Source organism: Sphaeramia orbicularis, chromosome 15 (assembly GCF_902148855.1).
Source record: "Sphaeramia orbicularis chromosome 15, fSphaOr1.1, whole genome shotgun sequence".
Taxonomy (NCBI): Eukaryota; Metazoa; Chordata; class Actinopteri; order Kurtiformes; family Apogonidae; genus Sphaeramia; species Sphaeramia orbicularis.
The window spans coordinates 26,040,845-26,185,023 of record NC_043971.1 but is presented as its reverse complement, the minus strand read 5'-3'; the positions used below and the strand labels follow the sequence as shown (position 1 = coordinate 26,185,023).

The 144,179-nt window shown below is 40.2% G+C and overlaps 1 protein-coding gene and 1 long non-coding RNA gene across 2 annotated transcripts; one reads left to right on the top strand and one right to left on the bottom strand.

The window, feature by feature from the left end:
- Positions 1-41,872: 41,872 nt before the first annotated feature.
- meis1b (Meis homeobox 1 b) lies at positions 41,873-119,857 on the bottom strand. The gene is made up of 13 exons (XM_030155188.1): positions 119,133-119,857; positions 117,250-117,470; positions 115,912-116,053; positions 115,514-115,564; positions 114,895-114,945; positions 113,560-113,706; positions 104,168-104,279; positions 81,510-81,655; positions 64,257-64,333; positions 50,742-50,800; positions 49,105-49,194; positions 48,188-48,285; positions 41,873-43,060 (listed from the first exon to the last, which is right to left on the bottom strand). Exons 1-12 carry the CDS (start codon positions 119,142-119,144, stop codon positions 48,227-48,229), a joined length of 1,167 nt encoding a protein of 388 aa, XP_030011048.1. The 5' UTR covers positions 119,145-119,857; the 3' UTR covers positions 41,873-43,060; positions 48,188-48,226.
- A 135-nt stretch (positions 119,858-119,992) lies between these two features.
- LOC115433793 (uncharacterized) lies at positions 119,993-123,987 on the top strand. Its single transcript, XR_003937424.1, has 2 exons — positions 119,993-120,172; positions 120,785-123,987. It is a non-coding gene; the product is annotated as an uncharacterized LOC115433793 (long non-coding RNA).
- The last annotated feature ends 20,192 nt before the right edge of the window (positions 123,988-144,179 follow it).

The following is a 144,179-nucleotide window of genomic DNA, read 5'->3' as shown; positions in this document are numbered from 1 at the left end:
CTTTTTTTTTTTTTCTTTTAAATGCATGTAAAATCCACTTGTCTTGCAGTGGAACTGGAAGAAATATAGAAGGAACTAAGTCAAAAATGAGAAAATTGGCAACTAAAGCATTGTATATAGCATGCATCATCTCCATGAAACAACTTGACACATTATCTGAAATCTCTCTCCATTTGCTTGTTATTCTCTGACTCGGTTGCCCCTCCTCAGTGCCCCCATGACGGTGTGTGCCTTTGACACGTGTGCAGGAAGGACACACTATCAGTTTTTCTAATTACTTATTGGTCATGATCAATTAGCAATATTTTAAGGCACTGCGGTAACCTTGTAAAAATACACTGGTGGAGTTCAACAGCCATCATGGCTGACAATTAAATTGGTCTGTCACTGCTGGGCCCTTCATTAATCTCAACTTGTCATTCTTGTTTATGCTGGTTATAATGGCTGTGTGGGTGTGCAAACGGAGCCGGCTTGTGTGTGTGTGTGTGTGTGTGTGTGTGTGTGTGTGTGTGTGTGTGTGTGTGTGTGTGTGTGTGTGTGTGTGTTGTATGTGAGGGGAGGACAGATTGGATCTGTGATGTGGGAGAAGTTGTAAGTTGTGTGTATGCATGTGTCATATGCACATGTGTGTTTATTTGCATGGATCTATACGCACATGAAGTGTATATTTTCTGTATGCGTGTGAATGTATGTGCGGCATCTCTTTTTAATCACAACTGTCATTTTGAAGCCTGTTGGCACCCTGAAGCCATTACCTCATGTGTCCTTGAGTATTTTCTAAATTGCTCGGAGATGTTTAGAGCCTCTCCAAATGACTTTCATAATCGCGCAGTAACATAGCCATTTACACCATGTGAGAAAATTCTGACTCACTTAAACCCACTTTACATCGATTGAATAAGACAGAAAAGCTATTGTATGTTACATTTCGTTTCAAATCTCTAATCCCCCCGTTGTATCCCCTCAGATTTTCCTGAGTGTATAATTCCCTCAGTATGCAACTTAGGCTAAGTTTGAGTCTCTTTAATTTACTTTTGAATGGTGGTAATTTTATTGGCATTTTAGTTAACAGAACTCTAATGGGATCTCTTACTGAGTGGGAAGTAAGGACACTCACACACTCTGCAGGGAAACAATAGTACAGACCCCCCCACACACACAAACACACTCTTGTGCTGGTGACCTTTCACCCTTTTCGCTGTCTTCTGACCCTCCTGGTGTGGCCCCTCCTTGGCAGGAGGCTCGGTTGGCATTGGTCGCATCCCCCCGCCCCCTCAACCTCCCTCCTTCTCTCGCTCATTGTTTCTGGGTGAGTGTGTCTGACTGGAGATGAACAAAGCAGCGTGTGGTGCCTATGGACACTGGCTCACCTCGGATTGTATTTACATCTGAATGTCAGCACCTATTTTGTAACTTCTCCTTTGAATAAAGCTTTTAACAGTGATATGATGAGTCTGTTGATTTATGGATGTGCAAGTTTGTCACCTCTGAACCTTTAGTATCCAATAGTTACCAGAAAACTCTTTAAGTCAACTTTTTTAGACAGACAGACAGATAGACAGATAGATAGATAGATAGATAGATAGATAGATAGATAGATAGATAGATAGATAGATAGATAGATAGATAGATAGATAGATAGATAGATAGATAGATAGATAGATAGATAGATAGATAGATAGATAGATAGATAGATAGATACATTCATTGTCATGGAAAAGTCTTTCTGTGTTTTTTTTTTTCAATCTTGTGAACTTGCTGATGTCGTCAGTGAGATTAATAAGGTGTTTATGAGTTTATTGCAGCACAAATGGAGCGAGACCTGCCAGATTTATACTGTGGTAATTTAATACATGTGTGATAATTCCATTCAACGTTGATATTAGCACTGAATTAACTGACTAATTACATTAGAACTAGAACCATATAGCAACTTTTTCCCCCCAATTTACACCAATGGTAGAATAAGCACATATACCAATGCAAATCAACGCCAACTTGTTCAATACTTAAAGAAAGACACATCAAAGAATAGGTTGCACTAATATTAAGAACAGAGCTTCTTATAATCCCTTACCCTTAATTGGTGCTAAGATTAACCTGGCAGCGGTAATGAATTGAGAACCTTTGCACATGGCACAGTTTTTTCTTTTCTTAGCAGACTGTTAATGTCAGTCATCAAGATGTACCTCTGATTGCCCACTGTTTTACTGTTTTTTTTCTCTCACCCAGACAGACACACTCATACATTAAGCCATAACTAGCAGGGTGTCCATGCATGAGTGGTCGTGTGTTGAGCAGCGGAGTGGACAGTGAGGAGGAGGGAGGAGGGTCATGCTAATGCGGACGGACTCATCACAACCGTGGGTGACTGGCATGTGGACTCTCCAAGACAATCCTTGATAATTAAGAATTCTGTATATTAGGTATTGTGTGCAGTCATTTATGTTAATGCGGCTGTGTACTGTATCTAATGTCTGAGTCCAGCTCTCTGTGCATGAAGACACATATGTGGCCAAAATCAACCCCAAAGGGTCCAGTCCAGCCTGTGGGATGAGTTTGTATGGGTGTCAAAATCAATTTAGTTCAGGAGCCACATACAGCCATACAGCAAATCTCAAGATCTCAAGTGGACCACTGAAATATTATCATATAATGACCAATAAATAATGACAAGTCCAATGTTTATTTGTTTTTATTGTAAGAAAGTAAAATTACATGAAAATGTTTTTAGTTACCAACTAAGAATGTGAAACCTGAACAAACATGAAAAACCTGAAATGTCTTTTTAAAAAAAAAAATTAGTAAATGCATTTTTAACAATATTTTCCCTGTTTCTAATATTTTGGGTCTTTGTAGATCCACTGTGACATGTAAGTTGTAATGCACATGTGTAAATAATAAGGTGAGGCAGAATATTGTTAAAATTGCATTTCTTGTTCTTTGTTGTTCATGTTATTCACATTTTTTACAGGATAGCTCCTGGATATGTGCTTCTATGAAAGTGGGTTCATTTTGGTACCTGGCACTTTTCCAGCTTTTTAGATCCAATAATAAAAGAGAAATTTAGACGTATTTCCCCCCAGGATGTACCTAATGATGACTTCAGATAAATGCAAAAAAAAAAAAAAATACTCTTGTTCTGAGCCATCCCAAAATTCATAAATTTTTAATAGAATATTGGGGCCAAAAATAGGACCAAAATTGGGACAAGAAAAGCTACCCGGGTGTCAGTGCATTTTACCCTGACCACATGGCTGCAAATGGTCTTACATAGCACTATAAATAAAGACACTGTGTTAACTGTGTTGATCCCAGTGGTTTTCTAATCCAGACATGGGTTTTTCACAAATCTCAGTCTCATTCCAGGTTTTGTATGTAACCCATTGTGTCCACTTGCGTTACATGCAGAACCTGCCCAGTTAAACGCATATAAATTGCAAATGATTTTGCCACAGTGGTCATTTTTGTGAAACACTCTCCCTTGAATATTGACTTTGATTCCCAAAATGTACCTGTGAGAGAATAAAGAAATATTTTTTAAAAATAGTACCGCGTAATTTTAGTGTCCTTTTTACCATGTTACATGCAGATTTTTGTATTAAATATAATGTAAAATAATATAAAAATGTGTTTTATCTGAAAAATAGTTTCTCTTTTTCTCAGTAAATATTTATTTTTAAAATAGACCCAAAGTGCTTCCAAACTTGCTTCATAACATTAGTCTACATCTGGTTTGAATTTTTAGCCCCCATGTCCTGTTTTTAGGGACCAGTTTCATAGAAGCACCCAGATATAAACAGTTTCAGAATGTAATTTTACTTTTTTCACTCTGAAATATAGAAAAAACATTATTTATAGATTATTATGTTATCATTTTACTTGTGATCATTTTGGGCTTTATGTGGCCCCTAAACTAAAATGAGTTTAAATTAATCTGAATATTTCACGGACTTAAAGTAAAACATTTATAAGTTCAATTAGAAGAAGAAGCTGTCAAACTCGTTGCGTGTGTTGGTTGTCTTTCTTGAGCTTCTTTTCAAGGGCTGTGGCTGGTAATTAGGGGGAGGTGGCTGTGATTAAAATTCATATTTTATGCCCCCATCGCATCTGCATAGCCACAGGACAGGCCTTCAGCTCCCATCACCCAGACCAGGACCATTGGTGTGTCTGTGTTTGTAAATGATGGACAGCATGAACACTACTTACACATCACTTCATGTGTGCACTCCAGAACACACACAGACCCATTTGCATATAAACAACAACCCAAAAATCACAACATGCACACAGTTGTGGCACCCTATAACTCCCTTCTCTCTCACGCTCCAGTCGAGCGAGACCAGACCCGCGTCATTTCACCTTAGGGTGCCTGCTGGGGTCAGAGGTCACGTGTAATGGCCTAGTGCATCTCCGAGCACAGTAAGCCTACTCCAGGAGCTGACACACTCCACTAACCGCATCCACACCCCCACACCCCTTTATCAAAGCCTGTACAAAGGAAAGGGGAGTGTGCATGTTTGCCAGTGAGCTGATAAAGTCAGATCACATTCTGCTTAGCTTTACTCAACTTCTGTTATCTCTGCAGCGAAGAATGAAGAAGTGTAATTTTCTGCAAATTCAGTGTTATAAAGCGTGAAGGGATTTAAAGGGTCTGTGGCTTGTTTAGTTTAGTAATAAAACAAATGTTCCCACAAAGGAGCAGCTTAAATAGAATAATGAGTTGCTTGTCTTCAGGTCATTATTGGAGTGATCCTAATTATTATCACATACTTTACTTTTACTTTTATTGATCCTGCAATGAGGAAATTCACTGATTAAGGCAGCAACAGGATAAAGTGCAGACATAGCCAATCCAACTTTATTTGTAAAGCACTTTAAAACAACCGCAGTGGACCAAAGTGCTTTACAGAAGAATAAATAAAAAACGAAATAAAAGAATACAATACAAGACTAGATTAAAAGACATAGAAAAACTGTACAAAAAAGACAGTGCTGTACAGAAAAAAAAAAACAAAAACAAATTAACAGAATAAAATACAAGAATAGATTAAAAAAACATAAAAAGCGGTACATTAAAAACAATAAAAATAAGAACAATAAACCAATCCTGTATATTTGAGCAGTCACATTCTTGTTTTTTTTACTTGCACTATTGTCAGAATACTATTTGGTCTCACATTATTATTAAAATGTTTTCTTTTTTTTATCATACTTTTTTTTTTTTTTTTTTTACCTTTATTCTATATTTATATATTTATTCTATAGTACGCAAGAGTCAAATTCCTTGTTTATGTCCACAAGCTTGGTCAATAAAGTCAATTCTAATTGTGATCAGACATTTTCATGCACACTGAATCACTGGTTTTACTTACATTAATACTTCTATGTGTGAACAAGTAGCAGTGTTGTAACTTATTTCAACTGTACTGCACACATACACATATAGACATGTGAATGACAGAAGTACACCCTCTTTGGATCCTGTGGTTTTATGTATTTTATGTTGGATTAAGCATGCAGCTGAAATGAATGCCTGCAAACCTCAATGAACTGAGACAACAATGTAATAAAGAGTTCGCCAAAATTCCTCTACAGCAACATCAGACTGATAAAGTCATACGGAAAAGAATTAGATCAAGTTGTCGTGAGGGGGATGGTTACTTCATTTTTTAGGCGTTGCTTCTGCATTTTGGCTTAATTTTTGTTATAGAAATAATTACAAAGTGGAATTTGTTGTATATTGTTTTACTTTTGTGGTTAGATTTAATTGATTTCAGAAACTTTTAAGGATTTCTAATCATATCCTCATATGTAAAATAATAGAATTCATAGGAGGATGCACGTTCTTTTTCTCATGACTGCAGTATCTCTGTGTTTACGGAGACAGAGATGAAGCCGATGCTGTCTAGTTTAATGGATTATTTGCATATAATCAGTAATTTATTGCTGTGTGTGCATGGCTTAGTGTGCATTTTTATGAATGTGTGTGTTATTACTTTGTGGCTGATGATGGCAGTTAAAAAGTGTGAAATTCAGTGTTATGATGAGGAGGGGATGAATAACGACCTCTGTAGGATTATGAGTTATGGTTTGATACAACATTGGTTTAACTTCCTCCTTAGATTTACACAAGGTCATGTCAGTATCACATTAAATATATGACACTACTGGAATTTAACCACTGTGGCTGAGATGTTGGGAAACCAAGTATCTAGATTCAAATAAAACACTTTTGTCGAATGTTAACAAAGACGCATAATATTTTAGACATGAAACTAACAACAAATGTTTCCCAAATCATAATGTTTTAATAAATCCAGACAATGCATCAGATACAATCCTGTGTATTGCCTTATGTTACAGTTTCTCTCTGATCACTTTTTGTTTATTCCTGTCTTCTTCGTTTTCACTTCTGTTCAGTGAGAGGCAGCTTCGCTAAATGCATCAGAAGTGTGGAAAGTCACGAATGAGGCTGATTCAGTACTTGTAACTTCAGACTGATAAGTGAGACCTGGAGCTGTTTAGTGATAAAAAATAAGCCTCATTATAATCCTGAGAACAATTGCTGTGGTTCAGAAACTGACATTTGAAATGTCAACATTGTTTGACATTTTCTCTTTATTTCGCCTTATGTGCTTATTTACATGTACTGGAGGCATTTTCTGGGCTGTATTAACCACAAAAAGACTGTTTGTTCTATCAACAGAAAATAAAATGGAAAAAAATACCATAAAAACCCATGAAATATGAATAGCGTTGAATAGTGTTGGTTTTATTGTGGTTTATATGACACAATTTTATCTGCAATGATTCACACTGACCAACCAGGGAAACTGTATGTAAAACACTGAGCATAAGTAATGTTTAGGTCTAACAAATGAAACTAAAGTAAATAAAAATAGGACTTGAATAGCTGTATTCAATTTAGACATATTGCAAAGACCAAGAATCAGAAAAGAAAAGAAAAGAAAAAAAAAAAATCTTTAACACAATAATTATATACACACACACACACACCACACTTATGCCAACACAATACATCTGATCAACATCAGTATCTCCAACAGCAACCACTTCGTTGGTCTGTCCCACTGTCTTGTCTTATGTCTGTTGTGTCCTACTGTCTTGTGTCAGTCTGTCACTTTGTTACGTCCTGTCCCTGTACACTTTCGTCTATATGAGCTCTCCCTCTGTGTGTATGTATACTAGCAAGAAATGGATGACAATATGAGTGTAAAACTTAAGGTTGTTACTTGTTAAGCACAAGCTGTAATTAAAAATAAAGTTGTCCTCCAAAGAGGGATGGTGGTGGTGGGTTAAAAAAAAGGAAAAAAAAAAAAAAGAAAAGAAAGTAGAAAACTATATTCATGTTTATTCAGTACTCCCAGATGTATTTATTTAAGCAAAAGGAACACACACTAACAAACACAAATCCAGTTTGTTGTCCACAAACAGAATCTGCAGCACAGTAACGTGCCTGGTGATCTTCAGTTTCGTGCAGAAGTCACTTTCTCAAAACTCATTCAGAATTCAGATGCATCTCCTTAAAAACTTTAATATGTTCTCATGACACATTTCTATTGTTCTGGCGCCATCAGGGTGACACATTTCAAGGATTCTGCATTTCCCAAAACCCTCTGGTCCATTTAACAATAGAAGTCAGTGGAGAGACAGGCAGACAGACGGTCTATGTAGGCCTCACATCTTAAGACCATGGATTAGTGTGTGCACATGTGTATGTTTGTGTGTATGTGTGAGGAAGCTCGCTAGCAAAGTGACGCGGTGATGTCATAGTCCTTGTGTTTTCACATGGGAACCTGATAGCTCTGAACAATTCAAAGCAAGCAATTTTTGGCTCAAGCACACTTGACATAACAGAGAGATAATTGTAGACTTTGTGTCCGCGGACCCTCCAGAGATCTGCAGGATCAAACCCGCTAGGATTTTGGACACTTTGATGACGCGTTAATGCCTGGAAAAACATTTACCGCCCCAGAGATCACAGATGGAATGATGTAAATGTAGAGCAGTTTAAGTTAACTGCACCCTGATATCGGGAGATGATGTAAAGTTTAGGTTTTTGTTTTTGGATATTTTGTCTCAACCACTGCCAGGGTGTTGAAAATAAAATGCTTTCATATTGTTTTCCATTTTGCCACCTTTGATCCAAAGAATCGCCATTATAAATGACACAATGAAATATATTATTTTGGGAAGTGTAGTGACTAATGCTGGAGAGGTCAAGAACTCAGCTATTATCATTAAATGCTAGATGACTGGAGTCTGGCTGATTTTCTGGACAGATGATGACATTAATGTAACTGTAAAACCTCATTATTACTCAACACACTTTAGCCAAGAACACTTCCTTTTTGAATTTTGTTTATTGGAGGAGTTTTTGGAGCAGATGTAAGATTGTTTAGGTTCACAAAAACCAGATAAAAAGAAGTGTGGTGCAAAAAATCTACACAATCTAATACAAAAAGCTTAATATTTAAAGACCTAGAACTATTTTTTGTAGTGACATCCAAATTAATTTTTCTCTACATTTAACTTTCCTTAAGTGATTTATCACCATTGATTACATTATCCTCTGCATTTTGCATTTTTTTTTTTAAAAAAATCGAAAATCAGTTATTTTCCAATATTCAATTGACTGGTCATGTAGATGTTCATTAAAGCTAAGAGTAAATTCGAAGATGAATTCAAAACAGACAAAAATGAAGAAAAAGTGGACTTTTCAGCTGAATTTAACATTAACTGAACAGAAACACAAGTGTCTATAACCACTGTTATTTCAAACTATGTGTTTTAATGATGAATTAATGTTGCAGAAAATATCTGACGGTGTTTCCATGTTCACTACAGACCCTCTGAACTTCCAAATGGGTTGTATATGATGATCATGAAATACTGGGAAACTGCATTTTACCTGAAAATGTACATGCATTGATGTATAGGATTAATGATTCAACATAAACATTTTATATCAGTAGATGCTTTTGGTTAGGTGTTTGGTTAGGGTTAATACACTGTGGGTGACAAAGTTGGAATAATTTTGTTTTCAGACACTTTCCTCATTTTATTCCTATTTATACACATTAGTAATCACCTTTGTAATGATTACATACTGAGTCCCTGTTACACTATATCTATGAAGAATGAATCACGTTGTCACAATCATTTATAATATTCCATTTTTATTTGTAACAGTTATTTGATAGTGTTTTTGCTGCTTGTGCTGGGATTAAACAGCTTTCATCCTAAAGTTTGACTTTTAATCAATAAAATTTTTATGACCTCAGTTTTCTTAAACATCATCCTGTAGTCTTAGAAACAGCAGATGAACATATTTCCAACTACATGTGTGCACAGACATAAGCCACAAGATGCTTGACAAGCAATTGTACTGCACATTGTGTGCCAAACGTCTTGTGTAACAGTACATCTTTATTGTTCGTGAGCATGACAAAGCATTCTTAACTTCTTCAGGTTCCACATTTTGCCCTAGAGACATACACAGTGAAAAAAAAGACACAAAAAGATGAAAAATATTTTTGAGGAGGCGAATTGCCTTGAAGCAAAGTAAGAATACCTTCTGGATTGTAAAAGAGCTTTGAAAGGTGTGAGAGTGAGAGATGTGTGATTTTAAAGCTATGTTTAAACTTAACAGTTTTTCTTATATAGCTTCACACCTGGCATTAATGACAAGCTTTGGCAGGCACCTCTACTTTAAAACTTTCCATAAACAAGATCATCAATATTCAGCCTCCGTGTGAATGAACATCAATAGTCAGACGGTGAAAGTATGTGTTATCTTTATTGGAAATTAGGTTCCGACCTCAGTAATAAGGATGAATTCAGAACTAACAGGAGGCACTAGCCTTGGGTATAATGTATTAATACTTGCAACTCTATGCACTTTCCGTATGACAAGATTTTTATTTATTTGTCTCATTTATTTGTCTATTTTTTCCAATGGTATATTTAGTTCTGCTTTTTTCCTTGTTTCCTTTAATTACCTTGCTCTTGTTCTTTATATATATTAAGTGTTTTTGTGGAGTCAGCACAGGTGGAAACACGAGCCTTACTTCCACAAATGGGATGATCTTCCATCTTGAATCTTGACTCTTTCTGCACTTTGTCCCGAGGCAGACTCATATATAGACTGTGTTCCAATAAAAACACCTTAAAGCAAGAGCAGTCTCATTAAGTCTCAGATCAGAAACTCTATGCAACTCTTCAGTGTCAGTAAGCAGTATATAAAGGTTATGATTATAGACGCGGCAGCAGAAAAAATACAGTGGTTGGAAGAGAAGTAACTGTAGTTTCAGTCAGTGTTATCTACAGAGTTGGTGTCTGCTCCTCACATTCTGCTGTCAGACATTAGAATAGCTCTGAATGACTGTGATCTTCATAAGTGCTTTCTCTTTAGTTTAATAAGAGTATGTTTTGCAGTTATAGTGTTATTTATTGTTTTGGTAATGTAGTAAAGATATCAGAGTGCAACAGTTTTGTCCTTAACCTTTGATAATACCTTTCACTTATAGAGTAAAATGACAAACATGTTTATCAGCCTGAATGACCATATACTTCATCCCTACACTCTGATGGATTCTTGCCCCAACCAGCAATAGGAGAAACGCCACAGATAATAAAATGCACAAAATTATTGCGGCATGTAGGTTGTTGCCCATTATGTTGAAATCAAATATTTTTGCCTCTCCTCATGGAATGATTGTGATAATGTGATTTATTCTTGATAGATAAAGTGTAACAGGGACTCAGTATGTAATCATTGCACCAGGTCAAAGGTGATTACTGATGTGTGTAAATAGGAATAAAAAGAGGAATGTGTCTGGAAACTAAATGATTTCAACTTTATGCACAATAGTGTACTATAGATAAGGTGTTTTTTTATCATCATTCTAATGATAAAATATGTTAAAGGTACAGAGTACAAGTAAAGATACTGGTTAAAAGTAATGCTTCCTTTTGGTTTGTAGCAGAAGTGTCTTGTGTTTGTCACCATAACCACCCACACTGACCTCCTCTTAATGTAAACCTATGTAATGTAAGCTATCTAATAGATCTCGCAAAATTGAGATTAATTCTCTGGTAACCTTTCCTGCTCAACTAAAAAAATCCAAATGCAACCTATTTGTTTTTTGTAATACTGTATATTAATGTGAATATGTTTCTCCGGTCATATATGGCATATAGTTAAGAAAAAAAAAAAAAAAGAATAAAGTTGTATCTGCAGTTAATGGAAACAATTGATTAAACTCATAAATCATCCTTGATGTTGATTTTTTTTCCTATATCTATATCACCTTGCTCTACTACCTAACTATGTCATGTGACTTGTTCTGTTGTGTTTTTAAAATGTATAATATCATAATGTTTTGGATGTTAACATTAAACAGGATGTAACTATGGGGTAATAAAACATAAGTGATATTACTCAAAAACCTCAAAAACTTGTGTTCACTTTAGCCAAAATAACAGAAACTGATTGAAATGTAATCCATAAGAGTGTTGGTATTAACAACAATAATAAAGGCATTTATAATTATTGGAACTGAGAGAATAATGTTGTCATGTATAATGCAGTCGTAGTATTCGTAGGTAATAGTAGTGGTAGTGTTTCTGGTAGTTTAAGTGTATGTGAAATAGTAGTCATTTGAAGTCATTTGATCTTTATTACCATTTTAATGTAAATCCAGAATATGTGCTGTTGTTATTTATTCCAGCAAGCGGATGATGTCTGTCTTGCATTATCTGTCCATGTAGGAGCTGTGCCTGTTCACTCTGATTTATGGCTCTGGGGTCTAGCTGTGTATATTTACAGTCTCGTGACCGGAGAATGACACCCGCCGGGCGGAACAAGGAGAGGAGAGAGGGGCAGGGTGGGTCACGGACTCAAGCAAGCACACGCACAAAATCAAAGTCACGGAGGGTAAAATACGCTAGTTTTCAACTCAAGTCAAGGCTGGTGATTTAGCCCTGCATGGACATAAAAACATGTATTCGGATGTTCTCAGGCAGTATCAGACTCTTATCAGCTGTCCTTGGCTTTGTGTCTGATGTCAAGACAGAAAAAACACACAAACAGAATTCACACAAACATCATTTTACTGTGAATCTATGTTATTAAAGCTGCAATCTGTAACTCTGACATAGCATTTTAGGCTAAAAAATATTGTTGACAAACCAGATTGTGATGCAGTTTGATACAAAGCTTTCTAATAAATGTAGGCAAGAAGAAGTACACAAAGTATGTCTTACAAAACTGAATTCCGTAAAACACATATTACAACGTTTTAACACACAAATGGAATTCACACAAACATCATTTTACTGTGAATCTATATTATTAAAGCTGCAATCTGTAACTCTGACATAGCATTTTTAGGCTAAAAAATATTGTTGACAAACCAGATTGTGGTGTAGTTGCTCTTTATATTTGTAGTTTGTTAAAAAAAAAAAAAAAAAAAAAAGCTTTCTAATAAATGTAGGCAAGAAGAAATACACAAAGTATGTCTTGCAAAACTGAATTCCATAAAACACATATTACAACGTTTTAACACACAAATGGAATTCAGGAATTTGAGGAATTCCGCAAACATCACAACCAGAGTTCAGTGTTGGGTAAGGAAAAGAAAATGGCTGAGCATTAAATAACAGGACAGCTGCTCGTTTACACACCCCACCATCCAAGGGTGACGGCAACATCGATTGACACCTCTGCTTTAGACCGTCACAGGCCTGTTTCCAGAGACACAAATGGTGCTTGGCAAAAAAAAACACAGTTGACATGAGTTTGATTAAACCGCTGCTGAAGTTTTGTACCTTCACAGCATTGTGCTAAAAAGGCTGAAAGAGTGTGTGTGTGTGATTTATACGTCTGTGTGAAACCGAAGCAGGATGAATAGCCTGGGTTCATATGTGGTCTCCTCCATCTTTCCTTCATTTTTCACTACGCTATCTCTTTTTCACCATCTATTTCCACAACTTAAATCCTCTTTCGTCAACTTCAGCTGCCTCTATTTCTTCTAAAATTCTTCCTCCTCCATGTTCACTTTCTCCGTCCTTCTTCATGCCTGTGTTTTGCATCTTTTTCCCTCCTCCACCTTTTATATTAACTCTCTTCCTTCTCATAACAACCCAAAACTTGTCTCTTCCCTGCCTGTGTTTTTGGTGATAGACTGAGCAGATTGGCCGGCCCTGCAGAAATAAATGCTGTGAAGCTGGGCTTGAGAAGAGGTCGCTGTGTTTTATGAGCCATTAAAGTTTTATTCATCCCTGCACCGAGGCAGCATTCGGCCACGGGGTCACCATGCTTTAAATAAACTCCCATCCCACCCCCCGATATCTGTGTTCCCATCCCCACCCCCCTATCTCTAAACCCTTCTACCCACAGACTTAATGGACTGTTTATTGTTTGATGTTTAAGTCTGACTTCATCATTTTTTCCCTCTCTAGTGCTTCTTTTTCACTTTTTGCTTTCTTCCGTTGTGTTCAGTGATGTGGAGGTTTGTCTCATGTGGTTTGTGTGTGTGTTTTATTCTTTTTGCATGTGAGTATGTGCATTTGTGTATGAAATCACTACATACTTGCATACATTCCTCTCATTTATAACGTTTTTTATCTTCTTCAACTTTTCCTCTGCTTTTCTAATCCATGACTGCATACCAAACAGTTCACCAAGCAGCATTTTTCTTTCTTTCTTTCTTTCTTTCTTTCTTTCTTTTTTTTTTTTTTTTTTTTTTTTTACGACGAAGCTGAGAGACATAGTGAAGAGAGATGGAGAGACATTAACTGAATACAGACTGAGTGACCACAAACAGACTACTGAGATTGGCCGACACGGACAAACCTGGCAAATAACTGTAGAGAAAACCCAGTGAAGAGTCAAACACCAACAGGTCGACTGAATTAAACAATTAAATGCATTTTTCATGGATGAGACTCAGGAGGATTTTAGTCTCGTCATCATTCGATACTACCTGTTGCTACTGCCTGCAATGTTGCAAGCTTTATGGGAAAAAAAATCAACTGTTTATGTGAATTGAATTGTACATTTTGTCAAAATTCAGTGAAACTGCGCACATACATTAACCCTCAAAGACCTAAACATCCAGAAGCATCTACTGACCTAAAGTGAACCACTAATCTCATCATACATTTACATAATTCAGATTTAATTCAGTTTCTTAGCTTTTCAGCAGCACCAGTTATGACCCATTTGGACGTCCAGAGGCTCTTTTGTGAACACCATCATCTTCTGCAACATTGATTCGCCAATAAAATCCTTATAGTCTAACAAATGACAGCGGTTTTTATGTTCAGTTAATGATATTTTTCACTGAAAAAGTCATTTTTTCTTCAGTTTTGTCTGTTTTGATATAATATCCTTTGAATTTATTCTGAGTTTTTATGAGCATCTGCATTAAACATTCCTAAAATTACATGATATTAACTGAAAAATGCAAAATGCTGAGGATAATGTTATAATTAAATACTGATAAATTACTAGTGAGAGGTTAAAAGTAGAGAACAATTCGTTTTGAAGTTACCATAAAAATAGCTGTAGGTCTTTAACGGTTAATCCTGCCTTGAAAAAACTACCTCAAGTAAAAGTATAAAAAAAAACTTCCTTTTTTAAAAATGTACCAATGTGTTGAATAAAATTTGCATTCAAACACAACCATAAATGTGTTTGTCGGTCCTCATTTGCTGACTTTCACTTTCTGACTTGCGTCTTCGTCCAAAAATGTTTTTTTTTTTACTTTTCATCAACTAACATTTGGTCGAGACAAGCAGCAGTTGAAAGTCACATGCTTTAAACCAAAATGTTGCCAGTCATTTTAATATGAGTTTGACAAAAAACAGAGCATAGTATGAATATTAGGGAGAGAGAATGATTTTGTTTGGAGAGTTTCCTTGCATGTTGTGTTACAGCTGACCCTATCCTCAACTTTGGCCCCTGACCCCAGCAGATATCTGTCATGAGAGGGAGTGCTTAACACAAAATGGAGCCTGGTTCAAGAAACAGAAAAAGAGAGAGAGAGAATGAGAGAGAGAGAGAGAAATACACGGAGGGGGAGAGAGAGAGCACCAGTGGACACAGAGGACTCATTTATCCTGTCTCTCTTTTCCTCTCCACTACAGATTTTTCTTCTTCTTTGCTTTCTCTTTTGTTTTCCCTGCACAGGAACTGTTGCCCTTTCATCCTGTAAGTCTCCTGTATCCCTTTCCTTTTTCTCTCTTTTCTCTCCCCCCATCTCTTCACCCTCATGTGGTTGCTTTTGGACGCCAGCACGCCTCCGCCACCACAGGTACGGACTCAAAGCAGCGAGGACCAGCAGGATTCTGAAGGAAGAGGGTTGGGGTGGGGGGGGTGGATTTGTGAGACGAGGCTTTAATGAGAGTGAGGCCTCGTCAACTGGCAAGAAATGTATGCAAATGATATGCACACACCAAAAAGACCCAGGGTAGGCGAGGCAAGTGCTGGCTGAGCTCCTGCTGAGCCGTGCACTGCTATCTGGAGGAAGATGAGCGACACAGGTCAGAAGAATGGCAACAAAACGCCTCCTCCTCCTTTTTCTTCTTCTCTTTCTGTTTCTTCATCCTGCATCTTGAGGAGATAAATGCAAACTGCTGCCTTTAGTTAACACATAATCTGCAAAATGAGAGTTATATTGTTGCTACACAGTGTGTTGGAGCTTGGTGTCTCTTGTTGCTATGTAGATTTTTTCTTTTTTTTTTTTTTTAAGCTATATATCTTTTTTCGAGCACATTGACATTTAAATTTGTGAAGTGAATTAACTAGTGATTAGAGGCATGTGTGTTTAACAGAGGTTGCAGACTTTTAATTGTCATGAATTACAGCTTTAAAAATAAAAAATGAAATTTGTGCTCAGCAGAGATCTCAAATTGTGCTCTCTAATTGTGCTCATGGAAGTAATTTTTGTTAATAGAGCAATTTGACGTTAATTTATTTTGACACATCATTTTGTAATTTAAACTCACAACATGTCTTTTTAATCATCACAGTGTAATGTATATAATAGGCCAAGATGGAAGTTAAATGATCTGTTTTAAGTCTGCAATAAAATACATTATTTAAACAGTTGATGCCAAATGTATATTTTTTTTATTGTGACATTTTAGTTAATGCTACTTTTTTTTATGTCAAATGCTACTTCACCACCCTTTCTGTGTAGTTTTTTAATCTGATGGAATTAAGTTTCTATTTGGAGCAATTTATTTGTGAAATAAATCTCTTCAAAATTAAACCAAAATTAAAATGAGTTTTCTTTCTAACTGTACAACATTTTTCCTTAATTATATTAATCACATTTTGTTTTTTTTAATCAAATAAATATTATAATTTTAAACATAAAGTTGTTTTATATTTGCGCACATTATGGCTCAGTATTTCACAAATTGTCTCTAAAATAATTTGAGGCTTAAAATTACTTTTATTAAATGCTGTTTTTTGTGTTTTTGTTTTTGTTTTGTTTTTTAACAACAACAATACTTTAAAAAAAAAAAATCACATGAAGATGAACCTTTTCGCCGCAGCTCCTATTCTCCTTTTTTTTCTTTCTTTTTTGCTTAAACCATCGTCCTTCCAGGAATTACACACCGTCTCCTGGCCTGTCTCATGTGATGCCGCTGCGGAAAAAAAGGAAGAAAGAAACGAATAAAGGATGAGGAGAGACCACGTTGCGATTTGCGGCAATCTCCAGCGCGTTAACTGGTGATCGTTAAATGTGCCACAGTCCAACAGCATCCGAAATGGAAACGGTTTTTTTTTTTTTTTTTTCCCTTCCACCGTCGCCTTCGGGTGGAATCAAAGACGAGCAAACGGGAGGAGAGAAAAACAAGCCAGTCTTGGGAAGAAAATGAGAGTGGCACCTGATGATGTCGACTTTGACACGTGTTAATTGCTGCTCAGCTCTCCTCATTAGGGAGTCTCAAATTATTTTAGCGCTCCGGGCCACGACGCCTTGTTTGCTTTGCTGAGGAGAGGAAGCAATCTGGCCCAAACTTCAACTAAAAGACACAAAGGCTCTGGCCACAGTCAACCTATGTCTGCTGCACAATATTAGAATGCAGCAAATATACTAAACCAATAAAACAATGCACATCATTAAATAAAGTTGATTTTTAAAATGCTTATATTTAATAATGGCATCAAGATTAACATCAATTTTATTCATTATAAAATGTAAAAAAATATATATATATCAATTAATATTAGTCAATTCTGTCAATTTTGCATTTGTTTTACTCTCAATTACAATATGAAAGTATTGAATAGATATTTAAATTATGCATTTCAATCCCTGATAATCAAGAATTACAGTTAACTATCACCTCTACGGCTAAATCAATACCAGGCTAAAAATCAATAACGTTCTCAGATAAAATTGTCTCATCAATACGCTGACAAATCTGCTTCATTGCACATGTCCATATTCAAATGTCAAGCAGATGTGACAACGGAATTAAATATATTCATGTGCTAAAATGCTTTTTCTTTCCTGTGTGTGTGTGGCTGCAGCCTCGATTTCAATCTGCTCCTGCGTCCCCACCCTTCACCCACACACACACACACACACACACACACACACACATACAAATAAAACACACAAACTGATGCAGCTCAGTGGATTGGAGCATCAGCCCTCATCCTTGTGCTGGATTACTTGTTACCTGTTGGCATGTATTTCTATGGGCTTGCATGGTGAATTATAAAGCCTTTGTTATTGCCCTGGCTTGGGGTCGGCCACTTGTTTATGACACCAGTAATGGCGGTAATTGTTATTGTTGAGATTACCTGTCAAGAGAACATGGGCAGAGAGCTGGGAGAAGGCGTCCCTCTCTTGACAAGGGGTGACAGGGAGATGGGGCGAGGGGACGGGGGTTACAGAGATTGGGTACTGGGGGGGTGAAGGGGAGGCTGGAACGCCCTGATGACTTCTCCGCTGATAATCAGCCGCCACGGCCTGTGGGATAATTCAGCTGTCAATGCCACCTAGCAGGGCCCAGCATCAGCCGGCCATCCCCAGCTGGCGTCTTTCATTTGGACCCAAGACGAAGATGAGGATGGAGGAGAGAGGAGGGGTAAAGTGATGCAGGAGCACAGAGGAGAAACATGTCTACGTCTCATGTCTCAGTTGGCCTTCAAATGCACTAAATTAAAATGATCATGAATGCTTTGTTAACCACTAAAATATCTGTCTCCAATGATCACCTTTAGTGTCTGCAAACTAAGGCTGTGAAATGTTCCGAATTTTCTGGAAAGGTTCTCTCATAAATCTAAAATTTCTGTCATTTTCCAACTTAAATTCAGTTAAGACAGTTTCTGACAAACAGCGAACAATGCTCATATCAGAAATCTGCCCAGCATCACAGAATAGAATGAACTATTACAGAATAATTTTACTTTATGTGAATATTACCGAGTGTTATTTGAGAATTTTCTAATTAGTTGAAGGTGAAATTTTTAGCGTCTTCTACTGTTTAAGAATAATGCTTTAAGAATAAATGCAGGATGTACAGACTGAGTTTTCACAGTGCTCGAAGAAACAGCCAAATGATGTAAATCTTGTCCCTTCACAGTAAATTCTGCCAACACTGCAAGATTGATTTTCAAAAATGACATGAAATTGAATTGAAAAATACAATTACTTTCAATAGATCCACTCAGATTTTAATAATGTGCAGATTAAATGCGTCTGATCTTTCATGAGCATAAATTGAGTAAAAATGTGAATATCTATTTGTGTCCCTGTAAGGTCCCACCTAATTCTCCCTGTCTAACCAATCTCATTGTCTTCCTGGACACGTGTGCATCATAAAGAGGGCAGCAGTGGCTAAAATGGCAGGCAAATCACTTTTTGAATGGTTTTGGAGCAGCTATCAGTGTCATCCCTGAAAGGCTGTCTTTATCAATGATTCTGCCTGGTACGGGGCTGGAGGCGGGTGGGGGTTTCCTATCTGTCGCTGGAATCTCTCACAGTTTAAGGACCAGGAGCTGCTAAGAAACTGTCAAAGATTTGAACGGCCGGAGTCCCTGGGTAGTGAGCGTGGAGCTGTTTTCTGTCTGTATTCCACTGTGGCGACACGCAGGGTTGTAACACCACGCCACTGCTATTCCAGTGGGATAATGTCACAGAGGAAATAGTAAATAGAGCCAGGAAACTGTCTCCACTGATTTTCCTCTCTGTTTTTTAGTAGAAGCTGTCATGACATAAATCATTTTATTTCTGGTCCCATTGTTAAATTTGTTGCACAAGCCACTGTGAAAAGTGATTATTCTTGTCACCTCTAAATATATTTGTTTAATTTAAGAAAAATCCTCAGTGATCTGTGGTGTGACACCATGTTAGATGGTGTTAACAGTAAGAATTTTCTGATTTTTTTTTTTTAAAAGTGACATTGTCCCCATTTTAAGCTTCTCTTGATAAAACAAAAAAACAGCATATTCTCTATATAATATTTAATTTAAGGCCTGGAAAACCTGAAAAATGTGTCCATTTTTGTGTCTTTTTTTAGTACAATTATTTCAGTCTTAGTGCATTAATTTTGAAATGCACTGGGGAAATCTCGTGAGATCCTTTTTGAGAGAAAAAAATTATGATTTGTGGTCAAAGTTAGAGACACAAGCCTGTTTTTATTCCATTTAGCAATCAGCACATTCAATATTTCATCTAAAATGAATGTGATATTATTTTTCTAGCACCTGTTGTATAATTTTTCTAAGGTATTTTAGACTAAATTTGCTTCCCATATATGTAGATACTTGTGTTAAATGCAACACACAGTTGGTAAATATGTGTGAAGGGAAAAGAGTTTTGGCACAGAGTGAAAGAATACATTTTCTTAGATGGATTTACTGAAAACTAGAGTAAGTCACATTTTGTTTTTGTTTTTTCACCAGATGAATTTATTTCTCCCTGCGTTTAACTAATCTTGTTTACATCTTATTTTCACAGCCTATAAATCAAAAACAGACACTTCATAACTTCATTTTCCCTCCACTGGCTGGTTGACCATCTGAACAACATCATCACCATCATTATCATCATCCTAACTTTAGTAAGAAATTCATATTAACACAAGCTCTACTAGATATTAAAATAAAGCACAATCTCATTTCTTATTCAAATGATAGCATTAGGCGCGTATGCATTTATCACCCGATACAGGGGTGAGGTTATAAACAATGCCATTCATTATCTGGCCCAGATGCAGCGACTGTTGATTAAAGGGCTTTGAATATAACAGCCACAAACTTGCACACACTTATATACACACACACGCATGCACACCTACACACACACACACACACACACACACACAGATGGGTGGACATTAGGAAAAGAGAGAGGCCATCTGAATAGGCTGGAGGGACATTAACGGCAACAATGATTGATATTTGCCGCACAGGCTTTTTAATGGTATTGTTATTCCTCAGAGTTATACCCCGTCCTCCCCATGTCTCGTCTCGCAGATAAATGGAGGTGTAATAATGAATAGAAATTATCCTGATTATTTTGGTGGAGGTGGCTGGAGAGCAATGGAGCTGGGGGGTGAGACTGGGAGCTGGTGATTCATATCTAACGTAAAGCTTGAAGCTTAGTCAGCAACGTCTTGTGGATTGTCTTTGCAGGAGAAAAATATGAAATCTTTTTTATCCTCTTATATTTGTAAAAACATTACTTTTAAGTGTTTAATACTAGAAAACATACATTTAAATAATTAAAAGAGAATCTACAATTAAGCCTGGTGTTATGATACTTTTTTGGTTGCATGAAAACCCTATGAATGTAAAAGTTAATGTGAAATGGCACTGCCTCTCATAGATAACACTGTTTATGTGTAGATCCAGAGGGGTTTTAAAAGGGTTTTTATTAGCTGGCTTGATATTTATATCCACCAAAAAAGCAGCAGCAAACACTTGAGAAATTACACAAGAGGAAGTAAATTCTTTGATAATGTAATGGAAGTGATGTAAGGTAATGTAACACCAGCTCATGTCTAAGATAATGGTCATTAAAATGCTTTTCTGTTTAATCTACAGAATGCTTCATAAATTCTGCATTGCATACAGAAGTGCAGGAATCTTACTTCTGCAGCAAAATCAAAGCTAGCTTCCTGTCTTTCCGTCTAAAACCGGCTCTCTGTGAGAATCTGTGATATTAATTAGATGTGTTTTCCTGAGAGGCTTCAGTGCTGCGGAGTGTTGTTCATGTGAACAGCTGAGGTGGACATCGCCAAAACACATTATTTGATGTGAGAGGCCAGCTTGTCCAAAGCAGTTGTGTTTATTACTCACTTCTCTGGCACCTGCTGCTGCGAGTCAGGCTGCCAGGACACACACACACACATACACACACATATACACAAATTCTTCAAACACATACACACACAAAAAAATCTACACTCTATTTAGTCACTTCCCACCCAAATGATGCCTATTATCACTTTTCAATTATGTTTGCAGGACTCAGCTGCAGTGACCAACCCCAAGCAATTTAGCATGATGTACATTAGACATTTTTAAGCCACTTATAAATGTTTAATCAAAACGTTATGCTGCATGAACTTGTATTCTGCAATCTGTTTCAGGCGTTATGTATGAAACATCACGCATTATATGACAGGCTGTGTTTTCCCCATCAGACAATACATATGCACAGTAAGTATGTACAGTAAGAGACCGTAGATGTTGGCTTAAAAAATACATAACCCTTATCCTGTTTTTTTTTTCTTTTCTTTTCTTTCACTAACTCACTCTGTAATCATCTTTCTTGCTCACACCACTGGAAACTGACATTTTTCTTGTCTTGTTTGAAGGAGGACATCCATCACCCTGGTGCTTTCTTTGCTTTACAGTCATAGTAAGAACATGGCCGTATGTATTTATATCATTTTTATCACTTTGATTTTTTTTTTTACCCATTGTTTTCATGCTCCTGTATCGTTACTCCTTAAGTAATCTCATCTGAAAAAACAAATTCCATATCCATCAACTTTTTTTTTTTTTTTTTGCGCTAAATCTTGTAATAAATGTCTGGTCTTGTGATATTCTTACCTAAAGTAAAGCAACTGAACTGGAGCAAATATGAGATTCAGTTTCCCAATAAAGCATCTGGTTGTCATAGACGCCGTTGTTCTTTTCCTTCATTTTGCTACTCTTCCTCCATTTTATTCTTCACTTTCCTATTCTCCTTCAATACCAACGTGTTGTGCATCATCCACTCCCTCCATCTCCCTTTCCTCTCCCATGGTGTAATGGTGTGATGCCTGCCTCAACCATCTCTCCCCCACCCCATTCCGCCACCCTTCCACTCTCCCAGTAATCAGGGCCAGATGGAGGCAGAGATGGAGTGATGGAGGGAGGGAGGATTGGGTTTGGTCCTAGCAGTGTCTTAGAACGTGGGGAGCTGTCAGCCCTGCAGGGAGAGAGGAATTCTCCAGCAATAAAATAGGGATTTATCACCACTCTACCACAGAGAGCGAGAGAGGAGAGATGGAAAGGAGAGGGTGTGAGGCAGAAAAAGGGCCGAAGAGATCAAGAAAGTCAGATAGAGAAGGCTGACATGGGAGAGAAAGGGATAGAGAGGGACAGGAAGAGAAACTCGCAGATGGATAAAGACGGGAGCAAAAAGCAGATAGAAGACTGTTCATCATCGTGAAGCTTCAGACAGATGAGAGAAGCTGAAGGAAGGAACAAGCAGGATGATAGTCTGCCTGAAAAGGGCCGCAAGGAGGAAAGAGCGAAAAGACAAAAGGAGAACAGAAATTAAGACAGACAGCTCTGTGATGACACCCACGGCTCATCTGCTCACTTTCTAGCATCCCGACAATCTCTCTCTTGCCATCTGCACCATCCAGAGTGGAGGCCGAACACATCTGTCGGCAAAGTAATGCCCGGTTGTGTTCAAGGGATGGAGTGTTAAGCAAAAAGGTTCGACCTCCCCTACTGGGCCAAATGAACCTGCTAAAATAACCGCTCTCCACAATCGGCTGTGTAATTGAAACCAGAATGTGCAGGATTTGATAAATTGCTTGACCCTGCAGGAATGTTAAGGTCGTAAATTTTTAGTGCATTTTGGCCGTGCTGAGGTGTGCAGAGGTGTATGTTAAGAGCATGTCCGTTGGTGTGTATGTGTCTCGTAGACATAGAGTGAAAGGCTGTGTGTATTTATTATTTCAAAACATAATGGTCTTTCAGAGTCATGCTGGGTCGATGCACATACAGTGAAAGTCTGTACGAACCAACAGTCACTCACATAAGAATAGGCACAGAATCTGAAATTATACTCCACACTTCCAATCTGAGACTTTATAAACTATGAATTGAAAGTGTGCTTTTAGCTCACACTAGATCTTTTCCAGTTTACATCAAAGTAGTTAAACTGAAGAGCTTTCAAAAGCACAAGAAAGATGCTGATTGAAGCTCAGAGGAGAGGTCATGCATCACCTGACACTGACAAATAATTCTAGCTAAGGAAAAACAGACTTTACATAAAAAATACCCAAATATGACAGCAGTTCTGAGAAATGGTTTATTAATATCTGTGTGGAACATACACATCTCTGCAGTGGTGACATACACTGGACTTGGATTCACCTTTTTTCTGCTCCTATTTTTCCACCAGGTGCTGAGCTTCGAATGCTAACATGGGACTAGTTTCAGCGTTACACACTGTAGGACAAGCACTGGTCAGTCAGGCTTTACTTGTTCCAGATGCTGAGCAGCAGGTGATTCTTGGACACCAATAAACCGACACAATCTGGTCCATTCCATCCAGTGGAAACAGGGTTCAAAACCAAACTCCTTCTCACCTGCAGGTTCTGCTTGTGGTCAATAATCCAGAGGGCAACTTGAACCAGTTCATGTCAAATATAAATCAAACTGAGAGAGATGGCAAAGTAAACCTGATGGCAAAAAACTGAACAGGTAAATAAATGTTACATCAACAGAATGCAGTAGAAAGAAAACAAAATGAAAACATTTGGAAGTCATGTATACAGTATGTGTCTATGAACAGCCTCCATGTGTATGTATGTCAACAGTGTCGAGGGCACGGGGAGCCCAGAGGGCACCGAGAGGTCAACACAATGTAAACAGAGACTGCCACACGATTTACGATGTTTGCTGGCTGCTAAGAAGAGGGGTCTGCACATTCTCACAATCATAATTGCTTTTTGCAGCTTTTCAATCAACTCGACTTTGTGGACATTGTTTTTGTATTTTTTTCACCTCTCATTTTTCCCCCTTGTCGTCAGGAAGGCTGCTCTGTGTGTCGGTAGCTACCCTTGCATAGCTGTGACTCAAGTCTAAATGTAAGCAAATGCCTAAACCTCCAGGATTTCGTACTTTTTTCTCTTCTTTTTGTAATTAAGAACAGACGTTGGTTCTCTCTCTCTCTCTCTCTCTCTCTCTCTCTCTCTCTCTCTCACACACACACACACACACACACACACACAGCCTTTCAAAACTTTGACATGGGCCACTCTGGCCGACAGTAAAGGGGAAACCCAGTCACACATGTGGACATCTGGCTGAACACGGGGAGCATGCAGTCTCACAGCCAACTGCCCCCCTTCGCTCTCCTGTTGACAGTCGTTACCTGTGCCCTGGCGGGCCCTTGCTGCCCCAAGATAAAACAACCTCTATCCAGAGCCAGACGCATAAATTTTTCTCTTTCTATTTTCCAAAATAGCTTTTAATTTTACAAGTTTTATGGCCCTAATATTAAGTGCATATGTTTTACAAGACACCGTGTCCTCTGCCTCACCCCGCGGGTTCACTGTTTGAGTTGTTCTTAGTCTTCTAAAGAAAGAAAAAAAGGTTAGGAGCATAAATCGGTAGAATTTGAGCCAGAGATGGATTTTTCTTATCTTTATCTTCAGATCCACATGGGCCATCTCAGTATTTTCTAAATTCAGTGTATAGCATTGAAGCTAGAAATGCTCTTTGACCCATTAGCATGGTGCAGTTAAGGCCAGAAAAGTCAACTATATAAAAGACTCTGAACATTAATCCCTCATTACAGAGATTATGTTTTTGGTGACTAAAGTTTAAACCTCTTTGAGTGGATTTATTTTTCCAGAAATAAACTTACTTGCTTCAGCATATGTATGTCTTTGTCCATGACCTCCCATCGACCTCTCTCCTTCTCCCCCATCTCCTCACATGTGTTTTAGTGACCTGTTGATGGAAAACGCAAGAGCACCATTTGATTCATCTTTCATGCAACAGATTTCTAAATATCATCAGCACATATGACCAAATGGCATGAATTCATGCTGAATTAACTTGAAAAGAAACCATGTGATAAATCAGTGAGATCAAAATATGTTTTATATTTTAAACACACGCTATTAATGTGTTGTAACGTCTAGATCATAGTCTAGGGGAAAAAAAATTATGCAAATTCCAGTTTCTTGAGTTTTCTGTCACTTAAGTACAAGTAAAGAATAATATCCCATGAATGTATTATTTTTTATTAAAAAAAAATTTAATTGAAAACATTACAACATCTCCTAATTTAACATTTATGTCAGTGGGAGTCCTCAAATAAAGACCCTGGTGCTAAAAGTACTTAAGTCACAAAAAGTGTGTTAAAAACATTTATAGGGTGGACTCAGCTAAACAAATACAACATGTTTATGCTCAGCTTGAATTGTCCAAAAATGTGACTTCAGTACTTTTAGCACCAGGGTCTTCAAATGCTCAGGGCATGATTTCCATGTGTGAGTGTGTTTTAATTTTACTCATCTTTCATGCTTTATAAAGTGTTTTTTCAACCATGTATCTGCTGTATACCTGGCACTGTCTTTTTTATTTGTCTTTGGCAGAAACATGTGGTTCCTCACATAATTTAATAGCTTTTACATAAATGTGTCAAAGGAACAAGTTCCATGTAAGACCCCCAAGTTCAAATTCTTCTGAAAACTGAGCAATAACATATACAGTCGAAGAATAATTATTAGACCACCCTTGTTTTCTTCATTTTCTTTTTTTCATTTTAATGCCTGGTACAACTAAAAGTACATTTGTTTGGACAAATATATATGATATGATAACAATGAAAATAGCTCATAAGAGTTTAATTTCAGAGCTGATATCTAGCCATTTTCCATGTTTTTCTTGATGGTAACCAAAATCACTTATGTTCTTACATCAATATCAATGGCATTGTACTGACAAAAACAGTGCTTTTAGGCATTCCATGTTTTCTTTTCTGTCTGTTTTAGTCACATGATACACACAGGAGCTAGTACTTGATTGCAAAACCATTGTTTTTGATGACTTTTGATGGTCTAATAATTTTTTTCATGACTGTAGACAAGTCAATGACAGAAATATAAAAGACTTTTTTTACCTCTACACTTTTTTCATTCTGTTTTTAAATGCTCTTGTGGTGAATAAAAAACATTGTCCATGTGTTTTTCTGAGACACTCCGGTTCATAAGTGCAAAACAGACATCAGACCAGGACCAGCTTTGATGAAATACACCACAATAAATCCCTCTGCGTATATCTCTAGCATGCTTGCATCATGCTGTCCGCTGTGCTCAGATTTAGCTCCACTGGTGACATGAGTTAGTGCACGCTGTCTCAAACCACCTTGTGAGGATTTATAGCTGTGGCATACAACTCCAAATGGAAGAAGATTTGGATGCAGGTAGAGAATGGAGGAGAAAGTGGAGAGGCAAGAAAATGATCCATTTTGCTTTTAGTCGAGATGGAGGCATCTGGATGAAGGACAGAGGTGGAATGGAGACGAAGAAATGAGGGGAACAAATATTGTTTCAAAATGAAATATTCACTGTTTGATAAAGGGGACAGATATTATCACAAGAAGACTGATGGCAAGATGAATACAACAAAATGTTTTTTTTTTTTTAGGAAGATAACAAATAACTGATGTCAGTGATTGACAAAATGATAAAACTCTAACAGCATCAATCCTCTGCCTTTGAGATGTATTGAATGATGAACTTGGAGATTTTTTCCAAAGCAGATGTTTTTGAAAGTTTCTTGATAAATGGAAGATGTTTAAGAGGGACCAATGGAAAAGTCATTGGTTTTGTTTTATTACTTCCATTGTACATATGGTGGAGACAAAGAATGATGGGAAAATGACAAGTCAAGGAGAAAAAGTCCCATTTTCCTGATATTTGTCCCTTTTGCTACTTACTCTATGACCAGCTGACGCAACACAAAAGTGATTCCAGCCAAGAAGTTCATGCAAGTCTACATCTGCTGCTCCAACCACCACATGCCTGGTACTTTTTTTTTTTTTCTGGGGAAAATTCTGTGACAAACAGGAAGTGATGCATTTTACTTTTCTGCAACAAAAACAATTTTATGGGGACGATGAGCAGTTTAGTTTGATAGCAGTCACAACAAATGATTGTCACAAGGATCTTTAATCATCTTACGTATGTCTCAAACAAAATAGATCAACCAGGAGGGTCAGTGGTTATCAAGAAAGTAAACAAATTAATAAAACTTTCATTTTATAGATTTTATGGTTTTCGCTGGTTATGGTGAAAAATGTGATATTAACCCTTTATAGGGCACTCATAGAAGTACTCTGAAATTTAAAATTTCAACCTTAGTGTGTTATTGGCGGATATAACAAGAATGTATTACTTTTGTGAAATTAAAAAAAAAAAAAAATTATTATGTAGAAAATCAAGGTCAGTGGATTTACCATATTTGGTTCTTTACCCATAAGTGGCAGAAAAAAAAAATCCAAGAAGAATATATTAAAAAAATACCAAAAAGAACACATGTAAGGTGAAAGGAACATGCATTTTAAAACATTAGAACATCACTTTTAGAACATTAGACCAACATAAGTGCTGATCCAGGCACCTGTCCACATCCACATTCTCCCTTTGAACATCATTCCTTACATTAGTACCATTACTTCATGGTACCTAACAAAGCAGGTCCACTCACTGTTCATGCAGAGGTGGACCTTACAGACCCTGTAGACCACATTGGACCTGAGATTGTTGACTCACTGTCTTCACTTTAACTGTTGCTGTCACTGTCTTGTAATGTATGTGGAAATGACCAAAATTAGTCACTTGCGCGATAAAGAGTTAAAATGTCACATTGGCCAAAGGAAATTACTGTACAGATATTTATGATTTTCATGTCGGGTTTTGTCATTTTGCATCACCTCAATTAATGTTGAACAGATCTCTTTTTAATCTCTCTCGAGAAAACTGTGGTGAAGGAAAATAGATATTGTTCTCAGAGCCAGATCTGGGTGTAGCCTGTTTTTCAAAACTTGTTGGTAAGTGCCTTCTCATTATCTCACATGGTCACAACATGACAACACAGCTGGAGAAAGAGAGACTATTTTCAACAACTTGTTTTGTGTTTAAAGCACATGTTTTTTTCTAATTCACATTTTTTTACATCCAACAGACTGAGCTTGGCTTGTGCTTTTTCAGTTGGAGACACTGTTAAATGACTTTAAATCAGAAAGTAGAAACTCTCCATGACTTCTTATCGCTGTGGTTTTTGCCAAATTCAAAAGACAAACAACAATCACATTATCACCAGGCAGTTTACTGAGTCATTTAAGGTGAAACATATCCCCATTTACAGCAACAGTTTGTGGAACAATTCCAGAGTGGGCAGATGCTGATTCATGGAAAGTTGCCCAATGTAACCACAGTCTTCTTCTTACCACTCAGCAGCAATTTGGGGTTAAGTGCCTTGCTCAAAGACACGTCACTGATCCTCCTTGAGGAAAAAGTGGCCAGTTGGTATCTTACACCCAGATGTTTTGAGCATTCAGATTAAGAAAAGCCTGAAAAACAAAGCAAGACAAAAACATTTAGAGAAGATAGAAAAAGGAGGAGTGAAGGTTTAAGGGACTTGGCCCGGGGCCCCTCCCCTACAGGGACAAATTGATGTCAAGTCCCTGTATTCAGGAGGATTAAGTGTGTGTTTGCTCTGTGTTAGGGACAAAACAGCTTGAGTCCCCACACGTCTTCACGACTCACAAAGACACTTGTGTTTAAAGCAAAGCAGGAAGGAGATGTCTAATCTTTGGCTTAATCTGTCAATACACACACAGACACAATGTTCATGGAGAGCTTTTGAGTAAAAGCCAGTGACTCTGTCTTCAGCTGCACACGAACACAACAAGCATTTCAAGCATCACAACAGTTATTAATGAGATAAACCTGTGATTTCCTGGACATTTCATGCTACTTATCCTTGGTGTAGTATTTGATTTGTGACGGCATAGCTACACGATCTGAGGCCCATTCAGAGAAGATGAATCTGGAGGAGTCAAACTAGATGGAATCAAAACATTTCTTTAATTCTTGACAGATCTTCAACTCTTAAAGGGGTCATATTTTGCTAAACTCACTTTTATTAGTCTTTGGTACATTTATTTGTGAATTTAGGCCCTAATAGTTCATAAAGTTTGAATTTGAACCCTCCAGGTGCTGCAAAACTATCTTTATATTTATTCCAGCAAAAATCAAGTGGATTTCTACAACCTGTTTTAATTTCTTCTTAATTTGTTACATTTTCTAACTAGTTATGTCATGACGTTTGCATATATAAAGTCAAAACTTGCGACAAACGTTTCTCCCAGTACGCCATACTTGTTTGTCAGCAGCAGCGGTTGTAGTCCATACTGAAAATATATCCAAACTTCGAGCTGATAACCTAAAATGTTCAGTTGTTGGTTGAGCGGGACAGAGCAGCACAGTCAACAACCTGGAGGGGGTGGGGCATGAAGTGGCTCATTTGCATTTAAAGGGCCAGCGCTCAAAACGACCTTTCTGGTGTTATTACTCAGAAATAGGGTTGAAGATGGACCTGTGGAGTTGAATTAATGAAGAATTCAGACCCAAGCATAGCATTTATAGTTTATGTAGACCACAGGAAAATGTTTTAAAATGCATAATTCCATTTAAAAAAGCAAAATATCACTCCTCTAACAAAACAGATTCCCAATAAGGAGTTTCACCCAGTCACCTCATACATGATTAATTGATTTGATAGTATTTAACTGACACGCCTGCTCTTCTTTACTTTGGCGTCTTGCATTTCATTTCCATCTTTGAGTTGTATCTACATTGTCAAACCCAAACAAATTTAAATCAGCTTTTCTGTTCCTCATCGTCGAGTGACGCTTCATTTTTCTCCGATGCTCAACGGACCATAAACCGCATTCCTCCAGCCAGCGTATTTTAGAGAGCCTCCTTGTCCATAATGCCATATAACATAAACACATTGCGTTTGATTGGTAGACATAAACATTGACTGTGGCTGGAGCACAGTTTAACGCCAGGCCACAACTCATGGCCGCTGTTAACAGGCTCACTGCCATAACGAAGAGAAGCCAAGGTCGACCACTGCCCCGTACGACCAGGGTCATGGAGGAAGGAGAGAGAGGAGGAAGAAACCCCAGATAGATAGATAGATAGATAGATAGATAGACAGACAGACAGACAGACAGAGGCTGTTTCTAGTTCGTATATGCTATAATTTGCTATTGTCGTCTCCTCTGCACCATCATAATTGTTCTTGATGACTTGCTAAGTGATCTGTGACACAACCACAAGTTAATTAGTGCATCATTAACTGAAAGTAATGAGAGTACAGAGCTTTTTCAGAGCAAACTTTCATTTGTATTTCATTGAAAACTTAGCCGACACCATCAAAGATACAGAAAGTAACAAAAGACAGGCTGGAAATCTGTATAGTCTTTTATACTTGTGGTATAAAAAATCTAAAAGGTATACTGTCGTGTAAATATACTGCACCATTTGTGCGTGGAGCGGAGCCAGAATGCATGACAAAGATTCAGGTAGATTCTGAACCTAATACACCAAAAATGAGGAAAATCTGTTTAAGGAAATGCAAAAGAAGAATCAAACTCACATTATGGTCACTGAAAATGACTCAACAAACCGACTAACCTGAAAGCGAATAAGGAAAACAGATATAATGGCTAGACAGGTCATTTGACAAAGAACAACAAAAAACAACACACTAAATACTCTACAAATCACTGTATTGGTTGTAGGCAATGAGTAAATATGATATAACCCTAACTCTGATTGGACATTGACTCTGGTTGTTACATTAAGAAACCCCAGCTGTGGAAATTCAGAGAAAGTGACAAAAATAATCAACATAATGTCAGAAAACTGCAACTGAATATAACTAAATATATCAAGAAAACACAGATTATATAAATAGCTATTATGAGTATGATGTACAAAAAAAAGGTCTGTCATTATGCATGTGTTTAAGGATATATGCATAATAAAAGTGTCCAAAAATAGTAAAAAGGCCAAGAAAAACTAAACAATAGAAGAATGAACTAAAGAGCACAAAAGCTATGATACCTAAGGTATATTAGTGAATGAGGATTATGGATGTCTCTTAAAAATTCAGTTAATGAATCTCTTTTTATGAACAAATCCTGTGAAAATTATTTTTAAATACTTTAAACAGTTTCTGGATTCATTTGGTACTTGTTTAAATAAATAACAAGCAACACCGCAAGACAAACTAAAGGCCTCCAACCCCAGCCAGACGACTGCTATCAACCCCGTCTATCTGTTACACGTTGTATTCTCATGGGTGACACAGAGCCTTGAACCTTTTCTACCAAGACTATGCAAACAGAGCCCAGTCACAAGGGACAAATAGCCGCATCTTCACAATCTCAGATCCTTAAATTTACTGAGCAACTGCATGGAGAGGGGACATGTATCCAGACCTTGTTTAGCAGGCAAACATTTAGCTGCCTTAAAGCATTTGGACAGCTGGATCAGAAACACACGTGCCTTCTAGATGGCCACTCAGATTTTCAGACATTTCTTTCTCACATGAGTGCTTGTTATTTAGCTTAAAACTGTATTTGGCTCATTGGTGTTCCATTTAGAGGTGATGACCCTGCTTATCCTGAGCCTAATAAATTCAGCTGTGTTTTAGTCAGTTAACACTAACATACCTCTACTTCATCCATCATGGAGCTTAACAATAGCCATGTCCTCAGCTGCTTCTGCACTGCTAAAAGCTTTTCATGTGACACCTGCAGACCTCCTCTGTATGTGTGTGTGTGTGTGTGTGTGTGTGTGTATTTTTGATAATGCATTCGTGAGCTTATTCCAGGGAGTGTGTGTTTATGTGCAATTTGGCCTTGAGCATGCATGATCGTGTGTGTGTCTACATTTGTGTGTATCTCGGAGCCTGCAGCTCTCTCGCAAGCCTCTTATCAGATGGAAGTGTTTGATATCTCAGTGCCAAGGATTTCCCACATCAGTGTACATAAACAACTGCTGAAACACTGGTAGCTTATAATGACAGAGGCACATTGTTAAAACTCTTCCATGTTTAGGAGTTCTGTTTCAGTGCTCTTATGTCTCCTACTTTCCAGTTCAATCTTCTCCATAAGCAACATTAAACAACATAAGCCGGTTTGTTCGTGCTGATGAAAAATGGCCTCATATTTGATCTTTCTCCCTTTGACACACTAGTTTATTTAAAAGCCACATCATGGGTGAACAGAACGGTTAAGTGCACAGGGACGCTCCACCCAACTAGACAAGTGATGTCTTCATTGATGTTGTGCTAGCTAGCATTTTGGCCTGTCTCTGTCTCACGGGGCTGCATCAGACATTTGCATAACAAGTCGTCTTGACGACACCAATGCCCTGACAGATGTCAAGCCTGTGAGGGAAGTCGTTCGTGTCCCTCTATCATTTCTAAGCTTCTGTCACTTTTGTTCTGGCTCCTTCTCAGCTTTTGCAGTCAACATTGTTATTTTGGGGCAAGTCACATCTCATGGAGGCCTTGGTAGAGTCATTGAAGTGTTTAAGATGTCACTTGATACACATAAACATTAAAGCATGACAATAAAAGTTGATCTTTTTCTATGGGATCTAAGTTTCATGTTAAATTTAACTGTCAGTTGTATTTCAATATCAAACAGCATGTTATTTTTTTAGTGTATCATTTGAACTTTTAATGGTATTGTCCTAAAGTTCAGTTCTCTCTGTGCTATTTTGTGAGGGCAAAAACATTTTCTGACTTAAATCAAGAAAAAATAAATCACTGCAGCTAGACTGAATTGGTCATAGAAACAAGTATGGAAAAATTTAGGAAAATTTAATAAATTATTCAGTTTGTTTTTGTAAAGTAGTATCTTGGATTAATTACAGTGTCTGGAACTACAAGTAATTTTGCATTTATATTGACAGCCATCATAACATTGATTACAACATATCATCACAGTGCTCAAAACATTCTATTTATGCTTTATTCAACAATTATCAAAGACATCCTGACTGAAATGCCACCATAAATTTTTTCTGGAGGATACACTGAGAAATAAAGCAACCACAACTGCTCCAGTCTTAACATCTCAACATTTCACACAAGAGGAAAAAACCGTGGCAGCTCAAAAACTCTCCTTCATATTTGGTTGGAATAGTAAGTGGCCGTTGGTGCTCCCTGCTGTTTTACGTCACAGGGGAAACATCTTTATCATGGCGTATATTATTCCAAAACACAGCTTCCTGCATGGAAACGCTCCCTCCCTGTCCTCAGTTTGACTGCCTCTCTGATAGACTACATTGCTTCTTATAAACTGTCCATGGTCCATAAATTGTGCAGCACTGAGCATAACACTGCACAGTGTCGGCCTGCAGGGACATGCACATTCAAGGCCCCCACCGCTTCTTTCTCCCCTGGCTGAAATTTGCTTAGGAAATTGTGCGATGCAATCCCAGGGTTCACAGAAAAGACAGAAAAATTGGTGTGGAAAAGAGTTTTAAACATGCTGCCTCTCTGTAAGTGAGTCTATTTATCATACAATTCTATGGACGTGAAGTTTATTCGGTTTTGATATATGAAAAACATTTATCTATAATGCTGTTACTTGTAAAATTGGCAATATATGCAGACAGTGAAATACAGAAAAACTCTCCTGATATTTCTGTGTACATTTGTGCCATATTTATAGTACATAAAGTACAGCATTGATTAAAACATTAACAAAGTTAAATACATTAAACCAAACTCATAATTCATCTGTTGCATTTCAGATTATATCCAGTATAAATAAACAATATTTAAAGCTAACCAGGGAATTCTCGTGTGCTACATATTATGTCTATTATGTAAATATTCCATACCTCATTTAAGTTTTGCACAATACAGAAATATGATGATAATGTCAGTGAATTATTTTCAGTGTTTATTTTCAATAACCACTTTTCAGATATATACATTTGGACACAATTTACAGCAAATGGGTTAATCTAGAAGTACATTTTTTGGTTTAGTATATTGCAGTGCCACTGATGACCACTGGGGAAAACAACAACTAATTCCCTCAAAATTAAAAAAAGAAAAAAAAAAAAAAAAAAAAAAAAAGAAAGAAAGAAAAAAGAAAAAAAAAAAAAAAAAAAAAAAAGAAAAAAAAGAAAAATGCTTTATGCAACATCCATGGTTACATTTTTTTGATCTACAGATTTTACATATAAACCAAAATGTTTTAATCTCACACTGGAGAAAAAATAATAAAATAATGACTAGGCATCACATCATTCTTACAACTAAACCTTCACACTTGAATTAAAATATCTTAACTGAAAAAAGTACTGAAAGACAAAGAAGTATTGTGCAATACTTGGTCTATAAATCTGTGCGAAGGAATGTGAATATGGCAGTTAAACTTGTGGTAATCAAAGTTTTACTTAATTAGGGAAAATTGTGAGAAAGGTGTAATCAAAGGTAAGAATGAAAATAGGCTATGTTAAAACACTGCCTTTCAGACCTAGTGTCTTTAAGCCTATTTCATTCTCATGTTATTTAAATTAAAAATGTATCAAGGTTATATTTAAGTGACATGGTTGAAGCTGCTTTCATTGTTTCACCCCTGCTCCAACAGATTTTTTCTTTTGCTGTATTTCAAGCAGGAAAAGAAAAAATAGAGACAAAACACTGAGCACAGACATGTGATAAGGACACACATTGTCACAGTTGGAAGGTGGAAACCAGTTGACAGGTTGAGAGTATGTGGAGTTGACATTTTTTCAACCCATCACTGATCTGATGCTGATGAATATGTGAGACAAATGGCACATCCACAGCCTTTTTTCTAACAGTTACTACAGTAAGAGTGTAGTTAACACTTATTCACTTTTTCTTTTTTTTTTTCTTTTTTTAATTTTATTATTATTATTATTTTTATTTATATATATTTTTTGAAATACCAATAGCAATATTTTATTAATATTATTATTTCTTTGAAAACATCACAAAATATAAAGGTAAGAAATACATTTATTATTGAAAAATTACTTTTTTTAACCTCTTTTGGAACTGTCAAATAATGGGGGCATACGGTCTGTGTATTTTACTGTGTTGTAATTTCAGGCAGCTGCTACAATAACTTTAATAACTCTACTAAACACTGCAGCACTAAAATGACAACCTCTTTTCACAAGATTATAGTAAATAGCCAATATGGCCAAGCAGCCAACAATATTTGGAAAAAAAAAAAAAAAAAGTCTCACTAGTACCCCAAACACATTTCCAGATTAGTAGATAGATTGGATTGTATGATGAATGGTGAAGTAGCCCCAACATATAAATAAACTAATGAAAGACGTGGCTCGGGGCCAGTACTTTATCAGTATTGTGCAGTGGCTGGAATTCAGCCCCTCTGTCCTGTCTCGACTTGCTTCCTCACTGTTTACTTTTGGAGGCCACGCAGTCAGTCTGCAGCCGCGCATTGGTGCAACTGCGCAAGACAGCAGAATTAACTGCAAAACTTCAAAACTTGGGCTGACATCTCCTGTTAGATGTTCACTGTGCTTATGAACAGAGTTCAACTGTAGCAAATCTAGCATTGTTTTATAGAATTATTCATGCATACGCGCGGAGTAACAATAACACGCCTATCAATAATGATGACGATGGAGAAAAAGAAATACAGAAGGCAGAGAGAAAACTGAAAAGAGTAGAAATCAAACCATCACAAGGAAAAGAGGAGAAGCTGTAGGATAATGTTCTGCTCTGTGGTAAAGCTGTATTAATATATCTACTAGCAGGTGGGGTGAGGAAGGGGGTTGTGAAAGAGTGTGTGAGTGTGTGGGGGGAGGGTTTAAGGGCGCTATTATTGGATCCGGCCACACCAGGTGAGCTGAGGAGCAAACATCCCCCCCGCTTCTCTGGCTCTCCTGCCCTGCCTGGCACTGCCAAGGTGACCTTCCAGAGTGGTAGAGCAGAGAGGTAGAGTTAGGTAGACACACACACACACACACACACACACACACACACACACACACACACACACACACACACACACACACACACACACACACACACACACACACACACACACACACACACAGGAAGAGAGAGAGAGAGAGAGAGAGAGAGAGAGAGAGAGAGAGAGAGAGAGAAGTCGGAGGCGCTGACAGAAACATCACTAGTTCTGAACCAGCCGCGGTTTGCTTCTCCGCCTTGGAAAGGTGCGCTGCCAGCGGTGTCTCCCTCCCCACAGCAGGCAGCACAAGCAGGGAAAACACTGAGGCCAAAAGCATGTTATTCCAAGCTCCGGGTATCTCTGGAGAGTAGGGGCAACCCACCATTAACCCACAAAACATTCCCAACCGAACATAAGCCGTGCGTAATTCTCCACAAACCAGTCACTGGGTTATCTACCTGTTACCCAGGTTTTCATTCCGAGTGGAGCTCTCTATCACTGCCTGTGTCTGGCACGCACTAGTACGCATGTCTCCAACCGCTGGCCCACATATCGACACTTATACCTGCTGACAGGTCCCCTTGTGCGCCATGACGCGCAGCGCCTTCCCTGCAATATTGCAAAACGTCACCCAGCAGCCGCAGCCGTCGCCTTCGTCTACAGAAGCTCTAAATAAGCTCCACACAGCGCCAGATAGAGCCTCTTTAAAATGTCAGATTAAAGGAATTCCTGAAATGTAAACCCACCTTTCATTCTCACAGTATCCCCTTTGTCTTGTAATTTTAAGATATTCTACACTGACTCAAGAAATGTAAAGAAACTGGTTTTTAAGTGGAATGAAAGTAATTGTTGCTTCTCACTATAACTGAAAAATCACTGCGTTACTCTGTTTTTTCTACAAGTTCCAAACTTTGGCTCAGATATTATGCACTTATAAAAAAAAAAAAAGGGCAATATTTTTGAGAATGGTTTTTAATTTTATTCAATCTACTCCAGTCACCTGTTTATGTCAAATACTAGTATGTGGAGGTTGGGAGTACTCGTAGTTACTCAGTAATTATGTCGGTATTCCTTAAAGTCGTTTGGAAAGGGAGAGTATCGCGTTTGATTTGACGTTGGGGCCTCGGTGAGCTCTGAAACTGGATCTCATGACTTCATCCCCCCACGACACAAACCTCCAAAAACAGCATCGACTTGGCTGATCTCAGATGCATTTCATCCGGATAAAACTTTATAATCCCAAACACAATGCCTCTACTCAAGCAAACAAAAATTAAAACACTCTAGTATTTATTTTCCCTGTGTGCGTGTGTGTTTTCTTGTCGATATTTAATCATTTGGCCACAAAACCAATACCGAATGAGAGCCGTGCGTTTTACTCTTTTTTTTTTTTTTTTTTTTTAGACTTAATGTAACTAATAACATGACGGTGAATCACGTTACTCACAGTCTCCTTTCTCTCTGTCTCTCTCTCTTCTCCCTCCTCTTTCTCTTTTGCATTTCTAATTTTTTATCTGCACTGGCTTGGGGTTAAACAAATGAAACGAGCCCCCCTCCTCCTCCTCCTCTCCTTCTTCCTCTCCTCTCTGTGAAACCTCAGAGGAGAGCAGACCAAACGTTACTTAGCCTGAACGCACAGAGGCTACAGATAATGAGAGACTGGTTGCATTAAATGGACAAACAGCAATCCGGCATCTCCTGACCCCTCGATGCTCCTCTCGGTTCCATTGATCATCCCCCCTTATGAGATAATGCAATTACAAACATCAATAAGGAGCTGCGAGGGGAATCATTATGTGGTGACAGTGATAAATGATGCTGCAGAAAATAGCGGGCTCCTCTCAAACAATCCGTGCGCCCAAGGGGCTTTTGAGGGCCGGGGCCCCGTCGCCAAGGAGACAGATGACATCCAAAATGGCCCCCGCTCAACAGTCCTCTTCTCTTCTCTTTCTCTCTTTCTCCTACCAACAGATTTTTTGGGGGTTTTTTTTTCTCTCCCTCCTATTTTCCTCCATCTTTTGTTTCAAAACCAGCTGCCGTCCGACCTCTGAAGGTGGAGGTTTGGGGAGGCTGCACAAGTTTGTCCTGCAAGGCCATTCCAGACTGCATGGTTTGGGTTGTGTTCATGTGTATGTGCGTATATTGATTTAATAAAGTAGACCAGATATTGAAATGTCATCTGGGTCATGTGGGTATTTCCTGTGTAATGATTTTCGCTTTGGAAACTATGGGTTATTGATTGTTTGCGTATTGTCTGTTCTCATAGCCTATCAGATTTAGACAATTTTGTAGTTATGAAATGTGAGAAAAGCAGTTTTACACATCTACATTGTTTGCCCATTTCACGATTAATATTTAATTCATGCTTCTTTGTGGAAAAATAAATTGAAATAAAATCTTCTAGCTCGTTCTATTTATATAAAACCGAAGCTCAGTGTGTGGTTTTCATTTAATTTTACTTTAACAAACACAGACTCCAAAGTGAATCACTCGGGGTCGTGATTTTCACAAAAACACATGCAAATATTATTTTTTACAAAATGCAATTTTGGCACCAATCTGTTACGCACGGTTTCCAACAGGAAAAATGTTTCAAGTAGCCAAACTTTTTTTTTTTTAATGGAGTAAAAATAAAAAATAAATGATTTAAGCTGATATTCGTTTTTTTTCTGTGTATGTGTGTTGACAGGCCTCGGCGTTCAGCGTTCAGTGATGTGAATTAATAAGCCTCCACACATTATTGCCGCCGAGATTTGTCATGGCTTGTGTAGTGAGTAGCACAGAACATGAAGCACACCGTTACTTTTCCACGTCCCTGTTTCAGCCATAAAGACGCATACATATCTGCGTTGTTGTGGGAGGAAGACAGGCCTGTCTGGGCACCTCCACTGCTCTGGAACACATTTCTGCTCCATTCATTACTCTGACAGTTCACTCCGCGGTCACAGTGTGTCTGTTTGAAAGAGAAACTCTGCACGGCTACACTATCATTATTAACCTGATATTTTATTTACTTTCATGTTCTAAACACCCATACTGTTTAGAGAAAAATCTACGTTTTAAATAGAAAAACTTCGCTTCACGACTCAGAAGTTTTAAATATAGGTCAGATGTGATTAAACTGTTTACGCCCTCAAATCTTTTCCAAACGACACAACAAACAGTGCTGATAAAAAAAAATAGAATAACGTTTTAGATAATAAAAAAATTATGCTACACAGGTGGAAAAAAACAAGGTATTCCGCCTATTTTACACATAAAAAATACAATAATTATATTCAGTGTTGAAATTGTAAAACTATGACTTTAAAAATAGGTTAAAAGGCAACAGTAATAAGAAAAAACAAATTAACCTATGTAAAAATGTGTTTTTTTTAATCAAACGTCTTTTTTTTTTTTTTTTAATCACAGTTGAGGATCTTATTAATAAGTCGCTTATCTGTTTGAGCCTTTAACCTTAATAAAATTCCTCAAATAATATTTCCATGACTGTAACAATTATATGTTCTCACCGACACATTTCCTGGGAGGCGTGTAAAGAAAAATCTGATTTAACCGTCGGGCCAAACAAAATATTAAAAGCTTTCTATCTTTTTTATTTTTATTTTTTGACAGTTCATTTGTTACAGCTGAAGCTATAACCTGGTTACACAAACATTCTTTTGTGTCTCTCCCAGTTCCCCACACTTTGATCAAACTATTTTACGCATTTTGGTCCGGTTTACGTCCGTGCGTAAAAGGAGAGGTGGTACTGTGCGCCATCTCCAAACGTCCCTGCCCGGACAGTTACCAGGCCTCCCTAAAGAGGGCAGTCAAGCATGGGCTTTCTCCTCTGTCTCCACAGCTCCCAGCGGCCACAGGCTCAGGAATTCACATTTCACAGCCTCGGATTTTCCAGCCATGGTGGAGAGGCGAAGCAATTAAAACGTCGCCTGGGTTTTTTAAGAGCGTGTCTTTTTTCCTTTTTCTCCTTTAGTGTAAATAGCATTTACTTCGGCAAAGGCTGTAAAAATACAATAGTATCACGGAGTAGAGATAGACCGGGAGAAGGGAAGAGTATTGATTTATACGCACATATTGTTATGGATAAAACAGACTCTCTCTTGTTCGCTCTCCTGGAAAAAAAAAAAAAAAAAAAATCAGACACTGACTTTGGGATTCAGAGTTGCTCTTCGAAACATATCAATTAGACAAAACCCGCTTGGGTCTTCCTCTCTTGTCCTTACTCGGCTCAGTTTATGCCTCCTTCAGTGAAGTGTATCCCAGAGACAACAGCGGCTAGAGAGCGCAGGGCTTCGAGCTCAGCCCCTTGACTGCGGGCAACAAGGCGTGAGGGAGAACTAATCTCCCCATTTACATGTTTGTAGCCATTTCATCTAAATGAATTTTAATGTTAAATGACGGATAATTCGCTTTCTTACCGAGCCCCTCTCTCTCCTCACCTCCCATCTCCATGTGCAAGAAAATTACAGCATAACGCATGCATTAGCTGCACATTATCCACAGCAATGGGAGTAAGGTTAACTTAAGTGCATGTTCTGTTAACTATAGATGGGCCTCTCTGCCTTCTTCAGTGGGCACATGTTGACATGTAAACATATTTTGTCTCTTAGGCTTATCTCTGCAGAGCCACTCAGGCATTGAGAGCATGTTTTTTTTTTTGTTTGTTACAATATTCAGTAAGTCAAGTATGGGTATGATAAATTTTGTTTTTTTAATTTGAGCTCAGTATATAAGAAGATAATGTGAGACTAGTTATGAGTTCTGTTATTTGAACAAAAAGTATTTATTTACAACACAGATGTACATATATACCCTTCAAAGTAAAAGCATAAGAAACATGACTTGTCTTCAAAGGAATCTTAAAGATGTGCGTAATACATGTTTGAAGCAATGGATAATGGATGCATTGATAACCCACACAAGCACTTATGCACACACGCATACATATATACACACGTTCCTCCCTCACATACACACTGCAGCACACACACAGTGATTTTTACATTCTCTCCTGTCTGTTGATCAGCATTACATCATCTGGCTAAATTAAAATGAATGGACTGTGGTATAAATGGTGTTTTCCCATAGCCTCTGCCTCTCCCGTTGGCTTGGGCCTGTTATCAGGCCACATCAAACACTGAGGGGAAAAGAATCCATTGGCCGTGCAAGTGCTCAGCCTTGTGACAGAAAACACATCAATAGGACACTAGAATAGACTTTCAAAGGCCCTCAATCATAGACACACATGGAGAAGACAGGAGAAAACAGGAAATAACATGTATGTGGGACACAAACTTGCAGTTTCCTATCCACATGTATTTTTTTAGATTCTTGCGGGCATAAACTAAAGCTCTGTATCAGCTGGGTTAGCTGGTAGTGATGTTAGACATGTTGACATTATGTGTCTATCCTCATGTCAGTTGAGCATATGTTTGCTAAAATAACTGACAACGGCAACAGGTGTACAATAAGAGTTGGATTAAAAAGAAATCTCCAAAATGTCAGCCTCTAAGTAAAAGAGTTTAGCTTGATGACTGTATTTGTGTTTGGTGAAATAACTTTTTAAAAAAGATTTCATTATCCCAAGATGCTATTACTTTTTTGTACCAAATTGCAAGGTTCTGTTTTTAGAGGAGCATAATCAATTGATATGAAAGCATAAAAAAAAAGCACCAAGATTGGAGTGACAAGGTTTTGACACAGCAACAGTAATACAAGCACCTACACCTTGTAACTTTGTAGGTACACAGATGAGCTGTGTGTATGTATAAACACAGGACACCTTAACTATGTTACCGCGCCTTATGAATAAAGGCCTGCAGGAAATGACCGACTGATCATATTGTCCGTTTATTCGCTTTTTCTTTCTTTTAAAAATGCATTGTGATTCAATGGAGGGAGGGGGCAGGAGGTCCCCATACACATACAGCACACATACAGTGTGGAAAGAAACCAGAAAAAAGAGAAAAAGTTCACATCCTTTTTTAAAAAATCTATTAGAAACAACATAATATGCAGAACAATACAATAGCATTTACAATACTTAAATTCCCAGTCCATGTGAGAGTCCAGCGTAATTTTACAACAGTATACAGTATATTTTTTGTCTCCACTCACATCCCAAACAAGGGGTTGATATAGTTATATTTTAAAACTTTCATTCTTTCTCTTTTCTTGTGTTTTTCACCCTCCATGTTTCAATCCACTATCATTTTAAAGGGCACCTCTGCTGCTTTGTTAGTGTCCTGTCAGATACAGACATTGGCTTCTCCTTGGTCCATTTCCATCGTCCCAAAGAGTGGAGTGCTCTTCACAGGAAGGTTCTTTTGTTCACCAGAGGGTCTAGAATATATCACTAGGTGCCATATTCGCCAAAGATACAGGCAAATGACCCCATGTGTCTCTTATGTGTCATCAAAGCTCTCGATCGCAATCACTTTTAAGGGGGCAGAGTCTGGTGCCCACCAGAGAAGAAGCAGGGGTCTATCAGGACAAGCATGGAGGGGCTGGGTTTGGAAGGATTTGATCTTCTGTGCATCAGCATCGACTGGAGAAGTAGGCATGGGTTTGAAGGCAGTCATGGAAGGTTTCCATGGTGAAGATATCAGCCAAATAAAAATGTCTTGGGAGGTGGACAGAGGGGTTTGCTTTTGGCTGGTGTTGTCCTGGAGTCAGGAGTCCCATTCCCATGCTCAGTAGGCCTCAGTGAGACAGGTGATCCCCTGGTTTGCCCTGCAGTTCTAAGAGAAGAGAGGAAAGAAATGGTTAATCACTGAGTTTTGCACAAAAAAAGTTTGTATTTGGCAGATTGGACCGATCACAGAGGTAAAACTTTATATTCAGACAGCACAACACTATAACTCCAAATTTGGAAAAAATCTTAGTTTTATTTTGATTCCAAGGACTGTACAGCCATCTGTGAGCTTAAACCCATCCAAAGTCAAAAGTTTCATGCTGATGTGTTGTTAACAACTTGGCAGTGGCAGTGCTCAAATTTAACATTGTAACCATGTATTAAGCTGAATATATTTCCAGATCAGATATATGCAGATTCGTGCAAATGATCTTAGGCTTGCAGCAAGTTGGCATACTGTCTCAACTGCTGAGGCACAAAGCATTTAACTGCAAAATAAAACTGCAATGCCATTAATCTTTTATTAAATACAACAATAGCTCACATTAGACTTCTGAAAGCAGATTCTCATATTACATTTTCAGGTTGATAGCACATGAATATGGTTGAATGTGCTGATAAGACCCCTGAGGAGCAGAATCCTGCTATATGTGGCTGCAGGTTAACTATCAAACTAGAAACCCAACATTGTACTAATCTGGGTCCAATGAAGACTGTAGCTTGCCCTTCACTAAGGCTGCATTGAGAGAGCAGTGGAAGGTTTACCGAGTTAATCCTACACCCTCAGTAATGCTACTTTAACAGTAGGAGAGGACTTAAACACCAAACACACATGATCGACCTGAAGTGATACCAAGGTCAGGTGCTTGACATTTCCTGGGGAATTTGTTAATCTGGACTACAAGGAAACTCAAAATCAGGCTTTAAATAACTGATTTTATGGGGTATAATCAGTACTTAACTGACAAACAGGACCATGTAACTATTTTTTAATGTCTCAATGAGTGTGAAATAAAGTTGAGTCAGAGAAGTAAGTAAGAATAAATTAAAGTAAGAATAATGAACAAGCCACACGACATATGGCTTTATGTCATTAGATATCAGTAAGGACCTGCTAAATTGCTGTCAACTTTCATACAAGGGACTATAGAAAACAAAGCAGAGTAATCCATCTTCAGCCTCTTCTCTCACTACATTCCTCTCTTTAGACCCAACAATAGCTGCCATCCATCTCTGTAGGTGGAAAGTCACCACTGAGGAACCACGGGCATTGTTTTCTAAACTAAAGAGGAGAGGTGAGGCTCACAGCCACCCGTCACCTGAGAGCGCCCGGGGCATGTCCACGTGTACGCCATGCACACAATAAATGAAGAGGGCCACTATGGACAACACAAAGGCAGGCAGGGAAAAGAACAAGGAACTGCAGCGGGAGAACTGACAATGGAGGAGTGAACACTAGGGCCCTCATTTATTATTCCCCTCATCTATCAGTGTTCACCTGGGCTGCTAAAGAGAAAAGATGCAACCTCTGTAATAGAAGGGTGAGCTTTTGTCTGAGCTATGGTAGCTTCTTAGCTTCTATTCAGTGAACTAATAGAGGGAACATTTATCTCTGGCCCTTATGGCATCAAACTTTCGACCTTTCTCATGTGAGACATAACCTGTGGTCCAACAGAAAATGATTCTTGAATCCACCACAGACCTTTGGTGGCTTCAATATTAATACTAGCTCATAAATTAAATAAATAAATAAGTCTCTGAAAAATGACTGAACATCACAACAGTCACATTACATAAATAAAACAATCATGAATGTGTCATATTAATACTTGAATATCCCTTGTTAATGAGAGTGAGCTGATGAGCTGTTGAAAATCATTGTCGAGGTCCTAATAAACACTTTGTGTGCTTCAAAGAGTACACATTGCTAATAAGGTTTTTCACTTAATAAGCCAATCAATACATTGAGCTGTAGGCCTCCTTTCTTAGACTCCGAGGGGGATTCCAGAGGGGGCAAATCAACAGGGACACATTCACATGGACAATGTAAGGGGGCACAAAATCCCCATTGGGACCTTTTTTTCCAGTGTTCATTAATAGTAAAAGTTCACCCACCAGAAAGAGAAGTTGAGGGTGGGGGTGACGGTGGGTCTGTGTGTAGTAGGGGGGCAAGAGGAGGGATCTTGACCCCCCAGCCGAGGGTTAACAAATTTGTGCTTAATGATTGGAGCAATGAATCCTGGAACAAAGGGTCTCCAGCAGAGACTGGCAGCAAAGGGGTTACAGGCAGCGTTCACTCATGCGTTCTGCCCGACATTTTGGAAAAGCATTGCACGGGAAGGACCAGAAAAAATTCCATACACTGTGCACCATAATTAATTCTTCCATCCTGTGATAACTATTGTCCTGAAACTGAAAATTACAGTTTTGAGGGGCCACCTCTGGCTAATTTAGTGGAAGAGGGAAAGCAGGAGAGAAGAAGAAGGGAAAGGGGCTAAGGGTCATACGAGAGTCATTCTCGTCGCTATCAAAGGCTCAGCTCACTTCTGCCTCACTTGCTGGGCTTCATCTCTGCTGACAGGTGTATTGTTTCACAAGGGGATATAAGCTCTGTAATCATCATTGGATGGAAAGCATTACGCTCTTCACTAAGCAGGACCAGGACTAATTGGCTTTAGTTTTAACTAATGTTGCAGTCTGACTGCTAGGCACACCTTCTGTATCAAGGATGAGCACTCACCGGCACAATAACCGCTCAATTTAGCCCTGCAGTAACAAAACCTCAACTCTGCTAATGAAAATTGCTTATAAAATATAATGAACCTGTGCTCTCTTAATCAAATAAGATAACACCACCACCCCCTCCTATAATAACCTATTAATTTAATTGGTCATGAAAGAATATAACACATCACTTACATTTAATTGACCTAGAAAGGAAAGTAGCAATATTTGACAGAGACAAGCTAGCAGCTAGCAAGCTATAAGCTTCCTGATGAAGCTGTAAAGGAACGATAGTCGTAAGAGTCGATATATTTCAATCACAGTCTCTTTACTACATTCTATCCTTTTCTCTCCCCGCTCCTCCTTCCTTCCTTTTTACAATCTCCCCCTCCTTCTTGTCATTTACCCTCGCTATCGTTTCATTCGCCCCTCCCTCACTCTGTCTACTCTTCTCTCAGTCTTTTTTCTTCCGCTGTCGACTCGTCTTCTCTGTGCTTCGCCCGTCTCGCAGAGGATTCCTCTGGTGGCCCAATTACGAGATTCAGCAGGCAAATTGAAGCTGTTTAAAGCAAGGTCTGCTGGGAAGGCTAGCAGCTGGTGGAAAGAGGCTGCTTGGACACGATGAACCAGCCCTCATGTTTACACACTTGCACACATAAACACAGACACACACACGCGTCTCATTCTGGAAGAACAGCCTTTTTACTACCACATCTCCCTGCATTTCAAACCTAAAAGATGCCATTCGATGGAAGATTTTCTGTCTTTGTTTTGGTTCTGGACATTTAGGACTGAAACAAGGGCAGAATATTTTCAACATGGCACGCACAGACATGCATGCGCATTCTGTGGAGGGTTAATGGTCTCTATTTTTGTAAACTGAATAAGTCAAATCCATTGGTCACACCTCTGGTGATGGCATATTTAATTTGGATCTAGTCAATTAGGCCCAGCTAAGCTCCATACCCTGCTGGCTACCTCCTCCATTTTGCACTAGTTTGTGTCCCCTCCCTGTGCCAGGAGTAATCCTATTACCATACACATACAGTACATGCACATGCATGGTTGTACACGCGCATTTTGTACGCGTGCACATTCATAAACACAGCACAATGCATATATTTTCTATATGCTGCACATTGCATGAATTACCTAAACACAGGTGTATACACTCACAGGTGTGACCATAAACAGTGTATAAACTCACAAAAATATACAAAAAACAATGGCTTTCCAGAATTACAGGTCCCATAGTCATTTTAAACACACACTGCACTATGACAACACCAAGCCTGTATACATCGAGAATTATGTGGGAGTCTATTTGGCCCTGGGGCGAAAAGGAGGGGGGGAGAGAAAGAGTGAGAGGAGGTGAAAGAGACAGAGAGAGAGAGGCAGCGAGTAAGAGATTAAGAGAGAAAGTGAAAAAAAGGTGTTTGTGTATAAACAGACAGAGCAGGAAAAATTTACAGAATAAGAAAAACATAAAGAAAAAAAACTAAGAATGAGAGAGACTGAGGTAGAGAAAGCATTAGGCAGTGAGAGAATGATCCTGTGGCTGGTGATGTCTAGCTGGTTAGTGTGTGTATTAATGTGCTCATGCATCAACAGCAACCTGGCAGATTTATGACACTTAAGGGGCGCTCACTTGTCTCTGTCTCACTCTTCTGTCTCTTTCTCCTTGCACACTGACAACTGCTTACATTTTTGCCAATCAGTCTGTTGCCATAGCAACGGCCTACCTGCCCCCCTACTGTCCCAATCATCCCCGCCCTCTCTCCTTCCCATCACCCCTTTCTCCTACTCTTTTCCCTACTCCTCTTCTGTCCCCTGTTATCGGTTAGCCCACCACAGATACCACCAAAATATTATCAAACCACTGTAAGCATCTTTCACTTTTATTCAAAAACTCCTACTGAATTTGATGACTATTCACCAAAATGCATATGCACTCTCTATTTTCTGTTCTGTTTTTTTTTTTTTTTCCTTTCCCCTGTCTTTCTTATCCAGCAAAGCTTCCCTTGTTTCCTCCCCTCCCTGTTTGAAGGATGTTTAGTCCTGTAGCTTTTGGATATGTGAGAGAGAGTGAAGCAGCTACACGCACACATACATTACATACACAAAGAGTTACAGGGTTGTGATCAAAGGCTCTTATCACCAGACTGGGAGTGGGAGAGAGAGTAACATGGAAAAATGAGCCTGGGAAGAAAAGGAGACTGTTTGTAACATGAAAACCAGAGACAGAAAAACATAACTGCTAACGAGTTATGCCCATGTATATTAGTTTGGGGGGATTTTCATTTGCAAAGCGGGTACTTATATTACCTAAAACTATGATGATGTTAAGTATGTTACAAAGTGGGGTCTCACAGCACATTTTTAATGATTGCACCACAGCACTGTTTGAGTCTATGACCCTCAATTCATATTCATGTACATGTGCCTTTGTTGATCTTAAAAGCTGAATTAATCTTTTAGTGTCAGTCATTGTGTGTCGGTGTGTACTTACATCCCCCTTTGTGTTGCGATGGGTCAGACTTGGGTGGGGCTACATGTAGTGCCACTGACCTTCCATGCCCATGTTCATTCCCATCCCACCCATTGGTCCTGCGCAACAGAGAGAAACAGTGTAAATACATCTGTAAATAGGTGTTGACTGCAAACTGAAAGAGAAAACACCCAGTTACATGCCAGAGAGAGAACTGACTCGACAGACAGCATAGCAAAGGAACATACTGGCTTAAATCTTGCAGGGTGAGGTGTGGTGAAGTGGGTGAGGGGGAAGGTGGGGGTTAAGTAGCCTGGCAGTTTATCCAAACCTGCTGACTGTGAGTGGAGGTTGAGATAGGGTTAGAGAATCCCAGAAAACAGGGGATAGAGGAGGAGGAGAAGAGCTTAAGGACAAACTCTGGGATTAGACCTGATTGCATGAGAGAGGGACTGAGAGTGAGGAAGTGGGTGAGGAGGAGATGGTTGTGTAATGTGATTGACCACACCTGTTCTGGTTTGTGTGTTGAGGGAGGGAGAGGGATCAGTATTTGTGTGTGTACAGTATGTGTCTGTGTGGTGTTAATCTATCACTACGAGGGTGAAGTTGCACACGCTATACAGCGCACACCAGCACACAGTAACCCTATAGAGTCTACTATGTGCTTATGTGTGAGAAAAGGTCAGGCTGGTAGAGTAAATTAGAAACAGGCCGCAGTGTATGAAACACAGTGACATCTAGTGTGAGGATGATGAGAAAGTGGAACAAAAACCAACATGAAAACAGAGACAAAAAAGAAAATAAAGGAAGGAAGACATAAATGATAGGAAAGGAGGGCGACGGCATAAAAATGAGCCAGTGACAGACAGGAAAGAAACAAGAATGACAGCATCAGCAAAGATGTAGAGACGGGGACAGACACGCAGAGAAAGCCTTACCAGGTGGTCTGATTCCCATGTGCTGCTGGCCGTCCATGACGAAGCCCCCCATCGGCTGGCCATCTGGATTATAGGGAGCTCCTTGACTTACTGTGGACGGAGGAGGAGATGAGGGGAGGGATAGAGGGATTGGAGGGAGGGAACGGAGTGGTCAATTAGTGCTTTTAATTAAGGCTCAGTGGCCGAAGCAGGATCATCTGTTGGTTGGTGCACGCACAGGGAGCCGCTGTTGTCTTTTAACGTCATCCTGCCCTGTGTCTTTCTAGTAGGCTCCACACTGTAAGTCCCTGGTAGACTTTAATGCATCTAAATGCTCTAATAGGGATCAGTCTGCAAGAGTTCAATGCACTTTAAGGCATACAAATGAAACAAAAGGACATTTCAACCATCTGGAAGAAATAACGACTGTATTTACAAAATGACTGATAGTGCACCAGTGTAATATGCTTTGTTTTTGTTGATTAAAGCTAGTTTTTAAAAATGTGGTGATGCTTCTTCTTACCCAGACAATAAAAAAAAACATTTAAATCTTTCATTTAAAGCCGAAGCCTTTTAACTCTCTTTGTAGTTGTTAACATCTTGATAATAAAGACAATTGTGGTATCATAGCACTACTATACTTTTGTCTTTTGAAACAACTTCAGCCACTATCATCGTATAATTGTACATGATCTAAAGTGTGTGTAGGCTAAGAAATAAGTTTTGCCCCCGGGTCTTGGCTACAATAAGTCATTCTTAATAAATAGCCCCACAATGTGCAGCTACCTAAATGCTTTATCTAATAAATCCTGCCTATAACTGAGCAGCAACGATAAGTGAAACCTGATAGGGTTCCTACTTTTTGCCCGCTTCCATTGTTCTGCTCTCATAGAAATCCACTTACCTCCGATTTAGACTGTTTGGGGGTCAGTCAAGCAAAAGCAAGAACTCGGCCCCACTGAATGCCTTTGAACTTTACTGCGCCCCTAATGCCACCCTGACCTCTGACCCCTATTACAGGTAATAAAGTTTACGGCAGTCCAAACCAAGCCATGCACCAGGGGGACCGCTCACTCACTCACTCCCCTTGCTCCTTGAAACAGCCACAAATGGAGATGGGGAGGGGGGCTGGTTTAAAAGAGAGGGGTAAAAACAGGTCTGGAGCCAAAAAGCCAAACAACGGTCACCCAAAAAAAGTAACGTGTGTAGTTCTCTTTATGTTTTGGTTTGAGCTGGGGAGGAAGGGTTGAGTGTTTTTTTTCCTTTGCCTGGTTGGCAAAGGGGGGGAGGAAGGGGTTAAAAGCAAACTTTACTGAGAACACAGCTAGTTTTGTTTATGGGCTAAGAAAAATAAATCCACTCAGCGTTAACTTATTTTCAGTCAAATTATTGTATTTCATAATTAATAAATCGTCTCTCACCCCAAATTGCAAATAGCACGTCAAATGATTAATAGTTGCTGTTAATGTTGTAACATTTTTCGTTTCTTAATTTTTAGTGGTCAGTAATGACAGTGAAGGGAAGGAAGCCCCTGGAGGTTTTGGGCATTCCAGGATGGGGATCAGTCCTGTATTTACCAGCTGAGGGGCCTCCGAGTGCATGGAGTGTGGACGGCTTTCGTTTGCGCGACTTGAATACAGTAACTATAGGAGACTTGCCTGCACGGTTTGACTGGTCAATCATAGGCTGGACTATTCTCCTCCTCGCATTGATGAACCTAAAGAAGAAGAGAAAGAGAGATGGAAAAAGCGGAAAAACAGAAAAAACTATGTCAGTGTATTTCTCAAAACAAGATTTGGCAAAAATTGCTGACTAAGACACATAAAACATCAGACTTGGCACAGAGTACAAAAACAAAACACATTGCCAAACCGTCTTTCTCTTAGCTAATCATGACTATAATATGTAGAAATTATTTTCCCCTAAGCAACCCTGAGCCCTGGTAAAGCCTTAAAAGAGCCAAAGCGAAAGTCACTTCTTAACCTTAATAACCGTTGTCTTTGAAAATGCAGAACTCCATGACTTGTACAAACTTGCAGAGCCTCAGAGTACACACAGATACACTGGACTGAACACTGGGGTCTTTGTGGGGCGAAGCTTAAACGGGATTTTCTTTCTGCCTGTTTCAAACATGTCGACCCATCTTGCTTTGTTGGAAATGCTCCACCTCACGACGAGTTGAGATTGCTGACTGTTTAACACACTTGGCTTCAAGCGCCTGTGTGGGAAGTGTTGCTGACAGAAACATGTCACGTTGCCATAGATGAGATGCATTGTTTTGGATGATATTCTGTTAAGACAGGTGACCATGTGTTACTCTGTGACAGCAGGAGTTTATTTTAGAGTGTGTGTGGGTGTTTTCACAGGAGCAGTATTTGGTACATATAGCCTTGGACCAACCCCTTTACCCACTGACCTCCAATAAAAGCACACAGTCAGACTATTTAATGCACACACACACAAACAGATACTCTCATTTAAATCCTCTGCTCACACATTCTCTGTTGCGCACACACACACTTAATCTCTCTGTTTCTTTTATATTCATTCACACACTCATGCCCTCACACACACTCACCCAGGCAGCGCTCTGGCCTTGCTCAGCCTAACCCCTTGTGAAATGACCCTTTGACCTGTAATGACCCCAAGGAGAGAGGCCTCTTGGGGCTTCTGACTTGATTTATGTGTTCCTGCTGTTGCCTCACCGGACACTTCCATTTCATCTCTAAAAGAGGGAGCAATAGCTGCATTTTATGGAAACAATGACTGCACCGCACATCTAAAACTGGAGTATTTAAGGGCCTTACAAGGAAAATGTGGTGATGAAAAACAAAAGAGAACTCTCTGGTGAATCAATTTGACCCCTAATTAGTGAATGAAACCTTTTTGTTTTGTATCAGTTTAATACTCCCTCTAACTTCTTTATGGTTCTCCTCCTTTTTTGCCACATTCTATCCTGTATCACCATCAAAGAAAGAGCTGCAGGGATAGAATGGCAGAGAGAGATAGCAAGAGCCGGTTACAGCTTAATTATTTCTATGTACTGTTTTTATATTAAGTACATGTTCTGGTCTTTTATCTTCTGAGCCGTGTAAGACAAACTTTTAATTTTTGACAGCTTTACAAGTGAGGCATTCTGCGAGGTGGACTGATTTGAGCATTAAAAAAAGACATCTTGTCACTCTTTTGGCAATGTTGCTCTCTATTTGTTACAATAAAATATGTTGAATTGGAATTTTGGGGGGTGGTAGAGGGAGAGCAAGAGCTAGGGAGGAATGCAAGAATGCACTGACATGGCAGAGCACCATCAAATGAGGGAACGTCTGGAGTTTTATCACCACAACCCCCCTCCCACCCTTCCTCCCCCGCTACCCTGTTTTTGCTGGGGGAGATATGGAGGGAGGAGTGATGGGAAGGAAGGTTGAGGAGGTCTCGGCATTCCTTTAACTCCTCTCCTTTATTCTCCTCTCCTATCATCTGCTCTCCTCTCCTTTCCTAGAGCTTTAAATACAAGGATAAGGTCAACTTTAGGCCAGCCATGTCTGACTGATGACCTCTGTTTCTCTTATTCACTTCTTCTTCTAGGCTTTCATTACTGTCTCCCTTCTTCAGTTCCAGTGCTTTCTCTGATTTCCTTCCTCATTTTGTCCGGGTAAACTTACATCCTTCCTAAGTCACTCTTTCAAAAATACACTGATGCAAGAAAGGATGGTGTTTTGGCAATAACTGTGTACTTCTTAGAAAGGCAGCCATTTGTTTCTAGAATGACCGAGTTATGACTTGACCACACACTGGAGCTTTTTTATCACTTTTTTTTTGCTTATTTATTTTACTAACATTTACAGCAACTGCACTACACTTATTAACCTCCTCACCCCAACCAATAATAAGTGCCTGTACATTATTCCATCTTTATTCTGTCTAATACCTCCCTCGCTGCCCCTCTCTCTATCTGTTTCCTTCCCCTTCTCACTCCCCCTTATCATTCCTTCCCTGTATGGTGGAAACTGGCGGTCCACCTCCCAGCAACAAACTAACACTCCAACCCCCTGACCCCTTCCTCTTCGAAAAAACTCTCGCTGGTTTCCTTTCCCTGTCGTCCCCATATCTGAGGCCAGATGCACCATGGGGGCTGGAACAAAGGATAAAATGCCTCTCATAATAGCAGCCAGGGGAACAGAGAGATGGAGAGCGGGAGAATGGGAGGGAAGGAGGAGTGAGGGAGTGGGAAACAAGTGAGACAGAGAGAGAGAGAGAAAAGGGCAGAAAAAAGGCGAGGGGCTCTGGTCTGCGAACCAGACACTCTTGCTGTGACCGTTAATAAGCTGACAGAGGGAAAGATGAGAAAGGATGGAGAAGAGAGGGAAACATAAGAGAGAGGAAATAAGAAAGAGGCAAGAACGAGGAAAGATATAAAGACTGATGCAGAGAGAAAGCTAAGCGGAAAAAGGGAGAGAACAGAAAAGCAGAGCTCCTCTATTAGGGGGAGTAAGGCTTCACCTTTGCACGACCCCTGGGTGCTATAGGGCCAGTGTTTATGGCCTGTTCATTCCCCTGCCTCTCATCACAACACAATGAGCTGCACTATTCAGCTTCGCTCAGTGCAACAATAGCTGGGCTATTTTGGCGTGACACACCACTGGTGGTACGCCTAAAGTTGGGCAAAAATACTGACAGAAAAGAGGAAGAAAGGAAAATGACATGAAATAAAATTTGGCCCCATGTTCATTGAATCAAGCTGGGTGTGGACGCTGTCAGTTGTACAGAGAGTTCGATCTCCACTACAGTCACACATGCTAAACACATGCACAAATCCACGATTAAGGGAATCAAAAAACATGTCCGCCATATGTTATGCAAGGATGGCAGGCTCTTAGAAGTCATACAAGAAAATATGAATTTTAGTTTGTGTTGTTTAGCTTCTCTGTCTATTTCGCTTTCTGAGATTACTAATGTCTGGATTAATCCCCCCGCCCCTCTCCCTCCTTCTCTGGAAAGAGTGGAACTGATTGCGACGGCGTCTGCCAAGCCCTTGCTAATGTCCTATTCTCATTACACCCAAGACACACACACACACACACACAAATACACACAGAGAGTGGAGAGAGCCGCACACAGGTGTACACGAAGCACACGTGAAATGCCCAATTAAAAGCAAGAAATTGTCTTTTTCATCAGCTGCCTTTGTTGCGTGACCAATTAGGGGATAATTTAATAACGAGCAGTGGAAAGATGCAGATTGGATATACAAAAGGTTACTCTCCGAGCTCGTTGATTTAAATTCATGTGGAGTTCTCGATTTCTGTGGAACACATACTGACACACACATACACACACATCTCCTGAGCCCACTGCCAATATTATATTAGTAATATGAGACACACTGAAACACACAAATACACACGTCTTCGGTATTCACTACTGATGTTACATTAATAATGTGACAGAGAGAGCTAGCACATGCACAGGCAGTGTTTGGTCTGAGCTGATCCTGGTTCCTCCTGTTCACATGTCAAAGTGGACTTGAATATGACACTGAACCCCACATTGTCCCTGATGTCAGCTTCAGCACCTTCACACATGTGTGCATCATGTGCAAATGAGTGAATAAGTGTTGTAAATTGCTTGGTCTTACTGTGTTATGTGCTTAGCTGTAGTTCCTGTGACATTTAAGTGTATTCAATTAACTAAATATCTATATTCAGCTGGGTGTTCCTGCATCATATGCACACCAGAACCCAGGGCTGCATTTCATCACAGTCCAATGGAGGTTTACACAGAAATCTAAATCTGAGAACCACTTAAAATAACCGTATAACCACACACTCTCTTCGGTTGCCAATCAAAGTGATTTAACAGCACTAACAGGAAAGCAAGCTCTAATGGGTAGAATCTTCATCTTATCATCAGGTTGTCACTGTGTGGCTGCCATCGATTGTCTGCTGCTCAACCACAATTAATGCCTCACTCGTATATTTGCTTCTCACACCCTTGTAGAAAAATACACTTCAGAATACACACTGATGTTACTTGACTCGAATTAATGCCATATATGTAACACTTTTGAGCAAATCCTATGTATTAAAAAGTAGATCTATCCTGCAGAGCATCATTTTTGGTTAATCATGAGATAACATACTAACACACACACTTTGCACACATCTCCATTCCTTCATCACCTTGAATTCTGATAGAAATTTATTAGCCCATCCTGTGTCCCTGCACATCTCTATGTTATTAATTAATTAGTCATTTTATTGTAGCTCTCATAAATTCTACTTTGCACTGCAGGAGGTAGCAGTGCACATGCGTGTGCATGTATTTGCATAGTGTCAGAATATGTGTGCGTACAGTGTGTGAGCTTGTAATAAGTGTGGGTGTATGAAGGGAATTGCAGTTATGATTTTCTGCCTTTGTTCTCCGCACTTTACAAGTTAACTCATATCTCACCTCATTTTCATTCCCCCTCATCAGTGCATCACTTTTTTCTTGCTTTGTGTCATTCTCAGGCCTGATACTTGGATTAGATGGTCATGATTACTTTAAATAAACCTCTGCAGCCGCTTTCGCGACATCATGATATCAGAAAAACAACACATAGCATGAGCAATGGATTGTGCTGTCAGATAAGACACTCATTAACCCATAAAGACCCAGTGCTACTTTTGTGGCGGTCCTCAAATTCATTTTTCTCCATATTTAACCTTTCTTAGGTGATTTATCATTGTTTGGTATAATATTATGCTCAGTATTTAGCATTTTTAATTGAAAATAAGGTATTTTCCTATATTTAATGTCCTGAGATCATGTTGATCTTCATAAAAGCTCAAATTAAAGTTGATGTTATATCAAATAGATATAACATCATATCAGTTATATCAGTTATATCAAAAACAGAGAAAACTGAAGAAAAAGTTACTTTTACAGTAAAATACACCATTAACTGAACATAAAACAAGCATTACTAGCCACTGTCATTGATCCAGCTTCGTGGGTTTTACTGGTGAATCAGTGTTGTAGAAGATGATGGTGTTTCCACATTCACTACGGAGCCTCTGAACGTCCAAATGGGTCATATCTGATGACCATGAAAAGATGACGAACTGCATTTTACACCAATTAATTAGATGTATTGATAGGATTAGTGGATTATCAGGTATTGAACAGTTTAGATCAGGAGTTGATTTTGGTCACCGGTGGATGTTTGGGTCTTTGTGGGTTAAAGACCAAGCACCACTAAAATTAAGAAATTAAAAAAAAAAAACACTCCAAAAAGAAAAGGAGCTTATAGTTCACGGCATTTGTTTCACTGGTTCATGATTATTTGTTTGAAGATTCACCAATGTTAATCTAAACCCTACTATTGCTAAAACAGTTAAAAAGTTAAAAACTATTCAAGGTAGTTTGCACATTAACCTCATTCTCCAGATTTCTCTACAGCTTTTGCGATCAAACATAGTACATCTACTGCCTTATGCACTTTCTGCAAAACATTTGCTGTAAGAATGTGACAGATTTAAATATGCCTCCATGTACACAGATAAAACTAAAATACAGCATGTACATAAACATATTTGACAGGTAATGTTAGGAGTTACGTCAAACAGAAGTTACATGACTGGGTCTTGGTACTTTTACATGTCAAATATGCTCTCATTGGACTCCAGTTTTGTGGTTTTAATCAGCAATAGTCTTTATATGACACAAACAGCATCTGAGCCTTTGCCAAGTGCATGCATAGGTATTCACAGACACATCCACAGACACACACACACATATACACATTGTGTGTCATACTAACATGAAGTGGATTAACTGGATACAGTGCACATATGGAGGGAAACATAAGAAAACAGTGTGAAATTTAAAAGGATCTTTAGACCAAGAGCAGGCATGGGGTCACTTAATCCCCATTACTGCATGCACATAAAATACCAGTACGTAAGCACACACACAGACACAGATGTACACACAAAACACACATTGCTCCATTACCCAAGATCTCACTGTCCATTAAGAGAACCATGAATCTACCTCTAAAACTGGGTTTACTGACTAGAAAGACAGGGTGGGTAGACACACACACACACACACACACACACACACACACTAAATGAGGAAGAGCTCTGTGTATAAGTGTGTGTTTAGTATATATGCATGCCCAGGTGCCTCTCAGACTTATAGAGAGGAAATGTCGGTCACTTGAAAAACATACATGAACTCATTGGCTCTGAGCTGGCTTTGCAAAACTTCCCTAAGTTGTACTTGCCAAAAGTCAAAATATAAACAGAGTTTAGAAAAGAGGAAGGGAGAAAGAGTTAAGCATATAAGACACAGAGGAATGGAAAATGGACTGAAGGAGAAGAACACAAAAGACAGAGGATAAGAACAAAAGGGAGCATGTAGCTGTCAAATTATGACCGTCACAAGCTTCGTCTCTGTCTCTGCTTTTTCATATATATATATATTCACAAAGTCTTGGACTCAATTAGCCAGTCATCCATCAATGCCAGAGAGGGAATGGCTTTGAGCCTGGCTTTACCCAGAAACAACACGGCTGTCCTGTGCTGCCCACTCCACAAACACAGCATTGGACAGAGCTTGTGTCCTTTAGCCTTTGGGCTTGGATCGAAAATATATGTGCGTCTGTATGTGCAACCGTGTGCTTTCCTCTGTGTGTATGTGAATGTGTAGAAGCTCTGTCATCGCTCTTCTCCCTGTATGTGTGTGTTTCTGCACTTCGTATACATATACATGTTCTGGTTTTTGCTTTTATTTACATGTGTATTTGAATGTAAATATACATTAAAATAAAGTATGGGTTTGTGTCCAGCATGAACATGAATAATAAACAAAAATTCACCACTGAAAAATATAAATCTCAGTTTGTACACACACATAGCACACAGACGACCACAGTATCATGCAGCGCCAGGATTGCTGACAGGGCTTGCAATGGGCACTGCTGCAAACACTCAGTGGTTGACCTAAATCCCCCCACACTGCCCGTGTCATATCCTGTGTCTGTGCATGTCACTTCCCCTGCTGGCTCACAGCAGCTATCGCTACGGGGTTCCCTCTGACTGCCCAGAAACTACTGAAGGCAGTTTAACGCATTTGATGTTTACAGTCAGCAAACATCAGACAAGTGGCAAAACGAAAAACACTTTGGATTCAAAACTATTGACAATATCTGTCTTGCGAATTACTCTTTGCCTACATCTTTTTCTAAATTGCTTGTGTTATACACAAAATGAACAGCTTCTCTTCAGTCAAATCATCTGAAAGCTTGCTGATCCTTTCCTAGAAGTCGCCATGCCTCAGTGCTCTTAGACACATTATGTTTTGCATACAGATGGCTGAAGTTGTTTAGATAGAACAATTAATTGCACATCTACATCAGCCGTCTACATATTACTCATAAATATAGAGCTTATCGAGCAACTTTTGGCATAATTCGCGTTCCTGCTGATTTGCCTCTCAACAGTTTTTGATCAACACTTGCAAAAAAACAGCATATGAAACAACAACTGACTAACGGTGGTGACTTTGACAGCAGCCATGTGTACTTCAACACAATCCCCGGCATTCACATTCTACCGCTTTTCATGTTTTGGATTCTACCCCTGCCCCCTACAAAAGGAGGTTGAAAAGCAAGGGAGTGGAGTGGGGAGAAATAAGGAGGGAATAAAAAAAAAAGACAGAGAGGGAGAGAGAGTGAATGAAGAGAAATGCAGGTTTGGCCTCGGGCGGCGTGCTGTGATGTAAGAGAAAGACAGAGCGCAAGAGAAAGAAAGAGAGGGAAGGGGGAGGAAAGGGGAGAAGGGATGTGCGGTTCACAGAGTGTCTTTGCACATGGTCACATATATGTGGATAAGCACACACACACGCGCACGCACACACACACACACACACACATCTACACACAGTTTGTGTCGACATAATACAGTTAAGACAGGATCATGTCTGCACAGGCTTGAAATTCCTTTAAAAGGCTTTTGGTAGCAACAGAAAAAAAAAATTTTTGAAATCATTTTAACATTTTATCATGGAGGATGTCACCTTTCGCTCAATGTTGAAATCCAAGCGCGAGGCTGGGTTTTGTGTCAAGTGTGTGTTCACGTGTGTGTGTGTGTGTGTGTATGTGTGTGTGTGTGCGGTATTTGCTGTAATGTCAGGGAGTTTCAGGCTGAAACAACATGACAGAGGTGCAGTGTATGAACCAAGCTTTAGGGCATGGTCTGAAACTGGGCCTGCTAATTCCAAAGCGCGCGCGCACACACACACACACACACACACACACACACACACACACCTTAGAAGACTTTCTGTGAACAAGTTCCAGCATCTCTCTCTCCAGTCTGTCAACATACTGAACTGTACGACTCATCTCTCCCTACCTGTTCATCTGAAATCCAAATTAGCTTTTCCTGCATGACCATAATTACATACACTATTGCCAAAGTTGTCGTACAAGGCTTACAATTCTGTACAACGAGCTTTTGTGGACAAACATTACTCTCACAAACTTTGAATAAAGAGGTAATACTTCCTTGCAAAAAAACAAAAACAAAAAACAACCTCTTCTTCCTTGTTCCTTGATGTTAATTTGTTTCTCAACACAACACTCTTCCCCTTCCCTCACCTCTCCCCCTTCTTTACTCATCCTTTCAGAAACCTGATAAGCAGTGTGTCTACATGCCACGCTGCTCCTTCCTAAGTAGCCTCAATGTCCGTTCACTCTGCCCTCTTAAATACTACCTCTCTCTCTTGCTCTCTCCCTGTCTATGCTTTTAAGACGTTCGTAAAAGGAGGTCTTATTGACAAAACAATCGCTTGGCGGGGCTTAAACACTGCCTTTAAAGGGGCATTATTAAATTGCAAGCAGGAAGGGGAGGGGCAGCCAACAAGGGAAACCTGATGACCTCGGCATCGATTTTTACATCACCGGAGCGTTAGGAGAACTTAGCAGAGAGATACTGACTGTAGCCAGCGAAGGAGAAAGAAGAAAGGCCATTTACATGTATATGTTATGGTTTAGCTGCTGCTCTCATAGTGCAGTGCGAGCAGGTAGAGGTTGTATTACTGAAGTGTACTGTTTAAAGACCTCTGATGGCTCGAAACACCGGCAATAAACACTTCCACTAATGCCACACTGACCAGCGCTATAATGTCTTTGAAATATCAGTGTATCGTACAGAGCAGTAGCTTTAAATTGCTGTTTCTTCTGAACAATTCAGAGGTGCGTTATGGTTTTACTTTGTGCAGAAATAGTGAATACACACTGTAATCAGTTTTAAGTTAAGATCTATTTGGAGATAAGTTGGTCAAAACATTACTTTCAGGCGAGATGTTAAGATAAACTGAAGCTCTATTTGTCTGTAAGCTGAATGCAGTACAAACCTAGATTGTTTACACATTAATAACATTTTGCATTCATATAAAATAATGCAGTTAAGATTCAGCTCTGTCAGGATACTGATCCTTGAATATGACGTAACTTATTACAGACATCATGTAAATAAACTAGATCTCACTTAAAGTTGTTTGATTTCAGAATGACATGCTATTCACCACATCTGGCGAAGTACAATGACTTATAGAGCTCAGAAACTGCGATTTGTGACTGTATTTGCAATATAATGAAGGAAATAGGTGGCAAATACAATAGAATTATAGCATAACTTGAGGCCAGATACACCTTTCAGTAGTTTTTCTTGAATGATTAATATTAACAACACAAATATAATACAAATAACTAAAAAGTACTGATAAATTATATTTTTATGTATTCTCTATAAGAATGAAAATACATGTCTATTTTGACTGTCCTATACTCAATATGAATTTCATATGTATAACTTTGTCCACATGTATTCATTTAAAAACACTGATGAAAATGTGGTGTGAAAAACTGTTGGTGTTAATGCACATGTTAACTGATGGTCTGTGAGAACAATGTGTTATTCTACTGTAAGTGTACGTATGCCCAACCTTTAAAGGGGTGTTTGTACACTGAATGTATAGCATTGTGTGTGTATGTATGTATGTATGTATGGTATGTATAGGCTACTGTGTATGAAGGGTTGTGTCTGTTTGCACTTGGGTGTGTATGTGTATGATTGTGCCATGCAAATGTAAGCATGCATTATCTGTCATTCTGTCTGTCTGTCTGTCTCCCTCCTCTCACTCTCTCTCTCTTTCCCTCTCACACACGCACACACATACACACACCAACAGACACACCGACCCACACTTTCTTCATTCAAATTGAGATTCCCTGGTGCAGAGTATTTCTGCCAATAATTCATGAGTGATCTGCGCCCCTTGCCGGCCTTTAGCATTTTTATTTAATCTGCTGAGCCCTACCGCGTGCTCGCTCATCAATAATACACACAGACATGTGTGTTAACACATCTATGGTGTGTGTTAGTGCGTGAGAGAGAAATAGAGAGAGAGGGAGAGGCAGTGTATGTGCATTTGAGTATATTGTATGTATAAAAGAAAGCATCTGTTGTGACTGAAGAGACAATTAGAGGTAGACAGTCCTGTTTAGGAACATGTGACCATTTTGTACCGTACATTTTATTTTGACAGTTGTACATGTTTTTACTACCAGGTCTTCCCCAGATAGGAACAAACATGGATGACCCACAGTTCATCTATGGTCATTTGACATGAATTCAACACCGATCGCCTGCGTACGACCGTGAAACACACTTCCACTAAGTGTTTCATGCTTTCTGAAGTCCTCTTTGGCTTGATTTCACAGTTGTAGACCTGATTTGGTGCATGTGGATGCATGAGAAAGTGTGTGTGTGAGACAGAGTGTGTGTGCGTGTGAGAGAAAGATGCTCTGTATATGCGTCCATTTGTGTATATGTGTCTGAGTGTGTGTTCTCCCACAGCACTGACAAACAGAATCACAGCTAGGGAAATTGACTTCACCAAATCAGTGGGTCAGGAGGTAACATCACCGGGGGTTGCTATGGAGACACCCAATGACGGGGCTTCCCAACCAGCACAACAACACGCCTGTGAAATGGCAGTTCCCCTAACGTAACCTCTCTCTCTCTCTACTCTGATTGTTTCTCATTCTTGCTCTATCCTTTCCACTCCTTCTTCCCTTCCTTTTTTCCCCCTCCTCTTCTTTTTCCCCTCAGTCGTTCTCACTGTTTTCTGTCTTTATTTCTCTCATGTCTTTCTCTTTATTGTTCTACCTCTCAATCACCCTTCCATGCTGTAATGTACTGCTCATTCGCGCACTCAAAGAACCATGCATGGAAATTTGCCTGTGGACAAGCATGCACATAAACAAATACACACACACGTACTGTAAACACACACACTTGTATATAAAGAAATGTGAGGGGGCAGTGGGATCCCAGCATGCAGGGTTTAACAGCTAATACCCCTTAGATTAACCACCCCCGGTTCCCCTCTCTTACACACACACACACAACATCTTCCACAAACCAAGATTAACCTCCTACGATTTACACAGTGTGTGTTGGTCTTGCACAAATATGCACACACACCTTCAGGGTGTGTTGCTATCCCCCTACCAATAAAATAACAAACAATGAGAGAGCATGCAGTCAGCCTTAAGTGACCAAGCTACTGTTCATGTGACTGACTGACTGACTGACTGTCTGACTTACACACAGACACACAGCCTGGCTTTATCTCTGCTGTAAGAATTGATCCCCCATGGATTTCAGAAGGGTCATGTGATTTGATAACCTCTACAGGATTCCCTCTGGTCAGGAGGCCTTTTTCCATCATCTGTGTATGTGTGTGTGGTGTGTATTGTTTTGGCCTGGTATAAAATTAATTCTCCATAGACTGATACACCATACCCTAATCTAGCGTCTGTCTCTGAGGTCTCCAATTGAACAATGGCTGGGAATAATGTTAACATTATTAGACTGCTGGTAATGGGGCTTTATCATGTCTCATCTCTTTCTCTCTCCCTGTCTTTTTTCCTTATCTGCCTCTTTTCTCTTTTTCTCTTCATTTATTTTTTTTTACCCTGTCTGGTTTTTTAACTCCTACTATCTCTCCTTCTCCAGCTCTAGAGGCTCCACTTTTATGCATCCACCTAGCGACTGACTGATACTTTCTTGGATTATTTTAAGGGCCGCTCAGATCAAACATCCTCTGCTGGACTCTGCCTCAGTAACCCAGACTCCAGCCCCTTTAATTAGACATGGCTAATAACGCTAAGTATGTGCTGATAGCCATCTCTCTGATAAGACAAGCCACACAAGGACATAGGGCCCCTCTTTACCTTTTACTGTGCTACCTAAGGTTAAAACCACTAGTTAGCAACCATATTTTATGGCCCCAGCCAGTCATGCTAGTACCCAATTATCAGTCTAGTTGGCAATTAAAGGGCATTAATTTGCAAAGGCATAATATCAATCACACTGCGAACTTCTACGCAAGGCTCCCTGCTAACAAGGACAGTTGAAAATTGCCAGTTCATTATAGAATATACCCATAAATATTGTATAAGTGAGCAAAGGATCACTGGATAGCCAATAAAATTAAACGAATAATCAATCAGAACATCACAAGCAAATGCCACTGGACAGGAAAAAGGAATTGCACTCTACATGTATTGTATTTGATGAAATTTATTGCAATATTTAACTCATTTTTACGTTTTAATTCATTTTGCAGTGCTTGCAAAGTGTATAAAACTTCTCACTCTAATCTGTCTTAACAGAGCTTTACACTTTTACAGAGTTTGTCTCTTGAATAAGATACTGTATGACTAATTAAAATCACTGTTAATCCAGTAAAAGCCACAAACCCCCAAAAATATGCTAGTCAAATCCTATAATTAGTCTCAGAGCTACCACTTTACCAGTAATCATTTTTGAATAACTTGATTTTATTGGATGTTTTCAAATAGTAGTTTGACTATTAATCAAAATGGATGCTCATGTTTGGGCTGAGTTAGGCTGTTGGTTTGGAAAATCACTGCAGGCCATATCTCTTTAGATGGATTGATCTAGGTGAGGAGGATCTGGTAAATGGTGTGTGTGTTTGTGAGTGTGCAAGAGATAAAATAGGGGGGAGTAGAGGCATTAATTCCAATCATTAGGAACTAAGATTGCCTGGAGGGGCAAAACCCTGAAATCGACCACATGTAAACTCTGACTTACCAGTTGTTCACTTGTAGGATGGTGAGTCCTGTGTCTTGTGCCAGTTGTTTCTTCTGTTCTTCTGAGGGGTAGGGATGCTGCAGGAAAGAAAAACAGCATGTATAAGAAAAAGGCTGACCACAAATTGTTAAATGAAGCTTGTTGTTGTTGGAAAAAAAAGGTCTGATGTGCATTTTGGTTGAGAAAGAGATGTTGCAGGGCACAGGTTAGATGCACAAAAAAAAAAAAAAGTGTAATGAGAAGTAGAAAATGAGATGTGTGCACATGCTCACTGGTGCGTAGGTGTCAGTATGTGCCTGTGTGTGTCTGTCTGGACGTATGCTGAAAGTATGTGTGAGTATGTGTGTATTAACGTGCTGCTCTCCCCTTAGATCATTAATGGAATATGAAATCTTGTAATTAATGGCAGCCAAAAAGGCAAGCCAATTAGAAAGTTAAGTGAAGTGGAGAACCAGCTCTGGTAATTAGGCAGCCTCTTACACAAATATATTCACGTCAATGGCCCCCCTTTCACCCAGCTGCATAATCAGACAGGGGAGAATATGTAACATTGACCCAATGGAATATAGACAAGAGAGTCTAAAATCTCTTGTCTTTAGTGCTTCTCATTACTTTTATCCTTATTTTGAAGGTTAAATATAATCTCTATTTACTACTTTGTTCAAATTATTTTGGCATATTAAGTCATCAAGAAAAGCGATCATTACTTTTAGCTTTTTAGGTTCCATGCTTTTGAGTATCTTGGCATTGAAGTAGCTGTTTCTTCAAAGTCAAATGTAAAATGCAGTATTTGAGTAACAGTGGGAGAGATAAAGCAATTGTACGTTTCACCAATGCAAATCAGATCACATGCAGGAATAATTCTTTCATTTATCTTGTCTTAACTGGTTTAAGATTTAATCAAGCCTAATCTTAGCATCAGAGGCTGTCACTTCTATAAAAAATATTGCTGAAAAACAACCAGGACTGACATCACAACCAGTGTGGAAAAAAAAAAGAAAGAAAAAAACTGACTGCTCATTTCTCAAGTAACCAGCTGAGAATAGTTAAAGTCAAGCCACCTGTTTAAATATATAGAATGAATAAATTGGATAAATGTGAACTCGGGGCGAGTGTTGATTTATATTAGAGTAGGGGTATCATAGTTGCAGGGAGCCTTGTTCGTGGAGGACAATGTGCTGTTCATGACTGAGACAAGACGTGGACTGTGCTGGTCAACATAGGCAGGATATAAAAGAGGAGAAGATGAGGGAGAAGGGACAAGAAGACAGAACAGAGATTTGGAGAAAAAATGGAGAAATCAAAACGTTATACATAGCCTGTACCGTTTGTAAAGGAAATAATATACATTCATACTAAAATAAACGAATGTCTCTGGAGAAAAATTACTTTGATGCATAATTCTTGTGTTTTCCATAATATTTCCAGCAATAAATATTTCTAATGCCATTATCAGTACATTTTGAACAGCACTTTCATCTGATAACAGTGGTCATAACTTTCAAGTAGATTTCTTTTAATCACTTTTGACCATTAACATAAAACCAAGATCTGCACAGTTGAGATATGCAAGTGGTATGATCTGTTGTTAAGTACAATATAAATTAGTTTCACAGTGTCTTAGATTTATCTTAAGAAATATGCATATGACGGGTAGAAATTGTCTGACAGCCAAACATGGACTTTCATTCACTTAATGTCATGCTAACTTACACAGTTACACATAGATACTGTGCAGAATTTACAGTGTCTAACAAGAATACACACACTTAACGGTCAATCAGACATGTGAAATCAGTATGGCGCCACAGTTTTCTTTTTTTCATAACAGATTTTTAAGTGCATAATGAATATGATTGTGTTTAATGCTGGGGCAACTGATCACACACTAAAGAGAGAGCGAGAAAAGGGATTTTTTCCCAGCCCCTTCCCTTGTCCATGTGATTGGTTGCGGGGAACGAGAAGACAGGGAGGCTAATTTCATCTTCTAACTTATAATTGCACTGTTGCCTCTGGCCATATTTGCGTCCACTTCTTCTTTACAACCATTTACTGTATGTGTGTCTTTGTAAATGTGTGTATGTGTATGGGAACATTCCTTCATTCATGTGTTTATCGCTGTACATCTTCCTAATCAGAATCAAAATAACGTGTAAATCTGAGGCGCCGTTTGTCTGCATCATCTGATGTGTTGACGTGGGGAGATCTTTACATACAGACAACAAACAACAACACACACACGCACTCTCTCTAATTGTTGATATATTGAATGAACAACATGCTTTTTATGTCTTTCTTTTTAACAAACAAAGCTGATGGAACATAAAAAGATCAATGTGTCCATTCTACGTGTTGCAGATCTATGAAAGCAGGAGTGTCTGCCTCGTGATATGGGGGGGCTGCGGCCATGCCAGGGGCCACAGCACAGCACAAATACACCCTGTTTCATGGCTTCATCCTTGCTCTAGCTTCCCAGCACACACACGGAAAGACAGATATAGACAACTAGTCACACACACAAAATCCCACAATGCAATACTGGGAGAAGAATGCGTTTGTTGGTATGACCACACTCTCCTCAAAACATATTCTGAAATGGAACCAAGTTTATGATCTGCACACAAAATATGTCACATTTTAATACATTAAGCAACACTCAGTTGTAAAAATTCATTCCCACTCCAGTAGATTCAATATTAGAATTCTGCATACTCTCTATTCTATTTGAGTTCTTTTCTGGTAATCCTTACTTAATCTAATTTATTTAAAATTTTGAGCATCAACATGGTTTTATTTAATTATGGTATTCCAACTATTCCAAAGCAAAATCCACACAAGTAGCTGAAGTGAGAAAAAAATGGAAAGTCAGTTTATCAAAAATGTTTTTGTCCTGCTTTTTTTGAAACATCAAATTAGCTTCCTCAAAACACTCTGATTTACTTTGTCGGTCTGCATCAAGTCGCTCGGTTTTAATATTGTGTGTGAGGGATTCTGGTGTCTTTTAACGGCCTTTGGCTGTAGTTCAGCTGGGCGAGAGAGAGAGAAAGGCCTTTAGTGAGAGAAGCAATAACATGTTCTTTAAAGGAGCAGATGGAAAGTTTCTGCACATCCTTCCCTCCCTTCCTTCTTCCCCCCGCCTATCTTAATGATATGTCTTCTCCAAATATACAACTCCTTTCATGAGAATTTCCACCCTACTCGCTGCACACTGGTAGTCATTGAGCATGTGGGTGCCAGGAGTGTGTGTTTCGCTCTTCTCTATCTTGTGTCTTATCAATCCAAATGTGCACAAGTGCGCATGTGTGGGAGTTTGTGTGCATTTGTGGTTGTTTGTGTGTGTCACTGTTTTCTGCAACGCTCATACCAGCAACTTTATCTCCGCTGGACATTGAAGTGTGTGTTTGTGTGTATGTGTGCTCTCAGTTGAAGCACTGAATTGCCAGTTTGCATAATCATGTGTGTGAATTTCAGCACAGAAAAGTGTGTGCATGTGTTTGTGTGGGTGACTAACAGAGCATCAGTAACATCCCCTCCCTGTCTGACTGTCTTCCTCTCTGACCTCTTCAGACCAGAACAAGAGAAGGAGAGAAGAAGTAAAGAGGGGAAGAGGGGAAGAGGGAAGGAGGAGGCAGGGGAGGAGACGTGGAAATGGATATCTGCAGCCCCAGGGGTTTAACACAGATAACAGCATAAATATTCTGCAAGACCCCTCTTTACACCCCATGTCCCATGCTTAACCCAGGAGAAAACTATTCTAGGAAGAGCTGTGGAAGCATTTGACACACTGTAATAATAATGAATAATACGAATGTGCATATAATAATAATAATAATAATAATAATAATAATAATAATAATAATAATAATAATAATAATAATAATAATAATAATTATTATTATTATTATTATTATAATTATTATAATTATAATAATAATAATCTGCCATTCCAAAAGTCACAGTAAAATAGAAAGAAGACAGAATGAATGTTAAAAAACTTTAAAATCTTGAGTCACCCTTTAGTCAGCAATGCTCCAGTTCACCCCCATAAAAAAGATTATTTTATGTCATTCTTTATTTGTTATAGTGCATATTTAATATATTCATTCAATTTTACATGAAAACCCTACATTTGAGCGCTACATCTGTGTTTTTGATTCCATCCTAGTCCTCTCAGTCCTGTTCGTTCCGTAGCCACTAGCACTGTGGTGTTATCACAGGATATATTTCTATTTAAAACTAAGCTTCCCAAGTCAGTGTGCATCCCATTAAAAAAGCTTGACACGCTACATTAGCTTCATAAAACGCCAACCATGAAACAGGAGGGAGGGAGGAATAAGAGAGACAAATCATATGTTGTCACTGTTACGTGATGTCCTTCACAAAAGAGGCCATGACACTGCACAATCTGTGGACAGCAGACATGGGTCAATGGTGTGTTGAGTTAGCATAGCTTATCACCAGATTGTTGGGGTTCGCCATAAGGCAGTGGAAGCCAGAAAAAGCAAAGAAGCTATTTGGAAATGACCAGCAACTTATTGTCATTAATGGGTTACTTTGGGTCACTCAGCACAGTTTAACTCAGGTCGTTCTTCTTCAGAATTAAGTTAGATCATTTTGGTGGTTTGCTACAACAAATCAGCCACATTATGCATGGTTGTTGACTTGGTTGTGGCAGTTAAGGTAAAAGTGAACCGACTTGATTTGGCCAGGTCTGCTCCCCTTACTGTTCCTAGGTCAAATCTCTGTGGAAACCGAGCTGCCCATCAGGAATGCCTGACGGCTAATCCGGGGGCCTTTTTGGCTAGAAGGGCATCGGAGTGTCATACCAAACTGTATTACACACATACACACAGACACACACACACGAACACACAGTTTACTGGAAGTGAAGCTTTGCTCTTGCCAGAAGTGTATGAGATTACCTTAAATATTTGGGGAGGCAAGCACATTGTTATGCTAACAACAAATGCCCAGAACCCTGAGCATGTGCAGACTTTAAAACAAGCCTTCCAAACCGTAAGCCTGTTGTATCTCATACAACAAGGTTCCAATTTCCTAAATTTCTTGCTCATTCAGTGGAAGTTACATCCTCTGTGTTTTTCACGCTGTGCAGTGAGAACTATGCCATTTCAAATTCCTTTCTGTGTAGGTGGCATCGACTGACATCCCTTTGACTTCATTAGGGAGCAGGGACCCAGCAACAAAGCTGGCTCTGGGAGAAAGGGGGGGATTAAAGAAAAAAGAAAGGGGAGTGAGAGTGAACAAAACAACAACAGAAAAAAAAAACAAAGCACCGCTAACCTAATTTCCTCTGATTCGGGCTGCTCCAATGCAAAATAACAAAACAGAGCAAAAACAGATCTTTTGAGAGACTCAAAATGAACCAACTACAGGATGAGAGTTTCAGCGAGTCCTATGCAAAGTGTACGCAAAATGAACGCCCCCTGTCTTCATGCTCTGAAGCGCAATACAAGCAGAAACAGCATCTTTCATGGTATTGGGCTACATAGAAAAACTCAAAGCTTGTAGCATGAATAATTCAGTAGCATTTTTTTTTACACGATCTACACCCAGAAATTGCAATGAAATACCCTTTTATACTGTTTTTGTCATCAAATCTCTCCATCTCATCTGGAAACAAAGAAAATGGAGAAAAAACAGATGTTCTTGTACTTTTCATTCATTAATGAGCATTTTCCTTCTCAAAAAAAAAACAGAAAAAAACAGCTTTTGTTGATTTAGGGAAATCTTACACTGCTCTTGCCTATGGGAATGAGATAAATCTAGTTAGCTAGTGAAGCAAAGGGTGAAAAGTATGTCATTAAAGCTGGAATACAAAGTGGATTAGACAATGTACAAAATTACCAGCTTCTCTACCATGATAATTGATTATTAATATCATTTATTGCTTTTCTGAAAGTTCAAGGGCTTATAATGCAGGTCAGCAGCCACTACAGTAGCTGGTGTAGGTCCTTTAGGTGCTGCAGTTGTTGCACTACAGGGTGTGAACACTGATATGTGCTTTACAGTTGGGTGGGTCTTCAGCCTATGTGTATTCTGAAGCTTATGGCATGTATGCACATGAGTACCACGTCTCAAGTCTTAACAAAGTACTGTATTGTTGTATTTAACAGAATGTAAAAGGTGAGGTTTGTTGATGTTACTGATGGAAATCAACTCATATTGTGTGATGAATGCATGGGGTCTGTATTCTGCAGTTGCTTTCCCTAAGAGCGAGGGCGTGCTTCATTAGTCCTCCCTATTCCAGCTCAGGGGAGGCTAAATTTATTAAGGGGCCGGATGTTGCACAACACCTGCTGCTGTGCTTCCCTCTGTGCAATAAAGAGAAGGGGGTGCAGCATGCTAGCTAGTGCTAGTGGTAAGCGCTGCTCGTTGGACTGAGGCTGATGAGCTGGGGCTAATTCAGGGGGTGATTATGTAGTTTGCTGGACCACTAAACCTCTTTAAGCCCGTAATTACCGCCTATTTGAGCGAGGGGAAGCACTCCAAAGCAATCGGTACTTGCACCAAGCAGCGCAATGAACGGCAGCCACAGCTGGAGGTGGGCTGCCTCAGGGCTGCCTGGAATGGAGGGGGTGTGTAAATGGGGAGTAGGAGGGATCCACAAAGCCTCATCCCAGTCAGGTACCACAGAAAGCTGAGAGAAATCAGCAGGATGCCCCTCAGAGCACCAGTGTGGTAGCTCCAAGCTACAGCGCTTGCAGCTAGCATTCTAGCAGTGATCTCTCAGCTTAAAAAACAAATGTTCTCTTGTTACATATGGCTTCGATACACAAGACTTGTTACACATTTCTGCTGCAAAACAAAGTGCTATTATGGGAGATTTTGAGGCAACCAAACAAAAACTATTAAACAACTGCGTAGACTTCCTAACCACATGTACACTTCAAACTAAATTGAGCTTGTAAGTAAGTGAGGAAGGGGGCTATATGTGACATTGTGGTGAGAAGCTAAGGGGATTTTTTTTAACTCAGTGTCGATGACATACAATAGGGAATCATATTCTCAGATTGCACCTAAACCATGGGGGAATCCATTTCATTTCACCTGACTTTCAAGGAAATTTGACTTTACATAATGCCACTGAAATGTGATCTCTCTAAGGAAGCAATTTGGGGACCACAGAACATTCTAATAACCCTGGCAATATTATTATGTTATTATCATAATTACCCTTTTGCCCCCGACGTTTTAATTAGAAACTCACCGTTGGCCCCTAGGGGGGTGAAAAGAACCTGGGTTGGGGGAATGCTGAAACTAGGTAAAGGTATTTCACAATTGCTCCCTTATGCTCTGTGGAGCGGCATGTATAAGAAGGAAGGAGAACATGAGAGTTGGGCGATGCTATTGAAAGATGACGCTCTCTCCTTCCTTTGTCTTTCTTTTTCCTTGACATCTCCTTCACTCAGAGTACACCTTTCTTCCTCTCATTCTCTGCTATCTTCATTCCTCTGTTCTATTTTTAGCACTTTACTTGACTATCTCCTTTTCTCTCCTCTTTTCTTTTCTTCCTCCTCTTAACTCTTTTCCTTTTTACACATCTCCTTCTCAGTCAAAGTGCTTCCCTTCATCTCACTCTCTGTTCTGCTTCCCAGTCTTCAATGGTGGAGGGCCTTCTCCTTCAGCGCACGGCTTTTACAAATCAATGACTCAATCTGTCGTAACAAACAAGTGAGCAGCACCCTCAGTCCTGTTCACTTCCCCCTGCCATCACTAATACTGCAACACCCGGTGCGATTCATAGAGAAGAGAAGGAGGGAAAAGATAAGAAGATAGCTGACAAATACACAAAGTGACACATATGTGTACAAAAGCAGAAGTGTGTTCAAAGACAGACGTGGACAGAGCCAAGATGAGGACAAGCACATTAAACGAAGACAACAACTAAAAACAGGAACAGAGTATATTAAATGTGGGAAAAATATCTAATGTATATGCCCTGAGCTTTTTCCCACCATACCTCCTCCCTTAGCTTTTTCAGACTCCTCCACCATGAGTTATTGCCTGTCTGCGTTCACCACCTGGTTCACTAGCTATGATTTCTCTCACTTCACTGGACAGACACACACACACCGAGACACACAAACATCAAGGACACACATGCATTACACATGCGTATGTGTTGCAAATGCACATACGCTGCCATATACACAAACACACAAAGCTGACCACCCCACTCCACAGGGGCACCTTGGGTCAGCTGGCAGACTACCAGCCTATGATCGTACCTTCTATGCCACCTGCCTCTATCCTGCACCATAAGCACTTCACTGCGTTATTCTGCAAACCTAAATTATAAGATTATAAGATGAGTTGGTGTAAAATGATGACTTATGAACATCTATCACAAGCTATCTCATCTATAAATCATAGCTCTCTCTCTGATTTCTTTGAAATGGCACTAGTGCACCAATAGTGTGATGATATCATAGTTCAAGGCCATTAAAATGTAAGCCAGCACAGCTGTACATTATAGAAAAATGGAGTAAGAGTGAATCATGGAAGAAAGGAGGAAAGGAACAGGAGGAGAGAGAAGTCAGAGAAGCAGAAGGCATGCATAAAAGATGGGAAACCCTTACAGTTTTTCAGAGAGAAGGGTTTTGTCTGACTTGGAGACACAGACAGAGTATAGGAGCAAGAAAGAGAGAGAGCAAAGAGACTGAGGGTTCACGCATGGGAGGAAATACAAGTGGGAGGAACTGAATTGATAAATTAGTTCAGCTAACGCACAAACTGATTACCACGACAGCAAAGCCACAGCCACCAAGCCACCGAGCACACGCATGGGATGTGACATAAAGGCACGCACACATTCACATACAATGCTTACAAAAGAGACATGAAGCTGGCACATACAAATAATAGCACTACTGCATATGCACTCGCACACAAACACATGCACACCAAATGTATCTAGGACAGTCTTCTGCAGTTGCTGTAAGTAAAAGGTATTGAGCTGCTGACTCCAGCCAGAAAAGATCCCACAATCCTCTGGATCACCAAACACAGCCTAATGGATAATGGCTATCAGCTAGTGCTAATGTGATTTCACACTGAGCAGAGTTAATATATCACTCGGTGAGCAAAATCATGCCACATGCAGTACGTCTGTGCTAAACTATTTCTTGAAAGGTAGTGAATACTTACACACACTTAAAAGACAATGATATATTTGAAGAGTTTAACATAAAACCAAATTGCTTGCATGAAAAATAAGACGCTAAACTGCTAGCAATGATCATCTTAGTGCATATAAGCATTCCATTAGGCTAACCACAGACTTATGACAATATTTTTCCCAGACTCTTCCAAACGTCAACTTGCCACTCACTCTCCAATAAATACCACAGTGATGGTGGGGAACTCCACACCCCACCCATGCACTGACGTCACCACTATAGGCATATGCAATAGTGCAAAAGTGTATGTGTATCCATGCTTCTGCATCAAAGTGTGTGTTTCTCTGTCTGGCAGCTGATGGTAATTCTTTTCTTTGGATTTGCAGATCATCGTTAACTGATTAGTGGGTACAAAACCAAAAATGATTTCACACATCTGAGCTATTGTGCCTTTGTCCACTCTGTAGTCGCGCACACACACTTATCACATACAGCTGATAATGAAAAATAGCACTGGTACGACAGAACAGCTTCAGCATGAATACATCAATCACACTAACATACAACAATGAAACCACACACTGAACTGTTTCATAGTTTCCCAGCTATTAAATTATATGAGGGAATAGGAAAAGTAGGAGGAGGATGAAATATAGGAAAAATGATTACGAAAATTCTAACAATATTAGGAAAAAGCAGCTGAGATTAAGTTCTTCCTCTCCATGTTTATGAGGTTCAAACAAATTATTTTTATATAACAACTATTAACATTGTCTGAGGCTGAGCAGAGACTTATCTTACAACAACTTGTAAAAACATAGAAATCTGAAAAGATGAAGACGACCCACTGGTTTTTAACATTAATCGAGTGTGTCTTTATATTTTGAAAAGCCATGTTGCAAATGGTGATCCCCTCCAGTGCTACTGACCGACCTTGAGGGTCTGTAAAGTTCTCACGTTCTCAAGGAAACACATCAACCCGCCCTTTGACTAAGGCCAGATCAACACACACATATGCTTACTGCTATCTATGACAGACGTTTTGGAAAAGTTCAAAGGTGACATGAATTAAAAGTTAACTGCCCTTGAGGGCTTTTAAAGCGAGGAGTAAAACCATACTGACCAGGACTACAACGAAACCGAGAGGAGAAAGTAGGAACAGAAGCTGCAATGCTACATGTAAAGGAATAAAGAAAATGTGTAGTGTCTGGAAAATGTGTCTGTCCAAACAACATCTTTGGACTATTTTGCTACAACATATATTTCAGGACACTACTCTTTTGTGGTCATTTCTCATGTTACCTCTCTGAGATACTGTACTTAAAGGGTAGGGAACATTCCTCCTCTGTGGTACATATTCATTTTTATTGTTTTATGCGAGCAGTTTTGGGTGAACAAGTGCCAATACTCTGTATATTTAATTTAGATATATGAAAGATATTTTGAAAAATTCCAGGAATGCAGTGTTTTAAGCGGTTCTTGGCAGGATAGGGAACACCTTTAAAACCATCACAACTCTCCAGTGAAACCCAAACTTATAAAATATACTTAGGAAAGCTGGCGGGTCTAAGGCAACATAAAGTTAGGTGGGATACATTAGTGTTTTTCAGTGAGGAGTAAACTCAAAAATGGCAAAAAGTTAGTGAATGAATCTCAGCAGTTGTGAATGTAAATAAATGCCAATACCTCAGTGTAAACGTATCTTTTAAAACTCTCTCTAAACATCTACTGTATCCCTCTATTCATTTACTCATCCATCCATCATTCCATCCATCAGTCATGAAACAGATGGTCTTTCAGAAGCCCATGTCAGGACTGATGACTTCCCTCTGCCCCGGCCACACCATTATCCCCCACATCTATCCCACCAAAAACAAAAAAGAACCCACAAAAGACACACACACGTTCACACATAAAGATACACTTCCTGCCCCCTACATTTCCACCAGATGGACATCAGCCTTTAATACACACACATCGTCAAAAATAACAGTGAAACAGTTACAAAGAGTGTGAATGGCAAGTGTATGTGTCTATGAGGGTCAGTCCACAAAGAGAAGCCCCCAAAGAGAGCTGTCTGCCTTTGGTCCCGGGGGCCTGTCAAGAGGGATAATTGATGATGTTTTCATTACAAGGTGTGGGGTAATGTGGGGGTTGGGGGACGGTATGTGTGTGTATATGTGTGTGTGTTGTGGGAGTTGGCAGGTTGACTCAGCTGCCTCCTCTTTGACACCAATCACTCCTACGATTGGTACAGACAAGTCATTCCTTCCAAATGCCCTCTTATAAACACACACATAAGACAAATTTTACACACACTCCCAGTCACACGCATGTACAGGAGCAATCGCATTTACACAAACAGAGGTTCATACAGACAGAAACACACACACACACACACACATACACACACACAAACAGACAGCCTAAAGCCAGTGCCATTCCCAGAGATAAAGTATCTGAAACCAAATAAAAATGTTGAGAATAAGACTAACTTGTTCTCTTGTTTTCCTCTCTCTCACTGTCCCGTCACAGTGTCACGCTAGGCCTTTGGCAGATCTGTCCGTCTGTCTGTCGTCTCTTAGGACCTCTTTGAAATCTTAATGTGGTGGCGCCTAAGTTTCTGACTGCCACTTAGATTGAATTAAGACCTAATCGGAGACATCAGGTCATAGACCACTATATTACTTTACAGTATCAAGATGGATATCATCCCTTTGTTGTAGTTTATGAAGAAATTCATGAAAACACAAATATACAAAGTCAGCTGATGTTCTCTTCCAAGCTCATTTCCTGATGTTTTTTGTAAAGCTATTAACAAGGCGTCCTGGTGACTTAAATGGTCAGATCAAATAGTTTTTCATGAGAAAACTCAATTTGTGTACTGGATAACTAAGACAAACAGCCCTAACAACAATCACAGGACAGCCATAGTTCTAAACACAAAGCCTTGTCATGCATCTCTTTAACACTTCCGTCTTATCGCTGCTGTTTAGTAATGGGAACAAAGTTTTAAAGGTATTTTATAATTGTTATAATTATGCAGACAGGTCCAAATTTATGTTGTGAAAAATCTGTGATTAGATGGACACCAAGGTCAACAGTCCAGGTGGGAGTTTCCATCTCGGACCAGGGTTACTGTGGGTGATCAGGGTGCTGACATGTCTGGGCTCCAGCAATAAACAGCAGAAGACTAATGGCATCTGAGGCAATGGTGAACTCTGACCTCAATTTTTTTGTTCTTTTCCTTCTGGTGTTTAGATGAGGCTTTACATATCTGGTTTGTGTTTTCTGAGCTGAGAGGTTCAGGGACCGATAAGACAGCAGATTTCCCATTTCAATAAAAACATTCAGCCCATGAGCACTTGACTTCATCATTTAAATGTCTGCAGCTGCATGTTGCCTTTACAAATGATGGGGTTTTTCTATTGATGGGAACAAATATTTGTCAAAAAGCTTAAAAAATACAGGCCAATTCTGTTCAGCTATACACCCACATTTTTATTATAGTCACTTAAACATTTCTATTATGTTAAATCCCTCTATTTTTAATATTTGGAAATATCTACTTTAAAGTAATAATGAACCTATCCATCTATCAGTCCACCTATCCCACAGCTCCCACCCCGTTATTCTTACATCTGTGTTCTGCCACCACCCAAGGCCCAGAACCGCAAGGCTCCTGGCCTGCTCTGCCAGCGCAGAAATGAATTATATCACTTTTCACACCTGTTTCTGCTCAAAACCCCCTGCTGCATGGTGCTGTGTAAAAAAAAAAAGAAAAAAATAATTTCCAAGGGGGAGAACGATCTCCCCCAGCTCAGCTACATCTGCGTACGTGAGCGGTTAAATTAGACTCTAATTGTATTAACGGGGGATTATGCCTTCCAGTTGGGTTTTTTATACTCACTCTTGCATTTTACACATTTTAAGGGGAGAAAGGAGGAGGGAGGGGGGGAAGCAGCTCATTGAGGGTTTGCGGGTTGGCTTCTTTTATGAGCTGCAATCACGGCTGCCCCTCGTTACACTGAGTCTGTGTACAAATAGGAGGGGAGGCGAGCCAGAATGAGGGAGCGTTTGTGATAATGTGTGTGTATGAGAGAAAGTGTGTGTCTCTGTCTGCCAGGCTAATATACCGATGCTAACACTCTGAATGCCAAGCCTCCGCCTCCCCCAACACCACCACCACCACCCCACTCTGCTTTCCTTTCTGCACACACTCACCCCTACTTCAGTTTAGCAAGGCAACAATCTAAACGGGATAAGGGTGGTGTGTGTAGTGGGGAGGCGGGGGTGAATTCCATCTAATTACTCTATCACATAATTTCACAAATTGCCTTTTCATAGGGGAGTGGAGAGCAGAGCACAGGGCGCGTTGGGGATTTGAGGCTTGAGCTTTCATTTACTACTCATTTCTTGTTAAATTAAACAAGAAAATACCATTTGTGAGGAGAGATGGAGAGGTGGAGGTGGGGTGGGGATTCCAACTGCACAAAAGGAGGGAGAGAGGAAAATAGATGTTGAGTAGCAGCTTTATTCATCACAAGCACCATCTTTTAGGTTGTACTACAAAGCAATAAGGAAATTCAGCCAGTTATGCAATCTGTTTAAAGGGGATTTTAAGTCAACGTTGTAAAAATGCAATTACAAGAAAAACTAAATACAGAAGATCATTTACATTAGCCACAAAGCTTGTTATTTGGCGACTGGTATTTGTCTGGTTAAAAGCCGGTAAACTGGTTTGTTTGTAAATCCATTAAATGAACACCTATGCATCTAAAATGAGTAACAAAATGAGTTGAGGACACAAGCGGCAAAGCCCTCCCTTCCTTTATTTTGGGTCTCAACCAAGTTTACAGCTGCATGTCAAGCTGGCAGCGAACAGCATGCTTCAGCCTTCAGTGACAGGCTAATGTTTTGTAGTAACTCCAAGTCAACACAGCCAAATTCTTCTGACGAACGTGTCCCAACAGCACTGTTGACAACACATGAGCTCACTGGGTGTGTTGGAGAGAACTCTGTGAGCCGCGACTGTCGTCATCAGCCCAAATTCAATACCACTGCTCGATCTGTCACTCCATGCCCATCACTCTTACAACATCAGCAAAACCCCCCTTCAGATTTTTCAACTGAACTGAAATTTTCTCATTGACTTGGATTACGCAGGACACTGTAGGTGCAGATTCTCTGGTACCATCAGTGCCACAAAAAACAAGAAGCCTTCTTATTTATCTATTTATCTATCTATTTTAAAGACCAGTGTATTATTGATGGATAAGTGAGCAGAGATGCAGTAATGTTTTCACAATAATAAACCATACAAAGGCGGCAGTATTAATACTCCCTACCCTATATCCTCCTGGTGCATTAGTGTGCCACCCACCTTCCCCTTCCATTCCGACTCAAGGACAGTTCCCCAGTGGCTTCAAGTGTGAGGGCGAATACCACAAAATACACCTCAGTAGACAAAATTATGTTCTATTCTGTTCTATTCTATACTTATTTTGGTCTCTGCATGAATTAGATTGTTGCGTATTTTGTGTATAGCACACCAATCCATGCTAGTGCGGTGCCACCACATGGAGATCTGAATATATGTGTGTGTGTGTGTGTGTGTGTGTGTGTGTGTGTGTGTGTGTGTGTGTGTGCACGTGCGCACATGCACGCATTAGTGTGTGCCTAATTGGTATTTTGTCTATCTCTAAGAGGCCAGACTCACATCATCCACCCCTTTGTTAAACAAAGGCATGTCAGCTGATGATGCCAGGGATGAGTTTGGAAAGACTGTCAGTGTCAAAGAGTCGCATTGAAAATACTGTAAGAGATACTGTAAATGTTTTTGTATTAGAGGCGCTATGTGTAGCGTGTTTAAACAGGGATGTATCTTGATCTAATTGATACTGACACTGAAGAATGGAAAGCTTTAACAAATCAGACCACTGTAAACATTTACCCATCACTAGAGGTATTGTTAATGTAAGTGGTTCACCAAATTAAAACCATATTTTCTATACACAAAGACAATGCTGTTAGTTCATATTATCTCTGTCTGTATTTTATTTCTATTTGGCTTTCCTGAGCAGCATACACATATTGAATGTGATTTTTCCAACAACCTTTCAGTTTACAGCTCTGAATGATTTATCACTGTTTGCACTGCATGAACAGCAGCTTCTTCCTGTTTTGTATCATAAAGCAGTATACCCTATGCACCCTTGTGTGCTTATGTGTGCATGTTATACTTTCTCAAACCTTTCCCTTCTGCCTGAGAGAAGGGAAAGGTTGATGGATCCTCCTTATCCACCTCTTCACCTCCTGGCCTCCTCCGCTTCTTCTTCTTTTCTTCTCTCTCGCTCCCTTGACACTAACTTATATCCTTCCCACTGTTTGAGATCTAACAGCGCAGAAGCCTCCCATAAGCTCAAGTCATGGTGTAATATGACACAGTAGGTGTGTTGCTGTGTTAGTGTTTCACTGGATGTGTGCTGTGTGTACTGAAGTCAGACAGGATGTGTGTATGTTTCAAACACCTTTCCTTTGTGGCCCTGAAGGTTTCAGAGGTACTATGGGTTGAGGTCAGGGAGTTAGAGGAGAGGTGAGTAGGTATGCATGTCTGAGTGTTTGTGTGTATGTGGGACAATGAAGCGCTGGTGGTTGGTTTGTGATGTGGTCATGAGGTTCAAATGGAAATAGGAGAGCAGAAAGTAAAGGAGTAAGAGGACCTCTGGGATGTGTGTTCAAACATGTATGTTAATACATACAGATGTACACACACATCTGCCCATACACTTGACTTGAGAAAATATTCCTCCACTTTGTTGTTAACACTAAAAAAACCGAGGAGCACACTGTACAGTGCATATGAACGACATCAAAGACTGGCTACAAATAAATAAATAAAAAAAAGTTGAGCCCATGCAATATCCACAATCCAACAACCAAATTACTTTCCCCAGCATCCTCCCTCTTGGTTTGTGCAATTCAAACCAACACCCACTCAGCCAAACTGTATCATGTTCTCTGCAAACTCCTGACATATGCAGAACGTGTGAGATGCAAGTCAAGTTTAAGTTAGTTTCCAAACATACTTATTTATATCCAAACTGTAATCAGCTATTTGGCCCAATGCACTCATAATCACAGCAAACATTGCCAATATTTTGAGCTATTTTGAATATTCGGTACACATGACTTCCATCACACTTTTTCAAGATGTATTTCATGCACTCATTGCCCTCTTCAGACACAGGGGCGGAGCCAAATCTAAATATGGTATTTGACAAATTGTGGATTTTTTTTGTTAATTTCATACAAATATTTAAAAAGATGTTTTCAAGAAGAGAGAAAGAACATGAAATTCTTCCATCAATTAATCAATCAATCAATCAAGAGCAGCTTAGTCTATATTTGAATGTGCAGACATAGCAGAAAATTGTGTATGATTTTTAGCTTGAATGTAGCTCATAAAATAGGAAATGCAGAGTCCTAAGGTGTAGAAAAAAATACCAACTAACATGCAATTTAATGTATTATAAAAACAAACATTATTTGTGCAAATATTTACAGTTAGGTCGATTTGTCATAGTCACATACACTGTTTTCCCTGTGAAGTAAATGTTTCCCACTCCTCCCCCGTCACACAAATAGTGATGCTGTCAGCTGGTGCTAATGGCACTGGTATTTGCGGCTATAACTGAGTAAAAATAATGCCAAACCACAGGCCTTTACAGAATCCTGAACATCTGTTAAATAATGACAGATTTGTTCTTAATAAGGTTCATCTATGTATCTGCAGCAGTTATGGCCAGGGGCAGCTCTCCTTGGCTTCAACCTTATTCAGTTTCAGCAGATGAGGAGCCAGAGAGCAGGCTTCAGAGATCGTAGCAGATTACACAGGCTTGTGCTTTGAAGTGTTCACCGTACGAGCTGAGATACACTGAAAAGAAAAGGGGGGTTCTTGTGATGTCAATGAGTGTATATCAGTGTCTAAAGTGTGTGCCTGTGTGAGTGTATTGTGTATGAGAAAGACAGCCCATGGCTGTGAAGTGAGGTTCAGCATGCACGCATGATGTGAAAGAGCGATAGAGAACAAACACTGTTTCATTCAACTCACCGTTAGGTGCTGGAAGAGCCATGCCCTCATGATGTTGGTGGCCACCTTAGGGAAGATTCCTCTCTTCTTGTTGCGTTTCTTTTCTTTATCCGGGTCATCGTCATCCCCTGTGCTTGGTGAGGCCACACTGTTGTCCAGGCCATCACCTGTCACATGACAAGGAACAGGAAGAGACAGTGGAGATCAGACACACAATTTGTTTACTTCCTGCATTCGCTACGCCTCTTCCTTCAAAGGGAATAAATACGATTTTGAAGGAATTCTAGAGGGCTTTGTATGCACAGACGAGGGGTATAGAGACACAACAATGGCAAGCTGAGAATGGCTGGAAAACAGCACCTCATAAATGCATTCATTTTTAATACATTTATAAATAACCCTGCCTTTCATTTTTCTCCCCCCACCACTTGAAAACAGAGCAAGCGCTTGCGTCTTTCTGAGAGAAAGAGCGGGAAGAAGGGGAGCACAAAGGACTTGTAAGGTCGCATTTCCCCACTCTCCCATCCAAGCCTGCGCAGAATTGAAAATGACAGAGAGATTTAGTCTTTATTATCCTGAGGGGAAAATAGTTATTGAAGCGTCACCCCGGCGCATTCTGCCATTTTACCTGAGGTGGAAAGAGTAACACGGCACTACAAAAGGGGAGGTTGCGATGAGGGGGAAAGCAGAAAATAAAAGGAAAATAGGTGGAAAAAAGGAAGTCAGAGACACAAACAGCACTAACAAAGCTAGCTGCTTTTCATAACAATGGCGTCATGGCTGCTTACAGCAACCTGTAGGGCTTCGATAAGGCTCTATTAAGGCCAGTTAACCTCACCTAAGGGGAACACTAAGACAGCTTAGAGTATTTGAGCACTGAGAGGAAAGTGAAAGGAAGGCGCTCCGAGGGCCTTTTCTCTGCATTCAGACTCAACAGCATGAACTCTTAGGTACGCACACACGCGCACACCCGCGCGCGCACACACGCACACACACACATATTCAAAAATACCCAATTACTGTAGGTTATTCTATACAGCACCAATGGAGAGAAAGAGGCTCTTCCCATCTGTGGATGTGAAAAGCATAATTGTTATTATCATTATTCAAAAATGCGAGCCACCCCTCAATGAAAACGATAATCATAAAAGAAACATGAGGCGAGGTAAACAAGTGGCACCCACACTGCTAGAAATTTCAGCAGCTGATAACTGACTTTTGTCCTGTACTGCCTCTGTCAACTCCAAAAGAAGGGAAGGAATGAAGCAAAAATAAAAACCGCCGAAGCAGTGCACAGAATTGGATCCTGTTATTTATTGATTATACCCAAAGCACTTCTAAAGCTTTTATGTGTATTCACTGTGGCACGAGTAGATAGCTACATTCAAGCAGACCCGCGCTCCGCTAACTTACAGAGGGCGACACCCAGCACCTAGCTAAACCCTAAGCCCCGATTCATCGATAATTAATGGGGATGTTGGCGCTAATCCGGTTGGAGATGACTTTTTTCCAGCCTGCCACATCAATGGAATAATCAAGGGCCTAAAACCCAGGCCTTTGCTCCCCATTACCTCAGGCAAAAGAATTCCTGAAAGCATGCCTGGAGGGCACCTGAATTATATACACCATTAGGAGAGAGAGACTCTCAATGATCCATACGAAACAACACTCTTGGCTACCTCTCTCTCATTCCCTCTCTCTCTCTGTCCAACTGTTCTGGCAGAAGGAGATACATATGCACACATATTGAAGGCTTTTTAATGAAGCTCTTGTAGCAGTGGAGGTGATGCTACGGAGAGTGGGGGAGGGATATAACAAGAACCTACTTTTATAGATGATGCGATAGTGATGCAGATGCCACCCACAGCTTATTAGCAATGCACCAATGCATAAACAGTGGCGTCACAGTTGCTCTACAGTACCAAGACCAAATAATATAAAAGTTGGAGTAATGCAGTATCCACAAGGGAGACTGGAGTTCTAAATCTCTGTAAAATAATTAGTAAAGTCACCAGATAATACTATAAACCATTAGCTATGTGCATGATGTTGTTTTTATGTCATCAATAAACCAAAACCCCCAAGTTCGCCTGCTATAATATCCATTGCATACATAAAAAAACACTATACCCCACACATACACCCACCAATCCTCTAGACGTCTCTGTGTTTAGAAATACACTCCCATTTCAAGTTTAAGTTACATCATTAGTCCAGGACAAATGCAGCCTGGGCTTAACAACTGAGTTCATCCTGCCTACTGTTTCAGGGGAGAAATACACCCGCCCCTCTCTCTCTCTCTCTCTTTCTCTGTGTCTCTCAGGCTGCTGGAAAAGAGGAGCGAGCTGAGCCGAGGCCCTGTAATCTAAGACCAGATTTTCATTGGAAGCAAATGCTTTCAATCCGTTGTAAAGACCGGCTCATGTTCAGCAAAGCCTACAATAACAAACGGAGGGGCTTGTCCCATGCAAGTTAGGGAAGCAGAGGCAAACGGCTGGGGTAGTGGCTCAGAGTGAGTGGGTGAGTGAGGGAGTGGGTGAGTGAGTGGGTAAGTGAGTGAGTGAGCAAATGAGTGGGCATGCATGCAAGCGAGCAGGCTCAGAAAGTGGTGAGAAATCGTGAGAAGCATCAGGATGGGGGGAGAAAACACAAAGGGGAGCACAGAAAGCACAGAATAGGTGATAAAAGAGGATGTTCGGAGAAAACTGTTGCAAGCAGTTACATGCTTCTGGGAGTGTTGCCTGTGTTCCATTAATACAAAATGCAACACTTAATCCAGTATATAAAAATACAACACTTAATCCAGTATAAACTCACTTCATTCATTAAAACTGCTTAATATTGAAAAATATATTGTGGTATCATGAGAAAACATACCATACCCTTCTATGAGTCATCCTGGACTTAGTAAAACCTAAACCTCTCTCAATATTCTCCTCTTTTCTTTCCTTACCCTGTACTTCTTAAGTCTGACCTATAGAAGGGGAAGAGGGAGGAGTAGGTTTGGGGAAGGGCTGTCAATTTTATTGGCATTTCCATTTTCACTGCAATTTGATACCAATCACCTCCACAAGGTCTGGGGCTAATTTCTGCTTTTCTTTAACCTGCTCAGTCAAAATAGGAACAGGGGGAGAAAGAGGAGAGGGACTGTGGGAGTGAGGAAGGGTAACGCAGGAAAGGTGTTGAAGCCGTGTCTGGCAGCCATGTTGAGGAAATGTCAATGGTGTTACCTCAGCCTTTGAAAAAGAGAAAGCATATGAGAGCTGAGGAAAGAGGGTAAGAAGAGGGAGCGGTTAAAAGAGACAAGCTGTGGAAGCTTAAACCACTGCTACTAACAAAGGCCATTAAAGGGGAAAAAAATAATAGATAGGGAAGGGAAGACCTACTGACTGACACACTGAAGTTAATCAATGGAAAAACAAATCCACTGGCCACTGTGATGTGTAATTTATTTTTCTGCGATTTTGCCCTTTGACGCCCCACAGTGCAAGATTTTCGATCCCCAAAAGCTCCAAAAAAGAAAGCTGTATTAGAATAAAAATGGTGTAATTGGCATTATGTGTTGAGGATTTTTATGCAGTGTCTTCCTGATTAATTTCGATTTTTTTGTAGATGTATTGCAGTGTTATCTCATGTGCTTTTTTTCCAACAAAATCCTTGAATTGCTGTTCCACAAAACAAAAAGAATGTCTGAGTCACAAAGACAGAAAATCTATATAATCCAGACTAAATATATGTCTGCAAATGACAGCATGGTAGAAAGGACAGAAGGGATGACCTCCTTTGTTTCAACAGTGTTTTAAAATGTATGTAATCTAGTAGTATAAGTTTCCTCTCTCACAAACATTGTCATGCAGGTACTAAGTTTGCCAATAAATGAGCTTGTCAGTCAGTCAACCAGTCATTTCATTCCATACTCGGTCAACCAGTATGTATTCAGTCTATGAAGCCACCAAATCAGTCAGCCAGGAAGTGAGTTAGTCACTTATAAAGCAATGTTGTCAGTCAGATAGAAGGCCAGAAAGGCAGCTAAAAAGTCAGTCAGCCAATCAACCAGTCAGTCATCCCTTTCCATACACAGGCTGCCAGGCTCATTAAGAGCATCAGCAGGCTGTAACTCTGGGCTGCATACATACAGTATGGGGCAGCCAGGCTAGTAAGCTCTAGTCTCCCCACGAGGAAAAGCCACAGGCACAACTCTGGGCCTGGCCTACTGATCGGCCATGACGTCTTTGCAGCTAGTTAGAGGAGGGGCTGGGAGGGGTTGGGGTGTCTGTGCTGAATCAATGCCGGACTGAGGGGGTGCATGTTCATGTGTGGAGAATGCATGCATGCATAGATGTGCATTCGTCTGTATGTGTGCATCTATCTCTTGCTTTCTTTATGCATGTGTGTTTCCAGCCACAGAAGCCCAAAATGTTATGTGTGTGTGTGTGTGCATGCGTGTATGTGCATGTGTGTGTGGCAATTAGGGAGCAGGCCAGTGACTGGAAGGAGCCAGGGGCAGTTGAAATGCCCCGGGGCCAACCAAGGGAAGGAATATTTTATCAGTCCCCTCACACGCTGTATACACAAATACACACTCTGTCACAAACACACACACTGTGAGCAAACAGATAATGACATATAAACTAGGTTAGCTCTCTTTACGCATTTTTACTAGCTTCGTTAGCATTAGCTAAACAGACACTTACTTCTGTGCTCATTCAGCTTCAGTGGCTTTTATTTAAGCCTCTCCAGCACTTCATGTTTCATTCTTGCCATCCCTTCCGTCCTACTTCATTACTTTTCTGTCTCCTCTCTCTGTCAGCTGGAGTGTGAGGCTGGCATGGAGGATATTTGCACAGTACTGGGGATGTAGCAGTGAAGCACTGTTGTCTTTATTCACTATGGGTTTGAAGTTTTCTCACTATGTAAATCAAACAGACATTGGCGAACAATATTTCGCACATTAAATATAGTTAAAAGTTGATGTTAATTGGGTGAACACAGTTCAATATCCCTGCCTTGAGGTTTTCAGTCCACCTCTCCTCAACCTCTGCTTAGTAATGACACTTGCGTTCCTCTTGGTATCCATCTCCCATGTCTTCATCAGTTTTCCATATCTCTCTGTCTCAAGGCATACCCTGACATTATCAAGCAGTATCTAGGCTAATCTGTTATGATCTGATTATAAAGCGTTTCTCAGCGTAAGACAGAGATTGGTACTACCTGCCCCCTCTGTGCGGGCACACGTGCCATTCCGAGGTGTCAGCCATTTTTCTGCTGCCTGGCAAATTAACAGCCACAGATTCACCAGTCAGTCATCTGAAAAAGGCAATCTTGTCAGACACGTCGCTTCTAGCGTGGAGAAAATTATGACATTTAGCTTTCTAATAATTTTTTTTCTGCATCAAAGTACAGCTAAGATGAGGAATAAGGGTTATAGATATTAGCTTTGGTTTCAGATGTCATGAGTAGTATCCTGTTTGAGGAATCATTCACAGATGGCTAAGCATTTTGGAAGGCTTTGTAAGATGTTTTTGCAAGATTTTATAGGCCGTGGATGGACTAAGAGGGAGAAGGAGTGGAGACAGGTCCTTGAGTTTATGACAGTGGACTTAGTGTATGGGCTATTTGTTGTGTGAGAGTGTCTTTCACTGTGTGTGAGTGACCTGGAGCTGATCTCTCATGGGCCACTCCTAGAGTTTCACACCCCAGAAAGCTCACATGACCCTGGTTTGGCTGTCCAGGCAAGTCCTAGGCCTCAGGGGCCTCCTACTCTGTTCCACATGGGATACACACATTTAGCTGAGAAATTTATACACACACTCAAAACATGATACATGAAGCACACACACACATGCTGATGTATATTCACAGCGGTACTGTCCCTCTCTCTTTTTTCCTGCTTTTGCACACACACGCAAACACACACATACATTACATTCCCAGAAATCCTCAGAGGGGCAAAGAAGGGCTAGGAGGAGGGAGGGAAGGAGGGAGAGGGAGGGAGGGAAAAAAGAAAAAAGTGGCGTTTATTGTATTCAGGCCATTCATAAGCTCTAGACTAGAGAGGGGGGTACAGGGGGCAGCAGGCAGTGGGGGGTTACCTTTGCATGGCTCTGGAGGCCCCTCCTATCTCCAAATATTCTGGACATGCTGGAATTCCCAACTTGGGGCACATTTTCAAGCACTGCTCCTTTTACTACAATTACTCACACTGCCCATTTTACACAGCATGTTTGATGAGGAAACTACAGTGAACGCCGCACATACACAGTTTTCATACAAAATACTCACTGTGACCAATGGTGTTTTTCCAAAAGGAGAAAAGGAGGGAGAGAAATCCCCTTGACTGTTCTGCGGATAATGGCATGCGCTGTCGACAAAACAGTATGGCTAGTCTAGACTTCTCTTCCTGCCTTTGCCAGTGAGACACTCTGCTATTTTCAGATCTTTGTTCAACCTCCAGCCAATGCATTTGGATCATATCAGTTAAGACAAGAGATTAATTTCTGAACAACCTATACTATCGGCCATACAAAGAAAAAAAAGATTAAGTAGAGTGTTATATTAACAAATAAATATATAAATAAAAAATAAATACATGGGGCTGCCAGGTAAACAATCAGGGGAGAACTAAGTAATTGCTTCCTGTAATCAAAGACAATTCCATTGAAGTAATTATAGTAAATAACGAGTGCTTTGCAATAACAAAGCGGGTTATTCTGAATGATGACAGTTTTGTGGATCAGTGCTGACAGATTCAATAATGACTAGTAACTGGTGAGTCATTTACAGGGGTTATTTGTAATTAAAGCACACTGGAGACTTCTTGTTGTGAGAATCTGAGCCAAGTTTGCAGCAATTATTTCATTTGTGGTGGTCTGATGAGGAGGACATCAGAAAGCCAGTGACAGGGACTGTGTTTTACTAACAACAAGAACATAACACTTATTCTGTTCAAGAGTTAATTAAAAGCATTTGTGTAAAATTCAGGTCTGTGAGGGATGTAATGGAGTGCGTTGTTGTTAGTTATCAAACTGTAAACAACACATTTGTGGATATGCAAGTATGGATTTATTTGCTCTGATAAATTTCTGCCTGTGAATTTTCTATATCTCTATTTTTTTATCTTTGTGTCTGTCTCTGTCTTCCATATAATTGCACATTAAATTTATCAGAGTTTTACACAACAAGCAATTCAAAGAGGCCAATTTGGTCTGCAGAAACATAGAGAAAGGCATTTTCCACTTTTTGACAATTACATTATTTATCAGATAAAGTCAGTAGATCAGTCACAGTCTTATCTAGTTTATCAGGCGACTGTTTTAAAAATGTTGAATATCATGGCGGTGTCTCATTCTCTTTTTGTGTGTATGTGTTTCAGTGTGTTATAGCAGAGGTCCATCCACTGGCTGTGAGGAGGAAAGGAGGGGGGGGATCAGGCCTGTTGACATAGCCATAGGTGATGGCAAAAATGTCAGTGTAAATGTGACTGCTTTCTCTGTGCCATTTTCCCGTAAAGGGTCATCACCACAGGCTGGCTGACACGCTGGAAACTGCCTCAAGCGCGGGGCACCGACACGACATTAAACTGCTGTTCGCCTCCACGCACACAAACGCACACACAGACAACCACTGCCTTTCATTCCCACTTCCAGATCAGTCAAGAGAAAAAGAGAGGGGGCAGAAAGAGAGAGATGGTATAACCTGAAATGAAAGTGTAGAGCGATGAATTCACCCTTTCATGTTGAGCACTTTTGCTGTGTAACTATTGATTTTTCCCCTCTTGCCTTTGTGTTGCCGTTTTCTTTTTTTCTAACCTGAAGATAGCAGGCCAGAGCCGGTTCAAATGGGAGCACTTGTGAGGGGGGCCCATGGATTCTTCAGTGAGGGGAAGTCCTCATGCACATCCACTCAAACACACACAGGCTCCACTGAAATTTTGCCTCTTTTGCTGCTTTCTCACTTTTAACTCTCACTCTTGCAATTGTTTCGCTGCCTCTCTGGCTTTTGACACCTTCAACTCTCCAAGCTTCATAGTACAGCACACGTATCGAGAGAGGAAGAGAGAGGAAGGGGGGAGAGAATAAAGTGGACTATGGGAGAAGAGGGGAAGGGGGGGAAGGGATGGCAGAGAGGACAAGGACTATAACAAAAGCTAAGAGCACTTAACAGCACAATGGCACGGAGGTCCTTTCCAAAAGTCAGCTGATGCGCTGAAGGGCGTTCCAAAGTCCTTCAGTGGAGACATGGGACAAAGAGAGGGAACCTTCAACCAAACTAAAGGGAAAGCATATTTAAACTCCAATTTGATGAAAAGAAAATGCACATTTCCAGTGCAATGAATAAGGTTTTGGTGTAAGTGAGACTTCTAATAAACAAGCAAAATATCACATTTTAAGTGAGATTATATCAAAGTTTTGAGCAACAACACACTCCCTCTGCATGGTTACGGTATAAAAGCATTGTATTTAGAGAAGTTGAATTTACTGACAATGCACACTTTTCAATCATCAGCATCCTTTACAAGCTAAATTTAGTAAAAAGTAAATGCAGCAGTACTAGTAAGCTTATTTTACCAACCAGTTTAATGAACTAACATTAAGTGAAAACGTATCATTTCACTTTCAAACATCAGTCTTTTCTCTCTGTGATCATCTCTTATGTTTGGGGTGTAGGTGCTATTAACCAACTTGCATTTGCCAAAGAGTTTACTTTATAGAGCCAGTGAGTAAAGCACTTGCCTGTGCATTTTTTCCACGTGGTAACTATCTGACTGCCACAGCCTCTGATAAACACTTATAATACACAAGGATTTTCCCACCCATGCTAACCTATCAGCCTCAGCCAAACTGCAGCATGTAGTTAGATAATACAGGCATGCTAACCCTGCGGTGGCAAGAGCTAATAATAGTGCATTAGCCTCCACTGGGACTTTTTTTTTCTCTTTTTAGGGAATAACAGAATGTTTTAGCATCACTGAATATAATATGGTCCACACCCACAAGCTCAGGTTTACTGAAGGGGTGGCTAAGAAAACAGGATAATTCATTATCTGTAAAACATCCCACTCTATTCAGTTCTGTTCGTAGGTGCTTGCTGCATTTACATTTCATGGTTTTAACGGACTTTTAATAAGTAAACATCTGTCACATGTCACATCTGCTGTTTTTTCTGACTAAATTATGAAAACGTGGACCATTGTAGATTCAACAACAAAACTCTTCGTCTCAACTTCCTGCTTCTCGTCAGCGTGTCCTTGATAGGCACAGGATGTGGTGTTTAGGGGGATTTGTAGTCCTATCAGCCTCCCCATACACCGGCCAGATAAGGCTTTTGGGACAGGGGTAGAGGAAGAGGAAGTGAGTGGGTTTACAGCGGGCCTACTTCCTGTGTTGCATGGGTCCATGTGGGCCAGGGTGATATGCCCCCCGTGGATGCTGGGCGCTCTCACCACACAGTCCCACCAAGTCACTTCCTGAAAGAGGCAGTCCTCTCCAGGGGTGACTTCCTGTAAAAGTATGACCCCTCTACCACTAAAGGGAATCGGAGTGGAACAAAAACCCCAGACTGCCCTTTTGGAGCTTGTGTGTACAATGTATAAATGCACGATATGTGTGAGTGTGTGCGTGTTTGACACTACCATTAAGGTCTTTACTCCAAAGGTTATCAATGGTGAGAATCTCAACCCCCAGTCCCTGCTCATCTCTTTGAGTTTCACTGGCTTGAAGCGAGAAGGGACTATCAGGTTACATCCAAATGTGTGTGTTTTTGAGTGTGTGTACCTTAAGTGGCATGCCTTGTGTTGCATCGCAAACACCGAAAGTAAACGGCCTCGCTGCCCTCCAGCCCACCCTGCTGATCTTATGTTTACCTACAGGTATTTGTTATCAAGCCCCCCCCTTTTTTCTTTCTCTAAACTCTTAGAAAAGCTTGCAGAGGTCTTTATCTATCCCTATGGCTGGTATCCATGTCAAAGGAGAGGGGGTTAGGAGGGTAGCATGCTTAGTCTAGGTCAGCCTCCGGTCAAGCTTTGGCCCAGTTATAAGACACAAGAAATCCATCCTTTTCCCCCACTTTCCCAACATACCTGGGCTTAAAAACCATACTCAGTCACCTCAGCGGCTAGTATTTTATATTATATCCAAATATAGCTCACAATACCTTCTTGGCTTTTATTCATATAATGATCGCAGAGGAACGCCTAATAAAACATAACCAAAACACTTACATTACCCATGCTCTAAGGACTTTGCATATAATTGTTAAAATGTAAAGGGGGCCCTTTGGCACTTAGGCCAGGCTTGAATGTAAGAGGCAAAGGGAGCTGGAGTGTGTCTCTTTGGGGTTATCAAATGAGCGCCAACAAAAGTCTAAGTAGCATCGACCCATATTCAATAAAAAAAATAAATCCACAGGGACGCTGGTTTTGACCAAATATGGCGCTTCTGCTGGTGTTTTCTTGGCATGAAATTGGCTTTGTGTGGGTGTCATTTGGAGAGCAGGCTGGTAAAGTCTGCAGTTCTTTTGTTAGAAAAGGGGGGGCTCCATGCATAATGGTCTTAGCCAGGGAGGTCTGGAACTGTGTCCATAAATTGAATTATTTCAATTTGAGGTAGAGGGAGCGAGGGAGAGAGAGAGAGAGAGAAAGAGAGAATAATCGAGAGTGGCTATGAGAGAGTGTGTGTTGCATTTACATGTGAACATATGCATGTGAGTTGATGGAGGGAGAGAGAGACTCATTTTTATTCCTCTATGGGGCTCACATTTACAACTGGGAATATAAACCAAGTTGCAGGAGATTACAGAAGAAGCCAAATGTTACCTTGCAGCTGGAAGCTATAGTGGATAAAAAGGACCACTGGATGAGGCCGCCATCACCACAACAACAATTTCCTGTCTGAAAATTACAGTTTCAGGATGACATGTCTTTCTATTCTTACAGAGAGAGATCTTCACAAAAATAAAAAAAGTTATTCCCTGACTTTTTAAGGTTAGAAAAAACTATCTACATGCCATTCCATATTTATCTTCAACATACGTATTAATATGTGTAATAATATTTAATTGAATATTGAAGCTATAGTCATCGCTGCCTTATGAATATGATGCCTTATAATAGCTGAAACAACAGATGTGTGAGTGTGCTTGTGTATATCTTTGTGTGTTGGGGTGGGGGAGAAAATATTCCTGACACAATATAATCGGCAGGAGACCATATGGCAAACTGGCAGCAAGCTATTTATCCTTATCCTCTTTGGAGGCTAAAATTAGCACTTAGCTGTTTGTAGCTTTAAGCTGGACTCCAACCACTGTGATAGGGCTAATAATAATTTAAAAAAGGAAAAAAAAAAACCCACCCAGCTGGCACAACTCCTCCTCCTCTGCTGTAGTCTGCCTCCATATTTCCCCCTCCCTTGTCCTCTTCATTCAGATAGTTCACCTCTACCTTCATTGTGCAAAACCTTATCAAATTTCCTTTCATTTCAACAACAAGTAATTTTAATCTGGCCAGTTAAAACTGCATTAATATCACATAAGTATTTGGTGAGCCAGGTTTCCTTCTAAGCCCATGTGTCAGGAAAGCCAGGATTTCCTGAACAAGGACCCCCTTGGCTAGCTTAAGAGCGTAGGATGATGGGGCTAATCTCTTTATCAAAAGCTTAAATAAATGTTAGTGTTGTGTGTTTGTGTGAGTTTATGTGTGGTGTTTGTGTGAGTTTATGTGTGTGAGTTGCTAATTGTGTGGTTTTGTGTGTGCCACAGGCCCAAACAATGCTCTTCCACTGAACTAGGTTCTAATACTGTGTCTCTATGTTCTCCCCATACGTGCTGTTCTCACTCCCTTCTTCATCCTTTCTTTGTTTTTAATTTCATATTATTTAATTTGCAAAAGTGGCTTCCAAAACAAAATTACTTATAATACACTAATTACTAATATATATATATATATATATATATATATATATATATATATATATATATGATGCAGATAAATAATTATCTGTAATAAGAGTAAAAAGGCTTGCAGGTAGTTGATGCAATCCATAACACTGTTGTTATTTTCTCTGCCATGAACACATCCGCTTTCGTACAACGAAGCAATGCCCTCTGTCAATGACGCGTCATGGGCTCATATAATGGTATGAACGCAGGCCATTCACGGGCAAGCACTTCGGTTCCCAATGTAACTGGTGCGGGAACCAGTTCCGACACCAGGCTGGCTGGTCTGAAAACGGCTTAAGAGAGTTCAGCCAGAACTCGATGAGGCTATGGAACAACGACTCTGGAAGCAAACTCAAAACCAATTGCGCAGGTGAGCATCAGATGTGGCATATATCAAGGAGATGCTCTGTCTCCCCTGCTGTTCTGCATAGGCCTAAACCCCCTCAGCCAGATCATCACAAAGAGTAGCTTTGGGTACCGGTTCCAAAGTAGAACAACCATCAGCCACCTCCTCTACATGGATGACATCAAGTTGTATGCCAAGGAGCGTGACGCTGATTCCCTGATTCACCTCACTCGGATATACAGCAAAGACATCAGGATGTGATTTGGACTAAATAAATGTGGGTGGATGGTATCTAGAAGAGGAAAGGTGATCACAACTGAAGGGGCTGAACTAGCTGAAGGGAACATTGCAGATGTGCAGGACAGTTACAAATACCTGGGGATCCCGAAGGCGAATAGTAATCATGAGGAGGCAGCTTGGAGGTCAGCCACAGCCAAATTCTTACAGAGGGCAAGTCAGGTCCTGAAAAGTCAGCTGAACGGCAAAAATAAGATTCAGGCCATTAACACGTATGCCCTACCAGTAATCCGATACCCTGCTGGTATAATATCCTGGCCACTGGAAGAGATACAAGCCACTGATGTTAAGACATGGATGCTCCTTACTATGCATGGAGGGTTTCACCCTAAGTCCAGCGTCCTGAGGGTGTACACCCAGAGAACGGAGGAGGGCCGAGGACTAGTAAGTGTCAGAGCTACTGTCCAGGAGGAAACAGCAAGCCTCCAGGAATATATCAAGAAGATGGCCCCCAATGACCAACTGCTGAGTGAATGCCTCAGGCAACAAAAGCCCAGTAAGGACGAGGAACCAGAGGGGGTATCATGGAAGGACAAGCCCTTGCATGGCATGTACCACCGGCAAATTGAGGAAGTGGCTGATTTCGAGAAAGGACACCAGTAGCTGGAAAAAGCTGGATTGAAAGACAGCACAGAGGCACTACTCATGGCTGCACAAGAACAGGCCCTGAACACCAGAGCAATAGAGGATGGGGTCTACCACACCAGACAAGACCCCAGGAGTATGCTGTGTAGAGAAGCCCCTGAGACAGTCCAGCACATCACAGCAGGGTGTAAGATGCTGGCAGGCAAGGCATACATGGAACGGCATAACCAGGTAGTGGGCATAGTGTACAGGAACATCTGTACCAAGTATGGACTGGAGGTCCCACTGTCCAGATGGGAGACACCCCCAAAGGTGATAGAGAACAAACAGGCCAAGATCCTGTGGGACTTCCGGATCCAGACTGACAAGATGATGATGGCCAATCTGCCTGACACAGTGGTGGTGGATAAACATCGGAAGACAGTAGTAGATGTTGTAATCCCAAGGTTTTGCAACATCAGAAAGAAAGAACACAAGAAGCTTGAGAAATACCAAGGGCTGAAAGAGGAGAAAATGTGGGGTGTGAAAGCAACAATAGTACCAGTAGTGATCAGGCACTAGGGGCAGAGTGGATGACTTCAGATGATACCAGGAACAATGTCAGACATCTCTATCCAAAAGAGCACAGTCCCAGGAACAACTAAGATCCTGCACAGAACCCTCAGGCTCCCAGGCCTCTGGTAGAGGATGCAAGTCCAAAGGAGGTACTGCCCAGGTGGGCGATATATATATATATATATATATATATATATATATATATATATGTATATATACACACACACACACACACACCAAAAAGAGAAATCAGAAAAATCAGCTATCATTTTAAGAGGTTCTCTGTATAAACTTGAAGGAGAAAAAAAAGAGAACACATTTCATCTTGTCCTTCATTCTTATCACCCACTGGAAGAGGCGATCAGTGATATCCCAGCTTGCCATCAGGGTTTTTCCTGAAAAGTTAACATCTATGTGATCAGGCGCCTCCTGGGCCCTGAGCTCAGCGAGGGGGAGGACAAGGAAGGGAGGGAGGTGCGGCAGAGGCAAAAGGAGAAATGGGAAGACAGAAGGGAGGAGAGAAAAAGAACATTTAGTTTTAGGTCATTTTATCAGCCAGATGTAATGTGTTGTGACACGTCAGTGATGAGTCGCTGTGATTTTGCTGTCAGATTCCCTATGAACCTGCACTGGCCACGATTAACAACCAGGGCATTTTCTGTCTGTGAGAGCTGGGGTGTATGTGTTTCAGTGTGATTCCAGGCAATTTGGAGTTGAACTGACACCAGACAGAATGAAGAGCAAAAAATAGTGACAAGTTGTCACCATTTTGCACGATAACAAGTTTCCCATGATAAAAACAGAAGAACCAAACACGCACATAAACACACAAATAAATTCACATATGAATGAGCCTGATAAACCGTCCTTTCCTTTTCATTTGCATGACAAGTGAAGTACCACATTTCAAGTTGTTTAATTTTACAAATCAAAGAACTTCAATCCAAAAGGAGATATCCAGTAATTTGACAAAAGTGGCATCTTCTTTTTCAAGACTGTGATTACATATGAAGCATGCAAATTATGGTACTTCATGCAAAAATAAAACCAAATTGAGTCCTCAGTTGACACGTTTAATGTTAGATCTTGAATATAGAGGTACTCAAAGTAAACATCCTCATGATAAATTTGATCAGTCTTAAGTAGAAGAACACCAGTCGCCTAAATCTTCATTTCCTCCTCACTATATATTCTGCTCCCCCACAAACAGTGAAATATTCAGGGGAAAATTGAACAAAATATTATATAGTCTTTATCACATTTACACATTTAACTTCTCTTGTCATATTCTCTCCACCCTGAAACACAAGAGACCTTTACAAGGCAAAAGTGTGTGTAAATAGTATCTTTTAGCAAACACCAGTAATTAGATATAGGCATTTGGCATTCACGCCAGTCGCAAATTAAAGAAGAGCGCTTCCTGTAAACAGACAGCGAGAATGTGTCTACATCATTAGTGTGCCACAATTATAACATAGGAGCTAAAGATACATTTCCCTCCCGCTTGCACTCCCTCTCTGCAGCAAATGAAGTAGAACCTCCTTTTTTTCAACAGCTTTTGTACAATTTCTCTAAGCAGCCAACTTATAGATGTAATCCAAAGTTCTGTTGGTAAAAACAGTAAAGACAGGAACTTTGCAGCATGTATGAAACATAAGTGACACAAAACAAAACACATTCTGAATGAGACAAGGGCACAATAGGACTGGAGGAAGAGACTCCATGTGCCTGCAAGCCATGAATGAATATGTATTTCATGTAAATTGTGCACAGAAGGCATATTGTAATGGTCTGGGCTAGACTTTGCATTTCTTTGGTCATGCAAACATGCCCACATGTAACCAACAGACAGACTGAAAAACTGAACAGAAAGTTCCACAGAGGGTGAATCATTTTCTGCACCTTCAAATTGTGCAAGTGATCCATCAGATCTTTATTTGGGAGGTGGGATAATAGCCAGAGAAATACAAACAGAGATAGGGTGAGTATGAGAGAAAACTGGAGAAAGAGATAATGGTGGGCAAATACAATACTCACATGATTACAATGTCCACATGCCCAGACACACAAACAGCTTATAAATCCCCAAGTCAAACAACCTTTAACACGTTATCATGCAGTTTTATGACCGTTACCTTCTCACACAAGAGATGTTTAGTCAAACCAATAAAATGCAAGTTAGTGAACCTATTTAGCAAAACAGAAGTTTCACATGTGAAAAGAGGAGAGGAGAGGAGAGGAGAGGAGAGGAGAGGAGAGGAGAGGAGAGGAGAGGAGAGGAGAGGAGAGGAGAGGAGAGGAGAGGAGAGGAGAGGAGAGGAGAGGAGAGGAGAGGAGAGGAGAGGAGAGGAGAGGAGAGGAGAGGAGAGGAGAGGAGAGGAGGAGAGGAGACAATATTTACTTGTATTTCAAGCTCTTTCTTCCACATGACCCAGACAGCAGGGTGACACCAGCCTTAATCCTAAAAGCAAACTTGCCCCTCACTCTGGGAACATGATACAATTTCCTCTTTTTTGAGGGGGCAAACCCAGGCCACACTGGGTTTGCTTATTGCCTACTAGGCAATAAAAAGTCATCAGCTGCAATCATTTTGTGTGAGGCAAGTCACTAGATGTTAGTTAAAGTGTCGGTCAGTGCAATAGAACAAGATCATAAAGATCTCAGTGCATCTGAGAGAGCAAGGTTGAGATTGGATGCAAAACAACCAAACATCTCCTTTCCCAGGTAACCGCAGATAGTAATGTTTGAGATGCAGTAAATCCAGTTAACGCTGAATAAACACTGCTACTGGCAACAGTGAGTTGTTGTGAGACTTTCTCAAGGCTTTTTGAGAAGCAATTACCTTTTACGGCTTTTCAATACCAATTTTCATAAACAGCATGCAAACAGACAGTTTCCAGATATTAAAGTGATTTTATAACACATACATGCTTACACACACTTGACTTGAACCCACCAGGGAGACTGAGTGAACTTAAGGTAGACTGGGTTCTTTTCATTCACCTCTGAACTGGCTGAGAACATATGACTGCAGTGCACACACCTCAACAGACTCCAAGACAACACTCAGCAGCACTTACCACACTCATCAGGGATAACTGTTCTGCCTCACTCTGCTTTCCCCACTGACTTAAGAATTTTCACTCAGCATCAGATACCCACAGACACTGCTCTGATCAGTATCAAAATGCTTTTACAGAATCCAGCTTGGCTTTCTACATAATTCTCCTCATCCAGCTCTCTCATTTCACCACTTCTTTCTTTGAATCTTTTTACTGCTTTTCTTAAGTTGACTTCAATGTCTCTTTCTCTCACTCAGACGAAATCAAAGACAGAAACACGTCTGCCAGCTACTGTACTTACACACACCTCCAGTAACACAGGCTGCAGACTAATCAAGGGATCCGCATACCTTTTATCTACCCACAGAGCCTCACATTTAAACAGATTACGGGAAAGCTGGACACCCATAAGACAATTACTGGACTAAGGATCTTCCTCAATAATGTCTAGACAACGTCTAGACAACCTACACAGTAAACTTTGTACCATTTCTTTTTTACTTTCTTTTTATAAGTTCGCAGTTGAAATAAATAAATAAATAATTTCAACGCTTTGAGATCAGTGACATCTACAAAGATGTATTAAATCACAAATTGAAAGTTTATTAATTTTTTGCCAAAGTGTCTTTACCAACTTTAAGAACCACTTAACACATACAAATGCAGATAGCAGTATGTACACACTAAGGTATAAGTAAGTTTAACAAGAGTCATTACATTCCATCACCATCTAAAACACAGTCTGCCTACTTTTAAATCAAATACAAGAAGGATGTCATATGTGTGCTAATGTAACTTCTACAGATTCCCATGCCTTAGTGACACTTACTTAAAGTGTATGCCATTATTATCTCTTTTTCAACATGACACAAAAAATATTCAAGGGAACCTACTGGTAACTGGGAGAGAAAAGCTAGTCAGGGAGAACAAACACACTGCACACAAACATTGACACACACGGTTCTCTCTTCCAGTCTACTGGACAATCGGACCAATTAATCGGTGACTTTGAGGAGGCCACGTGAAGCTGAGCGATTGGATGAAATGCACTGGCTGCTGATTGCTTGGCATCCCTGTCCATGTCCCTTTTTGCCCGCCCCAGTCCTGGAAACTGTCCAATCAGAGGAGAGAGAGAGAAACAGCTCTTCTGTGGCATGACCTTGTTGGAGGGCACATAGGTCATAGGATGGATGAATGGGTAACAACATCAGGAATATTGCAGCCTGATCAATGAGGAATCACAGCCAGGGGAGCTTCTAACTCAGACCATAAAGTTGTGCCGTGAAACAGTGTTTGCTTATATGTGAAAGTACAGAATAAAACTATGCCAGCATTAATATTTTAAGCAACAACCTGAAGAAAATGCACATCAAATTTATGCTGACACTGTACAAACAATATATTTTAGAGTATGTCTAAATAAGGTCACCCAAATAAGTAAAAAATCTATATCAAGGCAACAGCAGTCGACTGTTATAGCAAAAACAAAGAAATTGACCTAAGAGCAAGACGTCAGGCTAATACATGGTAATCTCAGACCACTACTCAGACACTAGAAATGTATGCAGACAATAACAAATAGCCTAACAGGGAGCTATTTGCCTTGGCACAGCACACTGTACTCCTTACAAATGGTCTGGGTAATTGGTGATACATATCTAATATCGCCAGTCATCGCCTCACTCCCTGGATGTTTCTGACAAGCAGAGAAGGAAACCCTGTAGTTTAAAAAACAGAGTAAAAAACCCTGCTCCACTCCTCTGTTCAAGTCGGATCCACTGCGCTGCAGCTGCCCGATTCAGTGCCTGAATGTTATTCTGTTTCCCCTCACACGCCAGGCCCTCGGAGAAGCCAAGGGGTGTCCTTACAAATTCACACAGGCAAAGAGGAGTACTTTATACTAGGAGAAAAAGAGAAGGCCCGGTCATGTCCGTAAGGGACCCCCTCCATTGCACGCATATATGATCTGTTAGCTTTTCCTCTGCCCTTGGAGTATTTTCTTCACAGAGAAGCATGATCCAAGGCTCAACAGCTACAATGAGGTTTCTCCAGAGGGCTTCTGTCTATGAAACAAAGGGGCCCGTTGGTAGGAACTAGCTAGCAAACAGCTGGGCTAATAGAGTGGGACTAATTAACTACAGGGTCGTTCTCTGACTCTCCCTGTCGAAGCTTGCTCGATGTTTACAAAGATCTCCCAGAGAAAGGGAGGAGAAAAATAAGAGGCTTTCTTCTTTGTCTGCTCTTAAAGGAGAGAGAAGACACCCAGGAACGATTTTAATGACATGTGTGAAGCAAATGTGATCCTCCCTCCATTTTTTACAGACTGCCAATGGAATTTAGTGTTAGAAAATATCATTGTGGTCTCAGCGTAAACACCCATTATGAAGAAGATGCCATATGAGTATCGTTACCACATGCAAAAAAAAGACTCATCTTTTAAATGACTCACATTACTCACTTAGACATTGACAATGCTGTGTAAAACATAATCTTGTTGACCCTTTCAATGCTGCTCTGCAGATGTGCTCAACAACATGGTAATGTAGACCTCACATCTTACATATACTTACATTGGATTTGAGAGTGTGATTGCTACACTACATTTCCAGATAGACTTGGGAATTTTTATACAACTGGGTAGTGAACCGTTCAGACACAAGGGCAGAGCGGAGCATGTGTTTGTCTTAGGAATAGCCCCAGAAAAAAGGCTGAGAGACTGGAGCTCACTAGTTAAAGGCCCTCAACCGTTCAGCATCCTTCCTTGCAGCTGTTTTGCTCTGCTGAAGAGGGACGATGGAGGGGAGAAGGGGGCAAGCATAGAGAGGATGATAGAGATACAAGTAGGAAGAAATTAGAGGAACAACTGCAAGCATGAAGAGCTGGATGTAAGCAAGTGGATTGGTCAAAAATAAAGATGACAATGAGAATAAGTCAGAGTAAAAAAGGGGATAGTTATTTGCTGTACAGGTTTAGAAGCTGCAGAGAAGATGAAGAAAATGGAAAGAGAGACGGGTAGGGAAGGTCAATAGAAACAATCAGAAGAAAGGATGAGATAGGAGTAAACAAGAAGTACAATGAAAGGTAAACATGAAAGAAAATAAAAGGGTTATGGCAAAAGGAGCATCAGGAAGAGAAAAGAATAGGGCAAATGAACGTGTTGTTGGATTGAAATTGAAATTGCCCTTGACAGAAAAATGGCAGCATCACTCCAAACAACAATTGCGTACATTTATAAGACAAGACCTGTGGTGGCCTTGTAAATACTGAGAGGAGAATGCAAGAAAGTGTATAAGACGATGAAGGAAGCAGCGAGAAAGGAGAGGACAAAAGAAAAGAAATAGATTAAAACAAAAGTAAAGATGAATCAAAGACAAAGTGAGGATGGAAAATGGGACGAAAGAGAAGATGATTAGACAGAAACAAAGAGGTGAGAGAAAGGAAAAGAGGGATAAACAAAGGTAGTGTTTTAGAGAGAGTGGGAGGCATGACAGAGGAACAGGGGGAGGAGAGAGAGGAAAGCACAAGGATACACAAGGAGAGAGAAACCGACAGAGAGCGAAATGAAAGAGAGAAATGGGAGAGTAGGTGGGAGACGAGGGAAAAGGGGAGACGTGAGGTAGGATGCAAAGATGAAAGAGCGAAAGAGAGAGTGAGGGAGGAGAGACAGGGGGTGAAACTGTCGGGAAGAGAGCGAGCAAAGTGCCAAACAGATAAATAACCAGCTTACTGGGATTACCAAGTGACTGACACACAATTTGCCAGAGCCAATATGACGTGGCAGTGATAGCTCTTAACCCATATAAACCTGAAACCGGTCCAAGATGTCCTGTGGTATTTACTGTTGTCACTGCATCCTGCTTGTGTTTGTGTGTCTGTGTGTAGGTGTGGGTGTGTGCGCATGCCTGAGCATCCACATAAACAACACATGAACAAACACACACTGACATCAGGGTACCTACAGATTTTACAAAGACACTTAAAGAGCTGTAAAATTCTACTACTAGAGTTGAATATGTGATGTGTTTAATTGTTGATGTAATTAGTGTGCAGCTAGAAAATAATGATAAAAGGAAAATAAAGCCAAGTTCTGTATAAATGTAAAATTAACAGTTAAGATATCAAATTTTTTTTACATGATTTCCCTTATTTGTTGTGAGCAATATCACATTTTCAGGACCCACAGGTATCTGATACCTACACGAATGTTTACCTCATAACTGATGTAACACTACAGATCAGCGTACCTGATTCATTAAGTTGACACACAGTAAACACGTACACATTCACAACATCTACATTGTACACACACTTACTCACATTTTACCCTCTAATGAACTTCAACAAACAAAAACTGCAATAGCAGGGGAGAGGTGGGGGGTGGGGGGTGGGGGGTGGGGTGGGGGGGTAGAGAGAGATGGGGAGAGAGAGATGATGAGAGAGACAGACACAGTGAGAGAGAGTAAGAGGAGGCGGTCCAAACGTAAGGAAGGGCCTATAATTGGAAAGATGTGAAAAATGAAGTGTCAGTTTGGTCAATACAGGGCAAAGGTCACAGAAGCAAGAGCCAAAACTCGGCACAGAGCACGCTCATTAGCGCAACCAATCAGATCGTGCCTGGCTGCCCCAGACCATTAGTCATCAGAGGTAGAGGCGTGCACATAGGACAGACACAATATGTCGCTTTGTCCTTCTCTATTTTCCTAAAATTCACTCTTTTATCGCCCGCAAGTCCCTCTTCATATCATCAGTTTCTTCATCTACTTTTTTTTCTCCAGAAACTCACCTATCAGACCCTCTGCTCTGCTGTCTCTTCACTAGTCAGAGCATGAGTATGAATGGAAGGGGGGGGGATATGAGTACACAAGGCACAGGATAAAAAGGATGACACAGAGGATGAGACAGACAGAGACAAAGAGGGACAGGGAGAATGTGGTGACTATATAAACGACTGCTCGCTGGAGTGGAAGACATGGCGGCCCTCTTTGCTCCCACCCAGGCTCTGCCTCCTGGCACTGGCAACCCTGCAAACTGCTCGCCTTGACATCGCCTTCAATAATATATGAAGTTGCTTTTTTGCCTACAGTTTATTTGCAACGCTCACTCACAACCACCAACCCCTTCTCCCACTGCTGCCTCAGTCTCTCTGACACACACACACACACACACATTCTTAGAATGCATATACACCAGCATAGGCAGAGTTGTGAGGTTAAACACCAACAGTGATATTACGTCCAGTATGAAAACAGAGCCAAGTAAACACAATGTCAAACAGTAAATCTAATTATTTTGTACATGTATTTCACTCATTCTTATACAGGGTGCTTCTGTTCTGAGTAATTTACCAAACTTTCAGAAAGGGCAGCAAGTGCCAAATACTTTAACTTCATCATTAGACTGTACCAACACGTCAACTTTTACAGATGGTGCAAATCAGTCTGGTTTTTAACTTAGATATTGTTTGTTTCTTGCAAAACAAATGGTTCATGAAGCAGATTTTTACACACATTCACACTGAAGCAACACAGCAAGAAAAAAAGCCTCTCTACAGAATTCATGTATGAGCGATCCACTACACCCTGTCTATTATGCCAACGTGTCCCTGAGCAAAACTCTGATTCTAGCATCAGTCTTGTTCAGCTGATCATGACCTCTGTTACTCTCTGTGAGTTACTACTAATAACTGCAAGCTCCAGTAAAGCCCTTCTCCTCTGCAAACAGCCTAATGTAGGCTTTCCAATTTCATCTGACCTCATAAATACATTGTTTACTACATACTTGATGTTTGATATGCAGTGTAATATGCAGCGTTTTGGACATGTACACTGTGTCTCTGTACTTCCTTTCATCTCCAACAGATAAATACAAAAGGCAGAAGAAAAAAGAACATTATCTCTTACCTTGTTCACTGCTGTTGTCGCCACTGTGCGATGTGTGCCCACCGCTTGATGGTCCCGGTGTGCCCCCAGAGCGCGTAGATGCTGTGTCGTCATGATCTCTGTTCCAGGACGTCTGTTAAAGGAAAAGGGACCAGAGAGGGAAAAAGGGTCAGTCAGTTCATCCTCCATCAACTCCTGGTATCTTCACCCTGGTCTTAATTATTTACATTGATTTTGTTTACAAACTTTACAAATATGTGCATATTTTATTACCTTATTGTCTAGAAATGACACACACAAAAATGCATAAATAAACACATACACTCCAAAATAAATTCATCATTTGCAGACTTTCGGTATAGTAACATTTGTGTGTGTGTGTGTGTGTGTGTGTGTGTGTGTGTGTGTGTGTGTGTGTGTCCAAGCAATAATTTTATGGAATGAGGATTATTGAAGAGAAAGGCCCAGACGAATACCAAGTGAACATACTGTATTAGTTCCCAGCTTTCTGAGGCATGCAATCCACGGCTGCCTCCATTTGGCTCAAACTACTAGCAGATGAAAATACAAAACAGCTACAACTTAAGATAGGCCGCAACAAGCGCCAGAGAGTGATGTCATCCCAGCAGAGCAGACCCGAGAAGGAGACGGAGAGAGAGGTAAATAACTTCAACTATTGCTACATACGTGTAAATCCTTTGTTTTGTCCAAAAATGAAACAAAAAACTGATGACCAATCCAGTAATGCTGACTTTGTTTCATTTTAAGAATTTCAGAGCCAAGACGGAGCCAAGATGGAGACACGATGTAACCAAATAAGCAAAAGGAAGCTTGAAGTCCTTCAAAACAAAAAGCGAAACAAAACATAATACATGACAAACTTGACTACAGTTGAGATAAATAAAAGATCCGCCAAATGCTTGACTAGAGTAACAGGTATTTATATTTTTAAACACACAATGACTAGACAAAACCCGCTGAGTTCTGGTTTTCTGGATGACAGATTATGTTGGGGGAGTGCAGAACAGTACTGTACACTATAGAATAGGGAACAAATGGTCCAGACAAGAAGATAAAAGGCACACACACACACATTATATATATATATATATATATATATATATATATATATATATATATATATATATATATATATATATACATATATACAAACCAAAGTAATGTGACACATGTAGGTTGACAGATGTCACACCACACACACACACACACTGCATGCCACTAGCTCAAACCACAGATTTTGTGCTGTATGAATATTAAAGTTTGTGCAACATACATACTGCACAGCTTCCAAAAACACATACACTAACATAACGCGCACACTGCCCCATGGAGAGATGTTATGTATGAGTAAACCTAAGCCAGATGTTACCTCTTATCTCTTAGTGCCTCTAAAAAGCAACATTAGTAGTGAGGACAGGAGAGAAAAGAGACTTCAAAATAGTAGGAAATGGAATCTAATGTCTTATCTTGTGCAGCAAGGTATCACAAACAAACACACAGCGAACAAAACAGACACACACTTGCTGAAGTCTCCTGTGACACCTGTGTAAGCTATCTTTGCTCTGTCAAATCAAATGAAGCAGATATCAAGGGGCAATGTGGTGTTTGCGATGCGCTTTTAGGGCTATATGACGAAATGAGTGATAGAAACACACTGAGAGAAAGAGAGGAGTGAGAGGAGAGGAACACACTGGGTAACAACTGGTTTCAATCGGGACACTATGTGTGGCACTGCCTCTCCAAGAATTGTTTTGAGTTCAGTTTAGTATTTTAAAAAAAATGACATTTAATTCATGACACAGGGTTTGTTTTAAACAAAATGCACATGAAATAAAATAACAGAAAAGAATATACAAGTCAGCAAATTCAACACATTTGGATTATATTAAAGCCTGTTTGATGTTCCTTGGCTATGAAATTATAATCCAGTTCTTACATGGACGATATAATCGTTGTTTTCTAAATTAGGCTTTAAGGCTTTACAGAAAAGAGGAAAAGTCACTGCACAAAAGCATGACTAGGATAGCGATTGGGAAGATAAACGTTGATTTACACAGTGATAAGATAGTAAGAGGATCTTTTTTTCCTCTCTTACAAATTTCTTTTTTTGCTGACTATAGAACACTGAAAAATGAAACACCCATGCATGACCGAGTAACTCCAGAAAACATCAGAAGTGAGGTAATCCAGACCACATGCTCAGCACGCAAACAGTTAACACAAGCATTGCCAGCTCCTCTAAAAGTGCAGCTTTTAAAAATGAGCAGAACTTGTTTATTCAGAGCCCTGCGAAAAAGAATAGTACAGTACCCTCGGGAACATTGTACAGCAAGTATTAAAAAACCCAAGAGCCCCAGCTTACAGAGAGGATATATTTTTTTCATTTTCTTTTTGTTTTAATTCTGTAACAAATTCCACTTGAAAATATAATTAGAAAGTGGTGGGGGAAATGGCAAACTATTGCATTAGCTGTAATTGAACAAAAGAGCGCTTTGCCTGCTGGGAGGTGGCCGCTGAGGCCCCATGGGAAAGGGGGTGGAGCTCAGACAGGGCCTGGTGGCATCTCCGCGGGGACGGGGAGTTTATTTATAATCACAGGCCGCCTTTGGACTGAACAGGCCCGGCACTGATCTAACACGCAATTAATACACACACGGCTGAGATCACACAACCTGTACACACACACACACACACACACACAGAAATACATACCAGTACACAGAGGCCACACAGTCTACATACACACACACACCATACGCAGATACCAGCACAGGTTTGGGTCATTTTACTTCTACACATAAACTCATATAAATACTTTTCATCTACCTTCTGCAAACACTTGATTCAACATTTTTTTTCATTCAGTCACTATTTAATAAAAGACCACACCTCGACCACAAAACACACAGCGTCAAAAATAACACACACCCTGTGCCAACATGACTGCAGCACACAATGAAGAGGCCCACCTTAGAATTATGGGATATGTAAATTCACAAGATGAATAGATGCATAAACAGAAAGCTCGAGGAAAGAGAGAAAGAGGGTTGTCCTTGTGCACACACAGCTCCACACTTGATTTATTCTGTGCCCCCTTAATGAGCCGCCATGGATTTTCTCCCTGTCTCCCCTTATGTCTCCGTCTCTCTCGCTCGCTCTCTAGTGCAGGATGTAGATTAATTCACTGCTTAATTGTTTAGTAAATTCAATTTTCCACATTCTATTCTGCCTAGGTTTAGCTAAACTTCTTAAATCTGCCGCGCCAAGCCAAGGGAACCCTGTTTGAGAGCCATACATACCTTTTTTCTCTTTTTTTCATTTTTTTTCATTACCATTTTTCTTCCCTCCACCACTCTAATTCGCCATGAAAAGATTTTCCTTGCTGGAAATTCTGATTCCGCTATGATCGGTGAGGCATTCCAATCCAGTGCATTCTCATTGTGCCGCATCTAAGATGCGAGGGGGGCTTCCCTTTCTCGCTGTGCCAGGCCCCATATCATACAAGCGCTCATGCAAGAAATGTTGCCTTGCCAATTCATTTGCAATAATAAAGAAAATGGTTAAGGTTGTTGTGCTTTGCCCCCCACCCTCTGCTCTTTCCTCTTCTCTGAAATATCTTTTTGTGATGATATGGATATTTACTTTTCACTCTGTGCCAGTGAGCGTGCAGGAATAATCATATGTGCATACTTAACAGCATAGACATAAATATCCAAATAACCCCCCCACATATACAATCTTCAGTGGTGGTACATCTGAATCAAAGATGACAGTCGTGCTACTCCATCCCCCAGAATGCTTTGGTGCATCTGTTCTCTGTGGTTGTTTTCTTTAACACCATTTTTGACCTTTGCAACAGCGCTGCTTCCTCAAGTTGAAATCTGTGAGAATGCCATGTGTTGCAGCAGCAAGATGGCCTGCAATAACTCGGGACACATTCTCCCGCTCAGCTGAATGCTGCTGAGAAAGCTGTTAGCGAAAGGGACTGAAAGGCCAGCTATTGTAAATTCTTGTTTACTTTGGTTTCCACTGTGACTAGATAAAGCAGGATCTGCCTCTCTGATAACCGGCCAGGCAAGTGTTCGCCCGACTACCTCTGCTTTCTCTGCTCTCTCCTCCCCTCGCTGCAATATTAGTGCTTCCAAAATGAAAAGAGGGGGTGATAATGGTATGCGCGGTGCAAAAAAGAAAGTGAGAGAGCAAAAGACCCCCTCCCATTTTATTCTGCACTCCCCTTCCTCCCCAACTCTTCACAATAGACAAAGAAAGAAGAAATAACCTTATAATTGCTGAAGGGGGTGAGGGAGAAAACTGGATTTGGTCTCTTGAGTAAGTAAAGTATGCTACACTGAATAGCCGTCAGGTACTCTTCAATCGGCTTTTTAAAACTGGTGGGTTAACCTCATAGAGACAAGCAAAGATAATTACATGTTTGAGATAATTACCAGAGCTTTCAAAGTCCATTTAGACGACACTCGCAGAAAGTGACAAACTGATTCCCCCACTGTTTCTGTCAGTGGCCTCTTCCTCTTCAGCTCTAACTACAGAATCCTTGTTTACTCTGTGTGAGCTGAAATCCAAACAAAAACATTAACTCCACTGCTCTCCCCACCATGCTATCTAACCCCAAACAAAGCATATTTCTTTTGTCAGTTGTGAATGAAAAGGCGGTCGTAATTTCTTAATGATATGTTTTGCTGTGGTTCCTACATTAGCTTAGCATTGCTTGACTTGCAGCCGCTGCGCTGGGATGTTCTCGGTGGATCCCTTGGAGACGGGCTGTTTGTGATGGTGGCCATTGTCAGAGGCTCGCAGGGGGTTAAGGGGGAGAGGAACTTTCCATTAGCTAAGTACACATGTGTTAAGACAGGTTATTGTTTACTTAGCCAAAGAAACCACAGCAGACCGTAGGGACAGACATGGCCGCCCATCATAAGTAACACGAGACACAAGCCAAGAACTTTATTTGCAAAAGGGATCTTGTAGCTATCACAAAAGAGTATGTGTCCCACAATGCAACTTCACTAAACACTAGCTGTCTCTAATGATGCAGCACTTACAAATAAAATGTGTTGGAAAAAATTTTGCGTAAACATACACATGGGTAAATGTCTGCTAAAGAAATATTTAAGTTTATATATATAAGCATCCCCTAATGTTCCTATTCTTTGAAGTCACTCTGGCCTTGATTTGCTTAATCAGAATCACCCCTACTTGCTATTCCACCACAATAATGAAGAGGCTAAGAAACACACAAGTCACGTGGTCGCCTCTTTGTATCACTTGTTGAATCCTTAACAGCCGCCCTGCATTCACTCCCCATTGGAAAAAAGGGGAGTTCAGGGGAGGGGAGGGAGGTGGAGGTTTAGAGGAGGGAGGGGGCGAGTGGGGGTCAAACCTCTCCTCTATTCAACTACAAAAGCTGCTATTACCAACAATCACCACGAAGATTCAAAAGTTTGTATTAAGACCAGCAGTGTGCCACTGTAGGAGAGAGAGGGAAAGAAAGAAAAGAGGAGAGAGTGTGTGTGTGTGTGTGTGTGTGTGTGTGTGTGTGTGTGCGCCTGGTAAGTCGGGTGTAACTCGATCCATACTTCAACGAGAAGCGGATAGATTAGCGATAGTGGTGTACTGATTAGGAAAATAGTGGCTGACCCCGGCAGTCAAGGTTTCCATTGAGTTAGGAGAGAGGGGCAGGGGTCACTCTTTGACCGCTACAGTTACCTAAACCAACACTGCTGGGTCTCACTGACCTGGAAACCAGCACTTGTATGGTATAACAGTGCCAATTGTTGAGAAAAGATACTGCGATAGCACTATCAAGAGCAAATTCTTACACAGTGACCACAACACTAAACTCACACAAGCTGGTTTGTTTAGGCAAGATTGTGATAGGCACAAGCAAAACAGCAACAGATCCAAAACATATAGAAGTTAGTTTTGATTGACTGCAGTCTGTTTCACATTCTTTTAACATGAATTTAACAGCAAAAATCACACTTTCAAATGATAGCTCCACAAAGGCTCTCTGCTATAAAAATACCACTCCACTAAATTAACTCAACAGATCATCTGCTGAGCGAGCATTCACAATAATTTAAGACCCTCTCACATCCACAAAAAGTCATGCAGAGAATATTTTAAGGGAAATTTCAATTATTTCCAGCCCCACTTCAGCTTGCATGGCTCAATCAAATAGAGAAGCTCTTGAGAGTTGGAGTGAGTCCTCAGCACTATTAGTAGTGTTCTGCTCTACAGCAGAGAGCCCGGGCCCTCTGAGTTCATTAGCAAATTGCTTTGCCCCTCCCTGTACTCTCTGTGCAATTAAAGGCAACTGTGCAAATGACGTACAGCGGCGTGGAAACACTTCCCGCTTCTTCATTGCTTGGGCCTGATTTTGGGGGTAACGTGTTACAGTGGCATAGGCATCACAATCAGAAAAGCAACTGCAGCCACATTTCCACAAGAAGAAGAAAGTGAAGCAGCGCTGTAACAGACATAATGGTATTCAATGTGGACACAAGTTTTTCTATGTTAAAAGCCCCTGTAAATTTTAGTTTATAATCATATATTCATATACACATACACTCAAAGCTGAATGTAAATATATTATTTAAAAAATGGGGTAACTAAAAATGTGTTTCTGGAGTGAAAAATGAGGCAAATGTGGTAGTAGATTCTCTAGGGAGAGGCAGAGGAAGGGTTAAGAAAGTCCAACTGGTGCTAACCAGTCACTCCACTCACATAGCACCTGAGGGGGGTGCTGCATTTATCAGGCCGGTCTGAACACACACATTCACACACACACACACACACACACACAGCAGCATACACACAAACACTGCACACACGTCTGGACAAATGCATGCATGGAGCTCATGCACATTTGTACACACACACACACACACACAAAGTAGGTTCACATACAAATGTACATACACACACAAGGGTAAGCCCAAACTGGCTGAGCTGCATTCACAAGCCAGAGCAGAGCCTCTCTGACTTTTTCACCTCTCAGCTCTGCTTTCTTTTCAAAGGGGCGCCCAACGTCCCACTATACTCGCCTGCATAGGCAGGCTAACAAAACAATTGCAGAACGTAAAGACATGTAAAGAATATTCAGAATATTACTGTCATGACGCAAGGGTGCATAATGCAGCAGGAAAGTCAGCTCTGTCGGATTGTTCAGTTTAATAAATTCAAAGTATTTTTTTTCTCTTGACATTTTTTTTCTCCTCTGCTACAGTCGCCTCACTGGAATAAATTGGTTTATGAATAAATGAGCCTGCTTTCTCCGTCTTGTTAACATTGTTCTTTTGTGCAAATTCTCAGCATTTTTTTCCAGTCCACTTCAACTTTATGCCCGAGGGCATATATTAAAAATACATATGGAAAGAGATAATGCACACACAACGCAAATTCGTTAAGGATGTCACTGCCTAACAACTGCAGATAAGATGTCACACAAAAATAGCCCACAAAATTCAAAAAAATATATATTCAGCCGCAAGTAAGTCATGAAGAGCATTGCCATTAGATTGACAATATAAGTATTCAGCAGTGAGAGGCATGCACCCTGTGCCTCTGCCTGTTTGGATATGCCCATTTACACACAGCCTGCTGCTGTGGACAGTCTGCATGTTATCCTACTGGAGCATCAGCCCATCCCTCTGTATTACACATCTGTCAAAAGTTTTCCCTGTGTTTTAATACAGTCTATCCCTTCAAGTCATTTATATTATTCTGTCAAATCAATGTAAACATAAGATGGTGTGGTTTTGCCCTGAATTAGCTATATGTAGGAAGTATCACTTTATTAAAATAGGCCATGTCTCCATCTTACAGTCAATTAAAGATCTGCATCAATGCCCCAAGCACAACATAATTTTCTTCATATACCTAAAACCCCAAGGGTTTTTAACACACTCTATTTCCATATCTACATACCATAAGGCTTCATTCTATGTCTTGACCTGTCTATAAAAAACTTTCTGACAACTGAATCCCTGGAGAATACAAGGAGCCTTTCAAAGAGACACTTAAATGCACAAGTGGCGCCTGTGTTATTTAATTCTGTTTCTGGATTAAATGAAGTATTATCTTCCGGGTGATCTTTCTCATTTCCATAATCAGACGTAAGGGCCGGGGATGAAGGAGTGCATGCGCGGTGTGGTGCGGTGGGGGTCTTCCCAGTCGGGCCCCAGTCCGCTCCCTGTCCTGCCATTCAGCCCGGAACATAAAAGCCGGTGGCTGTGTGTGAGTGAGTGTGTATGTGTGTGTGTGAGAGTGTGTATGTGTGTGTGTGAGAGTGTGTATGTGTGTGTGTGTGTGTGTGTGTGTTTCTCTCTGGAGCCCTCCACTCAGACCAGCCACTCAACCATATGGAAGTCCGCGGATTTAAATTATTTAGCCTAATCGCTTCATTACTTTTTATGTGGGACTATCCAACTAATCCCTTTAATTTGGACCTTTGATTTTTTTTTTCTCTCATCGGTGTCCCAGGGTTATAGACTGCACGTCACCAAGCAATTCCTTAAAACTCTGAGATAGTTTAACTTTATAAAACATGGCTTCATACCCCGCAACCCTATCTCATCCACAAATGAATCGTACCATTAATGGCCGAAAATCCAGATTTGCATAAATCTAATCATCGTGGCTGTTATCATTATTTAACTGCAGTGTATGGACCATTAGGGTCATGCCTGTGCGCACACTACAATGTCCCCGGAGTGCCAACAGTCAGTGGAGCACATAATGAAGGCTGTGGTTATCTGTGATATCTGCACAAAAGGAAACACTCCCTAATCTACCTTTAATACCCGCTGCTTCTATAGCTTGCAAAAATAAACCTTCTTATTGGCGCTGAATCTCTGCGCTGTGAGCGAGGGGAAGGGGGGTCTCGATAAGCAATGTGCACTCATGTCTAAGGAAAAATACTGACAAGACGCGTAATGAACCGTGAACTCCACTGGAGAAACCAAGGCACCTAAACCACAGTCTCCTTCCCATCCTGCTGTTCTCTCGTGGGCTAAACAACACAGAGGCGCTGATAACGCACCGCTTTTGGATGAAAAAGACACAGAGGAAAGAGGGAGAAGCTCTAAATTAAAATCGACATGAAACAGGTCAAGTTTATGCCGATGCTTTTTCGAGCTAATCTTACCAGGTCGGTGCTGGGATCAAGTCTTAATGGGCCAATAATAGCAACATTATTCAGATTTTTTTTTTTTTCATTCCGATGGATGGAATGTAAAACGGCCTTAATCATATGCAAATAACAGCGCAGAGGAGTAGTGACCCAGAATAGCTGAATAGCCAGCAGGGAGAACACTCACACACACACTCTCACACACACATACACAAACACTGAGGGAGTGAGAAAGATGTACCTGATCAAGGGCCACCGATGATCTTGTGATTTCCTCGCTGTCTGATTTGGATCCGCCCTCTCTGTCGTCTATGACCAAGTCGATGGGCATCTTGCCTTTCAAGCAACTGATGTACCGGTGACAGAAATTATCACACAGCTCGTGTACCTACAAAGAAAGCAGGCGGAAGCGTCACACACTCACCCAAAAGGGATATGATCACACAAGCAATGACATGTGTGTAACCACATCACCGCCCCAACACACAAACACGCGTGTATCCAAACCTTTGACATTGAAAATGAGAGCTTAAACGCAGCTTTGCAAAACCTGGGCCAGTGGCTTCTCCCATCTAAAATATTTAAGAATTAATGTCACAAAATATTAATTCTGTGATCCCGTCTTATTATAACCCCCCCACACACACACATCCCTGAATTATCCTTCATAAAGTTTTGTTAAATATTGCTTGGACTCAGGTGTGTCCACTTTACGCACAAGGCTGCCGTGCGCTGCATCCATGCGCCATGTGATTTTAACTTTATTTTCTCCTCACAAAATAGAGATATCGTCGAAAATTGACAGTGACAAGAGGGCTCAGGGGCTACAACGCACTCAACACCCGTGTTAAATTCATCATCGGTGCCCCGGGTAGTGGCCATTAGAGAAGAGTGACCCGCTTGACTGACATTTAAGGTAAACTGTTTAATTTCGTCTACTTATTACATTATCACTAGCCCACCCGAGAAGCCAAAAATACAGAACGCAAAGAGAAACAACTGTAATGAGCTTTAAAATGTGTTTCCTATTTTTTTTTTTTTTTTTTTTTTTTATAGCTGCGTATTAAAGAACTTAGTGCGTCTTTAATCACTGCTATTAAGCTCAAGACATAACATGAAACATAACCAAGTATAAAAAATAAACTTTGATGCAGTTTCAGAATACTAAAGTTTGTATGGGTGATGTTAAAGGTGAGCACACATTCAACTGTAATCAGTCTGATAAGGACACAAATCAGAGTTTTACACCCACCACTCCTCCTATCCACAGATGGCTGCCTGGGGCCTTTTGCCCTCCGCAAAGAATCGTTTCTAAAACCCGCAAAGTTCGGCTATATGTTTCACCTTGCATGCAATTTCTGCCAGCATTAAACTTCATTAGAACATGCGGCGAGATTTGGGCACAGAGATATCCGTTCCAGTTGTAACAGCTTGCGTCGTGATTAAACGTGGAAGAGAAATGGCCCCATGATTGATTTTGACGCTAATTATAACCGACTCGCAAAAATACATTTATGCAAATACAGCCCATAGGTCTGAAGTGGCACAGTGGCCAGAAATGGCGAGAGAATATTACCTTCTCCAGCTCCAGAAGATGAAATCGTAAAACTTGGATGGCTTGAATCATCTGAAAAATTAAAATAACAATAAAAAATGAGTTCCTCACATCTCTTGATATTAAACAGGCACGTTTTTCTCAATACAACTAACTGCAGACGGGGAAAATATTCATATGAATGGATTTTATGTGGAACTGATATTAAACTTGGACGTTATTGCAATATGGAGAGCAGGCATCCAGTCCAGACTGGAGCTGTAATAAGGCTCCGAGTCAGGGATCTACAACTAGTCGTGAGGAAAACGCTCCTCTGATACCACAATGAAAAGTCCAAAAGTGAAAACCATGAAAAGAATAACTTTCCGTGCGGAGTTCAAAGGTTTGTGACAGCTGTCTAACAGCGGCCCTTTATGTGGAGATACAACCGGGGGCCATCATGATATCAAACAGCCCAAAAAGAGGAACAGCACCTCCAATTCTGCATTAACTTTTCAGCGTCACATGGTTCTGACGTAGATGTGTATGTGAAGAATCATGCAAACAACAGATGCTGTGGGTGAATATTAAGCATTCGGGAAGGAATTTGTAGTTTCTGATATGAAAATGGAATGAAACATGATACGTAATGTTATCTTACCAGATTATCCAATTCTGGATTCGATGAAAATAAGGGCTTTTCTGCCCGAATCTAAAAGCAAGAGCGGGGAAATTCTTAACAACATTGCATTAACAAATACTTTTAATACTTTGGTCGTTTTTGTGTAACTTTAAAAACAACAGCTCATCAAATTAAAAATATCGACAATAAAAGCCATACATAAATAATGCAACATTTTGTTAATAATTCCACTTTAATGTGCAACAAACAGACGCCAAATGAAAATACTTTAATATTTTATGATTTACTTTCAGTGTTGTCAAACTGCAAAATAAACTTAAAGCAGAGGAGTCAGAGCTCCACAGCCTACTTTGTTCATGCAGGAAAGAACTCAGCCAGCCCGAGCATGTAGATTAAAAAAGTCAAACTTTCCTGACCTGTTTTGCAAACACTGCTATGTCTTCATTGAAAGATTCCGATGAACAGACGTCTCCTCCTGCCACCCCGGGCTCTCTGGGGGTGCAAGTCGCTAATTCACATTTCTCAAAAATCAGTGCAAGCAAAGGGAACAGGGGGTGCCTGGGAACACACACAATAGCAAATGTCACCAGAGAGAACAGCGCCGGGGTCAAGACTACTCCAGGCTAGATTTAGCCAGCCATGCTACTCTTCAACAACTCGCCCGTGGGGACTGCTGCTGCAGCCTATGCTATTATATTATGCAGAGGCTCGGAGAAAGGCTGCAAACAGCGGGCAGACTTCTGTGATTAAATCTAGGCGCGCCTAATAGCATAAAAGCTTTAGAGTCAGTCAAACAATTTCGTGCACAGGTTTCTTTCTGCATCACAGGCGTGTCTGTGTGTGGAAAAACTGCACGGCTTTACGCAGTTAAGTGTATGCATATTTGTTGATTATTTATTGTTTACGATCCATTAGATTAAATGTGTGCACCCTGGTAAAGGTCTGGGGATAATACAGCTCCCAAAGCTGTGTCAGTGTGGCGTAAGAAAACTACTGTTACTGGCACATTTAACCACCGTAAAAACATTCTGCTTACAGATTTTAATTAACTGCCATAAATTAATAAATAACATGCAAACGTGGAGTTTCCTGTTTAATATGATATATTTTTAATTTGTGGAATCTTGGCACATTAAGCACAATTAATTAAATGAATTTCTTCGAAAGAGAAAATGTAATTATTTGGCCCATAATAAAAAAAAATAATGCAATAGAAAAACTAAGCAAGTTAAATTCTACATAATGAATTAAACCGATTATTTTTTAAAAATCACCAGTCTACTTGGTCTTACAGTTATTCTTAAAAGTCAGAATGCATTTTGTCAACATGTATTTTGGAGTAAAACTGCCAACGCCATAAATGCCCGGGATACAGACAGTGGAAAACAAAAAACGCCTGTATTTCTTTTAACACCTCTACTATTTGTTCAGTTGTCAGCCCAGCAGAGAGGCGTGTTGAACATTACTGTCTATAAAAGAATAAAACAGTGCACAGAAAAAAGAAAAACAAAAAATAACGTGCAGCCTTTTTCTCTTTCTGTGCGCCTCCACCAGTATTTTCAGCTCCGGGTTTTTTTTTTTTTGTTTTTTTTTTTTTTTTGCACAGACGCGTCACCGGGATGCCGGTCTGTCCCGAGAATTAAGCCGGTGTTGGAGACGGTCTTTACACCCACTAACCCTCCCCTCATGGCCTGGAAGCGTCTCTGACCTCCAGAGAGGGAGTTTCCCCCCACGGACGGCAGACTTGCACCTACCCGTATATAGCGTCTTTATCTCTTTTGAGAGCGTCGTTAACGGAGGAGCCCATACTGGGAGGCATGGTGTTGGTGTGGGCAGTGTGCGGGTACTGGTGCGAGTGCAGCTGGGGCCCGTGGTTGAGGTGCACCGCCTGCATGGACCGGGCGCCGTGTGGGTCTCCGTACATGGTGGTCGGGATGCCCACACCGTCCATCCCGTAGTGGGGCAAGTCTTCGTACTGCACACAACAAACACGCGAGTCCAAAGTGAATTTACAAGCACAGACAAATCACTAAGGTCACGTAAAAACACAAGCCAACAAAGTCCTCAAAGTTACTCAAAGTGGAAGAACTAAGACTCGAGGTGTTTTCTTTAAAACACTCACATAAGGGGAAAAATGTTAAACGTGGACAAAATATTTTTCAGAACATTTTTTTCCTGCACAAGAGGAGAGAGATGCTTCTTTTTTACTGTCTTTTAAAAATTATTCTGACTCTTGTAAAAACTTGAAAAACTACACAAAAATTCACCTCAAGGGTTTTCACCACTTATTTGCAACTTGTTAAACAACATATTCCGTGGAGAAGCTGAATAGTTTCATCCTACTGTATCTACTTCATAAAAATTACTTTAGATAAATATAAATTATCGATTATATGCAAACAACTTGGAAACTTGTAAAATGAGTCCAACTAAACGTGGCTCGGTCATTATTGTCATTATTAAGGCAGTGTGTGGGTTTTAAAGCACCGACCTGCTGTCTGGTGTTTTCAGTAAGTGTAAAAACAAATGTCTTACACTCGTTAGTTGCAGTGTTTTCTAATTTTAAAGGCTCATAACTGTGGAGCATGTTATTACCCATCAGGCACACTGTGATTAGTACATGCAACAAATGCAAGTCAACGACTGTTGTGTGTTTTTTTAAGACGACGCCAAAAGAAAGTTAATATTGGAACTTTTGCATGTATGAGTTTAGAGTTAAATAATACGCTCTGAACCCGATGCTGTTTACATTAGAACCTACTCGGGCTTTGTCAAAACTAAAAAACATGGACTCGGATGTGAAAAGAGTGAATAAAATCTTTATTTGAGAGATTTTTCTTTAACAGATTAACAAGAGTCTTGAATTATTGATAGTGTTCCCTGAAAGTGCCAAAGTAGTGCGAGGAGGGGGGGAGAGTAAAAAGCATTATCACTTAAAGCCGAACATTTCGACCCTAAAGGAAAGGAGGTGCAAACCCCAGCGTGGTGCAGCTCTGGTGCCAAACTAAGGAGCTAAATGTGTCCAGTCTGCCCCCAACATCCATGTTTACTATCCATGTTCAGATTCCAGCCTCTGTTATGAAGCACTCCTGAAGTGGATGAATCAAAGCGTTTGTCATCACCTCATTACTTAAAACCGCTTCTGTGGCATTATGCTAATATCGCACGTTTTTGCGCATTTTGCGAAGTAAAACTACTCCGCGGCGGTGCGAAAGTGATGATGAAATAAGGATTTTGTTTGTGCATTTAAACGCATCGCTCAATATAAAATTCTGACGATTAGTCGGTGGAAATGTGGAGATTTGTTTTGCCTTTATGCCCTCCCCCATTTCGCTTCCAGTAACTGGCCTGTCATAACTAATCTAAAAAACATAGCCGATGTGAGATCTGATCACGCTTCCAATGTCCCTCAGCGGGCCGGTTTATGGAGCAAACCAGAGCGGCCGTGCGTAATACCGTGCCAAAAGACGCCAAACATGAAAATGTGTCTCCATGTGTCAGGAAGACGACAGAAACTTTCGCCGCGAGCGTGTGTCCGTGCGGGTGTGTGTGTCATTAAGCCACGTTACAGTGCAGGATTGCGTTCAAGCACAGTGTACACTTGGAGAAACTTTTTAGAGGGGATTGCCCTACGTACCCGTTGCGCCATAACCCTCCTCACTCCCTGGTCGTCCCTTCAGTTTAGATAAATCCCCTCTGAGGCCAGGGTGGAGACAAAATGAAGAAAGAAAATCCAAGTAAATGGGAAGATGTTTCAGCCAAAATCCCGTATGCCTTTTTTTCCACGGAACGGTGGAGCCAGCCCCCGCTCACTGTGCAAGTTTAGCCCAGGCGCGGCGAATAGGTCCTCGGCTATCCTCGGAGCAGCGGCGCCAGGCTGCTTTTCCAAAACCAGTGTGAAAATAAAATAGCCCCTCAAACAAAACTGGCGACTCTCATGGCTTTTTGCCACTTCGCCTGTCAGTCAAAACGCGAGGGCTTGTCAAAAGTACCGGATGAATGATGGTCCGACGCGCGTCTCCACGGGATCGGCACCACCTAAATGTTAATGGTCACAATCACAGTTAAAAAATGAAGCAGCTCTCCTCTCGTTTTCTTTGATCACTCTCGGTTCCCGGCTTGATTTTCTTATGCAAAAGCGTCTAGAGGAGATCAAGAGGAGGTGGGGTGATAATTCTGGCTTAGGCTTTCTTAAAGGAGCCACGATCGATGCTGTGCGTGTGTGCGTATATGTGTGTATATGTGTCTGTATGTGTGTGAGTGCGTGTGTATGCGTGAGCCGCCTGCCCGTTTGTGTACAATGGATGTGTGTGTTGAGCTGAGGAGGAGCGGAGGATCTGGACCAGACTGCTGAAACCCGGAAGTAGTGGTGGCCATAACAGGTCGCGTCTTACACAACGCACCGGGCTGCAGCAAGTCGTGCAGAGAGGAGGGGGGGTGGGAGGACCCTGCGAGCCCAGCCAGCCGCACTGCGAGCTGGAACAACACAGAGATAAACACGGAACATCTACCTAAGACTACAGCTCCAGGTCTCACTCCACTCATCCACACATAAAGTGCATTTCTTTTTTCCGCCCGCACTAGTTTGTAAGCACTAAAAACCTCTGCAACTCGGCGTCAGTATCCACTTCTGCGCGTACTGAACCGGTTCACAACTTTGCTGTCAGACGAAGTCAGGTATGATGTCAAAGGGCTCAAAGGTCCAAAGTGAAGCCTGAAGAGAAAGTCAAATATGTACTTGAGCTTCATGTCATTTATTAATTTGTTTTTTCATTGATTTTCTGTTAACAATTAAAGTTACACGTTTTTACATGTTAGTGTTTGACAGACAGTTTGCACTATTGTTAAGATCCTATTTGCATGTTTGCATGATTTTCTTATTGTTGAAACTAAACAGTCCAGTCTTGCAGGTTCTGAGGCCTTTAGCAACTACCTCTTAACCCCTAAAGAATGTTTTTTCTGGCTGCATGTGTACATATGTGCATGTGGAGTATGAATGGTGAGAGTCCTTAAATGTCAAAGGTTTTACATTTTATAATAGAGATGTTAAAATGCATGTTCTGCATTGTTTTATATTTGGACTTTTTTTTTCCCCACAAAGCGCTCTAATGTATTTTCTCTCCCCATTCCGTAGCCATGACATTAGTGTTATTAGCTGAAATCAACGCACTTTATTGTGATACACATGTTAATTTCTAACATAAGGAATTAAAAGACTACAGTAGCTTTTCAATGCATCTGTTCTGTCAGAATAACAGTTCACTTGTCGTCCGTCCCTCTCCCCCACAGAAAAGCTGAATGGGTCGCTCCAGTCTGTCAGGGCTGTCCAATGGCAGAGAGGCTAAGGGATGGGAGCCCCCTATTGGATCTCTACATCATCGATCCGGAGCTGATTGATCGGTTTTAGGCCACATTTACGAAGAGGCGCAAAACAAAACAGTGCTTACGAATGGAAAACACACAGTCTGCGTTTCTGTCAGATTCTACAAACTGTAAATTCAACAAAACTGAGAATATTTGGTGAAGACCCCCACCCCCTTTCTTTTTTCTCTCCCTCTCTCTCTCTCTCTCTCTCTCACACACACACAGACTCACACACTCCAATTTACGCATCTGTTTTAATTACCCTCTTCCAAATGCACTCAAACTTTGACTAAACATCGCAAAAGAAACTTGACCTGCATTCAGATTTAGAAAGTCTGGTCTTTCTTCTTTTGATTATACAGAGTTGTTACCAGTCCAACTGTAGCCTTTTGGTAATAAACCGTTGAGTGGAGTTTCAGTTTTCAGCCCAGGGGCTGTAAAAGTTTGGTCAAATATTGATGAGCTTAAATTTATTGAGGAAAATTTTTATTCTCAAGCCATTTCAGCAAAAGTAATGGGGATGGAAATTAACTAAATAGTTTTAAATTATACGTTAACCTACCAGGGTGTAAAAAGAAGTAAACATTTTTATATCAGCACATACATGTAATTAACTTCAGAACTTGCTTTAATAATTTAATTAGATATTTATGTCTTATGTTGTGTTTAATATAAAGGACATGTTTCGTGGATTGGTTTAGTTGGAAAGGTGACATGAAAGGTTTGCGTGGAGTTCCTTCTTCTATTTTGTTTGCTTTTGTGTGTTTTCTTGATAAACATCACACATTCAGGTTAACGCGGCTTTGTATTTATTTCTCACTCGATCACACGTGAATGGAGAGTCAGTTAAAGTGCCACATTATCTCCTGATTATGCTCATGAGGTGTTGCCGGTCAGTGACAGGCTGTTTGAAGTTTTTACCAAGCAGAGTCCAGTCATCGATCATCTGCCCCCGGTGCCAGAAGTGGTGTCATAACATGATAATGCGGCTTCACACATTCGGCAGTGATTCCTGTGGTAAAACTCGAGCGGTGGGACCCGATGGGACACATTTACAGGCATGAAATTACTATTAAAGCCTCCTCCTGCCCGCACGGCGAGGCTCCGGGGCGCAGACAGCGGAGGAGCTACAATACTGCGCAGGACGCACGGACCTTTTACGCACAGAGATAATAGAGGCAAAAACACACCGCGATGACATGTACTCGTCGAGTTTATTCATTTGAATATTCTTTGGTGAGTAACAGCTCTCATTGTCTCATTTTATATATTTTCACGGAAATAAAATAATAATGAAGCAAAAACATGGTACTTTCAATTATGCATTCAGTTAAATAGGCGTCATTTTTAAGTCAGCGATCCAGTAATATACCTGTTATTTAAACCCACTTTCGATCAAATTTATGGATTAAGTGGAACACATAAGTAGTCACGACACCACAAGGTATGCTAAATTATAGTGGGTCACTAAGAAGAATTAACATGAAAGTAGATCCCATCAGCCTGACCACTGTAAAATAACTACAATGGCATTATAAAGCAATTAAGCTACTTCAATTAGGGTCTATAAAAGCAAACTGAATTCCCACTTTCTCTCCTGGAGCTGTTCTTCCGTGAGGGTCAGCGCATTTTGGCATCTTTAAAAGAGAGCAGGGGGGCAAATACCGTCATTTCTGTTTAATCCGCTTTGCGATGATGGTAATGCTTTGAGTCGTTTCAATAAAATCAGCAGGTATTACTTTGAAACGGCTGAATGTAAATTGACAGCATGTTACAAATTAACGCGTTTTTCGACGGCCTGTGTACCATGACCTGCTCTGATCGCAGACAATGCCAAGTTTCAGCCTTTATACAGTTAATAAAAGTACTAAAATATGTATCATATTGGGGAGAAAAAAAAGTCAGAGTTTATTCTTTTCCTATATTACGCACAGCTATTTTCCATCAGCAGTAGTTATTTATACTTTTACCTATATATGTGATAAATAATGCAAATGGGAATATTCATTTTAATGCGCGTCTGTTCTCAAGTAAAAGCAGCATCATTAACTCCAGGTCAGAAATGTGAACCTCAGGCCGAGCCTTTGTGATCGCTCCTGTCTGTGACTGTTTAAAGAAACAAGGAGCAACTGGCAGCCCGAGGAGTCAAACTGAGGTCAAACTTTTTGTAGCCCCGCAGCTCTGCACCCAAACGTGTTGGGATCTGCAAAGGCCACTCAGCCTCTGTGCTTTCTGTCACTGCTGCAGCCCACTGGCGAGCGCACAGACCTGCTCCCAACTTTTCACAGCTTATCTGGAACAAAGTACTAGTACAGTGTCACCTATCACAAGTCAGCCGATTGGGGTACACTTAGTGGTCTGTGGACTCCGGTGTGAAATCACCCAATTACAAGGACGCACTGGTTTTAATTTTTAATTTTTTTTTTTCCAATTATAAACTTTAAGTCACAAGCTTTAATAAAAGTAGCCGCAAGGTAGTCCAACATATTAGAAGAACAGGCATAATTTATTAATTCTTCATCATTGGTTATAATCTGACATTATTATAAAGGTGTGCATGGGAAATAATTAAAGCATAAATATCAAGCGAAATTATTCCAAATGGCAGATTTATTGTGATTTTTTTGCGAATTACGCATCTCAAACAGTAATATCGAAGAAGTATGACACGAAAAACCTAATATGTGGTGTAAAATAAAGAAAACATCGTCAATATAGCTGTATTTACTTTTATTAAATATTCTTTTTAGAGTATAATGTGATTATTTTATTTATGAACCACTCTCTTTTCTTTCAGCCTGGTTCAGTTTTCCTAAATTCTACAGTTTGGTCCAAATATTAATCGGGGCTCCTCTCGTCTCTCACACACATTAATGCTTAATCATTTGCGCCTTCTACCGGAGCTGTTGGAAATTACACGCAAAGCATGGAGGTAAAGGTAGGCTCTTGTTTATATGATTACAAATAAAAACAAACTGATATAAAGTAGTGCAAACCCACTGTAAAAAGCCTGGGTCTAATGTGCTTTTATTTAAATATGTGTTGCATTGTGATGTTCATAAGAAAAATACATGTATGAGCTTTGATTGTGTGAACAAAATAACATTACAATAAAAGTGATGAAGTTATGTGTGTCATGTCTTCGCTTTTACAACATATGTAGGTGTACTATGTGTGTTTTATTGAACGGGGTTTGAAACTTTATTTCAAAAAATCTACCCCTTTGTTTTGAAGATGAATAGGACATTAGTATGAACATTTTGGCAAAATATCATCATCGTATAAATCAGTGTAAAATTTTCTCGAGCTCCATGTGATGCATGATTAAATCTATAATGATAAACATATTCAAATTAAAGACATCACTCCCAAAGTTGGAAAATTAAATTAAATGTAGTCATGAAAGGGGTTAACTTTATCAATGTCATGTTAAACTATTTATACTAAGTATATTAAATATAAAAAGACAGTAATTGTTTCATATTCGCTGTCATTAAGCTCTGCAGTCACAGCTGCTTCCGCCACCACAACCACTGATTTCCCTCCCAGCACTTGAAACGTAGGTGTTGCGTTAATCTCAATATGTGGATTCATGATAAATAACTGAAAATGACTGAACCTGAAAAGACAGAAGAGCTGCACAGATGTGACACTCACACTGGCATCATTATATCACACATATAGATACATATGTGACAAACAGCTTCTTTCCTATATGGTGACAAATGTGTGAAATTAGATGCATACGTATCTTACACACCCATATACAGCCTGTTAAACATATAGATGAAAGCACACACACACACACACACACTCCCATGCACAGCAGAGGCCTGTTATAATAGCTCTGCTGAACGTCTCAGTCAATTTTCACATTGTGCCACTGGTCACAGGGTCAGCAGCTCCACTTTTACTCTGAAAGGCTGCTGAGTCTGAATTAACCCCACAGACAGACAAAAAAACTCATATCTCGCACACCTTCGTACCTCCCTTCCTGTCTCTCGCTCCCCTCGCTGCAGCATTTGTCACCGCTGCTATTATTTCAGGTGTGCTAATGGCATCACAGACACTTTGGCTGAGAGAGGAGAAGACAGAGGGGTGAGAGAAGGACGACAGAAGGAGAAGGAAAGCATCATCATCATCATCATAGGAGTCATTGTCATGTGAACCTCAGCATCTCCTCTCTCCTCTTCAGACTGTGGGTGAAGGAGTTGGGTGAGGAAAAGGTGAGGAGGGGGGCCTCATGTGTCGACCAGTCTCGCTGTTCGGGGTGGCAGTAGGTGGATGCGCTGCTGGGTGACGATAGGGGGGAGGGGGGGGGGGGGTTCTGACACCTCCCAGGGAGACTGTGAATTGATCAGCACCTTAGAGAGAGAGAGAGAGAGAGAGAGAAAGGGAGAAGGAGGGAGAGAAAGAGAAAGTGAGAAAAAGGGAGAGCAGCAAAGCAAAGAGATGAGGGATGACTATGAGCAGAGAACGAGTGGAAAAAGCAAGGTGTTGGAGTTAAGCTATAAAACCAGGAGGGGGAAAAACAGAGTGATAGGAAAGGAAGAGTGAGGGAAGGCTGCAGAAGAGGTGTGAAGATTCATCTTTTCCTGGATGGGTGTGGAGAATGGCCTGGGAGCACAGCATAGCCTAGTGGTAATAAACCAGCAAACCCCAGTAGAGAAACAGCCCAACACACGATAAGGAAGCAATACGAAGCATCCAAGCACAAGTCCTGGGTATAATATTGTAACTGTGAGTCGGACATGTCCAGTGAAGTACAGAAACCGTCACAGATCAATGTCTGAGTGAGTTTTAATGATGATTTTGATGATTTAGTCATGTTGCATAATGCTTTTAGATACTAAAACACTAAACACACAAGTAACTCTTACCAAAAATGATGAATTCAGTATCAACGGTACATATATTTTTGTATATTTCTATGTGCAGGTAATTGTTGTTGTTTTTTTACTGATTTCAACTGATCTAAATTGTTAAATAATTTCTGAATCACTAATCCTACCAATACACTGAAATAATTCAGGTTTCTCTGTTTTCCAGTGGCTTTTTTAGACGTTCAGAGGCTCCGTAGTGAACGTGGAAACACTGTCATCTTCTGCAACATTGAATCACCAGTGAAACCTATGGAGTTTGACAAATGACTGTGGTTGTACACACTTGTTTCTAGGTTCGGTTAATGATATATTTTCCTGAAAAAGCAGCTTTTTCTGCAGTTTTCTCTGATTCGATATAATTACCTTTGAGTGTAACATTGCTTTTATGAACATGATCAGTTAATTAATTATACTAAAATACCTGATTTTCACTGAATGCTGAGGATAATATTATATTAAATACTGATAAATCACATAAGGAAGAATATAAGGAATACAATAAAAGGTAAAAAAAAAAAAAAAAAAAAAAAAAAACACTGCATGTTTCTTTGTGCACACAAAGATATATTTCTTTGATTAAAAAAAATAAAACCTTTCGTTTCAGACACATACAATGGTATTACAGAGTGTACTTACATTTTTTCAGTGTTTCTCATGGGCTTACTGGACTCTTTAATTTTCAGAGTGAAACTGTTCCACCACATAATGGCCAGTTTCCAAATATCTAGTAGAGAGAAGAGGAAAAAAAACTTTACCAAAAACCAGCATTTGGCTTGTGGTCGATGTGTATCTCCCGGTCTGCAGTAAACACATGGTCACCAGTTGAAAGCACTGTAACACACACACCACATAACCACCACGTAGCACTCAAAGTATGTCAGAGAATATGATAAAGCTAGAGCTGGTCCGATGCCACTTGGAGGTGAAATGTTATAAGAGATAAATTCTGTTTTGTTAATTTCTAATAGCGTATTTTTTTAGTTGAAAGTATATAATTAGATGCTATAAATAGGAGGCATGGTATGTGAAGAGAGCTACTGGTAAAAAATGGTAGTTATCTACAAAAAGCCTGCGCTATAACAGCAGTCAAAACCTCAAATGAAGTGTGTAACAAGGATCATATACACTGAAGGATTTTTCAGTTTTTATTCCTAGCTCAAGTCTCATACAGTTAAAAAAAAAAAAGTAGATTAATCCTAAAATATAATTCCAAATGACAGTGCAGAGGGTAAAATTGTATTAAAATGATATGGGTCAGCAGTACAGTTTGTTCTGCAGTTCATCTAAACATGTAAAATCAAACAAAATCAGTATGATACTAAAGACAGGTTTGGTAAAGTGGGATTTAAAATAAATGGTTTACAAAGTTTTAATAATGCTTTGAGATAATATTTACCAATGCATCTCCATGAGGTTTTATACACACGATGCAGTTCAGCAGCGGGGCACCCGTATATCCTGGCAGCGCTGAATCAGATTACTAAACATACTGATTGGCTGCAGCGGTTGCTAGTGAACCTACTGCCATCTCTCCTAAACAAAGTTATCTCTACCGAAGTTCAGGAGGAGGTCAGTGGTCACATCATCTCATTTAAGATCCCTCGTATACTGTAAGATCCTCATAAAGAGGTTTTCCAAACATAAATTCCTGTCATAACAACAAATGTCAGAGGTTCTGTGATGTACAGGAGACTGGCTTTGCTAACTGTGGCTTTGCTGTAATAAATGGAAGCAATTATATTCCTGCGGTGTGACCAAAAAAAAAAATCCACTAAGGCTTTTCAAACAATGAGAAGCAAACTTGTTTTTTTTTTCTTTTTTTTCTCTATGAAAAGTTCTTCTAAGCCCACATGCAAACTGTCAAAGAATCAAGGTAGCGTGATTTGTTGTAAATTTATTCCACTTAGCTTTTGTTAATTATCACAAGTGTCATAACCATCAAAAGACAACAACAGACGACTTGGCGCTCGCTAATGTTTGACACTTCTATCTTTATACCCTTTGTTCTGTCGCTCTTTCTTTCTTCCTTTGTTTATCACACATTATACCACACCTGCTTCAGATAATTATTCTGTCTCACTTTTTTTGATTTGTCCTTGAATTTCTAAATGTAGGGGAAAAAATAGATTTGAAAACTTCTATTGCAAAGAGCTGCACACAACAGTCGACTCAGAAGGGAACATTTAAATTTGCACTGAAACTGTAAATTTATGGAGATGAAATTAATGCATGGATTGGAAATCTTTTAAATCCATCTGCTGCTAAAGTTTTCTTATGTTTTTTTTTTTTTTGGGGGTGGGGGGGTGGGGGTTGACTTAGTCACAAAAAACAAATTTCAATACCTTGCTCTCATACTATTAAACTCTCTCACAATACTCTTTTACATCACGTCTTACACACTTTACACTTTCTTTCTTTCTTTCTTTATTTAGGATCCCTGTTGACCATAAAGTTTGAATAAAATATTTTTACCTATTCTCATTAAATGATTGTGACAATGTGATTTATTCTTGATAGATTAAGCATAACTGGGACTCAAAAAGTGATTACTGATGTGTATAAATAGGAATAAAACGAGTAATTTGTCTGAAAACAAAATTGTTCCAATACTATTCCAATTTTATGAGCAACAGTGTATAAATGCACATCACATTAGATTTTCCTTACTTATTTTGTAAACAATCTATGTAAAGGTTAGCATTAAAAATATATTTTGAAAAATGTATGTTGAATGTGTCTCCGTCACACAGGAGCAATAGCCTTATGATGTGCACTAACCTGTTTAGTTTAGTTGGTATGAAAAAGCTCATACAAAGTTATGTGCATACTCTCATCCTCACATTTTAGATTCTTCAAATTTCCTCCAAATAAGTCTTTATTTATCCCTTCAACTTCTGAATGTTGTATGTTTTCACGAAGCAAAACTTATATAACATCAGGTCATTTTAGCTTTTTCAATGTACAACTGAACTGGAAAACAGATTCTAAATATTTCTGCAATTCGACATGAGAGTAACAGAGCAGCAGATGGTCTCCAAACCAGCGGCTGACCACTTGTGCTTTCCGAATAGGAAAAAGCACTAATTCCATCCAGAAGCACTGACTGAGTTAATCATTCTGAATTGACATGTTAACAGTGATTACATTGTGCCCGAATTTTCAGCTCACCACCAAACCACGAGAGCTTCCACTGCAGCTGATTTCAGTATTTTCATCAGACTTTGTAATAAAACCTACAAATTAAAATCATACATCTGAACGTGTGAGCACAAAACCTGTAGACTGATGAACGGCTTGGAGGGAGGAGTGAACAAACCTTATTGATGCAGCTCATACCTTTTTGAATAATACAGAATAGAATAGAATAGAATAGAATAGAATAGAATAGAATAGAATAGAATAGAATAGAATAGAATAGAATAGAATGTGTTTGTTTTTTTACTTTTTTGTGAACTTGTTGCTTGATAAATTTACCCAAATGAAACAACTGAATAGAATAGAATAGAATAGAATAGAATAGAATAGAATAGAATAGAATAGAATAGAATAGAATGTGTTTGTTTTTTTTACTTTTTTGTGAACTTGTTGCTTGATAAATTTACCCAAATGGAACAACTGAATAGAATAGAATAGAATAGAATAGAATAGAATAGAATAGAATAGAATAGAATAGAATAGAATAGAATAGAATAGAATAGAATGTGGTTTTTTACTTTTTTGTGAACTTGTTGCTTGACAAATTTACCCAAATGGAACAACTGAACAGAACAGAACAGAACAGAATAGAATAGAATAGAATAGAATAGAATAGAATAGAATAGAATAGAATAGAATAGAATAGAATAGAATAGAATAGAATGTGTTTGTTTTTTTACTTTTTTGTGAACTTGTTGCTTGATAAATTTACCCAAATGGAACAACTGAATAGAATAGAATAGAATAGAATAGAATAGAATAGAATAGAATAGAATAGAATAGAATAGAATAGAATAGAATAGAATGTGGTTTTTTACTTTTTTGTGAACTTGTTGCTTGACAAATTTACCCAAATGGAACAACTGAACAGAACAGAACAGAACAGAATAGAATAGAATAGAATAGAATAGAATAGAATAGAATGTCAGGATTATTTGCCAACTCCTTTTGACCTTTGCCTGTAATAATTAGCTTTTCTTACCAGCACAGACATAAACTGTCATCTAGTGGTAATTTACTGGCAGTTTGGGTTCATTTCCAAACAGGGTCGACATCACAGGGCTATATGTAAACATCAAAGGGATTGACCTTTCACCTATTGGGCACTAGAAAAGAGTCACATGTCTGAGTCCATTATGGATCGCATACAATCTCCCAAACACATTCAGGCAGGTAAATTGTATGTGCACATATTTTGGGATGCAGGAACCAAAACACTACTCAGAGTAACACAGGTAAACGTCTCCGTTGATATTGGAATGACCACATGTCTGTCAAAGAGCGCTCATGGAATATCCCACCATGGACACGCTGCTACAAACACAGTCAGGCCTGTCTGAGAGCCACTCTGCAGCTGACAACATCAGTGCAACCTGATCTGGCTTAATAAAGGCCCTTACCTGCATTTACTGCTCCGTTAAAACACCCTGTTGTTGTTCTACCAATTCACCACAGTATAATTGCACTGAGGCTGCATATGGTCCTCATCTAGTGCCCAGCACAAGATAAAAGCCAACAGGCCGTGTGTGCACCACGCAGGGGAGAAGTTTGTGTGTGGATGTGCGTCCATACATGAGAATTTTTTCTACGTGTGTGCGTGTGTGTGTATGTAAGCATTTTAGGGCAAATTGGACTCAACATAACTCAAGGGATAGTTAGGAAAACTGCATGATGTCATCGTTACTGCGCTGTAAATGCAGTTGATTTAGCTTTGAGGATTTCACCATGCAGCAGGCCTCTGACATATGCGCCATGGCTGGTGCACAGATTCCAGCTCAACATCCAGGCTTTGAAGTATTTGCTGAAAACCAGCGACGTATTCACACAGCAGGTCAGGTTAGTCCCATAATCAGTCACTTATTGTGTGTCTTTTACGACTTTTAATTTAACGAGATGTGAGAAAGCTACTGGAGAGTAATTAAAACCTCAAAATTAAACATCGTCTGGTTGTTTGGAAGGGATAGTAGGTCAGTCCCATCTTTAGCTGACAAAACTGTACCACTTACTGCATAGAGATAAGGTCTACTATATTTTTCTAAATTAGAAACTTCAGGCGGCACTTTGGCAAGAAAGTAAATAAACTAAATAAACAGCTCAATAACTGGATTAAGACTGACAGGAGATTGGCTTGTGGACAACCTCACAGTGCCTCCTTCGTGCTAACGCCAGTGCTTTTGCCTGCTCTGCCCAGTCAGGTTTATAAAAGTCAGCCGGATTAGAGCCCAGCTGGGGCTCAGTAAACCAACACTCGGCCCTCAGACTCACACCAGCATACATGACTTCCCAAACAAATCTTGACGTCTACCCCACCCGCCTTTATTTTGGGTTCCTCCATCATTCTCCATTCCTCGCAGCCGTGACTAACATCGTATCTTCCATGTGCAAACTGTATCAACATACACACAAACACAAAACCAACACCAAAACAACAAAAAATGCTCTGCTCCAAATTAAAATACCAAGGCTTATTGAGCAATACTCTTCTAATGGTTTCATCCTCCAATGGTTTTATCTTTGTTGCACACATAAACACACATGCAGCCTCTCAGCCTCAACCAAACGGAGCTGCTCTCCTCTCTTCTTACGTAAGCTGGCAGAAAATCTCCTAAATCCCTCTCTTTTGCCGTTGTTGTGTTGCGTCTCGGCTGGCGCTCCCTCTCGAAAAGCATCTGAGACCAGGGCAATTAGAACCTGAGTAGGGCCTTGGAGCATCAGACCATTTAGCATAGAGGCTAATAAGGCTGAATATCCACAAAAAAAACCCCCAAAAATACCCAGATCTATTGGCAGTGCAGTGCTGATGGTGATTTGATAGGAGTGAATTATAACAAATTGCTTCAACGTGTTTGATTTTCACAGTGTGATCAAAAATATAATTATTCAAGCACTGATAAGGGGCTCTGTTGTGTTATGAAAATGTGCATAAGATTTAAGGCAGCCAATAAAGCCCCCAAACATCTGTCCTAAATAGCGTGTTAAGGTCTGCTGTATGTTTACCAGTTGAAAATTAAATGATGAACTTTGGAATTCAACAACCTCTTGATCTTTGGTGCAGTTTTCTCAGGTGAACAAGTTTGTCAGATGACTAAAGGGAAACAGTTGGAAGAAACCTTTCAAGTGTTACAAAAGACCCCGAGTGTATGCAAGAGACAATGGGAGGAAAGGTCATAAAGAAAGGAGGAGAGGGAAAGAGGGAGTGAACAAGGCAAGAAAAAGCCAAAAAAAAAAGAGAGAGAGAGAAAGAAAGAAAGAGCAGTGGAAGGTTGCTGCTAATTCTTCCATATCTAAGCTTCTTTGCAGAAACTCCCTTTGTCTTCCAAGTCCCAGTCATTAGAGCCTAATCCTATCAACCAGGGGCTAATCTGAGGGCAGAGGGTTCAGCCCCCTCAGCTCCACAGGCCAACACACACTGAAATATACCCACACACACACACACACACACACACACACACACACACAGGTACACATTCGAGCACGCGCACAAAAACACAGGAATGCGCTCAGGTGTATGCAGGAAAATGCAAATGTCTCAACTTCAAAAATGCAAAAAAATAAGTGTACAGCAGGCACACACTCTTCTACAGACACATTCACACCTCTGTTATAACACGTCAACTTTTAGAAAGCTAATTAAATACAAATTATTACAGCATTACGCAAAATCAATCATTAAAAAACTTCTAGTGAAAACTTCTAGGGTTTTGTGATATTTCACTTTATGCCTGTGTGTGAGTGTGTGAGTGTGTGTATGTGTGAGTGTGATGGGAGTTGGGGGGCATAATTTTCCCACACATTCCAGGAGAGCCTCTCCCCCTGCCATCATCATTCTCCTCTTTATTTCAGTGCTGACTATGCCCAAGATTAGTTATTGATCAGCAGGGATATAAATTATTCTAAAGTGAAAGCCCAACAACACAGTCATTATAGATCGACTATTGACCAGCTCCGATATATCATTCCATTTCCACTGCACTGCACCCCTGCCACCGGCCGAAGAAATGCTCAAATAATGAGATAGGGGATTTTTATGACTTGGGCACACTCTGCATGACCTTTTGGGGAAGGTAGATGGATCGCATCAGCACCAAGTTCTCAAATGTGACGCCATTTGGAGAGTTCTGCCAAAATGACCTGGGAAATTAAGACAGAGACAGGTTTCGATGGAGATGAATGACCAGCAGGAGAGGTTGTCTGAGGTTACGTCTCCTTTTCAAGTCACTGATTAAATATAAAGCCATTGCTACAAAATTAACCTTTCACCACAGGGAAACAGCTTGTTTTAAGGTCCTGATTGACTGAAGGAAATTAATAAAATTGTATGATTTACTGATTCAAATTATAGGTTAAATGAATGCAGTCCTACTCAGTATAAAGTTTGACCTTTTATAGCCTGAAAACACTGGTCTTATTATTCATATTAGGAATGTCATGACACTGAAGGATATGTTCACTGTGGACCTTTCTGTACTCCTTACAAACATAGAGCTATTTTTATGGTGATTTCCAAAGGAATTTTTCTCTACGTTCAGTCTTTCCTAACTTATTTATTACTGTATATTGCAATATTATCCTCTGCATTTCACATTTTTCAGTGAAAATCATGGTATTTACCTATATTTAATTTACCGACCATATAGATGTTCAGAAAAGCTCAGTGTAATTTCAAAGGTTGTTATATCAAAACAGGGAAAACTGAAGCAAAAGTGACTTTTTCAGCAAAATATATCATTACCTGAACATAAAAGCCAGTGTCACCACTATCATTTGTCAAACTACATGGGTTTTACTGGTAAATCAATGTTGCAGAAGATGACGGTGTTTCCACGTTCACTGCAGAGTCTCTGAATGCATCATGTTGCTGAGAAGCTGATCAACTACATTTGACCTGAATTATTTCATTTTATTGATAGGACTGGTTGTTCAAAAGCTATTGATAGATCAGTGGATGCCTTTGGTCACTAGTGGCTTTTTCGGTTTTTGAGGGTTAATATGAGCACCTACGAATCCCTATAAATCAAGCTAATTTTTGTTTTTGGTCTGTATAAAACTGACTAAGTTCAGACAGAACACTTGCTATGTAGTTTTTCATATTTTATTCTTTAATATGTATATGTCTCCTGGGAGCAGATGCATGATTATTTCATGTACATTCGACTTAAAACTGGTGTAAACAGTGTAAAACATCCCATGCTTCCCTGTTGTTCCGTCACAGTTTGTTTTGTTGTTTCTTTGTGCAGACTTGAGAGGAGGTGGAGATGGGCTGGTACAAATGGGGGATTTTATCCATGGAGGTGTCAGAGAGTTTAGCAAAGTGTAAAATACTTAAACCATCAGGGCAACACAATCCTCTGCTGGTCACAGTATAAATCACCATATATTCTTATTGGCCTAAGCCCTTGTTATGAGTAAATACATCCACAGGCAAGAGAGGCTGGCAAGGTTCATGGGAGATTCATCCAGCAATAGCGGAGGGAAAGTCAGTGTGTGTGCTTGTGTGTACATGTGTGTGTGCACCACATACCGCTTAGGGAGGCTAAGGAGAGGATAAGGAGATCAGCAGAGGGGGAATATCACGCCTCTTAAGCATGTATACACTTTCTAACTTTTACTTTTTCACCCAAAACCTAAATAAATCTCAACTCATCTAAGCATGATAGACTTCTCTCACCCTGCTGTATTTTCCACTAAATAACCAAACCTTCGTTATTTACAGACTTTGACTCAGCCACAGTGTCCCCGTCTGACAAATTTCAAAGAAAACTAAATATGTTTAACAACTGTGAATTATTTCCAATCAGCAATGCTTGTTTACAACATTTCCGACCCACTGTGTTGGAAACCCACACCGTGCATTAACCCAAAACCACCAAACATCAAGTCATTTTCCATCGCAAGCCCAAATTATTTACTGCTTTCAGTTCCTTGTCTATTTAATGGATGAATTCAGTTAACAGACAGGAGGGGGGAGGAGAGGAGTGTGAAGGGACGAAGGGAAGGAGGGAGGAGAGAGAGAGAAAAACAGTTTCATATTTCTGTAAGCCTCAAACTTTTGGCAAACAGAAGAAAAGAGAACTTGGCCTTAATTCCATCTCACACTGGCATTTGTGCATTTTAAGTTCTCGGGGGCTGCTCTGGCGGATGGCCTGAGCCCGTAAATTGGATATTAGGGGGCGATATAAAGGAGCCTGTGTGTGCTCCCGTCCCGGGGAATTATTGCCTCCAATATCCCTGCGTATGCGTCTAGGGCTTCCGAAGCCAGGCCAGATAGATCCTCATCTCATAAGGGGGCCAAGACTATATCCATCGCTCCTTAACTTTTATGAAGCTCCCAAGCTCTACAATGGGATTTGCCAGGGTGTCTTTTCCCTTATCCAAGAGGGGGGGTGTGACAATGCAGATATAGCTGCATTCTTCGGGCTCCAAAGCTCCGACCTCCTATTTGAATACAAGCATTCCAAATTGTAAAGTGGCATTCTTCTCTTTCTCTGTGAAGCCAGCTCTGTGGCGAGATTTCTCGGCGGTTTTAGAAATGCTTTTTCTTTTTTTTTTGCTCCCTTCTCCATCTTTTCTCCCTGACTCTCACTGTTTTTCTGCATGCATGCCACTGTGTCGGCTATGTAAATTCTTTCATGCATCTTTTGTTTTTTTTTTGTTTTTTTTTTTTAACATATTCCACCTCTTGCTCCCTATCTCTGTGCAGCTGAAACTCTTGATTAGCTCTTTCCCTCTGTCTTTCTTTAAGTCCCTCTCTCCTATGAAGGGCTTCACTGACTACCCCCCTCCTCTCGCCTTGCCCTTGTGCCCCCACCTCCACTCCCCTCTTCCCTTGGGTAATCCTAAGAAGGGGCAACACCATCAGAGGGTGTGAAATTAAATACATTACAGCATTGCGGATTAAAGTGTTTCATAGGCAGTTGCTCATCCACATCAAACTTTAGCTTTTTAAAGCCTAACATTTGATCTAGGTTAGAAACCGAGGCCAGAGGAAGGGATTGGGACACTTGTGGGCCCCAGAGAGCAACGAGACCCACACTCACGAGAGGAGAGGACAGTGTTTAGAGGCAGACTGAGGAAAAGCAGACAGCGGCTGAAGTCTTATCCTGTTGTCAGTATAGGGAGAAAAAATCAAATGGAGAGAAGTTGCAGTTTAGAAGAGGACTTGGACTAAAACTTTACAGCATTTACTGGAAGTGCCCACATACAGGAAAAGAAAGCAGTTGTGTGTTCTGTTTCACAAGGCGTATATAAAAGGATAGCGTAATCTGGGAATTACTGCTTGCACACAGACTGTTCTTAACCAATGCAAATGCAGGTAGTCATACCTCTTTCAAATGTAATAAAGTTAATGTGCCATTTCCAAGTTAATGAGAATTACTCACATCGTCCATCACATCACCACAGTCTGGGCCACACATGGCTGCCATCGCACAGTGGACCAATGCTTGTTGTACCAATTCCTCCAAATTCTCATTTTGAAGAAAAGATCAGCTTTCTATCCTGGCCAACTCACTGACATTTGAAGGAAAGGTTGTACTTACATTAATACAACATCATTTCTGAAACACAGTCTTTACAAAATAACTGTAGTATCAATGTTAGTATTCTTTCTAATGATGGTTTGGTGCAATGCAGGTTTCATGACAGCATGAACATGTTTATTGATGCACTATTTTTCATTCTGATTACATGGCAATATTAGCTTGTGTTTTTTAAAATAAAGCTGTAACACCAACAAAAAGTGTTTCAAGACATTAAAAGAAAATGTAAGACAGTAAGACAAAAGGAGAATAAGTGAGAATTTTCTGTATTGAATTAAGACAAAAGTAAATAAGTCCTTGTTCATCCTTGTTCAAAATCACTACAACTTGGTGAAAAAAGCAGATGGTTGTGGTAGTTTTCAAGAAAAATAATGACAATAATGACAGAAAAGGAAGTACACCAAACAGAAGAAGTTGAATCACATCCATGAATTTCCTGGATGCCTCAGTTAATTTGACACTGATTTGTTCATTACAGCTCCTCTGAATATTTGTCTCAGACCAAGAAATTGTTGTGCTCTATTTTCATTTGCACAAGATGACAGACTGTATGAGGAATATTTTCCAGCTAATTCTGACAATATTTCTCTGCACTAAACCTAATGTTTACCCACTATTAAATTTCACTGAAGAGACTGGAACTAACTCAATTCAGATCTAAATTTAAGAAAAATCTGCCACTCTTTGATTTTACACTTAAATGAACACAAATGATTTTGGAATGCGTAGTGTAACTTCTTCTGTGCCCTGCTTTGGGTACCTGACCAACCAGATGGTGGTCTGTGAGATCTTCCTGGTGATGAGGTCAAATGTGAAAGGAAGCAAGTCCAGCTGGGATCGGTCCCTTTCTCTCTCTTTCTCCTTATTCCACTCCTATTCTAATGAGTCTCCAGGGACACTGGCTCTCACTTAATCCACTCATCTATTTTGACTTCCTTTGCTAGAGAACAGTAACCTCAGAGCTCCGGTAAAGGTCATGTTCTGTCAGCTTTGTTCAGTGACATCTATTGATGCAGCTCCTACGTACAAACACCGAGTTAGATTTTAAAGCTGACAAAGCTTTGGCATCAAACACCAAAAAATAAAAAGCAGTTTGTCGTTATATTAGCAACAGAGGAAAAATAGAACAAAATCATGTCCAAATTAGTATAAGTGAGTGCACAGACAGAAGAGAAACCAACACAGCTGTCAGTGAGACTAAACAAAACAACTACTTAAAGATCTAACACAGGCAACAGAAACATCTGTTGTAGGCTAGACATAGCAACGTTTTATGAGAGACTTCGAGCAGGATAAGGTGGCAAATGCTACTCACAGAGTGAAATTAGCTCCATTATTATGTGCAATTTTATAGAAGTGTTGGCAGCTTTGCAACTGAGAATCCATGTTTTCGTAAAAAAAATGTGATATTTTTTTTTTGTACAGTTAAACCCAAGCTGCAACTAATATATGCTAGTCTTCTCAGGTGACAAAAATACTTGAAACTTTGAAAAAGAAACAGTTTACCGAACTGTAAAAGGACACACACCTAGAGATCTACACAGCACTGATCTTATTTTCCTTTATCATATGTGGTAGTCAAAGACATCTATAGTATTAGTTTTTACAAACAGTTTTATATTAGATGTCAAAATTTGCATCAGATAAATGCAAAGCCACTACTGTATTAATGTTTGAGTCATTCTGAGACTCTCACTTATCCAAAAAAAAAGCTATGAAATTGAGAAAGAATCATAATATATTTTTAAGAATGAAAAACCAGCTAAAGATGTTAAGATTTTCCTTAAAATGGGCTCATAGTAAATCTCCCATCTCCCTGTCATAATCTGACAAACAGCGAATACCTGCCCCGAGAGCAATCTAAGAATATCACCTACTTATCTGAGCATGAATGACCAAAATGACATGCGCTGAGTTCCCAATGTAGCTAACCTGACAGATGTATTTACATCTCCACCTTGACGAATGAGGGGGGGTCTTTGTGTAGAGGCTGACTGAAACATCTAGGTTGATGCTCCTGTCATCGTACATCCAGTGTACGAACAAGCTTTCGCCAGCAACAAGTCAATCATCCTCGCCGCTCCTCCGGTAAACACTGAAAGAGCTGCCACGCGCTAACCAGCCCGCACGCCAGGACACTCACTGACAATAACACCAGAGGAAAAACAGATTAATAAAGAGTGAAAGACGAGTGAAATAAAGATAAACACAAACAGAAAAGAAGAGCAGTCGGAGGTGGTTGGTGGGGAGGGGAGGGGAGGGGGGTTAAGAATGCTGGCTGGCTGTGTCTCTTTGGTGAAATCTAAATGAGAGTGTATAATATGGGCCCTTCATAGGATTGATCCAGAACATTCCCCCCTTCACTGGGCTTTTCTTCCTGCTCAAATTGAGGGATTACCCCAGGAGGAAGTGCTTTGATTAGGCACAATAGGCATCTATCCTCTGTTGATTTGTGGGATTGAGGAGGCAAATCCCTGACAAAAAGCTGATACAGAGAGCGAGGGCGCTGGATGATGCCTGACTAAAAGGTACAGGGGTGTAGGATAGTTCCATAGAGAAACGGCTGCGGATGGCCTCTTCCAAAAAATGTTTGGCAAACAGTGAAAAAGGAAGAATCAAGGTTGGGTCAGAGGTCACATGTGAAGGAGGGAGAGGGGGATGTCTTATGAAGTTCAGTGAGAACCACAATGGAGAGTGGAAAAAAATTAAATAGAGATGCAGACTCTTCAGTCACTGACACAAACGGCTGTTTCAGCGGGTTTTGTCGAAGCTGTTCTGAAACTTTCACTGGCGAAGTTTTACAGCCACTCTGTGCAAATCAAACAAAAGACGTCTCTGTACAGCAAAGAAAAAAAATTACACAAATGTCATGGTATTGCAGAAAAATTGAGTCCAAAAATCACATATACAACAGGCAAATGTTCAAGTTTTTGCTGAAAAATGATTGCATGGCTCACTTGTGTCTGTTTCATTAATTTTAAAGTTAAAAAATTGGAAGGTGTTTTCACTAATAAAACTCCATAATTCAAAGACAAACCTAATAGTAATAGTAGTAAAACTTCATAGACACTAACATTTCCACTGATTTCCTTGATAATGCACCATTTTTTAACTTCGATGTATTTCTCTAATGTTTTTTGGACAAAAGCAGCTACAAGGTCAAATGGACCGGCCACTTTTACAAACCATTTACCTCAGTTCCTCATGGAAAGTCTCTAATCCTCTCTTTCTCTGTGGTTACTGTTACAAGGGACCATGGACGGTCCCTGGGCCCGTCAGGCAGGCCTGTTATCCCAAATAAATCTGGAGCTCTTCTAAACACCACTGTTATCCAGTTTCCGTGGGGACTGGAACTACAAGGCCCAGACAAACGTGGGCTGGGTGGGAGTGTTGGGCGGGGGATTTTTGTCGGATTTACACATATACGATTTCAGAGTTTCAACTAGGTTCCCCCTCCCCAAGGCCAGAGTCCAGGCAAAAAGGGGGTGCCAGCATGGCCAGTGTCAGCTCAGATGGCATGTGTGATGCCCAAAGGTGCAGTCGTGGCCACACACGACACTAAATGAGAGTCCAACATGAGGTGTCAAAGTGGGCGTGTTGTACCTGGACTGAAACTACGACTACTGTGAACTAAGAGAAGAAAAAGTTCAAAGGAGGGGGGTTCTAATTTAAATTCTTCAGTCCGGTCTCTGGGATTTGGTTTAATGAGCTGAGAAGCAGGGGTAGACAGCTGACTCCTGATCTGTGTGTGTGTGTGTGTGTGTGTGTGTATGTGTGTGTGTGTGTGTGTGTGTCAGTTTGTGTGTTTGCGTGCACACTTATTAGAGGAGTTTTCCCACCACTGAGCCCCAGTGTGCACGTTTGCAAGTTTGGTTTGCCAGACTACTGTGGCCCTGCACACACACCCACACACCTACACACACACACACACACACACTTTCTCTTTTCTCTGAAGCCTCTCCAGTACTGGAGACTCACACACACTCACACACACACACTGTAAAGAGTCCAGAGGTTTGCCAAACTGCAGCAGACTGGGTTTCCACTTAGAAGCCACAACTCTCCCTCCCTGTCACTGCTGCCACTGAAACTGGTCAAAGCTGGCTGTTTTCAAGGCTCCAAAGCTGTTGGCAGAAGCTGTTGGCAGCCTTGTATCCTTTTATTTTTCATTTCTCTTTATGTCTGCCTTTCTGTGGAAGAATGTGTGTGTGTTTATACAGTATATATGTGTGTTGTATTCACTCAAACAAGTGGCATCTAAAATATGGAACAGCAAGCCCTCACACAAACCCTGGCTAACTGACACTTTACACGTCACGCTAATCCGTCCTGTGTATTCATGCTTGTGACATGACGTTGGGGAAAAGTCACCATTTCTCCAGGGTTTGACACAGCATCAGCAGCCTTCAGCCAGCGCCTTTTCTTCTCCTGTTGTTCTGTTTTTCCACACACGTCATTACTCTGAAGGAAATGATGCTGTAGGCCTTCTGCTGTCTGGCAGAGAAGACAGACCTGGAAAAATAAGTAAGATGCAGGAGGGGAGCCTTGGTTTATGACAGTTGTTCACATTTATCAATACATCACATGCTATTAAAGCCTTAATACTGGATATTCTAAAACATCAAGTTTAATAGAAATATTGGCGCAGACATGGACTTAATAGTGAATATAAAAGCTAACGTACATACTGACAATGTGTGTATTGTTGCTTGGTTACTGTGCTTCTATTTAAAAGTAATTTTAAAAAGTTAAACCAATAAACGTAACATGATTAAATGTGTTCCTGTCCTCAGATGACTTATTGCTTGGACTAACAACATCAGAAATGTAAAGCCCTACATAAACATTCAGTAAGCTACATGTTGTCAATATTTGGCCTGTGAAATTTGCAGCCTTGTTAGGGAGGGTGATGGAGAGGACCAGCTCTGGCAGACAGAGCCGAATATGACACTAGTGTTAATCTCTAACCCTGCAGGGGAAGCAGGCATACAGAGGGATTCTATTACATCTTTCATTGGGCCCCAGCGGGCCCCATCCTGAACAGAGGGATTACTGAGGGCTCTAGCAGTCACTTAGGCATACACTGCCCCCGACCAAAAATCCACAATCCACCTCTGACATCATCAACTGGGGACAGCTCTGAGGAGGAGTGCGTGTCGGCAGGAAAGCAGCCTCACACTGATTTACAAGAGGCAAACAATTAGACTTCAATTTTTCTTTTTTTCAAATAAACCGGCTGTGGATCATTATTTGTTAATGAACACCAATTGAGTGAAATGAAACTTATCATCAGCAGATGTGATGGCTGAGGCCGAGACAGTGGCACACCGCCCAGAAGTGGGCCGATGTGGGTGGAGGGGTGGCAGTGTAGTGAGTTTGTAAAAGAAAAAAGAAAACACCAGAACAGAGGAGGGAGTAGAGGAAAAACGTGAAAGGCTAGAATGAGAATGAGGGAGTGATGCATTTGTATGGAAGTGTGTGAGTGTGAGAGAGAAGCAAAGCAAAAAAGACACGAGAAGTAAGAGTTAGCTGTTGGCAGGAACAGCTGCCTCTATGTCTGTCCTTCACACTGAACATGAAGCTTCTACTAAATGACAGTGTGTATGAGTGTTGTTATATGCCCCTCCATCCATGTTCTGTCGTGTGCGAGATAGATAGCACAGATAAAAACGACAGTTCTATTGAGCTGCTCTGTTGTGCACCTGTCTAGCAGTATTTCTTTCTGGCCTTATTCTCCTGGATTCCACCATGATTACCCAGCAACATGCCGCTTCGCTGAGACATCAGCCTGCAATTTACATCCAAATTAGAATCAGATGAATAAGAAACAGCTCTTTTCGTTTCTTGTCTTCTGGCCATACCCCTCTTCCTCTAGGCCTCCATTTTCCCTCTCTCTTTCTTTCTGACCATATTGAAGCCAAGTTAGCACAAATGTGACATGACTTCCACTGAAAGCACACTGGATGTCTCTATTAAAACAGCTCTCTGAAGTGGGCTAGTGCCTAAGTTTGGAAGGGGTTCAGTAGAGAAGAAAATATTGATCTGACTCACATCAAAGTTCCTGTGAGACCAGTAAACTCAAGTACAAGAATGACACTGATTAAACACTTTAACACAGAAGAAAAACACGTAAAGTTAAGTCACACTGAAAAGAATATCATTGTCGCCGAAATTTAGGGTGTCTCTCAAGATTTATTTTCCTGAGTTTTATGTTTAAGATTGATTTAGAATTTTTTTAACACATATCTCAAAGCCCCTCTTGTGGCAAAATATTCTCAAAAGATTAAAAATATGACAAACGAATGCTGAATGGTAACCATAAACAGAGATGATAAGATCTTGTGTATTGTATAAGGAAATGTTGATCAGCATTTATTATTAGATACATACCAACTGACTTGTTTATCATCTGCATCTGCATTTCAGTAACTCTCATACATATACACCAAGTTTGTGCTGCAGCTCCTTTTTGGATGGAGCTCCTCGCCTTCCTTCAGACTCCACATCAACATGTTTGCTCTCCTGGCAGTGGTAGAGTCTGAGGGGACATGCACTGCAAGGCTGTATGACTGGTGGGCCAAGAGATCACAGAGACACAAACATATGTTCACTGGCAGCCTTGAACCCTGGAGACACAGACTGGCAACCTTTTAACCCCAGCACACTCACTCAAATATACACTCATGTACAGTAGAGCTGCAATTAACCTTAAAAGTATATGGAATTCATGTGTATAAAATAAACACTTGAGTAAAACCACAGAGAGATCAGGATGCACGCACAAACACTTTCATGCTTCAGTGCAGGTGCACATCATGCACACAAATGCAGGCAAAACACACACACACACACACGCACACACACACACACACATACTGGTTCTCACATAGTCCCGTCCAGCAAGCGATATTTTGTGTTATTCATGAGGGAGAAAATATTCAAATAATCATGAGCTTCTGCTTCTGTGCCAAACACTGTTTCACTGGTCCACACTGCAACATGAGAGAAGGAGAAGAGAGAGAAAAAAATAATTCTTCTCCCTGTTACACCCTCATTCGACTGGATACATTTCTTTTTTTAATCACTGTTTATTTCCTCATTAAGTGTGAAATAAATTCTGGAAATAAAACTAAAACCAACCAGGGAGTTACAAAAGTGATAAACATTATACAATTTCATAATAAATAAGGAGAATTCAAGCAGAAATGACACACTTCAGTTCAGTTAACCCACGTGTGAAAATATTGATAAGTTTGTTTATGTAATTTTCAGTATTCAAATATTGTCATTCATAATTTGCTCTTGGTTTTCATGCATCTTCGTGAAAATTTTTTCCTTCAAAAAAGTTTACTTTTGACTTTGAACTTTACATAATGAGCTTATTTTGGCTTATACTTCCTGTCATGATGCGTGGAGTTATGTAAACGGCATTACATATAGAAGTGATGTAACAATCGTATTGTAATCTGTATTTTGTTACTGAAACCATCAATCAAATTCTAATCATATTACAGATATTAGTCACAATGTTGGTGATTACAAAGGTTTTACATGTGATTGGATTATTTTTGGTAAACACTGACCACACCAAGGTGGGAAATTCATGTATATTTTCCCTCTGAAATCAGAAAAGGGCTCTAACGTGTACTATAAAGTGTGTATTGCCAAGATTAAAACATATTAGAAAAGTAATTATATTAGTTA

Bases quoted from the DNA above. Each gene is read 5' to 3' on its own strand.
- meis1b (XM_030155188.1), bottom strand. The intron at 104,280-113,559 runs GTACATCTTTCT...TTCCTTTAACAG, and splicing joins CATCGGTGGCCCTTGATCAG to ACGTCCTGGAACAGAGATCA. The intron at 48,286-49,104 runs GTAAGGCTTTCT...TCTGTTGCGCAG, and splicing joins CATGGGAATCAGACCACCTG to GACCAATGGGTGGGATGGGA.